Source organism: Salmo salar, chromosome 28 (assembly GCF_965601325.2).
Source record: "Salmo salar chromosome 28, fSalSal1, whole genome shotgun sequence".
Taxonomy (NCBI): domain Eukaryota; kingdom Metazoa; phylum Chordata; class Actinopteri; order Salmoniformes; family Salmonidae; genus Salmo; species Salmo salar.
The window spans coordinates 10,867,321-11,011,499 of NC_138318.1; the positions used below are offsets into that span (position 1 = coordinate 10,867,321).

Below are 144,179 nucleotides of genomic sequence, written 5' to 3' on the forward strand. Positions count from 1 at the left end.
AACTTCGCCCCTGTCAGGTCCTGAGTGCTCTGTAGCAGGTTTTCATTAAGGAGCTCTCTGTACTTTCCTCTGTTCATCTTTCCCTCGATCGTGACTAGTCTCCTAGTTCATGCTGCTGAAAAACATCCCCACAGCATGATGCTGCCACCACCATGCTTCACCGTAGGGATGGTGCCAGGTTTCCTCCAGACTGTGACGCTTGGCATTCTGGCCAAAGAGTTCAATCTTGGTTTCATCAGACCAGAGAATCTTGTTTCTCATGGTCTGAGAGTCTTTAGGTGCCTTTTGGCAAACTCCAAGCAGGCTGTCATGTGCCTTCCACAGAGGAGTGGCTTCTGTCTGGCCACTCTACCATAAAGGCCTGAATGGTGGAGTGCTACAGAGATGGTTGTCCTTCTGGAAGGTTCTAACATCTCCACAGAGGAACTTTGGAGTTCTGTCAGAGTGACTATCGGGTTCTTGGTAACCTCCCTGAGGTTTCTGTTTATTTAAAAAAAAAAAATTACATTCTAAAAACCTGTTTTCGCTTTATCATTATAGGGTATTGTGTGTAGATTGCAGAGTATTGCTTTTATTTAATCCATTTCAGAATAAGGCTGTAACATAACAAAATGTGGAAAAAGTCAAGGGGTCTGAATACTTTCCGAAGGCACTGTATTATTTTGCAAGCCAGCATAATGTGACTTGCCTGATATGGCCTGCAAACCAGGAGTTTCAGACCACTGTGTTAGTATAAAACTAGGCTGTTAAAGTGTGGCCTTACGATTTATATAATATATTGTCACAGTGTTTAATTTCAATGACAATATTCACTTAGGCACTCACTTATAATATCATTGGGTGTTTACATCATTCCTATTTCACACATGTACAAGTGTGTATTATACACATGTGAATTGGATATGCGTTTTTAATTTTTTTCTTCATATCCCACTCAGTGAGTTGGGTCACGGCCATGCATCAGCCATTATTAGCAATTAGGGTTATGTGTCTTGCTCAAGGGCACAACCACAGATTTTTTCATCCAGTCAGCTCAGGATTCAAACCAGAGACCTTTTAGTTACTGGCCCGAAGCTCTTAACTACTAGGCTACCTGCCACCCACACTTGCAGAAGGCTACAGGATTGGAAGCCATTGAATGTAACTACCATGTCTCTGTCACTAGCAAACACGAGTGGTACTGGTAACTCTAAAATTCACTTCAAAGACTCCCTGGGAAATATCTAAATAAGGCTTTACACCTTAGTGTTAAAACAACACCCCTAAAACTTTTTCAATTAGCATTTCTGCCACTTAAAAAGAGCAAACTAAATGTACTCTTTTGTACCTGTACTATCTTGTCCCCCAAGGTGCACTTGGCTCTTTTTTTAAAGACGTCCTCCAGTGATTTGGTAACTTTTTTCCTGTTGAAAAGTTATACCTCAAGTGTAAATATAGTCAAGTACAAACACTAAAGGTTAAAAAAATGTTTTACGATTGAATTAAAAAACTTTTTTGATGGGGGCGGGGGACAACTGCAAACTTCAAGGAGTAGGGCATTCAAGGAGTTGGTCTGAATTGAAGTCGTCAGACTCCACCTTGCTTGATGAACACTAGAGGAGCAATAGAGAACAAAAGAGGAATGCCATGTCATAACCTACTTGGATGACCTATTAAGATGTGCCTTTTGTTAAGTAAATCAGGTGTTAAATGAGGTGAAAAGGAGACTGGAGCGCCACTTTAAGATACGAACTGGACGGGTACAATAATGTACCTATAATTAAAGGTACAAAGAACGTCCCTTACATGGTACCACTACAGTGACAAGCATTTGTACCCCTTGTAAGAACAAATCTAAACCTTTATTTCTGAGAGTGTAGCACATTTTATGAACAGAGACACAGAGCTATCTCTCTTTTCCCCAATTTATTTTCCCTGAACCAACCACTCTTCTCTTATGTCCAGGGGGATTTATGGTGAATGGATGGAGGAAAAGGTTAGTGTCTCTGATTTCTTTCTGTGGCTTTCAATATGTAACACACACACACACACACACCACACACACACACACACACACACACACACACACACACACACACACACACACACACACACACACACACACACACACACACACTCTAGTAGAACAGCTCAGAGGGTCAGATAAGGAACAGAACATCTAGCAGAAATCCCTCTGAGCCTATAGAGTGGTGAAGAGACAGGTCCCCTCAATTCTCCACTGCCCTCCTCCCTTCCCCCTTTCTCCTCCTTACATCTCCAATCTACTCTCCCCCTCCTTCATCCCTTCCTCCTCCCTCTACTCCCTGTTAGAATCCAGTCAGTCTAACTCACTTCATACTCAAATGCGTTCTGTTACATTGAAACAGAGTGAAATCAATCTCATACAGCATATTACATATAATCCAAATGGCAAGTCGCCTCAAATTCATGCATGACTGTGTCTCAATCACTTGTAGACACAAACAAGCACACACAGGTTATCTCCCTGCCTATTATATCATGGAAGATGGCCCTCCCTCTCTTAAGATTCATGTTCACACACCATGCCAACCTCTGGGCGTGCACACAGAGCCAACCTTATACACTTCTGCCAGCTGGGCAACAAGGTTTGGATCCAGCAGGAAGGACAGGCACTATAAACCATCTTGGCTGACTGTGGGTAGCAGTCCTTCTCTGTACCAACCCCCAGTATTTACGTATGATTAGGTGCCTGTTACTGCTGTAAACCCAGGTTTACCCTGTTAGTGCTGTTAGCTCTGAGATTACCCCTCAGTGTCACGTCCTGACCCTTGTAAGAGGTCATTTGCCATAGTAGAGCGGTCAGGGCGTGACAGGTGGTTGTTTTGGGTGGTTTTGGGTTTTCTGTTTATAGGTGGGGTTTTTCTAGTATTCTATTTCTATGTTTTGTTTTCCAGGTTTTGGCCGGGTATGGTTTCCAATCAGAGGCAGGTGTCTTTCGTTGTCTCTGATTGGAAGCCATACTTAGGCAGCCTGTTTTCCTTTGGGGTTTGTGGGTAGTTGTTTTCCGTTTGGTCTACATACCTGACGGAACTGTTGGCTGTCGTTTTGTTATTTTGTTGAAGTGTTATCATTAATAAAATAAATATGAGCACTTTCCACGCTGCGCCTTGGTCCCCTTTCAATGACCCCTGTGACAGAACTACCCACCACCAACGGACCAAGCAGCGTGCATTCTCGAGGAGGAAGACCAGGACCAAGCAATATGGGTCAGAGGAGTGGACCTGGGAGGATATCTTAGATGGGGCAGGACCCTGGACAAGCCCTGGGGAGTATCGCCGTCCGCAGTGGGAGATAGAGGCAGCGAAGGCAGAACGACGATACTGGGAGGAACGGCTAGGCAGGCAAGAAGAGGCCGAGAGGCAGCGGCAAACATTTTTTTGGGGGGGGGTACACGGGTAGATTGGCGAAGGCGAGGTTAAGACCTGAGCCAACTCCCAGTGCTTACTGTGGGGAGCGAGTGATGGTAGAAGCACCGTGTTATGCGGTGGTGCGCATGGTGTTGCCCATGCGCACTCACATCCCGGTGCGCTCGGTACAAGCTCCTCACTGTTGCCGTGCTAGAGTGGGCCGTCAGCCAGGAAGAAGTGCGCAGGCTCAGCGTATCTGGTCTCCAGTGCGTCTCTACGGCCCAGGTTATCCTGCACCTGCTCTACGCACGGTACACCCGTTTACCAGCGCAGCACAGTTCGTCCTGTACCAGTGCCCCGCCCTTGCTGGGCTACAGTGACCATCCAGCCAGGACGGGTTGTGCCAGCCCTAAGCGCCAGACCTCCAGTGCGCCTCCAAGGCCCAGTGTACCCTATGCCTGCTCCGCGCACTCTCCCTCCAGTGCGCCACCATAGCCCAGTACGTCCTGTGCCTGCTCCGCGCACTCTCCCTCCAGTGCGCCACCATAGCCCAGTACGTCCTGTGCCTGCTTCTCGCACTTTTCCTCCAGTACGCCTCCATAGCCCTTTACGGCCGGTGCTTGCTTTGAGCACGCTGTCCTCAGTGCGTCTCCCCAGTCTGGTGAGACCGGTTCCAGCTCCCCGTAGGAAGCCTCCAGTGATGATCAATGGTCCGAAGCCTCCAGCAATAATCCATGGCACGAAGCCTCCAGTGATGATCCATGGCCCAGAGCCTGTAGTTTTAATCCATGGCACGAAGCCTCCAGTGATGATCCATGGCCCGGAGCCTGTAGGGATGATCCATGGCACGAAGCCTCCAGTGATGATCCATGGCCCGGAGCCTGTAGAGATGATCCATGGTACGAAGCCTCCAGTGATGATCCATGGCACAAAGCCTCCAGTGATGATCCATGGCACAAAGCCTCCAGTGATGATCCATGGCACAAAGCCTCCAGTGATGATCCATGGCACGGAACCTGTAGTGATGATCCATGGCACGGAGCCTGCAGCGACGCTCCCCAGTCCGGAGCCTCCAGCGACGCTCCCCAGTCCGGAGCCTCCAGCGACGCTCCCCAGTCCGGAGCCTCCTGCAGACGGCCTGCGGCCCGGAGTCTTCAGCGACGGTCTGCGGCCCAGAGTCTTCAGCGACGGTCTGCGGCCCAGAGTCTTCAGCGACGGTCTGCGGCCCAGAGTCTTCAGCGACGGTCTGCGGCCCAGAGTCTTCAGCGACGGTCTGCGGCCCAGAGTCTTCAGCGACCGTCTGCGGCCCAGAGTCTTCAGCGACCGTCTGCGGCCCAGAGTCTTCAGCGACCGTCTGCGGCCCAGAGTCTTCAGCGACGGTCTGCGGCCCCGAGTCTTCAGCGACGGTCTGCGGCCCCGAGTCTTCAGCGACGGTCTGCGGCCCCGAGTCTTCAGCGACGGTCTGCGGCCCCGAGTCTTCAGCGACGGTCTGCGGCCCCGAGTCTTCAGCGACGGTCTGCGGCCCCGAGTCTTCAGCGACGGTCTGCGGCCCCGAGTCTTCAGCGACGGTCTGCGGCCCCGAGTCTTCAGCGACGGTCTGCGGCCCCGAGTCTTCAGCGACGGTCTGCGGCCCCGAGTCTTCAGCGACGGTCTGCGGCCCCGAGTCTTCAGCGACGGTCTGCGGCCCCGAGTCTTCAGCGACGGTCTGCGGCCCGGAGTCTTCAGCGGTGGCCTGCAGCCCAGAGTCTTCAGCGGCAGTCGGCAGTTCAGAGCCTCCGGCGATGATCCACGGTCTGGTTCCTTCGGCGACACAGAAGCGGGGGGATCAGCGGGTGGTGTGGGGGCTACACCCCGAACCAGAGCTGCCGCCAAGTATAGATGCCCACCCGGACCCTCCCCTATAGGTTCAGGTTTGCGGCCGGGAGTCCGCACCTTTGGGGGGGGTACTGTCACGCCCTGACCTGAGAGAGACGATTTATTTCTCTATGTTGTTAGGTCAGGGTGTGGGGTGGGCATTCTATGGTTTATATTTCTATGTTTTGGCCAGGTATGGTTTACAATCAGAGGCAGCTGCCTATTGTTGTCTCTGATTGGGAACCATACTTAGGCAGCCCTTTTCCCTCCTTGAGTGGTGGGATCTTATTTTTGGACTGCTTTGTAAAGCCTGCAAGATGTGACGGTCGTTTTCCATTGTTTATTATTTTGTTTAAGTGTTCAGAGTTAAAATAAATATCAAGATGAACACATACCACGCCGCACCTTGGTCTGCTCCTTTGGATGATCGTTACAGATAAACTCCATATTTATGTCCAAATACCTCAGTTTTGTTCGCGCATTCAGATCACTATTCAAATCAAATCAAATTTATTTATATAGCCCTTCGTACATCAGCTGAAATCTCAAAGTGCTGTACAGAAACCCAGCCTAAAACCCCAAACAGCAAGCAATGCATGTGAAAGAAGCACGGTGGCTAGGAAAAACTCCCTAGGAAAAACTCCCTAGAAAGGCCAAAAACCTAGGAAGAAACCTAGAGAGGAACCAGGCTATGAGGGGTGGCCAGTCCTCTTCTGGCTGTGCCGGGTGGATATTATAACAGAACATGGTCAAGATGTTAAAATGTTCATAAATGACCAGCATGGTCAAATAATAATAATCATAGTAGTTGTCGAGGGTGCAACAAGCACGTCCGGTGAACAGGTCAGGGTTCCGTAGCCGCAGGCAGAACAGTTGAAACTGGAGCAGCAGCATGGCCAGGTGGACTGGGGACAGCAAGGAGTCATCATGCCAGGTAGTCCTGAGGCATGGTCCTAGGGCTCAGGTCCTCCGAGAGAAAGATAGAAAGAGAGAATTAGAGAGAGCATATTTAAATTCACACAGGACACCGGATAAGACAAGAGAATACTCCAGATGTAACAGACTGATACATAAACTACTGCAGCATAAATACTGGAGGCTGAGACAGGAGGGATCAGAAGACACTGTGGCCCCATCCGATGATACTCCCGGACAGGGCCAAACAGGCAGGATATAACCCCACCCACTTTGCCAAAGCACAGCCCCCACACCACTAGAGGGATGTCTACAACCACCAACTTACCGTCCGAAGACAAGGCCGAGTATAGCCCACAAAGATCTCCGCCATGGCACAACCCAAGGGGGGGCGCCAACCCAGACAGGAAGACCACGTCAGTGACTCAACCCACTCAAGTGACGCACCCCTCCCATGGACGGCATGGAAGAACACCAGTAAGTCAGTGACTCAGCCCCTGTAATAGGGTTAGAGGCAGAGAATCCCAGTGGAAAGAGGGGAACCGGCAAGGCAGAGACAGCAAGGGCGGTTCGTTGCTCCAGCCTTTCCGTTCACCTTCACACTCCTGGGCCAGACTATACTTAATCATAGGACCTACTGAAGAGATACGTCTTCAGTAAAGACTTAAAGGTTGAGACTGAGTCTGCGTCTCTCACATGGGTAGGCAGACCATTCCATAAAAATGGAGCTCTATAGGAGAAAGCCCTACCTCCAGCCGTTTGCTTAGAAATTCTAGGGACAATTAGGAGGCCTGCGTCTTGTGACCGTAGCGTACGTGTAGGTATGTACGGCAGGACCAAATCGGAAAGATAGGTAGGAGCAAGCCCATGTAATGCTTTGTAGGTTAGCAGTAAAACCTTGAAATCAGCCCTTGCCTTAACAGGAAGCCAGTGTAGGGAGGCTAGCACTGGAGTAATATGATCCAATTTTTTTGGTTCTAGTCAGGATTCTAGCAGCCGTATTTAGCACTAACTGAAGTTTGTTTAGTGCTTTATCCGGGTAGCCGGAAAGTAGAGCATTGCAGTAGTCGAGCCTAGAAGTAACAAAAGCATGGATTAATTTTTCTGCGTCATTTTTGGACAGAAAGTTTCTGATTTTTGCAATGTTACGTAGATGGAAAAAAGCTGTCCTTGAAACAGTCTTGATATGTTCTTCAAGAGAGAGATCAGGGTCCAGAGTAACGCCGAGGTCCTTCACAGTTTTATTTGAGACGACTGTACAACCATCCAGATTAATTGTCAGATTCAACAGAAGATCTCTTTGTTTCTTGGGACCTAGAACAAGCATCTCTGTTTTGTCCGAGTTTAAAAGTAGAAAGTTTGCAGCCATCCACTTCCTTATGTCTGAAACACAGGCTTCTAGCGAGGGCAATTTTGGGGCTTCACCATGTTTCATTGAAATGTACAGCTGTGTGTCGTCCGCATAGCAGTGAAATTTAACATTATGTTTTCGAATGACATCCCCAAGAGGTAAAATATATAGTGAAAACAATAGTGGTCCTAAAACGGAACCTTGAGGAACACCGAAATTTACAATTGATTTGTCAGAGGACAAACCATTCACAGAGACAAACTGATATCTTTCCGACAGATAAGATCTAAACCAGGCCAGAACTTGTCCATGTAGACCAATTTGGGTTTCCAATCTCTCCAAAAGAATGTGGTGATCGATGGTATCAAAAGCGGCACTAAGATCTAGGAGCACGAGGACAGATGCAGAGCCTCGGTCTGATGACATTAAAAGGTCATTTACCACCTTCACAAGTGCCGTCTCAGTGCTATGATGGGGTCTAAAACCAGACTGAAGCGTTTCGTATACATTGTTTGTCTTCAGGAAGGCAGTGAGTTGCAGTGCAACAGCTTTTTCTACAATTTTTGAGAGGAATGGAAGATTCGATATAGGCCGATAGTTTTTTATATTTTCTGTGTCAAGGTTTGGCTTTTTCAAGAGAGGCTTTATTACTGCCACTTTTAGTGAGCTTGGTACACATCCGGTGGATAGAGAGCCGTTTATTATGTTCAACATAGGAGGGCCAAGCACAGGAAGCAGCTCTTTCAGTAGTTTAGTTGGAATAGGGTCCAGTATGCAGCTTGAGGGTTTGGAGGCCATGATTATTTTCATCATTGTGTCAAGAGATATAGTACTAAAACACTTTAGTATCTCCCTTGATCCTAGGTCCTGGCAGAGTTGTGCAGACTCAGGACAATGGAGCTTTGGAGGAATACCCAGATTTAAAGAGGAGTCCGTAATTTGCTTTCTAATGACCATGATCTTTTCCTCAAAGAAGTTCATAAATGTATTACTGCTGAAGTGAAAGCCATCCTCCATTTGCGAATGCTGCTTTTTAGTTAGCTTTGCGACAGTATCAAAAAGAAATTTCGTATTGTTCTTATTTTCCTCAATTAAGTTGGAAAAATAGGATGATCGAGCAGCAGTAAGGGCTCTTCGATACTGCACGGTACTGTCTTTCCAAGCTAGTCGGAAGACTTCCAGTTTGGTGTGGCGCCATTTCCGTTCCAATTTTCTGGAAGCTTGCTTCAGAGCTCGTGTATTTTCTGTATACCAGGGAGCTAGTTTCTTATGACAGATGTTTTTAATTTTTAGGGGTGCAACTGCATCTAGGGTATTGCGCAAGGTTAAATTGAGTTCCTCGGTTAGGTGGTTAACTGATTTTTGTCCTCTGACGTCCTTGGGTAGGCAGAGGGAGTCTGGAAGGGCATCAAGGAATCTTTGGGTTGTCTGAGAATTTATAGCACGACTTTTAATGTTCCTTGGTTGGGGTCTGAGCAGATTATTTGTTGCAATTGTAAACGCAATAAAATGGTGGTCCGATAATCCAGGATTATGAGGAAAAACATTAAGATCCACAACATTTATTCCATGGGACAAAACTAGGTCCAGAGTATGACTGTGGCAGTGAGTAGGTCCAGAGACATGTTGGACAAAACCCACTGAGTCGATGATGGCTCCGAAAGCCTTTTGGAGTGGGTCTGTGGACTTTTCCATGTGAATGTTAAAGTCACCAAAAATTTGAATATTATCTGCTATGACTACAAGATCCGATAGGAATTCAGGGAACTCAGTAAGGAACACTGCATATGGCCCAGGAGGCCTGTAAACAGTAGCTATAAAAAGTGAGTGAGTAGGCTGCATAGATTTCATGACTAGAAGCTCAAAAGATGAAAACGTCATTGTTTTTTTTTTGTAAATTGAAATTTGCTATCGTAAATGTTAGCAACACCTCCGCCTTTGCCGGATGCACGGGGGGTATGGTCACTAGTGTAACCAGGGGGTGAGGCCTCATTTAACACAGTAAATTCATCAGGCTTAAGCCATATTCCAAAGGCATAATGCGCGAGCGCAAAACCCGAAACGAAAAGTCAAAAAGTTCCATTACAGTTCATAGAAACATGTCAAACGATGTTTACAATCAATCCTTAAGGTCTTTTTATCATAAATATTTGATAATATTCCAACCGGACAATAGCGTATTCATTACAGAGGAAAAAGAAGGAACGGCGCGCCTGCGTGACCGCGCAGTAAACAACTCATTGGTCTCAGGCAGTCCACAGCTCTTATTTTCACCCCAGTAACAGTAGAAGCATGAAACAAGGTTCTAAAGACTGTTGACATCTAGTGGAAGCCTTAGGAAGTGCAAAATGACCCCACAGACACTGTAGTTTGGATAGGGAATCACTTGAAAAACTACAAACCACTTCCTGGTTGGATTTTTTCTCAGGTTTTTGCCTGCCATATGAGTTCTGTTATACTCACAGACATCATTCAAACAGTTTTAGAAATTTCAGAGTGTTTTCCATCCAAATCTACTAATAATATACATATCCTACCTTCTGGGCCCGAGTAGCAGGCAGTCTAATTTGGGCATAAAAGGCATTTAGCTCGTCTGGTAGGCTCGAGTTACTGGGCAGCTCGCGTTTGGGTTTACCTTTGTAGTCCGTAATAGTTTTCAAGCCCTGCCACATCCGACAGGTGTCAGAGTCGGTGTGGTAGGATTTAATCTTAATCCTGTATTTAAGCTTTGTTTAAGCTTAATCCTGTATTTAAGCTTTGTATTCAAGTTTGCCTGCATTAAAATCCCCGGCCACTAGGAGAGCCGCTTCTGGATGACCACTTTCTTGTCACATGCGTGAAAATGAGTAGACCAAGGTGCAGCTTGGAATATGTTCATCTTGAGTTTAATGAAAAATGAACACTTTACAAATTAAACAAAAATGACAGCCAACAGTTCTGTCAGGTACTAACAACTAAACAGAAAGCAACTACCCACAAAACCCAAAGGAAAAACAGGCTGCCTAAGTATGGTTCCTAATCAGAGACATCGATAGACAGCTGCCTCTGGTTAGGAACCATACTCGGCCCAACACAAAGAAATACAAAACATAGGATGCCCACCCCACACCATAACCTAACCACATAGAGAAATAAACCCTCTCTCTCAGGTCAGGGCGTGACATTTCTTGTTTGCTTATGGCCTTATAGAGTTGGTTGAGTGCGGTCTTAGTGTCAGCATCGGTTTGCGGTGGTAAATAGATGGCTACGAATAATATAGATGAGAACTCTCTTGATAGATAGTTTGGTCTGCAGCTTATCATAAGGTTCTCCACCTCAGGCAAGCAATACCTCGAGACTTCTTTAATATTAGACATTGCACACCAGCTGTTATTGACAAATAGACAGACTTCCCCACCCCTCGTCTTACCATATGTAGCTTCTCTGTCCTGCCGGTGCATGGAAAATCCCGCCAGCTCTATATTGTCCGTGTCGTCTTTCAGCCACGCCTCAGTGAAACATCAGATATTACAGTTTTGAATGTCTTGTTGGTAGGATAATGTTGATCATAGGTCATCGATTTTATTTTCCAATGATTGCACGTTGGCCAATAGAACGGATGGAAGTGGGAGATTACTCGCTCCCCTACAAACTCCCAGAAGGCAGCCTGACCTCCGTCCCCTTTTCACCATCTTTTCTTTACGCAAAGGATGAGGTTCCCGAGAAAGCAGTATATCCTTTATGCAGTGGTGTAAAGTACTTAAGTAAAAATACTTTCGAATACTACTTAAGTTGTATTTTTTTGTATCTGTACTTTACGTTACTATTTTTGACAACTTTTACTTCACTACATTCCTAAAGAAAATGATGTACTTTTTACTCCATACATTTTCCCTGACACCCAAAAGTAGTCGTTACGTTTTGAATGGTTAGCAGGACAGGAAAATGGTCCAATTCACGCACTTATCAAAAGAACATCCGTGGTAATCTACTGCCTCTGATCTGGCGGACTCACTAAACACAAATGCTTTGTTTGTAAATGATGTCTGAGTGTTGGAGTGTGCCCCTGGCTATCCGTAAATAAAAAAAACAAGAAAATGGTGCCGTCTGGTTTGCTTAATATAAGGAATTTGAAATGATATATACTTTTACTTTTGTCATGTAATATTTTAAATTTGATATAACTGCCTTAATGTTGCTGGATCCAAGGAAGAGTGGCAGCAGCTTATGGGGATCCTTAATAAATACAAATATGCGTTCGCTCTCAAGGAAGTCTGAGGGAGTCCACTCTACCTCCGAGTGCCCTCCATACCACAGCTTTCCCCTCCGCTTTTATTTTTCAGCTGAGGTAGAGAGACAAATTGCCGTCACCAGTTTCCAGTGTCACTACAATGTCTCTTTAAATAAAACATCTCTGTAGCAACCAGGCGTCTTGCCAAGGGCACAGAGCAAAAATACTATGAAAGAGCAACTCACTCTGCCACCACTAGTGGGAGCCCATGCTCCACTGGTGAGCAAGAGTCAGCCTCCCCGGTGGGCTGCTCGCTAAGAGAGTAGACAACTGGTGCGCAATCTCGCCTGGGGTCCTATCCACAGTTACCAAGGGCTACAGACTGCACCCCATTCTGGACCTTCGGGTCTATCGGAGGAAGTTAACTTTTGCGTGCTCACGCCGAACGTACTGTCCCATTCTATGCGTCCAGGCGACTGGTTCAAGTCATTTATCAGAAATTGACAAAGAGGAAAAAAAGAGAATGTAAATGTGCATGTACGATTACTAATCCCCTTCTCATTCCTCCCTCTCCTTCCCTCTCTTTCTCTCCCCATCCCCATCCTTGTCTCCTCTACCTCCACTCTCCTCTCCCTTACTATCTCTTTCCCCTCCTCTCTCTCCTCCACCCTTCTCTCTCTCTCCCCCGTACCTCCCTCCCTCTCTCTCTCTCTCTCTCTCTCTCTCTCTAGGAGTAAGAATCAAATCAAATCAAATTTATTTATATAGCCCTTCTTACATCAGCTGATATCTCAAAGTGCTGTACAGAAACCCAGCCTAAAACCCCAAACAGCAAGCAATGCAGGTGTAGAAGCAAGTAAGAGTTTGCGTACTCTGGTCAACAAGTTCATTATTCACCTGGCGTTAACAGACTTCCTCATGTGTGTGACTCAGACCCCCATCTTCTTCATCAACAGCATGCACAACAGGTGGATCTTTGGAAAAAAGGTAACCATAGAAATAGGATTATGAAGGTAACACCTTAGGAGAGAAGGGCAAATGACTTATTAGAGGTTTAATGTCAACTAATGAAGTCCATCCATTCGTGGAGTTTTGACCGTTACTTTGTTTGGAGTCCTCTCTCTCTTTATCAATATTTATTTTTCTCTCTTTCTCTTTCCCTTTCTCTGGGGATGACAGTGTATTGATGCTAAATAACAGGGCTCTCTACTCTTCCTTCTGAATTAAATCACTAATCAGTTGTGTTTCTTTGATGAACGTCATGCTATAAGCCGACTAGAAGAGGCATTGTTTTCCTCGGACATCATTGGATGCATGATAGAACATAAGAGTATGTAGTGCAATTTTTCACAATGCTGGATGCTCCTTGTCTGAAGACTCATACTGTCTATCGCTACGTACATGCAGTCTGAGACTACCATCGTAGAAGTTGTAAAGTTGTAAAAACAAGTAATCAGCGATTGAATCGTCTCAAATCATCACTAAGCTCGAGGCCTCGGGTCTGAACCCCACCCTATGCAACTGGGTTCTGGACTTCCTGACGGGCTGACCCCAGGTGGTGAAGGTAGGCAACAACACCTCAACCACGCGGATCCTCAACACGGGGGGCCCCACAGGGGTGTGTTCTCAGCCCCCTCCTGTACTCCCTTTTCACCCATGTATGTCCCCAACTCAATCACCATGTTTCCTGTTGACACAACAGTGGCAGGCCTGATTACCAAATACAACAAGAGACCCTACAGGGAGGAGGTGAGATCCCTGGTGGAGTGGTGGAGTGGTGCCAGGAAAATAACATCAACAAAATGAAGGAGCTGATCGTGGATTTCAGGAAATAGTAGAGAGCCATCCACATCGGCGGCTGACGACCTGAAATGGTTCATTCACGCAGACAGTGTCGTCAAGAATACTCAACAGCGCCTCTTCAACCTCAGGAGGCTGATGAAATTTGGCTTGCCACTAAGACCCTCATGAACTTCTACAGATTGAGAGCATCATGTCAGGCGGTAAATCCTGCCTGGCATGGCAATTGCACCGTCTGCAACCGCAGGGCTCTCCAGAGGGTGGTGCGGTCAGCCCAACGCGTCACCGGGGTCTCACTGCATGTCCTCCAGGACATCTACAGCAACAGGGGTCACAGGAAGGCCAAGAAGATCATCAAGGACCAAGATTTAGCCGATAAAATGTTGGAGTTTACCACAACAGCCACGGGGTTCATCAATAAGTGCATAGATGATGTCGTCCCCACAGTGACTATAAGAATGTATCCCAACCAAAACCCATGGATCACAGGCAACATCCATGCTGGGCAAAAGACTAGAGCTACCGCTTACAATGAATGGGACACGGACATGGACGCATTAAAAGAAATCCCGCTATGACCTCAGAGACATCAAACATGCAAAAAGACAATAAAGGATGAAGGTAGAATCCTAAAACACCGGCTACAACACTCGTCATATGTGGCAGGGCTTGCAGACGATAACGGATTACAAAGGGAAACCCAGCCATGAGCTGTCCAGTGACGCAGAACTCCCAAATGACTATTTTTCACTGACTACCCACACTTACTGGACTTTATATACACACCATATACACAGTCACTCACACACACACTACACTGTCATTCCCACACAAATTCCTCACACATTCAAACACTACGTACGCGCACACACATAACACACACACGCATACTGACACAACACAACACAAACATACATGCACACACACTTATCATTTGCTGAAGCTACTCTGTTCTTTATTTTAGTCTTATTATCCATCCGGATGCCTAATCACTTTACCCTGCCTTCATGGACATCTACCTCGTTTACCTCATACCGCTTCACATTGATCTTTTATTCGACTTGTGTTAGATACTATTTTTTCGTAAGCAAGCATTTCACTGTAAAGTCTACACCAGTTGTTTTCGGGCACGTGACAAATAAAATGTTATTTTGATTTGATTTGTGTTAGTACCTCTAGGGCAATTCAGACTACTGATTGTGGAAATGTTTACTGAAAAACGTGTTTGTTTTCTTGAATCGTGTTTCATAATTCTGTTGCATTTCATATTTGTATTTACAGTTTTTTTTACAATCACTTTGGCACTCATTTCAGAACCTTGATGTTATTTTTCAAAACTCTAGACACAAAAATGCACATTTTTCAATTGCTTGGATACAATACACATAAAGCATGAACTAAAATGAATTGTTCAAACTGACACAACTTAACATCAAAGTATTACCATTTCAAAATGCAGTTCACACATTACATCTGAAATGACTGTCTATTCATTTCATTACAATGATCTAACTATCAATTGATACAACTGCTCAAAATGATAAGTAACTGTTGCATTACTCTTAATGCATAGTTTTATGGAAACTGATGAACAATATTCCATGTTTATATCATGAAAGTTTCAGGATAACAAGATCCATTGACACCAATTACCGTGGAACATGAACCAATTGGACTACATTATCTATGGATGTAATATTTCATCATCATTATTTATCAGACACTGTTTCTATGGTCCCATGTAGCACTTTTCCAGACCATGTTTTCAGATTTCACATTACTGTATACTCACTTTATTAGGTACACCTAATCTGGTACTGGGTAGGACCCCCTTTTGCCTCCACAACAGCCTGAATTATTCACGTTGTTGTACGTTAAGAGATGCCCTTCTGCACACCACTGTTTTAAACGGCTGTTATTTGAGCATTAGTGGCCTTTCTGTTAGCTTGTCTGGACATTCTCCTCTGACCTCTCTCATTAACAAGGTGTTTTTGCCCACAGAACTGCCGCTCACTGAATGTGTTTTGTTTATCGCACCATCCTCCGTAAACTCTAGAGACTGTAGTGTGTAAAAATCCCAGGAGGCCAGCTGTTTCTGAGATGCTGGAACCACCATGTGTGGCACCAACAATCATACCACGGTCAAAGTTAATTAGATTACACATTTTGCCCATTCTAATGTTTGGTCGAACAACAACAAAAGCTCTCTACTCTTTATACTTTATATATTGAGTTGCAGGCAGCAACATGATTCGCTGTTCGAAGGAGCAGGCTATTTGCATTAACACGCAGGTGTACCTAATAAAGTGGAGTGTAGAGTGTATGTATGCCTGCCCTTGTAATTGCTTTTCCAATACTGCCAACTCGTTACTGATTGGTTTCACATTGTGGTATGAGTTTATAGTGAAATGAGTGTTATCCACCTACAACAACATAGCGACAACATGGAGCCAGTAGGTGATCCAGGTCACAATAGAGGTCAAGCAGTGGGAGGAGGAAGACGAGGAAGACCTGGTGGTCAAAGGAATACCAAGGGACAAGCACCCCTTCTGAGAGGTGGTCGTGGGCCACGTTTGAGAGGTCTGGGGGAATGTGGTAGAGGACAAGGCCACGGACCAAGACAGCGGCAGCAACAGCAAAGAGTGTCCAATGGAATCCGAGCAATAGTTGTAAGACATGTCGTAAATCATGGCATGACAATGACTGAGGCAGCTACAATGATTCAACCAAACCTCAGAAAATCAACCGTGGCCTCAATCATCAGAACTTTCCGCAATGAGAACTGGTAAGTCTTCAGCATGCACTAAACATTAGGCTACTCTCAATTGTCAAATGACTGTATGCTGCATGCCAATGTGTACCACAGAGTAGGTGATGTTACTATATGTGTTCTTACTGTAATTTTCCCTGCAGAATTGAGACTGGGCCAAATAGTGGAGGCAGAGGCAAAATTCTGACTGACCAACAAGAGTGGGCTGCGGTCAATTTGGTTCGGGCCAGAAATTATATTTGCTTTACAGAAATTCGGCAGCACATCTTAGACAATGACGACATGTTCAACAATGTGGAAGCCATAGGTTTGCCGACTATTGCACGCATGCTGAAAAGGCAACAGGTGTCTCAAAAACAGCTATACCGTGTGCCTTTTGAAAGAAATGCAGACTGAGGACTGAGTATGTTCAGTTTCAAGATGCCTGTTGTGAAAAATTACCCCAAAATTCTACATCATTGTAATCAGTCATTTTCTTTCCAAAATGTCTTTTAAGAGGGTGATGGAGCTAGATGCTGACGAAAACCATCACAAATTCCTCTTTTTGGATGAGGCAGGCTTCAACCTGGCCAAGACAAGGAGGAGAGGTCGGAATTTCATTGGCCAACGGGCAACCATCCAAGTACCTGGACAACGTGGGGCAAACATCACCATGTGTGCGGCTATATCGGAGGATGGTGTGGTGGGACGCAGAGCTCTTATTGGATCATATAATGCTGCTCTCCTTGTAACCTTCCTTGATGAGCTAAATCAGGTCTGTAGAGCTGATGGCATGACCTATGTCATTGTGTGGGATAATGTCAGGTTCCACCATGCTCAAATGGTGCAAGCATGGTTTCAGGCCCATCCACAATTTACCACCCTGTAATTACACCCATACTCTCCTTTCCTTAACCCAATTGAGGATTTTTTCTCCACATGGAGGTGGAAGGTATACGATAGGCGCCCTCATGAACAAGCCACCCTTCTCCAGGCCATGGATGACGCATGCAATGACATCACGGCAGACCAGTGTCAGGCCTGGATTCGCCATGCCCGAAGATTCTTCCCAAGATGTTTGGCTAATGAAAACATCCATTGTGATGTGGATGAGAACCTATGGCCAAATCCACAAGGCAGGGTTGATGGAAATATAGAAGTACAGTAATCAAACCTTTGTTTTGCTTTTTACAGTAAGCCAGGTGAGGAACACTGCAGTTGACAATTTACTGTAGTGTTTTTCTTTTTTGTAGCTAATTATTTTTCATTTGATTCAAAGAAACCTATGTTGTGATTTTATTGTATTTCATCAAAACATTTCAGATTTTGTTCAATGATTCCACTGTGTCTGTAGTATTTTCTCTACTAGTCCTTTTACGCATTTATGTGCAGTACCATAATGAAACATGTATCACATTTTGTACTACAATATTTAATGATAGTACAAACAACTACACAGTGAAACTATTGGTATCTTGTGTGTGGGTGATCTAAATTAATGTGGTATTTCATGATAAATGAGTTATTTGAACCAATGATTCTGCAAGTGCAAGGTTTCTTTAAAGATATGAATGCACAATGCAATGTTTGGAACATTGGACAGCCTGTGATGACCGTTTTGAGTTTTGAAAAATTACCACAAGGTTCTGAAATTAGTGACGAAGGGATTGTAAAAAACTGTATTATGTATATCTTTGTGATTACAGGGCTCCTTTGGGAAAGATACCTTGGTCTCAACATGACTTCCTGTCAAAATAAAAGTTCAATAAATAACCCAGTCGCTCATTCAGGATTGCACATTCAGCAAATCACCTGCAGAGGGAGTTCCCTTTGAATCCATTCACTGTGTTGGTGGTGTTCATAAAAATTGACCATAACTTCAAAAGTAGCAGAGAGCCCAATCTGGAAATTGTATGTACTTGTAGAGTATAGTATATATTTTTGAGATATTTAAACACACATACATTCCCATGATGCTGGGTGCTGTGCTGACAGATTATTGTGAATACAAGGGGATGAGATGTAGATGGTTATAACACACCTCTCTTTGCCCTGTTACAGCTCTGTGAGAGTGCATTTGTTTGTGTGTGAATGCGTGCGTGTGTGTGTGTGTTTGCTGTTCTCATGCATTATGACTATGATAGAGGGATGTTTCTGGGGTAGGCAACAGGTCACCTTGATAACTGTTACTGTACTGAGCCCTGTTATTACTGGGCTTCTGAGTGGCTCAGCGGTCAAAGGCACTGCATCTCAGTGCTTGATGTGTCACTACAGACACCACGGTTTGATTCTAGGGAGACCCATAGGACGGCGCACAATTGGCCCAGCGTTCGTCCGGGTTTGGCCAGTGTAGGCTGTCATTGTAAATAAGAATTTGTTCTTCACTGACTTGCCTAAAGTTTCAATTAAAAAAAATATATAATATTGTCCAGTCTGAGATGGCTACAAGGCCCTCCCTTCAGCAAATCATATCATGCCTCCATTGTGCTCCTCCCCGCCTCTAGGCAGAAATTAAAGCAGGAAGCACAGACGGTAAGGTTTGTGTAACCTTGGTCTGAACAATTGGAATCCACGCTACAAGATTGTTTTGATCAAGTGGACTGGGATATGTTCCGGGTCACCTCTGGGAATAACATTGACAACTACACTTTCACTGGTTTCATCAGGAATTGCGTAGGGCCCTCTAAAGCCTTGTTCACACTGCAGGCCTTAATGCTCAAATCAGTTTTGTTTTTTAAATCCGTTTTTGAATACTGACTGTCCAAACAGCAAGTTAAAAGTGATTGCTGACATGGCTACATTAGTTGTCATATTAACGACAGGTGTGTGCACAGTGGTGTAAGCTGATTGGTGATGGTGTTTGTTGGTTCCTATCACTCAGAAGTTATGTAGCAGGTAAGGTGACAATAATGCCTGCCATGAACGTTTCCCAGTTGCAGCGCGATCTGCGTTAGAGATAGACGCAGATGCTCGTTGGCGCGCGTGAGCAGTGTGGGTGCAATAATTGAATAATATAGATTTCAAAATGTATTTTGCAACGCTTGCCCACGTGACGCGAGCGACATTTCAACTATCCACGTCATCAACTCATCAGAATATAGCTCTTATCTTACTCACCGTTTCACTGGCGTCAGCCCATCCAACATCTCCCAACAGTTGTAGTGTATTGCTGACCGCAGTAAGCCACGGTAGCAAAATGTTGAAAACAGGAAGTAAGGAGCCCACACGTTAGCTCTAACATGTTTGTAGGTAGGAGGTTCCAAATGAACTAAAGCCAGCCCTATAACTGACACGTAATTCAGAAAGAACTTACACTGTAAAATCCCACTTTGGATTTCCCACTTCAAGCCCAAATATATCTACCATACTTTGACCAAAATGATGATTTATTGACTTAAATTGTTGTGCAACATCATGGGTAAGCTCTGGGCATCGTCTTCCAGTTAAAAAATATTTTAGCTGTTGTGGGCATTTAACTTCAATGATTTTACTGAATTCCAGTTCATAAAAGGAAATCAGTAAATGTAAACAAATTAATTAGGCCATAATCTATGGATTTCACATGACTGTGAATACAGATATGACTATGTTGGTCACAGATACCTTAAAAAAAAAGTTAGGTGAGTGGATCAGAAATGTAATCACCATTTGCCTCATGCAGCGCAACACATGTCATTCACATAGAGTTGATTGTGGCCTGTGGAATGTTGTCCCACTCCTCTTAACTGGCTGTGCAAGGTTGGTGGATATTGGCGGGAACTGGAACACGCTGTCGTACACATCGATCCAACTTATCTCTCTCTCTATCCCTCTTTCTCTCCTTCTCTCCCCCTATCTCCACCCCCCCCCCCCCTCTCTCTTTTTCACCCCCACCCCTCCCCTCCTCCCCCCCAGCGGGTGAGTTGTATGCATTGTGTGGAGCATTGTTTGAGATGACCAGTATGATGACTCTGCTGGTGATAGCCGTGGACCGCAACTTCGTCATTACGCGGCCGCTGGCGTCCATGGGTGTGATGCCACGACGTATGGCCCTCTACGTCATGGCTGCTGCCTGGCTCTACTCTTTCGCCTGGTCTCTACCGCCCTTCTTTGGCTGGAGTGAGTACGCACACAGACAGACAGACACACAATCGCTCTGTGTGTCTAAGGGATACACATCGTATCAGTGTGTGTATATCTAAGTGTGTGTGTGTGACCTGTCAGGTGCGTATGTCCCAGAGGGGTTGATGACGTCGTGTTCGTGGGACTACATGACATTCACGCCGTCCGTCCGCTCTTACACCATGTTGCTCTTCATCTTCGTCTTCTTCATCCCCCTCTTCATCATCATCTACTGTTATGTCTGCATCTTCACTGCTATACGCAGCGCTACATGGTGAGCACACACGCACACACACACAGGGCTACTCAGTGTATTAGTATTGATGTTGATGCTCTTGTATGTTATTGATTGATCCATACTTTCTGCTGATACTTTCTTTTCACCGATGACCACTGTCAGTAATGGTCATTATGTAAATGTGTGTGTTTGACTGTGTTGCAGGACTGTGCGTAAGATAAATGAGGGCACCGGGGACTCAGTGATGAGCATACATAAGATGAGGAGTGAGTGGAAGACGGCCAAGATCGCTCTCATTGTCATCCTGCTCTATGTCACCTCCTGGGCCCCATACTCCTGTGTCGCTCTCACCGCCTTCGCAGGGTAGGATGGTGTGTGTGTGTGTGTGTGTGTGTGTGTGTGTGTGTGTGTGTCTGATCATAGTACCCCACCCCCCCTCTCAACTGTATGGATGTGCCAGCTTAGGAACAGTGATACTGTGTAAGAAAGTCAGCTCTGTTTTCATCTAGTGTTCTCGGAGTTCATATTTTTCTATCCTTCTATTTCTCTCTCTTTCCAGGTATGCTGGCATGCTGACTCCGCATGTGAACTTTGTTCCTGCTGCCATCGCTAAAGCCTCTGCCATCCACAACCCCATTATATACGCCATAACACACCCCAAATGCAGGTGCATACATCACCATCACACACCTCAAATACACAGATACATATCATCTTTAAACACATTCATATGTTGATGTAACTACTATCAATTAATTAACCTAGATTAAAAAGAGGGTTCTATTCAATAAGTAGCTGACCGAGCATCTTCTGTCTGACCCATGTTTGTTCCCTGTGTTACCGTAGTAACCTAATGTGTGTGTCAGTAATGACTCAGTGAGTCCAAGGTGGCCTCTAACCTTTAAAAGAGACACAGACCCCATGGGGCCATAATTGCGAACTTTAGAAAAAGTTTAAGTTAAAGGTTAACTTTAAGCATCAGACAATTACTGATGTAGTGTCACTATATAGAACACAACATTGTAGCTGGTCCCATCAGATAACGTGGCACACGTTAGCCCTATGCTACCATCACCAGGTGCCAGTGATTATTTTCTGTAACAACTTCCTTATCAGCCTAACAAAGATGTAAAACTTTTTCTCCACAAGCCAATGGCATTTTTTAAAAACAGTTTAACTCGGCCACCAGAGGGATTTTGTAAACCTCCAAAGTCAAGGTTTACTTTTGTTCCACTTGTTCTGTCACAAGTACCAATATGTTGCGTGATTCATCCTTGACTAGTCTACTAGCCACTATTGTTAAACAAATGTTAATCAAAATTCAAAATACACGTTCTCATATATGACAAAAGCACATGCTGTTGTTTGTCCATTTAACACAAAACCTTGTCTTTTTAAGAAGAAAAAAATATATAAAGGATGTCTATACAATATGTAAGTTTCTCCTACATAGTATATAAAAAGAAAAAGTCGAAGAGCCTTGTGGCCTTGTCAAATAGCTGTCATTTACCACAAATTACATCGCTGCCAGGTGGCGTACAGTGCTAAGGTGCTTAACCCTGAAACTCTGGACTACAAGACTCATGGGTTTGCAGTCCCCTACAAGTTAAGGAAAAAACTGTTCACAGTTGGTCCTCGATGCAAGATTCAAATAAGGCACGTGATGAAGTGGGTGATTATAATAATGCATGTAATACACATTAATTAAATTGTGTTTTTAGTCTAACAGGAACATTGTACTATGCTGTTATATACAGTTGAATTCGGAAGTTTACATACACCTTAGCCAAATACATTTCAACTCATTTTTTCACAATTCCTGACATTTAATCCAAGTAAGAATTCCCTGTCTTAAGTCAGTTAGGATCACCACTTTATTTTAAGAATGTGAAATGTCAGAATAATAGTAGAGAGAATGATTTATTTCAGCTTTTATTTCTTTTATCACATTCCCAGTGGAACAGAAGTTTACATACACTCAATTAGTACTTGGTAGCATTGCCTTTAAATTGTTTAACTTGGGTCAAACGTTTTGGGTAGCCTTCCACAAGCTTCCCACAATAAGTTGGGTGAATTGTGGCCCATTCCTCCTGACAGAGCTGGTGTAACTGAGTCAGGTTTGTAGGCCTCCTTGCTCGCACATGCTTTTTCAGTTCTACCCACACATTTTCTATAGGATTGAGGTCAGGGCTTTGTGATGGCCACTCCAATACCTTGACTTCATTGTCCTTAAGCCATTTTGCCACAACTTTGGAAGTATGCTTGGGGTCACTGTCCATTTGGAAGACCCATTTGCGACCAAGCTTTAACTTCCTGACTGATGTCTTGAGATGTTGCTTCAATATATCCACATCATTTTCTTCCCTCATGACGCCACCTATTTTGTGAAGTGCACCAGTCCCTCCTGCAGCAAAGCACCCCCACAACATGATGCTGCCACCCCGGTTGGGATGGTGTACTTCGGCTGCAAGCCTCCCCCTTTTTCCTCCAAACATAACGATGTTCATTATGGCAAACTGTTCTATTTCTGTTTCATCAGACCAGAGGACATTTCTCCAAAAAGTGAGATCTTGGCCCCATGCGCAGTTGCAAACCGTAGTCTGACTTTTTTATGGCGGTTTTGGAGCAGTGGCTTCTTCCTTGCTGACCGGCCTTTCAGGTTATGTCGACAGGACTCGTTTTACTGTGGATATAGATACTTTTGTACCTGTTTCCTCCAGCATCTCCACAAGGTCCTTTGCTGTTGTTCTGGGATTGATTTGCACTTTTCGCACCAAAGAATGTTCATCTCTAGGAGACAGAACGCGTCTCCTTCCTGAGCGGTATGACAGCTGCGTGGTCCCATGTTGTTTATACTTGCATATATTGTTTGTACAGATGAATGTGGTACCTTCAGGCATTTGGAAATTGCTCCCAAGGATGAATCAGACTTGTGGAGGTCTACAAATTTTTTTCTGAGGTCTTGGCTGATTTATTTTGATTTTCCCATGATGTCAGGCAAAGAGGCCCTGAGTTTGAAGGTAGGCCTTGAAATACATCCACAGGTACACCTGCAATTGACTCAAATGAAGTCAATTAGCCTATCAGAAGCTCTAAAGCCATGACATAATTTCTTTGAATTTTCCAAGCTGTTTAAAGGCACAGTCAACTTAGTGTATGTAAACTTCTGACCCACTGGAATTGTGATACAGTGAATTATAAGTTGGAATTGTTGGAAAAATTACTTGTGTCATGCACAAAGTAGATGTCCTAACCGACATGCCAAAACTATAGTTTGTTAACAAGAAATATGTGGAGTGGTTGAAAAACAAGTTTTAATGAGTCCAACTTAAAACCTGTTGGGGCTAGGGGGCAGTATTTGCACGGCCGGATAAAAAACGTACCCGATTTAAACTGTTTACTACTCTTGCCCAGAAACTAGAATATGCATATAATTAGTAGATTTGGATAGAAAACGCTCTAAAGTTTCTAAAACTGTTTGAATGGTGTCTGTGAGTATAACAGAACTCATATGGCAGTCAAAACCCTGAGACAAATCCTAACAGGAAGTGGAAATCTGATGTGTGGAATCACTTTCAAGCCTTTGCCTATGAAACACACAGGGACTGGTTACTCATTTAGCACTTCCTAAGGCTTCCACTAGATGTCAACAGTCTTTACAAAGTGGTTTGAGTCTTCTTCGGTAAAAACAGACCGAACGAGAAGGCTGGAAACTTGGTCACAAGTGGATGGCCATTACTACTATGGCGCACGTACATGTGGGGACTGTTTTTTTCCGAAACGTTTTATAAGACAATGCAATCGTCCGCTTTGAATATTATTGAAGTTCTGATTGAAAAAGACCCTAAAGATTTATGCTATACAATGTTTGACATGTTTGAACGAACGTAAATAGATTTATTTTGTACTTTTCGTGGCAACATGTTCCGCGCGCATCGTACATTTGGAGTAGCCTACAGAACGCGGAAACAACAAGGAGCTATTTCGACATAAATTATGAACTTTATCGAACAAAACAACATTTGTTGTGGACCTGGGATTCCTGGAAGTGCCTTCTGATGAACAATATCAAAGGTAAGTGAATATTTCTAATACTATTTATGATTGTAGATGGTTCCAAGATGGTGCTGGTCTGTATCGCCTAGCGTATTTTTCTGAGCACAGTACTCAGATTATTGCAAAGTGTGATTTCCCAGTAAAGTTATTTTGAAATCTGGCAATGCGGTTGCATTCACGAGATGTTAATCTATAATTCTTTGAATGACAATATTATATTTTACCAATGTTTTCGAATAGTAATTTTGTAAATTGTAGCGTTGATTCACTGGCGGTATTGGAGGGAAAATATTTTCTGAACATCACCGCCATTGTAAAATGCTGTTTTTGGATATAAATATGAACTTGATAGAACAAAAAACGCATGTATTGTCTAACATAATGTCCTAGGAGTGTCATTTGATGAAGATTGTCAAAGGTTAGTGCATAATTTTAGCTGGTTTTCTGCTTTTGGTGACGCCTGTACTTGCATTGAAAATGGCTGTGTGTAATGTTTTGTCTATGTACTGTCCTAACATAATCTAACTTTATGCTTTCGCCGTAAAGCCTCTTTGAAATCGGACAACGTGGTTAGATTAAGGAGATGTTTATCTTTGAAGTGGTGTAAAATAGTTGTATGTTTGAGAAATTTGAATTATGACATTTTGTTGTTTTCAAATTTGGCGGTCTGATATTTCACTGGCTGTTGATAGTGTGTACCGCGGGTGGGACGTAGCCCATAGAAGTTAAGTGTATGTTAACTTCCGACTTCAACTGTTGGTGCAGAGGTCGAGAGAATTTTGAGTAATCAAGTTGACAGTGACAATTTCAATACCGTCACACTCTTGCCTGCATCCAGCTGACCTAGATTGTAATCTTTAGTCCAACAATTGCAAATGACAGTTTCTATTGGACAAATTCAGGTATGTTTATCCCTGTTTGGTTCTGTTTGCTTCCATTTAAGAAATGTTTTTTCAACGGAATCGGCAGAATGAATACACCCCCAATCACATGCAAACAACTATGAAATAACACATATGGAATCAGTTAAGAACAAATTCTTATTTACAAGGACAGCCTACTCCCCAACAAGGATTTGAACCCAGGTCTCCCACTTTCCCCGCATTCTGGCCTGCTCTCCCTTATGTAAGGAATTAGGCACTTTCCCATTTTTGCTACAGTATGTATTGTAGACTGCACAGTTGCCTAATAAACAAATCTTGTTAATAAAATAATGATAAAAAACACTCTTTCAAAATGCAGATGTTGATTTAGTTATAGATCCATAACGAATTACTATGGGAATAAATATCACTGATTTACAGAAATCTTGGAACAAAGTTGTCTAATGAAGGCAGACAATTTAGAATCCTCCAATCCTGTAGCCTACTCCCGACCGTCACGTTGTACAGCGCCATATGTTCTATTCCATTCTAACGGAAACCCTAAGGGTTCTGTTTTGTCATGGAATAGAAACACCATAATATTATTCAAATGATTTAAGCAAGTACCAGTCAAAAGTTTGGACACACCTACTCATTCCAGGATTTTTCTATATATATACTATTTTCTACATTGTAGAATAATATTGAAGACATCACAACTATGAAATAACACATATGGAATCAGTTAAGAACAAAGACAGCCTACCCCTTCCTCCCCATCGGGATTGAACCCCGGTCTCCCGTCCGCACGACACAGGGATTTTTTTTAGCTAAATAGCCCAGTTTTCCGTTCCATTCTAACGGAATGAATAAAAACACCATAATTTCTTAAAATCAATCCCATATACTATGTTATTACAAAAAAGGTTTTAAATTCTCTGGTAACTTTGATTTGGTGGACAACATGTCAGTTTATGCTGCAAGAGCTCTGATCGGTTGGAGGACGTCCTCCGGAAGTTGTCATAATTACTGTGTAAGTCTATGGAAAGGAGTGAGAACCATGAGCCTCCTAGGTTTTGTATTGAAGTCAATGTATCAAGAGGAGGACGGAAGCTAGCTCTGGATTGATTGGATTGAAACGCAGCCCCTGCAAATAAACAGATCTCTTGCTCAAACTCACAGATTTTGATAGGGATTTATTTATTAAATTATATTACTTATATTGAGGTTAGGGTTAGGGGTTAGGTTAAGGTTTAGGGGAAGGGTTAGCTAACATGCTAAGTAGTTGCAAAGTAGCTAAAAAGTAGTAAGTAGTTTCAAAGTTGCTAAATAGTTGTCCGTGATGCGATTTGAACAATCACCCTTTGGGTTGCTAGACGTTCACATTATATGCTTACCCAGTTTTTCCTGATCTGGTAGTAGGCTAACCAACACCGGACCCTAGTTGTAGCGTATGACATAAATCAGCTGTAAAAGAAACATTTTTTTCTATGGGCTGTTATGGGAGCAGATTATGTTTCTATTCAGTAATGGTACTGTTATTTAGTATTTTATTAGGATCCACATTAGCTGTTGCGAAAGCAGCAGCTACTCTTCCTGGGGTCCACACAACATAAAACATGACACAATACAGAACATAAATTAACAAGAACAGCTCAAGGACAGAACCACATACATTTGGGCATATGGTTTAAAACAAACAACAACAAAAAACTCCTGGAAAAACATTGCCCAAGGGAGGATGAAAACATTAGAACCCTTTACAAAGACAGCAACTGCAATTGGACAAAAAAACAACAGGTCTGAGCTCCGCTGTATGCAGGATTGCATCGTGTAGGCCTATGTATCTGTAATTAAAAAGCAATTTATAATTGTTTGGGGTGGCGGGTATGAACTTCCATATAAAAGAGCTTGTCACATTTATATTGGCTTCCACTAGTTACCACAGCCACAAACTCAATCATAAAAATGTATAAAAAATATTTTAGCTTTTTAGTCTTAATTTAAGGTTAGGGTTAAGCATAAGGTTAGCAGTGTGGTTAAGGTTAGGGTTAAGGTTAGGGTTCGGTTTCGTTTTAGAATCACATTATAAGAAGATACATTTTAGAAATAGAAAGAGTTTATGACTTTGTGGCTATGGTAACTAGTGACGATCTTTTATATTCTTATGAAAGGGTTAATTGTTCATTTTTAATAGGCTAAAGTCACTTGATGAAGACATGCTGTTATAGCAACTCTGTTCTTTTGTTTTGAAGCTAAAATGTAATGAGTGTAGCATACAGACAATAAAATAAACCCTTAAATTGTTTGCACATACATGCTTGTGAATTGTTGCATCATTCAGTGTAATATGGTTTGGTTGCATTATTCAATAGTGTAATATGTTTTGGAAAAAAGTTTCTGTCATTGTTAATAGTTTGTGCTTACTGGCTAGTGGCTTCTCTGATATTTACGGTCAACTTGAGCTGCGAATCAAGAATGTCGCATTGCCAGCCACAATGAAAGGTAAAGCAAGGATGTGAATTAAAATCTAGAATTCTCTTTAACCACCTCGCTACTCACTCCCCTTCATATCTCGTAGTGGGAACAGGGCTTTAGTCACAGAGATCATTTCGTCTCATCTCGTTTAGTCAACTGAAATATAAAATCCTATGTGTTTAGTTATAGTTTTTTCTGGGTCTATTTAGCCAATTATAGTCGCGTCACATGCCAAATTATGAATATTTCAGTCACTAAGTTTGCACCCGCATTTTAATTGCTCCATGGCTCAGGCTGCCAAGTGGACACAAGGCTGTTTGGCTCGTCTCAGTCACAAAGAGGAATAACTTTGCAGCTGTTTCTGATTAATGAACAATGCCATGCTGGTGGTCGTAACATTCAAGTGAAACGAAACGTAGGCTGAAAGTAATGTGTATGTCATATCATAGGAAAATACACCGCATTCAGACGGATCTACACGAAGTGGGCAGTTCGGATCATACTTTGACGTAAACAATTACTTTTTGAGCCTGGAATCCATGTGGAATCCATGTGTTTGATGTATTTGATACCATTCCACATATTCTTCTCCAGTCATTACCATGAGCCCGTCCTCCCCAATTAAAGAACCACCAGCCTCATGTGGTATAGATAGCATTTGATTACTGCTACAGTGCTATTAGGAATCTTAATCAGATTGGTCCCGCAGTTCTTAATTATTTGTATTTTTCCCCCTTACTTTGTAATTGTTGACATTTTATTACATTGTTATGCGCTAGTAACATAAGCATTTCACTGCACACGCTATGACACCTGCCTAGTTGCGTACGCAACTAATACATTTTGATTTGATTTGATTTAAATCGTTGTGCAACATCATGGGTAAGCTCTGGCCTTCACCTTTCCGCTTGAAAAAGTGGATTTCTACTGGTGTGGGCGTTTAATATGCGTATCTACTCTGTTCCTAGTGACCTGTAATCTCTAACCCTTTAATAGTCTTTACGATGATTAGAAATAGATGTCAGATGGGGTTTTTATACTGTAGATTAGACAACCTTAAAACCTACCATCAGCTCTCTGGCTCAATGCAATGAATCTTCACTCACTCACTCACTCACTCACTCACTCACTCACTCACTCACTCACTCACTCACTCACTCACTCACTCACTCACTCACTCACTCACTCACTCACTCACTCACTCACTCACTCACTCACATATATCCAGCCTGGCAATCAGTAGGTACATCCCATGTATGGGTGTGTTCCTACCAGAGATCGTTATAGCAGCAGCAGATTCATGTCCTCCACCCGTCGTTCAACCCTCACCAGTACAACATCTGACCCCGGCAAGACTGGCAAGCGTCGCTTCTCCTTCGACAGTGAATCAGTGAGTCTTCCTGCCTCTCTCTCTTTAAACTTTAGGAACGTGGAGTCCTCTTGGCTCTCCCACCCCTATGAGGGGCCAGCTCCCGCTCATCCCTGGCAAAGCTGTTCTCTTTCCTGGCACCACTATGGTGGAATGAGCTTCCCCCTAAAATCAGGACAGCTGAGTCCCTCCCTTCTAAAAACTTCTGAAAACATTTCTTATTAACAGTGACTTTGTTGGTAGTGGCTTTATTGAGGACACATTTTACTTGCTATGACTGTGATATGTTGTAGTCTTACCTAGCTTTAAGAGGAATGCATTAACTGTCTGCTAACTGACTAAAATGTACATGTAAATGAGTGCAACATCAAACGTATGTCTTTGAATTGTGTGTGTGTGTGTGTGTGTGTGTGTGTGTGTGTGTGTGTGTGTGTGTGTGTGTGTGTGTGTGTCTGTGTGTGTGTGTGTGTGTGTGTGTGTTGGGGTGGGGTGGTGGTCCTGTCTGTCTGTGTCTCAGGGCCTTGCGGAGGCGGAACTCTCCTCTCGTCCGGCCAGTCGTCAGGTGTCCAGTGATGTCACCCAGCTCCACCCTACCTTCTCTCAGAGGTCAAAAGTTCATTGCTCCCTGAAGGTGAAAGGTCGCGACTCAGGGGTGTGAGAAAACCACCTCTCAGTCCCCCTCTGACCCTGCTTTCTGCTGCCTGCAACACATCACTGTGAGTGGCAGAATGTGTGTGTGTATCTCGGTATTGAACATATATTTACTGTGTGTTTCACAGTCACAATAGCCCACTTAGCTAAAGCTCCCCACTACTCTCTCTCGCCCTATAGGAGATGGGACATGTCAGTTTCTTTATTATAGATGTCTATATTTAATCCACACACACACACACGCACGCACACACACACACACACACACACACACACACACACACACACGATACTCCATTAGTTGTTCTGTAATCTGGTGCTTGTAATCCCCATGTGATGCTTTACATTTACGTACATCTATCACATGGCCCACATTGCACTGTTAGGGTCTTTGTTCTTCTGCGTGTGTGTGTGTGTGTGTGTGTGTGTGTGTGTGTGTGTGTGTGTGTGTGTGTGTGTGTGTGTGTGTGTGTGTGTGTGTGTGTGTATGCTGACCATGTCTTTCCTTTCCAGACTCTGACAGAGCCAGAGGACATCTCCATGTCTGAGGTCATTGGTTTGACCAATATCCTTCCTGCTACTGTAAGTATACTGGCCAATCAAATATGTTTTCTCAATGCCCTGTGCAAATCCTGTAATGATAGTTCTGTCCAGTGGCCTATCCCATTAGTGAGTGCAGACATATATACATGTACTGTATAGTTTAAACACATTAGCAATCAACCAGTCAATGAATAGGTTTGACAGTATTATGCCGTGAGAATGACACCACACTGTCTCTCTCTGTCGCAGCTGGAAGATGTCAGAAAGGAAAAGTCTAAAGGCGTAAGTGGGCATGTCCCTTCCACATGCCTAAATGACTCGATCCCTGCCATCATCGTCACCTCTATGTAAATCCCCTAAATGGGTGGGGTCTGTTGTGAGTGATCCACTGGATGTTGTGCGATTGGACAAAGTGTGACACAGCGCTGTGTGTCTGTGTGTCGTTTCTCTCCTCTACAGGGCTGAAAAACTACCAGCATGGTATCTAGTGTCTGTGTGTTGTTTCTCTCCTCTACAGGGCTGAAAAACTACCAGCATGGTATCTAGTGTCTGTGTGTCGTTTCTCTCCTCTACAGGGCTCTACACTACCAGCGTGGTATCTAGTGTCTGTGTGTCGTTTCTCTCCTCCGCTACAGGGCTCTACACTACCAGCGTGGTATCTAGTGTCTGTGTGTCGTTTCTCTCCTCCTCTACAGGGCTCTACACTATCAGCATGGTATATAGTGTCTGTGTGTCGTTTCTCTCCTCTACAGGGCTCTACACTACCAGCATGGTATCTAGTGTCTGTGTGTCGTTTCTCTCCTCTACAGGGCTCTACACTACCAGCGTGGTATCTAGTGTCTGTGTGTCGTTTCTCTCCTCTACAGGGCTCTACACTACCAGCGTGGTATCTAGTGTCTGTGTGTCGTTTCTCTCCTCTACAGGGCTCTACACTACCAGCGTGGTATCTAGTGTCTGTGTGTCGTTTCTCTCCTCTACAGGGCTCTACACTACCAGCGTGGTATCTAGTGTCTGTGTGTCGTTTCTCTCCTCTACAGGGCTCTACACTACCAGCGTGGTATCTAGTGTCTGTGTGTCGTTTCTCTCCTCTACAGGGCTCTACACTACCAGCGTGGTATCTAGTGTCTGTGTGTCGTTTCTCTCCTCCTCTACAGGGCTCTACACTACCAGCATGGTATCTAGTGTCTGTGTGTCGTTTCTCTCCTCTACAGGGCTCTACACTACCAGCATGGTATCTAGTGTCTGTGTGTGTAACAGTATTGATTCCATCCCGCTCCTTGCCCCAACTTGGGCTTAAACCAGGGACCCTCTGAACACATCAAATACAGTCACCCAAGAAGCATGGTTACCTATCGCTCCACAAAAGCTGCTGCTCCTTGCAGAGCAAGGGGAACAACTACTTCAAGGTCTCAGAGCGACTGACGTCACCGATTTAAACACTGGTAGCACGCACTGCTAACTAGCTAGCCATATCACACCGGTTACGTGTGAAATGTATATGTTCTCTCCACATTCTCTCCCTCCTCCTTTCCCTCCCTCCTCCCCCACTTTCTCTCTCCCTCCTGAATGTATTTACACAAAGTGACTGTAGGCTATTTCTCCGCTTCTCCCTGAAGAATACACAGTTTTGCTACCCCTCAGGGAATTAAAGGCATTGTGTTGGTATTATTATGGGATCGAGGGAGTTTTTTACAATATTCTTTTCTTTTTTTACCGTTCTACATTTCAAGGGAGAATGGCAGAATGGGTTATTGTCTATTGCCTATCACCATTCAGACCTGTCACCTAACTGTCTGTGTGTGTGTGTGTGTGTGTGTGTGTGTGTCTGTGTGTGTGTGTGTGTGTGTGTGTGTGTGTGTGTGTGTGTGTGTGTGTGTGTGTGTGTGTGTGTGGTTAGGGAAAGGTTAGGGGAGATGTTTCTACTGTATATGGTCCTAACCCAGTGCCCCAGACAGCACCATATTGATAAGATAATAAAGATATTGTGAGTGTATGAGAGTGTATGTGATAAGGTGTGTGTGTACTCAATTGTGTTAATCGTCATTTCGGCACCATACACGGCCCTGCCCCAATTTATGTTTGTATGTGTGTGTGTGTGAGCACACATCATAGCCCTTACGCAACACTTAACAATCCACAACATTTGAGCAACATTGTTCTTTCTGAACGTCCATTTTTCTAAATGGCACCCTATTCCCTAGTGTACTACTTTTAACAAGAGCCCTATGTAGGGAACAGGGTGTTATTTGGGACAGTGTATTTCTCTGCTGCACGTCGACTCTATGGTTGTAATGATCTCTCTGGTGTGCTAATACAGATTTTGTTGTGGTTCGGAATGTTGATGCGCTGATTGATTTGTAATGTCTTATATCTGTCACGTCCTGACCAGTAAAGGGGTTATTTGTTATTGTAGTTTGGTCAGGACGTGGCAGGGGGTATTTGTTTAGAGTGTTTCGGGGTTTTTGGTTATTGTTCTGGTTTTGTATTTCTATGATTTTCTAGGTTGTGTATTTCTTTGTTGGCCTGGTATGGCTCTCAATCAGGAACAACTGTACATCGTTGCTGCTGATTGGGAGTCATACTTAGGTAGCCCTTTCTTCACCTGTGGTTTGTGGGAAGTTGTTTTTGCATAGCTGTGTGTAGCCTGCATTACTGTTCGTTCGTTTTCTTGTTTTGTTTCGTTAAGTGTTCTAATAAAAGTTCAAATGAGCACTCAACCCGCTGCGCCTTGGTCCATTACATACGACGATCGTTACAATATCGATGAACTGATTGACTTGTTATGTCTTGTGTCGAGGAAAAGAACAACTTTTCAGCTGTTATATTATTGAAATATTATTCAAAATCTATGTTCTAAATGATGTGAGGGTTTATTGTAGATTTGTGATGGATGTGTAAAATGGTTTATTTTAGTTCATGTATTTTTCTGAACAAATGTATTACTGGCAGCTGTGTGTTGGTATCTGGTTGGTATGGACTATTTACCATCAGCAGTGTATGCCAGTGTTGTGAGAAGTTGGATAGAAAATAAAGGTTTGCTGATGTGTGATCAGGACTTTGAAAACACATCTTGTTATCGGCACAGTGAACGGTACATGACAGTACTGTCTATGAGGATTAGCACGTGTCTCTCCTCCTTATTAACCTGAGTGCATGTTATTACACATTATAATCTCTGGCGGGTAAGTAATACTGTCAAACACTATCATTCCCAAGTGCTCAGGGCAAGCAAATTGGCTTGTCCCACTAGTGATGAGCAGAGTTGTAGTGACATCTATTATTTTGAATGCTAGAAAGTAAAGTATGTCATATATTGTATACAGATGTATTTTTCTATTGCAAATTTGTGTCGCTAATTTGTGTCGCTATTTATGTAATTGCTGCTACCGCCTTAAAATAATTCATTACAAAGGTATAGAAGGACCTTGAGCATTCACACCAGTGGAAACTAATTTGGGGAGGGTCTATATTAAAGAATATTATTAGCTAATCACACCCTTTTAGTATGTCATCAATTTGAGGATCCTATTGTTCATTTGGTCTGTCTAAATAATACGTGTCATTGGTGGTAATAGTTGAATGTCCTAACAAACTGAGCTGTCAAAAGGTGTTAAAAAAGCTTATCCTTTATCATCTTGTTGATCATGGTGACTGTCTCCTGGTAGAGGTGCTTCTAGGGAATCAGACTTCGGTAATGTGTTGCTTCCCCTTAGAGAGCTGGGAGAGATAACACAGAGAGAAAGAGCGAGAGAGAGAAATAGAAAGAGAGAGTGATAGAAAGAGAGAATCAAGGAGTGAAAAAGTGATGCAAAAGGATATTGTGACACATTGAGAAGGTGAGATCACAGCAAAACAGACATTAAAAACACAGAGAGAGAGAGCAAGGAATTGATTGATGCGAGGGACAGATAGAGGTAGAGCAAGGGAAGAATGTGTGGGACTAAGAGGAGTCTATATCTGTATGTGTGAGTAATGCAGGGTGATCAGAGTGAGGCATGCTGGGGGTAGGATTACAGGCCTTATAAGGCCCCTGTGCCATCCATCCTCGTCTCTGCTCCACTCAGCTATTCTTGTCCCGTCTGTCCCTTACCCTCAACTAAGGCAAGACCTCTCCAACAACACTTTTATACACTTTTTAATGCTTTATTCAGGTTTTCAGTGTTAGGCGTATACTAGACTAGCTGTTGTGTGGTTTTAGGTTTAATTCGTTTTGAGTGTGCGTGTAGGTGTATGAGTGTGCATACATTTGTGTTTTTCACACCTGTGTTTACGTGTGTGTGTGTGTGTGTGTGTGTGTATCAGAAGCTTTTCAGCGCCTGCCATCCCTCCCCCTATCAGGTGTTTGTCCCAACCGTCTGGAAATAACAGGGGGGGAGAACTCAGGAACGAGACTGAAGGAGGGGAATCAGAAAACGAGTGCAAGAGGAAACAAGTAAAAAGAGGACAGCGAGTGAAGGAGGAAAGCGCTTTCAGGAGGAAGCAGTGTGTGTGAGTGTGTGTGTGTTTTATCCAAAGCTGAAGATGGCTACGTACACAGTAACTCTCAATGGCTCCGCGCCATGGGGTTTCAGACTACATGGAGGAAAAGACTTCAATATGCCACTTACCATCTCCAAGGTAAGACACTACACACTTTAAGCTTTTCCTGTGTTAGAGAAACAAACTTTGAGTGTGTTAAATAGTGGTTACGGTTCGTTGCTGTGTGTGTGCGCACGTGCTAAATGTGTGTGTGCGTGTGCATGGGTCTTATGCAATGACGTAAGGATTGATGACAGATGACGAGGAGTGAAGAATGAACTGCCAGCTAGAGTTCTAAAATACACTGCTCTCCCTCTCTATCACACCCCTCCTCTTTCCATCTAGACCTGTTGCTGTAGTTGTGTGTTGTTGCACCTGCCAGTTACAATGACGTATTTCCAGTGGATATGGAAATGGCAAATAGCAGTAGGGGGAGGAAAGAAGGATGAGAAGGGAGAGGGCATCAGAGAGGGAGAGAGAGGAGGAGAGGTGCGGTTATGTGGAAAGCTGTGTGTTACCTAAAGCGTCCTGCTGGGCCTCTCAGATGCCAAGTGTGTCTCTAAAGACATCCTCTTTGTCCATCTCTGGTCCTCTTACTATGAATATGCATAGACCGTCTCGAATTTCAACAGGGACAACTCTGATATAAAGTGTATTTTTCTCAAAGTTGCCGGTGTGTCGCGTGCTTCACAGTTATATCAGTACACTGATAACAACCTAAGCATGACAAAACTTATATTGGATCAAATAGGCCTCACGTAGCAAATTAGCAATTACATTTTATTTTTACCAAATTTGACAGTATTATTAACCTTCTTGTAAAAAATACCCAGTTCCACTGCATCACACTTTATTTTTTTCGCACAGGCAGATTTTGGAGCGGAGTCAGTTCCCTCACTTCATCTCTACCTCTTTTTCACAATCCACTTGGTTAACTCTCCCTCCTATAGAGCAGTGGGATTGGGTAATGGAGACACTAGAGTGTGATGCTATTGGATGATAGCTACAGTATAAGAATGTGCGATTAGGCAATAGCTACTGTATAGAGTCATGTGATTGGTTTAGAGTAGCAATGTAGTGTCGTGATTGGCAGCAGCTACTCTTCCTGGGGTCCAGCAAAGTTAAGGCAGTTATACCATTTAAAAAACATTACAATACACTTCACAACAATCTTTTTGGGGCAGCAGGTAGCCTAGTGGTTAGAGTGTTGGACTTGTAACCGCAAGATCAAATCCCCGAGCTGACAAGGTAAAAATCTGTCGTTCTGCCCCTGAACAAGGCAGTTAACCCACTGTTCCTAGGCCGTCATTGAAAATAAGAATTTGTTCTTAACTGACTTGCCTAGTAAAATAAAAACAACAGATTTACAAACACATTAAGTGTGCATGCACAGGCTCCTACTCTACTACCACATATCTACAACACAAAATCCATGTGTACGTGTGTGTATAGTGTGTATGTTAATGTGTGTCTGTATGCATGTGTCAGTGATTATGTTTATGTTGCTTCACAGTCCCCGCTGTTCCATAAGGTGTATTTTTATATGGGTTTTTTTAGATGTCGACCGATTATGATTTTTCAACGCCGATACCGATATTGATTATTGGAGGGCCAAAAAAGCCGCTACCGATTAATCAGCCGTTTTTTTAAATTTCTTTATTTGTAATAATGACAATTACAACAATACTGAATGAACACTTATTTTAACTTAATATAATACATCAATAAAATCAATTTAGCCTCAAATAAATAATGAAACATGTTCAATTTGGTTTAAATAATGCAAAAACAAAGTGTTGGAGAAGAAAGTAAAAGTGCATTATGTGCCATGTAAGAAAGGTAACGTTTAAGTTCCTTGCTCAGAACATGAGAACATATGAAAGCTGGTGGTTCCTTTTAACATGAGTCTTCAATATTCCCAGGTAAGAAGTTTTAGGTTGTAGTTATTATAGGAATTATAGGACTATTTCTCTCTATACGATTTGTATTTCATATACCTTTGACTATTTGATGTTCATATAGGCACTTTAGTATTACCAGTGTAACAGTATAGCTTCCGTCCTCTCTTCTCGCTTCTACCTGGGCTCAAACCAGGAACACATAGACAACAGCCACCCTCGAAGCAGCGTTACCCATGCAGAGCAAGGGGAACAACTACTCCAAGTCTCAGAGCGAGTGACGTTTGAAACGCTATTAGCACGCACTAACTAGCTAGCCATTTCACATCGGTTACACCAGCCTAATCTTGGGAGTTGATAGGCTTGAAGTCATAAACGGCGCAATGCATTGCGAAGGGCTGCTGGCAAAACGCATGAAAGTGCTATTTTGAATGAACGCTTACGAGCCTGCTGGTGCCTACCACCGCTCAGTCAGACTGCTCTATCAAATCATAGACTTAATTATAACATAATAACACACAGAAACACGAGCCTTAGGTCATTAATATGGTCGAATCCGGAAACTATCACGTTTATTCTATCAGTGAAATACGGAACCATTCCGTATTTTACCTAACGGGTGGCATCCATAAGTCTAAATGTTCCTGTTACATTGCACAACCTCCAATGTTATGTCATAATTACGTAAAATTCTGGCAAATTAGTTCGCAACGAGCCAGGCGGCCCAAACTGTTGCATATACCCTGATTCTGCGTGCAAGGAACGCAAGAGAACTGACACAATTCACCTGGTTAATATTGCCTGCTAACCTGGATTTCTTTTAGCTAAATATGCAGGTTTAAAAATATATACTTCTGTGTATTGATTTTAAGAAAGGCATTAATGTTTATGGTTAGGTACACATCGGAGCAAAGACAGTCCTTTTTCGCGAATGCGCACCACATTGATTATATGCAACACAGGACTGGCTAGATAAACTAGTAATATCATCAACCATGTGTAGTTAACTAGAGATTATGATTGATTGATTGTTTTTTATAAGATAAGTTTAATGCTAGCTAGCAACTTACCTTGGCTTCTTACTGCATTCGCGTAACAGGCAGGCTCCTCAAGGAGTGCAACATAAAGCAGGTGGTTAGAGCGTTGGACTAGTTAACCATAAGGTTGCATCCCCAAGCTGACAAGGTAGAAATCTGTCGTTCTGCGCCTGAACAAGGCAGTTAACCCACCGTTCCTAGGCCGTCATTGAAAATAAGAATGTGTTCTTAACTGACTTACCTAGTTAAATAAAGGTTAAAAAAAAAAACATTCTGCAAATCGGTGTCCAAAAATACCGATTACCGATTGTTATGAAAACTTGAAATCGGCCCTAATTAATCGGCCATTCCGATTAATCGGTCGACCTCTAGTTTTTTTAATCAAATGTTATTGCTTGCATGAGTTACTTGATTTGGAATAGAGTTCCATGTAGTACTTGGCACCTCCCATAGTCTGTTCTGGACTTGGGGACTGTGAAGAGACCACTGGTGGCATGTCTTGTGGGGTGTGCATGGGTGTCTGGGCTGTGTGCCAGTAGTTCAAACATGTCAATGTGCATTCAACATGTCAGTACCTCTCACAAATACAAGTAGTGAGGAAGTCAATCTCTCCTCCACATTGTGCCACCAGAGATTGACATGCATACTATTAATGTTAGCTCTCTGTGTACATCTAAGGGCCAGCCGTGCTGCCCTGTTCTGAGAAAATTGCAATTTTCCTAAATCCCTCTTTGTGGCACCTGACCACACGACTGAACAGTAGTCCAGGTGCGACAAAACTAGGGCCTGTAGGACCGGCCTTGTTGATCGTGCTGTTAAATAGGCAGAACAGAGCTTTATTACGGACAGACTTCTCCCTATTTTAGCTACTGGCATGTCATTAGTAAAGATTGAAAAAAGTAAGGGGCCTAGACAGCTGCCCTGGGGAACTCCTGATTCTACCTGGATTATGTTGGATAGGCCTCCATTAAAGAACACCCGCTGTGTTCTGTTAGACAGGTAACTATTTATGCACAATATAGCAGGGGGTGTAAAGCCATAACACATAGGTTTTTCCAGCAGCATACTATGATCGATAATGCCTAAAGCCTCACTGAAGTCTAACAAAACAGCACGCACAATCTTTTTATCATCAATTTCTCTCAGCCAACCATCAGTCATTTGTATAAGGGCTGTGCTTGTTGAATGTCCTTCCCTATAAGCGTGCTGAAAGTCTGTTGTCAATTTGTTGACTGTAAAAAAACGTTGTATCTGGTCAAACACATTTCTTTCCCAAAACTTTACTAAGGGTTGGTAGCAGGCTGATTGGTCGGCTATTTGAGCCAGTAAAGGCGGCTTTACTATTCTTAGGTAGGGAAATGACTTTTGCTTCCCTCCAGGCCTGACGGCACACACTTTCTATTAGGCTTAAATTGAAGATATGTTAAATATGAGTGGCAATATTGTCCACAATTATCCTCAGTAATTTTGCCATCCAAGTTGTCAGACACCGGTGTCTTGTCATTGCTGATAGACAACAATACTTATTTCGCCTCTTCCACACTCACTTTACGGAACTCTAAATTACAATGCTTTTCTTTCATAATTTGGTCAGATATACTTGGATGTGTAGCGTAAGCGTTTGTAGCTGGCATGTCATGCCTAAGTTTGCTAATCTTGCCAATGAAAAAATAATTTAAGTAGTTGGCAATATTAGTGAGTTATATGATGAAAGAGCCATCTGATTTAATGAATGATGGAGTGGAGTTTGCCTTTTTGACTAAAATGTAATTTTAGGTGCTCCAAAGCTTTTTACTATCATTCTTTATGTCATTTATATTTGTTTCACAGTGTAGTTTCTTCTTATTTTTATTCAGTTCAGTCACATGATTTCTCAATTTGCAGTACGTTTGCCAATCAGTTGTGCAGTCAGACTTATTTGCCATTTATTTCTCCTCATCTCTCTCAACCATACCATTGTTCAATTTCTCATCAATCCACAGGAATTTAACAGTTTTTACAATCATTTTATTGATGGATGCATGCTTATTAGTAACTGGGAATTATTAGTAATTTCATAAATCAAATCAAATGTACACTGCTCAAAAAAATAAAGGGAACACTTAAACAACACAATGTAACTCCAAGTCAATCACACTTCTGTGAAATCAAACTGTCCACTTAGGAAGCAACACTGATTGACAATAAATGTCACATGCTGTTCTGCAAATGGAATAGACAACAGGTGGAAATTATAGGCAATTAGCAAGACACCCCCAATAAAGGAGTGGTTCTGCAGGTGGGGACCACAGACCACTTCTCAGTTCCTATGCTTACTGGCTGATGTTTTGGTCACCTTTGAATGCTGGTGGTGCTTTCACTCTAGTGGTAGTATGAGATGGAGTCTACAACCCACACAAGTGGCTCAGGTAGTGCAGCTCATCCAGGATGGCACATCAATGCGAGCTGTGGCAAGAAGGTTTGCTGTGTCTGTCAGCGTAGTGTCCAGAGCATGGAGGCGCTACCAGGAGACAGGCCAGTACATCAGGAGATGTGGAGGAGGCTGTAGGAGGGCAACAACCCAGCAGCAGGACCGTTACCTTCGCCTTTGTGCAAGGAGGAGCAGGAGGAGCACTGCCAGAGCCCTGCAAAATGACCTCCAGCAGGCCACAAATGTGCGTGTGTCTGCTCAAACGGTCAGAAACAGACTCCATGAGGGTGGTATGAGGGCCCGACGTCCACAGGTGGGGGTTGTGCTTACAGCCCAACACCGTGCAGGACGTTTGGCATTTGCCAGAGAACACCAAGATTGGCAAATTCGCCACTGGCGCCCTGTGCTCTTCACAGATGAAAGCAGGTTCACACTGAGCACATGTGACAGACGTGACAGAGTCTGGAGACGCCATGGAGAATGTTCTGCTGCCTGCAACATCCTCCAGCATGACCGGTTTGGCGGTGGGTCAGTCATGGTGTGGGGTGGCATTTCTTTGGGGGGCCACACAGCCCTCCATGTGCTCGCCAGAGGTAGCCTGACTGCCATTAGGTACCGAGATGAGATCCTCAGACCCCTTGTGAGACCATATGCTGGTGCGGTTGGCCCTGGGTTCCTCCTAATGCAAGACAATGCTAGACCTCATGTGGCTGGAGTGTGTCAGCAGTTCCTGCAAGAGGAAGGCATTGATGCTATGGACTGGCCCGCCCGTTCCCCAGACCTGAATCCAATTGAGCACATCTGGGACATCATGTCTCGCTCCATCCACCAACACCACGTTGCACCACAGACTGTCCAGGAGTTGGCGGATGCTTTAGTCCAGGTCTGGGAGGAGATCCCTCAGGAGACCATCCGCCACCTCATCAGGAGCATGCCCAGGCGTTGTAGGGAGGTCATACAGGCACGTGGAGGCCACACACACTACTGAGCCTCATTTTGACTTGTTTTAAGGACATTACATCAAAGTTGGATCAGCCTGTAGTTTGGTTTTCCACTTTAATTTTGAGTGTGACTCCAAATCCAGACCTCCATGGGTTGATAAATTGGATTTCCATTGATTATTTTTGTGTGATTTTTTGTCAGCACATTCAACTATGAAAAGAAAAAAGTATTTCATAAGATTATTTCTTTCATTCAGATCTAGGATGTGTTGTTTAAGTGTTCCCTTTATTTTTTTGAGCAGTATATTTATATAGCCCTTCTAACATCAGCTGATATCTCAAAGTGCTGTACAGAAACCCAGCCTAAAACCCCAAACAGCAAGTAATGCAGGTGTAGAAGCACGGTGGCTAGGAAAAACTCCCTAGAAAGGCCAAATTCTAGGAAGAAACCTAGAGAGGAACCAGGCTATGAGGGGTGGCCAGTCCTCTTCTGGCTGTGCCGGGTGGAGATTATAACAGAACATGGCCAAGATGTTCAAATGTGTCAAGTGCAGCGTCTGGTTGCTTCTCCTTAAACACCACGGACCAACACATATTCTTTACATCAACAACATAGGAATCACTACAAGACTTCTTGTATGACCTCTTATACACAATATTAGGCCTTTCCTAGATATGGCTACTATACTGTGATCACTACATCTGATGGATTTGAATACTGCTTTCAAGCTAATTTCTGCAGCATTAGTAAAGATGTGATCAATACATGTTGATGATTTCATTCCTGTGCTGCTTGTAACTACCCTGGCAGGTTGACTGACAACCTGAACCAGGTTGCAGGCATTAGTGTAAATTCCAGACTATAAGCCGCAACTTTTTTCCCAGGCTTTGAACCTCGCGGCTTAAACAATGACGTGGCTAATATATGGATTTTCCCCGCTTTCAATTAAAAAAAAAAAAAAAAATACATTCTGTGACGTGCTCAGTTTTTTGGCGGCATGAAGCTTTCATTAGACCAATGAAATTGCAGAACGGGTTAAGGTCAAACAACTTTTTTCTTTACTGTTTAGATTAAATCGAGCACTCTCAAACTTCCCATCATTCTGATTACGGTAGTCATTTTGTCACCCTCATCATGGCAAAGACACGAAGAAATGCATATTATGCAGCTTTCAAGTTGAAGGCGATTGATCTGGCTGTTGGAAAAGGAAATAGAGCTGCTGCACGGGAGCTTGGTCTTAATGAGTCGATGATAAGACGTTGGAAACAGCAGCGTGAGGAATTGACTCAGTGCAAAAAGACAACTAAAGCTTACTGCTAATTTTTTATTTTTTGCTACAAGCCGTGTTTCGTTAAAGCCTATTTATTTTTGTTACAAGCCGTGTTTCGTTAAAGCCTGTGTAAAGTTAATTTGTTTCAATGTACCGGTAGGCACCTGCAGCTTATAGACATGTACGGCTTATTTATGTTCAAAATATATATATAATAATTCAGTGGGTGCGGCTTATATTCAGGTGCGCTTAATAGTCCGGAAATTACGGTAGTTACAGTTTGAAGCTTTCTCTTGAGTGGGCAGTGTGATGAAAGCCAGTCAATATTTAAAATCAGCCAGAAAATATACTTCTCTGTTGATATCATATATATTATCAAGCATTTCACACATTTTATCCAGATACTGACTGTTAGCACTTGGTGGTCTATAGCAGCTTTCCACCAGAATGGGTTTTAGGTGAGGCAGATGAACCTGTAGCCATATTACTTCAACAATATTTAACATGAGATCCTCTCTAAGCTTTACAGGAATGCGGTTCTGAATCTAAACGGCCACACCTCCACCTTTGTCTTTTCTGTAGATCTTATAAATGTATTTCTACCACTATATCATCAAATGTATTTACTAAGTGAGTTTCAGAGATTGTCAAAATATGAATGTCATCTGTTACTAGCAAATTATTGATTTCTTGAATCTTGATATGTTAAGGGCTATTTTTAGCACTTTTCTGGGATGCTTAATTGTTTTTATTGCTTTACTGGGAAGTTTAGCAGAGGTGCTCAGGTTATTTATGTTAGTGCAGGGTGAGCTGCACACAGTGGATTTCCTCAGTGCTAACAGTATAACTCTGGTTCATAGACACATGATTACTGTATACAATAGCTGTAGGATCAGCAGAGGCATTCAGGGCAGTTAGAGGGACATGAATTAGGTTACTTACATTGTGTCTTCCAACACCCCTGAAGTATTATGACAACTCAGAGACACAATGGTAGGGATTAAATGAGCTGGTCGTGGGTGATTGATAAGTCATTGTCTCAACGCAGATAGTGTCGAGTAGATAGTGTCGTGTGATTTTGACTGGAGGATAGATGTAGGCCTGTTCATCATTATTTCCATGTTCTCCAGAGAGACGGAATACATTGTTGTGTCCCATGGCAGAGTAATGAATATTTAGGGATGGATAATAAGACCGTGATTTGTCCGAAAGTTGGTTCTGATGGATGCAGTGCATGCGTGTGTGTGTGGCGTGTGTGTGTGGTGTGTGTGTGTAGCTGATTCAGCATAAGCAGAGCAGGGTGGTGAAATGTTAAGAAAGCAGACGCTGTTTAAGGAGAGAAAAAGGGTGCTGCTGTGAAGCCATCCTGAAACAACCGAACAATTACACACACACACAAATGCGGACTCACGCTGAATAAATTAATGAATAAAGGCAGAAGGCGTCACTGAGGAGAAAGAGGAAAAGAGCGAAGGAGCAGCGAAAAGAGATAGATAGAGAAGGCGGGTTTGAGTGGCACTAGCAGGTAGTTGGGGGCAGTTAGGTTAAACAGAGTGATGTAGGAGGCACTCTTTATTTTTATCTCTTTAACGAGCTGCCTGTAAGCCTATCCTCTATCCCAGTCCCCAGCCCTGTCTCTCTGTCCAAGCCCAGTCCTCAGTCTACCCTATACCTCAGCCTTGTACCCCAGCCCCTACTCTACCCCTGACTCCCTAGTCCGCCCCTAGTCCCCCCTAGTCCCACAGTACTCCCTAGTCCCCCAGACCTACTTACTCTGCCCTAAGAGTTGTACAGAGACTGTTGTGCATCCATCTAACTCTGCAAATGTAGCAGACGGTGGTTTGTGAAATTCACTCTTCAGCCTGAAGTGTCGCGCCTTGGGCAATTGAAGAAGGCCTTTTTCAATAGCGCAATGGGTTGGAACACTTTAGGAGGGCGGTCGCATGTGTCCTGAATTCAAGTCTCTGTATGAGTTGAATCAGGAGGAAGTGGTACTTGCTAAGCAAGCAGCTTGACATCGTGGAATAGACGTTGAATTGACTTCTTTGCCCAGTGGGGCTTTCTTTCTCTCTCTCTCGCTCTCTCTCTCTCTCTCTCGCTCTCTCTCTCGCTCCCTTCCTCCCCTCCTCCCCTCCTCCTAACTCTTCTTCTGCTTTCTCTCTCCCCCTCTAGATAACTCCAGGCAGTAAGGCTGCAGGGGGCAGTCTAGTCCAGGGTGACATCATCACATCGATAGACGGCCTTAGTACAGAAGGCATGACACACCTTGAGGCACAGAACAAGATTAAGATGGCCTCCAATAAACTGGCCCTCACAATGCAAAAGTCAAACATACGCACACACACACACACACACACACACACACACACACACACACACACACACACACACACACACACACACACACACACACACACACACACACACTAGATCTTAAAATACTTAGAAGATAACATGCAAAACTACATAACACATGTAATACTACTTACTGTTGTTGTGGCTCTGCACCCAGGTCGAAACGTCCTACCCCTGTTCCCATGGCAACACCCAGGATGGACTCCCCCATGTCAGTTATTCCTCACCAGAAGGTAAACACACACATGCACGCACACACAAAAAAAAAGTTTCTGCATTTGAGTGTCTATGTGAGTGTCCTTGAACAAAAGAAGACGGGATCAATTGAAGACTGGAAGGACGTGTGTTGGCGCCCACTAGTGTTTCTATTGCAGCTGTAGCGTCCATATTAAAGAGCAGAGGATCAAGCTCTGGCCAAGTCAATGACTGTTTATGAATGGACAAAGCCATCGATCACGTGACACCATTCATTCCTATGTGAGGATTCAATAGCGCGTTGAAGCCAAATGAAGTCGGTTATAATGGCTTCTCACTCATAACTTCTTCTTTGTGCTACTTTAAACCCCCTAGAGGCGATATCTGTGCCCCTGCAGAAATGTAACTATTGTAATAAAAAACTCCCCATTAAATCCATCTGTTTAAGCTTGAGAAATATGTTTTTTGCCTGGGCTGCGTCTCAATCCACCGCATCCGCTGATGTCGGGCTTCCACATCTGCGGTGAAAAGTGTTAGAGCTACAGGATCAGGAGACATCCCGAAAAATCGATCTTCTCGCAAGCCTGTAGTGTCCGAAAGCTACAAGCTTCCTTGGACTCGTCTGAAGTCAGTACCGCCGATGTGTTTGTATAGTCCAAATGGTTTGGGCTACAAACTATTATGAACCCCACCATCGAAAGGTGAGACTGTCACAAACACGTACATGTTTTGCTCAACGATGCCCACAAGCCTCACAAGACTCGTCTGAAGGTAACCCGGTATCAGTTTAAAAAAATTACTGGAAGTATATATGGAAGTACTTTAGTGCAAAGAAATGCTTAAATATGGGTAGAACATTTTTTTTAAATAATTTTCTGAGCTTTCTTATATCTCTCAGATATAGGACAGACACTCCAAAACATATTTCCTTTTTATAAATTATTTGACTGTTTTGCCATGTAAACTGTGTTATTCAAAGTGTTTCTATTGGCTAATAGCAGTAAAGACAAATTCTATGTTTTATGAAATATCTGTTAAAATTCCAAATCAAATAGCTAAATGACCCTTGTTAGTACCATCTTAAAACAATTCCATTATTTAGCTTAGTAAAAACCCAGCCCGGGCATCTATCTATCTATCTATCTATCTATCTATCTATCTATCTATCTATCTATCTATCTATCTATCTATCTATCTATCTATCTATCTATCTATCTATCTATCTATCTATCTATCTATCTATCTATCTATCTATCTATCTATCTATCTATCTATCTATCTATCTATCTATCTATCTATCTATCTATCTATCTATCTATCTATCTATCTATCTATCTATCTATCTATCTATCTATCTATCTATCTATCTATCTATCTATCTATCTATCTATCTATCTATCTATCTATCTATCTATCTATCTATCTATCTATCTATCTATCTATCTATCTATCTATCTATCTATCTATCTATCTATCTATCTATCTATCTATCTATCTATCTATCTATCTATCTATCTATCTATCTATCTATCTATCTATCTATCTATCTATCTATCTATCTATCTATCTATCTATCTATCTATCTATCTATCTATCTATCTATCTATCTATCTATCTATCTATCTATCTATCTATCTATCTATCTATCTATCTATCTATCTATCTATCTATCTATCTATCTATCTATCTATCTATCTATCTATCTATCTATCTATCTATCTATCTATCTATCTATCTATCTATCTATCTATCTATCTATCTATCTATCTATCTATCTATCTATCTATCTATCTATCTATCTATCTATCTATCTATCTATCTATCTATCTATCTATCTATCTATCTATCTATCTATCTATCTATCTATCTATCTATCTATCTATCTATCTATCTATCTATCTATCTATCTATCTATCTATCTATCTATCTATCTATCTATCTATCTATCTATCTATCTATCTATCTATCTATCTATCTATCTATCTATCTATCTATCTATCTATCTATCTATCTATCTATCTATCTATCTATCTATCTATCTATCTATCTATCTATCTATCTATATTTTCCCTCATTCCAATCCACCCATCCCTCTTTATTTCTTCCTGTCTTTTTCTCCCCATTTCTCAGTTTTTCTGAGTCCCTCACTCTATCTCTCTTGTCGTTAAGGAGGGTGAGCATGTTAAAAAAGAAGTAGAAGAAGAAGAAGAGGTGGAGGTGAAGAGGTTTGGGAGACTATTGTCTAAAAAGCCTGTAGAGCCGACCCCTGCCCTCCGTACACCCTCTCCTCTCCTTCCCCCCTCCCCTGCCGCTGCAGTGTCCCAGAAGGGACAGTATAACTCCCCCATCTGCCTGTACTCTGCACACACTCTCAGAGAGATGGCCCTGCTGCAAGGCAAGGTTGCAGGAGATGCGATAGGGGCCGCCAAGCTGGGAGGAGAGGGGGCAGACAGCGGCGTGCCATTCCTAGGGTAGGTAGCCTGGGGCCATAATGAAATGGTACCCAGTTCCCTGTATAGTACACTTCTTTTGGCCACGTGTTCCCTTTATATTGCACTTCTGTTGACCAGAGCCTCACTGAGTTCCCGATCACCACCTCCGACAACAAAACATCCAAACTAACTAGGAAACAAAACACTCCCTCCTCTCCCAAACACTGGACCTACTGGAACTAAGTCGTTGTTGTACCGACCCAATTTTTTACTTCCCTCCTCACTCTGTTCCTGTCCCAACCCCCTCCCCTGGCTATCTCCACTCTAGGACAACTTAGGGTATGAGCCGGGGGGGGGGGTCACACATCCCTGCCCCCCTGTGTGCACATTAAACAGGACAGTGATCAAGAATACTCAGAACATTCCGTGATTTTCCTGGAACACATTCTCCTGGCTCACATGCACACTCGCCGCCCGAAGTGGTAACGTGCACACTCTGACACACACCTGGACTGTCTCCAGGTAACACTGCACCACACTCTGTGGATGACAACTACAGTAATTCCGCTGACGACAGGTGCTTTAGCTGTTAGGAGTTGATGGCCTTTGAGAGGAGCTGGGGGGTGAAGTTACAGTGAGGGAAAAAAGTATTTGATCCCCTGCGGATTTTGTACGTTTGCCCACTGACAAAGAAATGATCAGTCTATAATTTTAATGGTAGGTTTATTTGAACAGTGAGAGACAGAATAACAACAAAAAAATCCAGAAAAAAAACGCATGTCCAAAATCTTATATATAGATTTGCATTTTAATGAGGGAAATAAGTATTTGACCCCCTCTCAATCAGAAAGATTTCTGGCTCCCAGGTGTCTTTTATACAGGTAACGAGCTGAGATTAGGAGCACACCCTTAAAGGGAGCAGCTTGGTGAGAAGGTGACAACAGTTGGTGTGATTATTCGCAAATGGAAGAAACACAAAATAACTGTCAATCTCCCTCGGCCTGGGGCTCCATGCAAGATCTCACCTCGTGGTTTGCACACATTAAGGTCCTGAAGTGGCCTATCCAGTCTCCAGACCTCAATCCCATAGAAAATCTGTGGAGGAAGCTGAAGGTTCGAGTTGCCAAACGTCAGCCTCGAAACCTTAATGACTTGGAGAAGATCTGCAAAGAGGAGTGGGACAGAATCTCTCCTGAGATGTGTACAAACCTGGTGGCCAACTACAAGAAACGTCTGACCTCTGTGATTGCCAACAAGGGTTTTGCCACCAAGTACTAAGTCATGTTTTGCAGAGGGGTCAAATACTTATTTCCCTCATTAAAATGCAAATCATTTCATAACATTTTTGACATGCGTTTTTCTGGATTTTTGTTGTTGTTATTCTGTTCAAAAACACCTACCATTAAAATTATAGACTGATCATTTCTTTGTCAGTGGGCAAACGTACAAAATCAGCAGGGGATCAAATACGTTTTTCCCTCACTGTAGGTGGTTGTGCAGATAAGCATATGTTAAAGTGTCCGGTAAAGTGTCGTTAAGCACGACCGTAATTCTCACTGCAGATCCCTGGTTCAGTACAGGCGACCCTCTTTTTGTAAGCTCACACATACACAAACTCAGGAACAGCTGCTTCTCGGCACGTTGGAATGTTCCACTCGGGTTACAATGTATCCCAAGCCTACATCTCATACAGTATCGCGCACGCGCGCGCGCCGCACGCACGCACGCACGCACGCACACACACACACACACACACACACACACACACACACACACACACACACACACACCAGTGTCCCGGGATAGATCCATCTCTATATTCAGCACATGACACATAGGCTTCAACAATTTGTGTAGTGTGTCTCGCGGGTTTGGGCTGAAAGTAAAAAGAAATTTCCGTTCTCTCCAAGAAAATGAACAATAAACTACTCTTGTTTTTCTTCTTCTGTCTGAGTGTTTGTGCGTACGCTTGTGCATGTCTATGAATGTCGGTGTGTGTGTGTGTGTGTGTGTGTGTGTGTGTGTGTGTGTGTGTGTGTGTGTGTGTGTGTGTGTGTGTGTGTGTGTGTGTGTGTGTGTGTGTGTGTGTGTGTGTGTGTGTGTGTGTCACGTGATTGTGGAGCTCCAGCTCCGGTCAGTTAGTCTGCTGAGGCAATCCTGGGAAATATCACAGTTGATGACACACATCTGCCATTATAAACTGGGTGGTTCGAGCCCTGAATGCTGATTGGCTGAAAGCTGTGGGTTTGACAAAACATTTCTTGTTACTGCTCTAATTACGTTGGTAACCAGTTCATAATAGTAATAAGGCACCTCGGGGTTTGTGGTATATGACCAATATACCAAGGGCTGTATCCAAGCACTCCACGGTGCGTCGTGCTGAAGAACAGCCCATAGCCGTGGTATATTGGCCATATACCACACCCCCTCATGACTTATTGCTTAATTATAACACACAGAAGGACTCCTATAACTCCTATACCTTACTATCACCCTGGTAATATCTGCTCTCTCTTTCACTCTCTCTCTCTCTTTCTCTCTCTCTCTCTCTCTCTCTCTCTCTCTCTCTCTCTCACTCTCTCTCTCTCTCTCTCTCTCATATCGTTACAGATTATTGCAAACACGGCTGGAAAGTCAGTACCATCTGAATGTGCAGAATTTGCATGAACAAAATTTAAGAGGTTGTATGTGTGCATGCTTAGCTGCGTGTACTTCGTGAATGGCATCTTGCCCATAGTGTGAGCATTGATCAATTCTCTTGTGATGATGGTGTGTCTATTCTGAGCATCTTTGTCAGAATCATCCTGCCAGGTTGCTGTGTGTATGTGGCAGACTCCGCTTGCAGTACAAGGTAACACTTAATCAGTCAATGTTCATGCACAAACACAGATATTGAAACAATTCTAAAAAATCAACCTGCAATTGAGCATGCTAGGATATAGGATAATGATGGGTGTGGTCTTGGTTCAAATTGATGTGTATGAGTTCAGGCCCCTGTATTAGGGAAAAAATAGGGCCTCAAAATAAGGCCTTATGAAATACGGATGGTATTGTGTTCAATAGATAAAACAAATATGATAACATAATCGCTTAGGATCTCACTTGAAGTCCATAGGACCAAAAACAGATGAATGCAATAACCATGTCTCTGTTACTAACAAATACAGTTAAGGGTGGAAACTCTACAATTTACTTGAAAGGCACTCTGGGAAATATTAGAATCATGTTTTTGTTTTTTTCAACTTTTATTTAACTAGGCAAGTCAGTTAAGAACAAATTATTATTTACAATGACAGCCTACCCCGGCTAAACCCGGACAACCCTGGGCCAATTGTGCGCCGCCCTATGGGACTCCCAATCACGGCCGGATGTGATACAGCCTGGATTCAAACCAGGGATTGTAGTGACACCTTTTGCACTGGGATGCAGTGCCTTAGACCGCTGCCCCACTCGGGAGCCCTAAGCAATGTATTAATTTATCACTGTTCCGGTGTGTATGTGAGTCCACGGACTCCACACGTTCAGTGTTCATTTAACATTCTCTGTGTAAATAGTTTTTATTTAACACTGGAGAATTTGCTGTGTAGACATGCGTTCACAGTATATTCCGTATGGCACTGCACATATATGTGTGTGTGTGTGTTGATGTGTGCATGTACACATTGGTAGTATATGTGTATTAATAAAGCATCATAACTAACTAGGAATTTACAGTGTGTAAAGTGCAGAGTGTGTTTGTGTCTTACAGCCTGTTTCGTAGTGGCTTGAGTTGATTTGGTTTTCCTTGCTAGTCCGTAAAACATGTCAGAGACATTGTATTTCTTGACCACTTTGTGATTAGGTGAATTTTCTTGAAGTCATGGCTTATGCTCAATTTACTAGTCCTGGAGTGACACTATAGACAATGTATTTCAAATCAAATAAATAATAAAGTAGGTCATTTGTAGAAAAATGGAAGACACCTCAATCTGCTTACATTGCATTACAAAGTAAGCAGTGATAGTGTGAGAGTGATGAGAGAGACAAACAGTACTGTACTGGAGAGACAGACAGGTACAATGTAATCAGTGGTACTGTAAATGTACTAGAGTGAGACAGATACAATCATTAGTTGTGTTTAACATATGTGTATATACCTTGTAGTGCTGTGCAGTGTGTGAGCCCGCAGATGGAGGAAGGTAAGTAACCCTACTCCTGTTGCACCTCTCACCATCCCTGCACCTTTTTTCTCTCTTTCTTTTCTCCCTCTCTCCCCTCTTTATATTATCTCCGCCCGGTCGTCTGGTTCCCTTACAACCTGTGAACCCAAATATGGATCCCCATTGCCGCCTGGCCCCTTCATCGCACAAAACACGACCAACCCTCTCAAAATGACCCTTTATCCCTGACCCTTGACCCTGTACCCCCCGACCATATCCCTCTCCAGTCAGGAGTATGTGCCCAGCTTTAACCCCATAGCTCTGAAGGACTCGGCTCTGTCTACCCATAAGCCCATCGAGGTGCGCGGCCCGGGAGGCAAGGCCACCATCGTTCACGCTCAGTACAACACCCCCATCTCCATGTACTCACAGGACGCCATCATGGACGCTATTGCCGGACAGTCACAGTCCAAGGGCCATGAGGGGTAGGAGAGCACACACACAATGCAGAGAATACATTTTGTGTTAAGAGGCGGGTACTCTGTCTGGGTCCCAGTTATTGTCTGTATCAATCCCATCTTTTTTCCTTCCTTCCTTCCTTCCTCCTTCCTTCCTTCCTTCCTTCCTTCCTTCCTTCCTTCCTTCCTTCCTTCCTTCCTTCCTTCCTTCCTTCCTTCCTTCCTTCCTTCCTTCACTTCATCTACAACCCACCAACCAATCAACCACCCTGTGTTGTGTCATCCACCCCCAAACCCCCACCTCGCCCCCCTCTGATCATGTGACCTCAGTGAGGATGTACCTGCTGGCTCCCCCCTGGCGTAAGTATCACCCCCGACTCACCCTTTACTCACCGCCTACTCACTCTCCTCTCATATATGATATGTAAATAACGTGTAATAAACTAATATTGGGCTCATGTTCGGCTTATATGCTGTAAGTCTAATAAACAGTATCAAACTCACATCTGTTTCATATGATATCATCACATGATACATTTGCATATATCATATGGTTCTTGTATTTTTCACATGGCTCTATCCATGTGTCTAGCTATTTTTCTCTCTGTGTGTCTGTCTCGTTGTCCGTGTGTCCAATTTCTTGCACCCAGAGGTGAACTGCTGTGTTTCAGGGGTTAACTAAGCTGTTTCAGAATGTTCTCAGGGGTTAACTCTGTTCTGATGACATAAAAGGGAATTTTCTGAGTATCACTGGTCTCCCCCTCCTGTTCTAACCCCCCAAACACTAGATGATGCTCCTAACCCTACACGCTAAAAACAAATGGTTCTATATAGTGACAAATAAGGGTTCTTTGGCTTGTAACCATAGCAGAACACTTTTTGGTGCTATATGAAACCTTTTTTTGAAGGTTCTATAAAGAACCATGCTCATGAGGTTCTAAATGTAATACATGACACAATAATACAAACTATCGAATTTTAACAATATTATATGGCTATTAAACCAGAATAAAAAAAACTGTTTGGCTCCACAAAGAACCTTTAAGATTGAGAAAGGTTCTTTATAGAACCATTCTACATAAAGGTTCTGTAAATAACCATTAAAAAAGTATTCTATATAGCACCAAAAAGGGTTCCGTTGTGGTTGCAACCCTTTTCGGGGCTATATAGAACTCTTTTTTATGGTTCTTTATGAAACCTTTATGGAGAATGGTCCTATAAAGAAAAACACCATAGTTTTTATTTTTGTGTAAAGGAACAAGTTGAATCCAGTGGGTGTGATAACTCTGAACCAGCTGTGGGACAATGTGTAGAGAATTGAGAACTACTAACTTACTGCAGGGTTTAACAAACTTGGTCCTGTGCAATGTGCACCGAGCCGGTATCCTTCTTCTATCCCCTACGGTCTGCATTCCGTTGACCTCTTTACCGCATCTATGGACTAGTTACTGACATCGTGTCCCCTGCCTGCAGTGGTTCCCTGCCTATGAAGGACCCGGTTGTTGACAGTGCGTCTCCAGTCTACCAGGCTGTGATCCAGCAACACGATAGAGACGAGGAGATTGCCGAGTGGGCCAGACGGGCTGCCAACTTGCAGTCCAAGAGCTTCAAGATGCTGGCCCACCTCACCGGCACCGAATACAGTCAGTACACCTCTACTCAACGACCTCTCTCTCTCTCTCTTGTTCTGTCTAGCTCTTATTCTCTCTCTACTCTCTCCTTTCCTCTTCATCTCCTGTCTTCTCTGTCTCTGTACTTCAGAGATTTCTCCTCTTCATGTTTTATGTATCCTCACCTCTCTTCTCCCTCTCGTCTCTTCCCTCCCTTCTCTGTCCTCAGTGCAAGACCCAGATGAGGAGGCCCTGCAGAGGTCGAGGTGAGGCGCGCACACACACACGCGCGCGAACACACACACACATGCATGCACACGCGCACACACACACATGCACACGCGCCCCCCCCCACACACACACACACACACACACACACACACACACACACACACACACACACACACACACACACACACACACACACACACACACACACACACACACTACCCTCCGTCTTTCTCTCTCTGTCTTTCTCCCAGGGATAAGTTTGAATCGGAGGTGAAAGGACCTCGCTTCCGCAAGCTGAAGAACTGGCACAACGGGCTCTCAGCTCAGATCCTCAATGTCCCTGAGACTCCCTTCTAATTGATCTGCCAGATCTATCCTTTATCTTTGGAATGATTAGAATGTTTGGAATGGTTTTTGTTTTTCTTTCTTGTTGGTTGTTTTGCCTCTCCTAACTGATAGGGAACTGTACAAAAAAGTATTTATGACTAATTGTAAAAGTGATCATATAAACACACACTCGTGAACACAGACACGCGCACACACACACACACACATGCACACACACACCTATGTACGCATGCTAACAATTAACAAAGATGCACACAAATACATACGAATGCACATATACCCACACAATTTAAATGTACTATTGTCAATGTGAATAAATATTTTCTTTAAATCAAATTGCCTATGTGAGTGTTGGTCATGTGTCTGATGTGTCTCTCACTGGTAGGTTTCTATCAACATACTGACATAGTCTCAGACACCTGGTGATCAACAGTTCAAATGAGAGAGGTAGGGAGATACAGTGCATTCGGAAAGTATTCAGACCTCTTGACTTTTTACACATTTTGTTACGTTACAGCCATATTCTAAAATGGTTTGAATAAAACAATTTCCTCATCAGTCTATACACAATACCCCATAATGACAATGCAACAAAAAAAAAAAGGTTTTTGAATTTTTTGGGGAAAATGGATTAAAAATAAAAGACAGAAATACCTTATTTATAGGCAGTACCATACACAAATTTGGACACACCTACTCATTCCAGGGTTTTTCTTTATTTTACAATTTTCTACATTGTATAATAATAGTGAAGACATCAAAACTATGAAATAACACATACCACATACTGTATGGAATCATGTAGTAACCAAAAAAGTGTTAAACAAATCAAAAAGTATTTTATATTTGAGATTCTTCAAAGTAGCCACCGTTTGCCTTGATGACAGCTTTGCACACTCTTGGCACTCTCTCAACCAGCTTCATGAGTTAGTCACCTAGAATGCATTTCAATTAACAGGTGTGCCTTATTAAAAGTTAATGCAATTGAGCAAATCAGTTGTGTTGTGACAATGTAGGGGTGATATACAAAATATAGCCCTATTTGGTAAAAGACCAAGTCCATATTATGTCAAAAACAGCTCAAATAAGCAAAGACATGAAGGTCAGTCAATCCAGAACATTTCAAGAACTTTGAAAGTTTTTCAAGTGCAGTTACATAAACCATCAAGCGCTATGATGAAACTGGCTCTCGTGTAGACCGCCACAGGGGAGGAAGACACAGAGTTACCTCTGCTGCAGAGGATACGTTCATTAGAGTTAACTGCACCTCAGATTGCAACCCAAAAAATGCTTCACAGAGTTCAAGTAACAAACACATCTCAACATCAACTGTTCAGAGGAGACTGCGTGAATCAGGCCTTCATGGTCGAATTGCTGCAAAGAAACCACTACTAAAGGACATCAATAAGAAGAAGAGACTTGCTTGCTTAAGAAACATGAGCAATGGACATTACACGGGTGGAAATCTGTCCTTTTGTCTGATGAGTCCAAATTTGAGATTCTTGGTTCCAACCGCCGTGTCTTTTTGAGATGCAGAGTAGGTGAACTGTGGTAAATTAAATTGATTGGACATGTTTTGGAAAGGCACACACCTGTCTATATAAGGTGAGAGATGACAGTGCATGTCAGAGCAAAAAAAAACAAGCCATGAGGTCGAAGGAATTGTCCATAGAGCGCCGAGACAGGATTATGTTAAGGCACAGATCTGGGGAAGGGTACCAAAAAAATTGAAGGTCCCCAAGAACACAGTGGCCTCCATCATTCTTAAATGGAAGACTTTTGGAACCACCAAGACTCTTCCTAGAGCTGGCCGCCCGGCCAAACTGAGCAATCAGGGGAGAAGGGCCTTGGTCAGGGAGGTGACCAAGAATCCGATAGTCACTCTGACAAAGCTCCAGAGCTCCTCTGTGGAGATAGGAGAACCTTCCAGAAAGACAACCATCTCTGCAGAACTCCACCAATCAGGCCTTTATGGTAGAGTGGCCAGACGGAAGCCACTCCTCAGTAAAAAGCACATGACAGACAACTTGAAGTTAGCACCTGGTCTGATGAAACCAAGATTGAACTCTTTGCCCTGAATGCCAAGCGTCATGTCTGGAGAAAACCCTTCACCATCCCTATGGTGAAGCATGGTGGTGGCAGCTGTGGAGATGTTTTTAGCAGCAGGACTGGGAGACTAGTCAGGATAGAAGGAAAGATAAACGGAGCAAAGTACAGAGAGATCCTTGATAAAAACCTGTTCCAGAGCGCTCAGGACCTCAGACTGGGATAAAGGTTCACCTTCCAACAGGACAACAACCCTAAACACAGCCAAGACAATGCAGGAGTGGCTTTGGCACAAGTCTCTGAATGTCCTTGAGTGGCCCAGCCAGAGACCGGACTTGAACCCGATCAAACATCTCTGGAGGGAACTGATAATAGCTGTGCAACGACGCTCCCCATCCATCCTGACAGAGCTTGAGAGGATCTGCAGAGAAGAATGGAAGAAACTCCCAAAATACAGGTGTACCAAGCTTGTAGTGTCATACCCAAGAAGACTTGAGGCTGTAATCGCTGCCAAAGGTACTTCAACAAAGTGCTGAGTAAAGGGTTTAAGTACTTATGTAAATGTAATTTCATTTTTTATATATATTATATATTTGCAAACAATCCTAAAAACCTGTTCTTGCTTTGTCATTATGGGGTATTGTGTGTTGATTGATGAGGGGGAAAAATATTTAATCAATTTTAGAATAAAGCTGTAACAAAAAGTCAAGGGGTCTGAATACTTTCCGAATGCATTGTACGTTAGGGCAGAGAAAGGGAGAAAGAGGTGTAGGAGATGAAAGCGGGAGACAGGACAAGTGATGATGCTGCATCTTCAAACTTGGCTGGGAAAGTCCTTAGTGTTCTTTTTTGGGGGGGGGATCGATTCCAAGGATCTGCTGTGTCATGATGCAGTGTGTATTATGGTCACTGGAGGGAGTGTCTCTACCACGGACACATTCTGCGGGTTGAGTGTAGATAGATTTAAGAGAACAGCTCATAAGGGGTGGGTGGGTTTAAGAGGGGGTGCAGGGGTGAGTCAGCATTCTTCACACCACCCAGAGAAAGAAACGGACCAAGCTAATGGCTATGGTCCGTTTCTCTCTTCTTCAAAGTGTGCACTCATTCACCCCCCCATGCATGGAGTTAAAAGGATTGGACCGGACCCTCTTTGATTGGAGTGGTGTAAGGCAGCTTCCACCACGTCTTTGCCCCCCCCCCCGAGTGAGGTCAGAGGTGATGTCACAGCACACTGTAGATTGAGCTAATAATATGACAGGAAACTTATAATTAAAACTGAAGCATCATCGTGAATATTTCATTCCCTTTTCAGAACCCCAGCAATCTCAAAAATCTCCCCAATCTATTTGTTTATTCATCTAATGTATTTCTTATCAGTATCATCACATAAAACGTATCTCAGATCAACCTGCGTATTAAATATGGAGTCAGCCAGCTTGAGGTCGCTCTTCGAGTGTGAGTGAGAGGGGAGAGAGAGAGAGAGAGAGAGAGAGAGAGAGAGGGGGGGGGGGCTGCAGCGTGACTTAAATATGCTGCAGCATCCAGCAGGTTCTGTCTTTCTGTCTCACGTTCTCTCCATCGCACGCACGCCTGCTCTCTCTTTATTTCTCTCTTCCTCTCTCTGCTCAATCGCTCGCTCCTCTTCTCTCTCAGTCTGCATCCTGTAGCCCTGCTGTGCAGTCCTCTCTCCTTCTTTCGCTCTCTACATCTCTCTCTCTCTACAGCGCTATTGGAGAAGTCACTGACACACACACACACACACACAATCTCTTCCTCACACAGTCTCTTCCTCACACACACACACACTCCGTCTCTCTCACACACTCTGTGTGACCAGCTCAGCCAGCAGGCCCGTTTCGGAGCAGGGGAGCCCAGTAGAGACCTATCCCAGGATGGATGTACTGATGAGAGGGTTCAGCATGGCTAAGGAGGGGGTGGTGGCCGCAGCAGAGAAGACCAAGGCTGGGGTGGAGGGGGCAGCCGCCAAGACCAAGGAGGGGGTCATGTATGTAGGTAAGTGTTTGTGTGTGTGTGTGTGTCTGTGTGTGCTTAAAAGGGGTCCCGTGGTGCACCAGTCTGGGACAGTTACAGTGAGAAGTGAGAAGAAGGGGAGGTGGTTGCCAAGGAGCAGAGGCAGAATACTGCAGAACTGGTGCAGAGAGAGAGAGGGAGAGAGAGTGAGGAGGGGGAAGAAAGAGAGAGCTGGGGTGTGGTGGAGACAAGGATGGAGGAAAGAATAGATGGAGAGATAGGAAGACATTGAGTGAAGGAATCAGAGAAAGAGAGGAGGATAGAGAGTAGACTGCGTACATTTCCATGAATAAGAGTCGGAGAAAAATAAACTAGCGGAGAGTGATGAGCGAAACGAAGAGGAAGAATGAGTGGATGAGAAAGGATGAGAAGAAGAGAGAAAATGGAGGGAACTAGACGAGAGGAGCGGAGAGAGGGAAAGATGTAGTGTGACATTGGGGGATAGTGTGGCGGCACTGCAGCAGTTCATAAGAGCGCTATAATATGTTATAATCTAGATAAGACCATGCCAAGGCTGCTACCACCAGGTTATTAGATAGGGTCCAGTACTGTGAGAGGGGATTCTGTGAGGGGATTCACCAGTGTGTGTGTGAGTGTATTTGTGCGTCAGAGCTCAAGGTTAGCCTGTGTGAGGGCCAAAAGGGTTGGGGTAGGAACAGGGTATGCATGTTGGCAAGCACACACACACACACACACACACACACACACACACACACACACACACACACACACACACACACACACACACACACACACACACACACACACACACACACACACACACACACACACTCTGACCCGTCAATCTGACAGTTACAGCTAACACTGCAGAATAACATGACAGACAGAAAAACGTGATGGACCTGATGAAACGTGTGTGTGTGTTTTTGTATTATTTGTGGCTGGGGGGTGGGGCATCAGGGACATGGATCAGCTGAGCACTGCAGCAATCCTCTCTCTTCGCCCCCGTGTGTTGTGTGGTGTGTGGTGTGTATGCGCATGTGTGTGTGTCCTCACGTGCTGCTGGCTAGTGTGTGACCGTTGATGACTAACTACCTTCCTCCCCCTTCAGAGTATATGACCCTTTACAACCAGGGAACAGAGAGAGGGAGTGATGGGTTGAGACAAAGAAAGAGAGGGGGGGCAATCTTTAATGGCTCAATTCAACATTCATTCATAGCCAAATCAATGCCAATTTACAATTAAAAGGGAGTGAGAGAGAGAGAGAGAGAGAGAGAGAGAGAGAGAGGGGGGGGGGGTGTTATGTCATAGAGCTAGCAGCTTAAAGATCAACAGATGGAGAAAGAGAGGGAGAGAGATGGATAAAGCCAGAGTAGGGGATAGAGAGGGGAATGGCGAGTGGTGGATAGAGGTAGAGGATAGAGAGGTGGACAAAGAGGAGCTGTAGTTAGAGAAAGAGAGAGAAATGTATTCAGTGGATTGTAGAGGCTCAATGTTCCTGATCACCTACTGTATCTAATCTATCAACTAAGACTTCAGACTTCCGCAGAGTGTGTGTGTGTGTGTGTGTGTGTGTGTGTGTGTGTGTGTGTGTGTGTGTGTGTGTGTGTGTGTGTGTGTGTGTGTGTGAATGTGTGTGTGTTAGCCTATTAAAGGAGCAGAGCCGATCCAATCAGAACAAATCATGTATGGATTATGACTTCTATCACAAAATGCAATGCAGAATGCACCTCCTCTCTAACAAGGTCATCCACTCAGAGCTTACTGGAGCACAAGTGTGCGTGTGTTTGTGTGTGTGTTCTGTCCTATGGAGCGTATGGCCATTTCACAGGTCATTGGCTGCAGAGGAGCGCTCTCTCTCAGGGGTAAACCCTGCTGCTAAACCCCACAGCTAAAACACTGTATTGGTCCTTGGCCTGGATAGTGTAGACAGACAGACAGGTCCTACGCACATACAGACAGACACACACGCAGTCGGATATGCTAGATAGAGGCCGTACCCAGGAAGAGTGCTCCTCTGACTCAGAGAAGGAAGCTGTGTCATAGCCACGCTGCAAATGGGTGTGTGTGCGCGAGTATGTGAATTGGTGTATGTCTGCTGCAGTACTGCGCAGCTCGGCACGTGGCTCACAGACTACGGGGAGCGTGCAGAGAGAGAGAGAGAAGGAGAGAGAAATAGACAGAGGTGGAACGAGAGGGGAGAGAAAAAACAAGAAGCGAAATGGAGGAGGAAGCGAGGCATCTGCAGTTCTGAGAGTGTGGACGAGTGAGAAAGGGGGAGAAGAGATAGAGATAAAGCAAGAGTATGCATCTCCAATGAACTGTGTGCTATGGAAACATGTGTCATGTATGTGAAAGAGATATATCATTATTCTAGTTTTGTGCTGGATTTGCTCATGCATCTTCCCTATAGGCTATCTTTCTCTCTATACCCCCTCTCTCTATACTCCCTCCCTCCCTCTCTCTTTTTCCCTCTATCCCTCCTTTGTTTATTCCCTCTATCCAGCTGGTTGCATAACTACTATTTAATCAGCCCAGGAACCTTTCATACTGTAGCATCAGAAAGAGGAGAGAGAGAGACAGAGAGAGAGAGAGATGTACAGAGAAACACTTACTATGGGGGAGAGTAACTATAAGATAATATCATCCATTTGGATTTTACAGAGTGACATACAGTATGCTGCTGAATTCTACACTGCCACCTGCAGTGCTCTCCCTGCTACTACAACCTCACCAAATAAATGAACTCAGCAAAAAAGAAACGTCCTTTCACTGTCAACTGCGTTTATTTTCAGCAAACTTAACATGTTTAAATATTTGTATGAACATAACAAGATTCAAAAACTGAGACAAACTGAACAAGTTCCACAGACATGTGACTAACAGAAATGGAATAATGTGTCCCTGAACAAAGGGGGGGGGGGGGTCAAAATCTAAAGTAACCGTCAGTATCTGGTGTGGCCACCAGCTGCATTGCATCTCCTCCTCATGGACTGCATCCGATTTGCCAGTTCTTGCTGTGAGATGTTACCCCACTCTTCCACCAAGGCACCTGCAAGTTCCCGGACATTTCTGGGGGGAATGGCCGTAGCCCTCACCCTTCCGATCCAACAGGTCCCAGACGTGCTCAATGGGAGTGAGATCCGGGCTCTTCACTGGCCATGGCAGAACACTGACATTCCTGACTTGCAGGAAATCACGCACAGAATGAGCAGTATGGCTGGTGGCATTGTAATGTTGGAGGGTCATGTCAGGATGAGCATGCAGGAAGGATACCACATGAGGGAGGAGGATGTCTTCCCTGTAATGCACAGCATTGAGATTGCCTGCAATGACAACAAGCTCAGTCCAATGATGCTGTGACACACCGCCTCAGACCATGACGGATCCTCCACTTCCAAATCAATCCCGCTCCAGAGTACAGGCCTCGGTGTAACGCTCATTCCTTCGACGATAAACGCGAATCCGACCATCACCCCTGGTGAGACAAAACCGCGACTCGTCAGTGAAGAGCACTTTTTGCCAGTCCTGTCTGGTCCAGCGATGGTGGGTTTGTGCCTATAGGTGACGTTGTTGCTGGTGATGTCTGGTGAGGACCTGCCTTACAACAGGCCTACAAGCCCTCAGTCCAGCCTCTCTCAGCCTATTGCGGACTGTCTGAGCACTGATGGAGGGATTGTGCGTTCCTGGTGTAACTTGGGCAGTTGTTGTTGCCATCCTGTACATGTCCTGCAGGTGTGATGTTCAGATGTACCGATCCTGTGCAGGTGTTGTTACACGTGGTCTGCCACTGCGAGAACAGCTGTCAATCCTGTCTCCCTGTAGCGCTGTATTAGGCGTCTCACAGTACGGACATTGCAATTTATTGCCCTGGCCACATCTGCAGTCCTCATGCCTCCTTGCAGCATGCCTAAGTCACATTCATGCTGATGAGCAGGGACCCTGGGCATCTTTCTTTTGGTGTTTTTCAGAGTCAGTAGAAAGGCCTCTTTAGTGTCCTAGGTTTTCATAACTGTGACCTTAATTGCCTACCATCTGTAAGCTGTTAGTGTCTTAACGACCGTTCCACAGGTGCATGTTCAATAATTGTTTATGGTTCATTGAACAAGCATGGTGTTAAAACCCTTTACAATGAAGATCTGTGAAGTTACTTGGATTTTTACGAATTATCTTTGAAAGACAGGGTCCTGAAAAAGGGACGTTTCTTTTTTTGCTGAGTTTATATTACCAAACGGTTACAACAGATTTCTGTTTGCTGCACTCCCTAATTAACACAGTACTTCTTAGGCTGCGTTTATACAGTAAATCACAAAACGGATCCCTGATAATTTTTCATGGCATCCATTGCAATGTGATTTCAATATATTGATCTGTTGACATGTTGTGATGTCTCTCCTGTCCTCAGGTTCAAAGACAAAGGAGGGAATGGACGCAGGAGTAAACAAAGGTGAGACACACACATATTCCCGTGGGATCGGATTGATTTATTAACTGACTGATCGATCTCTGTGTGTCAGTTGCTAACCGCGACCAGGCAAACATCGTCGGGGACCCCACTGCTGCCGGAGCTGACCTCTCGCAGGGTGGCATGGAGAACACCGGACAGGCGGTGAGTTACCGTGACAACAGATGAAAGAATGATCGATCAATTAGTGACTGACAGGTCAATGTGAACAAGAATATTCAAGTGATAGCAGATTAGGACATACTAATAACTAGACACCAAACTTGACATTGCCGTTCAGGTATGAAAGCCCGGGCTTCTGGCATCGTGAGACTATCAATCAGGTGACACAGCACCCTTTTGAAATGATTACAATAGAATGAGAAATACAACAAGGTCGAGCAACATCATGACTGCAGCGTCAACAAGCATAACAGTGTCTAAATCCTTCAGTTGGGCTCAGACAGTAGTGCTGTCGCCTTCAGAACAGTCTGCTTCTTGACCACATGGTGGCGCTATTTAATACAGTACAGCAGAGACAGACGGGAATGACAGCTCCTCTAAAGGCAGTGGTTCAGAGGTCTAGGCAGATTAGGTTTGACGGTAGGCCTACGGTAGGCCTATAACTCACTCCACATTCCCAATATCAAGAGGTCTGTATTTTTCTGTTGTGTTGTGAATCGTGTGTGTGTGTGAAGGTGTGTTTTACTTTGTGCGTTGGCACCGTTCTGTGTGTGGCAGCCAGGTTCGATTTCCTACTGTTGTGATCCTGCTATGTTGTTGTGTTGCTATGCTATCGTGTGTGCTGAGAGTGTTGATATTGTGTGTTGATATTGCTTTGTGTGTTGATATAGCTTATATTTTGTGCGCTTACGCTGCAATTGTAGCAGTGCTGTGTTGGCGTTGTGTTGGTGTTGTGCTGCTAACCCGTTGTTGTTATTGTTGTGTTTGTTTCCTCTACGTTCCGTTGGTAGGAGGAGCCTCAGCCTGTATACGAGGTGCCTATTGGGCAGGAGAGAGAAGGGGGGTTCAGAGGTTATAGGTTATGGCGGGGTGGCTGACTAGGGAATGCTGCATGATTCTGCCTAACATAGATCATCCCTAAGTGCATATATCATTCCAAAGGGGGCTTTCAAACACTGACTGCCTAGTGTGCTGTTAGGACCTGGGGTTACATTCTAAACCTGATTTAACCCTCTCCATAACCATGTCTAACTGTGCTCTACTTCAGCTAGGTGTAATACAGATAGTAATGCTGCATCTCTAGTGTAGCATATGGACATGCGCTTACTCTGAATGGATCCCTCTGGTTAGGGTGCACAGAAAAAGAGTGTAACAGAGTTTGTTCCTGTGCCATCACATCTACTCTGCTAGCTATGGCATGCTAACCTCCGCCTCATTAGACACTTCAGCTCCGAGACTGGGACTGAGTGGCCCTGTATCAGACTTAACCCTGTCATAAGCATGACATAAGGGATCATATGCTTGATGTAGCTGTAACCTACTGGGTTTGAAGCCAGGGCGTCTGCACGCCGCACGATTGCGCCAGCCCAACGCACTAAAGCCCAGGTACCAGGTCTAGGAGCCAACACAAGTATTCAGGTCTCAGGCAAGGTTACTCATCACATGAACCTGGTTCACAGCTTGAGACCCTAGACCTCTCATGTCATCCCACCTTCATTTTCTTCCTTCCCTACTCTTACGTAAACTCTCTCTCTCTGTAGGCGGAATATGGAGGAATGGAGCAGGGAGGAGAAGGAGAGGTAAGTGACAACGAACTACAACGTTTTATGTTACTTTCTTTATGCATAAGATGGTGATATCATGACATGATTGTTGATACTCACTCTCTCTCGCTCTCTCCCTCTCTCCCTCTCACTCACTCTCAGGGCTCTCAGGGCGGCTACTAGTCATTCCAGGGATCTCTTCTCCCCAGCCTTCCGTTTGGTCGCTCGCTACCCTCACCCTGCTGTTCCAGACTTCCAGATGTTCTACTTCTTTTTTTGTGACTTTATGGAACCAAAACCGATACAGACTCTTCCAGATACCCCCTTTGCCCTCCCTGATACCCTCTGTTGCCCCTAACAGCCCCCTTCTGGCCCCCCTCTCCTGTATAGCTCCCCGCCTTTGTGTCGTTGTCGTCATGTTGTTCGCCCTAGTGTTATGTTCTCCCTATCGCCACACAGTACTCTTTCAAGAGGCCTGCGCACACACACACACACACAGCAACAATACACACACACACACACACACACACACACACACACACACACACACACACACACACACACACACACACACACACACACACACACACACACACCACACACACACACACACACACACACACACACACACACACACGGTAGATAAGAGCTGTGATGATTATGCAGGATTACAGAACCACAGAGAGATGTATCGTAGTTTGGATGCTTGTGTGTGTGTCTGTTAGACGTGTCAGGTAGTAGGACAGTTCAGGGGTGTTCTGTCCATGAGATGCTGCTGTGGGGACATGTGCAATGAATTAGAGAGTGTGTGTGTGTGTGTGTTTGGTCACACATGTAACAGGGTCATATTAAAACCGATTAACTAGCCGGCTTATATTGTTGCACTTGTTAAGTCTAGGGGTCTTAGGCCTAGTTTACTGGTCTGTAACCTGATTTGATGTGTGCATCAATATGAGAAGGAAGCGTATGTGACCAGGTGTTGAATGTACGTGCGCCCAGGAGACAGCCACCTTACCTTAAGTCCAGGGCCAGCTCCTTCTTGACCTCTTGATCAGCCAGTCCAAGTGGATTATTACTTGTTCAGATGGTGAAACATAAATATGTACAAAAACAAAACAAGAAAAAGGCATCCCCAAATAAAGAAGTTAACTAACACAAAGAAACAAAACAACTAAAGAGGTTAACTAACACAAAGAAACAAAACAACTAAAGAGGTTAACTAACACAAAGAAACAAACAAAAGGCCGGCAGAGAGGCTTCTGGCCTCCTCTCTTTCTCCCAGACAGCCAGTCACCCCAATTGGCTGCACCTGATGTTCTTTTCAAGGCTTAGCTCAGCACCTAGACCTGCCAGCTGCCACTTTGGGGTGGAGTGTGGGAGTATCCTAGATAGTGTGTTGCCTAACTGTGTGTTAACACTACACTACCCGGCATATCAAAACAATATGCCTTGAGACACGCCAGAAAGCAATACACATGTACCGCCACCACTGGGAATCACATAACAGCAGAAGATATCAATATACGCAATACACTACAGTGGTTTTGGTCTAGCCTGGGATTAGTCTGGCTCTAGATATGGCCTGGGTCGACTGGCAGAGTTGGAAGGGAGAAAAGCAGAAAGTGATTCAGAATGATGATTACTTGTGAAAATATGTTGTTGTCATAGTAATACCAAGCAATAGTCAGACAGATAGGTAGAATAGAGGAGCATCACACATAGGGAATGCTGGGAAATGTATATTCCAAATCGATTTTTGATTCCCACAAAAAATAGTACATTTTCTACTGTCATTGGTTAACTGCTCCTGTTGTCAACCATCTCAGCCACTCAGAGGCTTCCTCTGCCCTGTCACTCAGTGTGTCCCGCCCTTCCCTGTGTCAGCAAGTAACTTTAGAGACTAAAACAGGTCTGCTCTGTGCAGGTACAAAGTGTGTGTCTGTGTGTGTGTGTCTGTTACATATACAGCAGGTCAGTCCAGCATCAGTGTCTGTATTATAGAGCAGGTATGTGTGTATTATTACTTTGAGGTCAATGGAAACTGATTACTGCATGTTGCCTTATCCAGCACTCTTACATTCACACATCACACACACACAAACACACACACACACACACACACACACACACACACACACACACACACACACACACACACACACACACACACACACACACACACACACACACACACACACACACACACACACACACACACACACACACACACACGTACCCGCACAAACCCACAATCCATACACACAGTACACTCATCAAGCACACACAAATAATACACAAACACACTCACACCTTGTTTAAGTTGGCATCGAAGCAGACTTGCTGATTTTATAAACAGTACCAGTGAATTAAAGACAGTTTTGTTGAAATCCAAACTTCGGTGCCCAGTCTTCATTTTTCCTTTTGAGTTATTACTTATTATGCAATTTTCTATGCCCTCTGCAAGTCTTAGCAATGTTTGCTGTGTGTGTGTGTGTGTGTGTGTGTGTGTGTGTGTGTGTGTGTGTGTGTGTGTGTGTGTGTGTGTGTGTGTGTGTGTGTGTGTGTGTGTGTGTGTGTGTGTGTGTGTGTGTGTGTGTGTTTCTTTAACTATCCTTGTGGGTACCAGAAGTCCTCACAAGGATAGTATAACAAGGAAAATTAGGTGGTGGGGACATTTTGCAGGTCCCCACAAGGAAAAATGCAATTTTAGGTTTAGGGGTTATGTTTAGGGTTAGTTTGTTGGTCGGTGGAGCAAACAGGGACTCACGCACCCAGGAAGGCAGGAGAGAGAAGGTATGAACAGCAGACGAAAAAGCAACTGTGGGCTTTGTTCAAAGCAGAACATTGGCTGGATAGAACGACATTTCAAAGTCGCCCATGCACTTAAGTCTGGTACTATCGAATGTAAGCACGCTATGCTAGCGAGCCGGAATTCGACTGACAGACAACAGCCCGAATCAGGGCAGTACATGCAGCGGAACGATGGTGGTGGAACGCGGCTGGAGCCCAGGGAGAACCCTGGGACTTTGCCGGGGGTTGACAGTGAACGGTCGGCAGAGCAGCAGCTAGTGGACGAGGGTGAGCGGTCGGCGGTGGCGGAGCAGCAGCTGGGGGACAAGAGTGAACAGGTGGCGGCGGTGGCGCAGCCAACCAGTCAGAGCGGTGGTGAAACACGGTCGGAACCGAGGAAGCAAGGCTGCGTTGGGGGGACTTCAAATGATAGAGAGAGTGATGAGGTCGACGGTGAGTCGTCCACTATTGAAGGTCGGGGCCCTACCCGGAAGCGAGTTGAAAAATATGAGATATTGACCGAATTCTGGGTAAAAACCCTTCAGTCAAACGTAATGACAATAGTCGCTCCACTCTATCATAATTCCTCCGCATTATGTCAGAGGGCAAGGCCGATTAAGGACTGTGTTCCTTGGCTAATTATAGATGTGTGTCTAAGTGGTATAGGCAATGTGAAGACCGTGGTTTGGCACCCTCCACGTTAAAAATCTATCGGGCCGATGTCCGAAGTTTTCTGAAGTATTTTCTGCAGTTCCAACCAAAGAGTCTGCGGGCTACAGCCAGTGGAATTAGAAAGGTGTTACTCTGCTTGGCAAAGATGGATCGGGATTCGCGGCAGACCCAGACAGCGCACAGGGCAAAATTTCGCAAATGCTGTAGAGACGTTTCGGCATTGGAAGTAAAGTGACCTTCAGTACACTTCGACGAAGCGTTGCTACAATGAAATTTAATCAAGGGTCGGTTACAGACCGCAAAGCCGTAGCCGAACATATGTGTCACTCCCTGGAAACGAAGGCACGGCACTACCGGTACCATAATTTGCCTCATAACGTCACTAATTGAGGGACAAATCAATTCATGATTCACTGATGAATAAAGTACACCAGGAGCCAACCCCCCATCGACACCTGGTAACCCGTTCAATCACCAGGTGCACAGCTGAACATAGAGTCCAACTTCTCTCTCATTGCACTGTCATTGACTTACATTTTGTTCCCAGGTGCTGGTGGTTAAAAACGGTTTAAAATGGCCAGTGGCACCCCCTTGTGGACAATAACGATTGGGGTGTGCTCCCTACCCAGGCATGGAGCCCTGGAACCCCCATAAATCCATTAAAAACATTTTAATTAGCCCCTGGTAACCCGTTTAATCACCAGGTGCACAGCTGGACATAGTGTAATGAGATAGAAGTTTGGACAGTCATTTTTCGGATATTTTTTGAAAACCTTCCAAAATGACCAGGGGTGCCCTCTATTGGCTGGGCCCGGGTGGGGGTGCTCTCTACCCGGTAATGGACCTCCAGCAGCCCACGCATTAGAAACCATTTAAAAAATGTGCACCTGGTAACCCGTTCAATCACCACGTGCACAGCTGGACTTAGTCTCTGGAGCGAAAGAGAGAAACGTGTACTTAGAATTATTTGAGACCATTTTTCAGATTTTTCAGAAAATGATAAAAAATACTTCCCGAGGGGCAAGAGGTCCCAAATTTGGACTGGTACCCTCTCTCGTGATTGGCTACAGTTATCCTCGCAAAGGACCCAGTCCACCCTGAAGCCATTTCCCCCCGCCCCCTGTACTTATTTTCATCACCTTATAACACGATTTTCTATTATAAAACGTTATTGAAAAACGGTGATTATATGGAAATGCGCATCTATGTGTGCCCTTTCGTGCAAAAAAAACCCATCCAGATTGGACTTTTACTTTTCGAGTTATTAATGGTTAAAGACCAAAACGGGGGTTGGGGGATTTTACCCCACCTGGTGGAGCAACACGGTAGCCCTGTGGGTGGCAGGGCTTACTTCGTCAATTGGCCTGACCCATAGTAACCCCACTCAGTTCTAGATCGGCCAGACAGGTACAGGCTTGATTTGAGGAACCTGGTTTTCAACACATTGAGAACCATGATATCTCAGGAATGGTAAAAGATAGTCTTCTAGTCTCTTCCACCCTAGAGTTGATGTGGTAGGCAACTTCTGATTCTCATTCCGGTTTGGGCCTGACCCCTCTGATGGACAATATTCCTACTGACCGATTAGCCTCCGTTATCCAACTGGGAGGGCCCCCGTCGGCTGGCCACTGGCCGGTGTTCGACGGCCGGTTCCTCCCGCCCCATGTAGATTTGCCTCTATCGGTGGAGCCCCTTTCGGAGACGGTTTACCCCGTTTATCCGATACGCTCCAGCCGAGCACTTTCCAAGCGAGACCCAGCTGACCCGTCTGACCCAGTGGCCCTACATTGGTGTTCCGGTGTGGGGAGTGGCACACCCAGGCAGCGATGCCTGTGGTGGGGGCCACCCCACTACGCACCGGCGCCAGAGACACGTGTGTTTCTCAAACCCTGTTGTTGCCTCAGTTGTGCGGTTCCTACTAAACCCTCCAGCTAGACAAAGACCTCTCGAGCGGCGCCCCGGCTCCTGTGGCTTTGGTCATGGGCAGTTCAGGGCCTCCCACTGGGTGCACGGTGGATTGCACCAGGGCCTCCTCCCGTCACCCGCCTGTTGCGAGGGGCTACCTGGTTGATCCTGCCAGTAGCATATGCTTGTCTCAAAGACTAAGCCATGCAAGTCTAAGTACACACGGCCGGTACAGTGAAACTGATTGGATGGTTTAGTGAGGTCACGGCCCTGGCGGAGCGCCGAGACTATCTGGAGGAAGGCCGAAGTGGAGAAGGGTTCCATGTGAACAGCAGTTGAACATGGGTCAGTCGGTCCCCGAATCTGGAGTGGCGGAGACAGGCGCCGTGAGGCGTCCTGTGCTGTAACGCGACCGATCCCAGAAAAGCTGGCGGGAGCCCCGGGGAGAGTTCTCTTTTCTTTGTGAAGGGCAGGGCGCCCTGGAATGGGTTTGCCCCGAGAGAGGGGCCCAAGCCCTGGAAAGCATTGTGGTTCCGGCGGCGCCCTTGACAATCCGGGGGAGAGGGTGTAAATCTCGCGCTGGGCCGTACCCATATCTGCAGCAGGTCTCCAAAGTGAACAGCCTCTGTCATGTTACTCGTAGATGACCTGATTTTGGGTTAGGGTTTCGTAAGTAGCAGAGCAGCTCATTCGATGTGATCTATTCCAAGTCAGATCTAAGCTTTTGTCGGGGATGGAAGGCGTCTTCCTCCACCTTTCTCCTTCTTTACTAATGGGTTACCAGGTGCACAGAGAAGGGCCAGGAGCCAGAGTACGAGAGGCCAGAGGCCCAGAGAGAGAGAGAGGGCAAGCAGGCGAGTAAAGATGGGGATACGGGTTGAAAGCTCCACCAGCACCTGGTAACCCATATGTGTGGACTTTATCACCAGGTGCATGCAGAAGGGCCAGAGTACGAGAGGCCGGAGGCCCAGAGAGAGAGAGAGAGGGCAAGCAGACTAGTGAAGGTGGAGTCCCGGCTGGAAAGTTCCACCAGCACCTGGTAACCCAAATGTGTGGACTTTATCACCAGGTGCATGCAGAAGGGCCAGAGTACGAGAGACCGGAGGCCCAGAGAGAGAGAGAGAGGGCAAGCAGACTAGTGAAGGTGGAGTCCCGGCTGGAAAGTTCCACCAGCACCTGGATACCCAATATGTGGACTTAGTCTCTGAGCTGAAAGCGGGTGGGTCACCGGTTACCAGGTGCACGTGGTTCGTGACAGCGGGGCTGGTTACCAGGTGCACGTGATTCGTGACATGGGGGCTGTATACTTTAGTGAGGGAGGGGTGCTTAAGTGTGGGTGCCCCAGTTTGCCTGGTGGGTGAGGTTATGGAGGGGGGTGGCCCCGGCTGGGACTCATGTCGAGAGAGAGTGGTGTTGACCTAGGGAGTGTAGGCCTAGGGGCCTGGAGGTCCGTAGTTCCAGGGAGTAAGCTATACTCAGGCCCAGAGAGAGGGGTGTTGACCCGGGCAGGGAGTGTAGGCCTAAAGGCCTGGAGAGCCGTAGTTCCACTGTCCTTCAAGGGGGCAGAGCAGGCAGCCTCTTTGGAGGTTGGCTGCTCTGTCCCCCTTTTTTTGGCCTACTGGCGAGGGCTGGCCCCTGGAGCCATTTCCCCCATCAACACCTGGTAACCCGTTCAATCACCAGGTGCACGGCTGGACTTAGACTCTGGAGCGAAAGTTGATGTTTGGACTTTTTCTGAAGATTTTTTTTAAAACCTTCCAAAATGATCAGGGGTGCCCTCTATTGGCTGGGCCCGGGTGTGGGGTGCTCCCATCCCAGGCATGCAGCCCTTGCACCCCCCTAAAGCCATTTTTAACCATTTTTAAAATTAGCACCTGGTAACCTGTTCAATCACCAGGCGCATAGCTGGAGAGAAACGTGTACTCCGATTTTTTTGAAAATGATAAAAAATACTTCCTGAGGAGTTAGAGGTCCCAATTTGGACGGGTACCTTCTCTCGTGATGGGCTACAGTTACCCTTGGTCGAATAGGACCAGTCTACCCGGAAGCTATTCCCCCCGCCCCCTGTACTTATTTTCCTCACCTTCTAACACAAAATTATATTATAAAATGTTATTGAAAAACAGTTTTGATTACATGGAAATGTGCATCTAGGTGTGCCCTTTCATGCAAAAAAACCCATCCAGATTGAACATTTACTTTTCGAGTTATTAATGGTTAAAGACCAAAACGGGGGTATTTGACCCCATCTGGTGGAGCAACACGGTAGCCCTGCGGGTGACAGGGCTTATGTTGACAATTGGTCTTCCCCGTAGTAGCCCCAATCAGTTCCAGGTGAACTAGACATGTACCGGGGAAATTTGAGAAACCTGGGTTTCGACAAACAGAGAACCATGTCCTAGAGATCCGGGAACGGTGGCAAACTTCTAGACCCGTTTCTAGACCTGTTTCGAGGGTTCTGGGTCCTTCAGAACCACGGTTCTAACGCTCCTAAGGTGGCCATTCCTTCGGCAACTGATTGATGGTTGTTTAGCCCCAGGGAGGGCCTGGCTTTTGAGCCCAGTCCCCAGCTTGGATGGGGATGGGGACTGATATTGAGCTCTGTCCTTGGCAGGTGCTCTGTCCCAACGTTCACCTTTTGGGCTCTGGGTCCTTCAGAACCATGGTTCTAATGCGCCGAAGGTGACCATCCCTTCGGTGGCCGATTGGAGGTTGTTTCGCCCCGGGGAGGGCCTGGTTATGTTTCCATGTCCTGGATTTAAAAAAGGCTGGGCCTTTTGTCCCATTTGGGTTCCCAGGAGGAAGTCATTCTCTGAGTCCCAGTCAGAGGGCCTGCCGTCATGCTTAATGTCAAACAGCTATAGGCCTGGATGACTAAAGGTCAAGGGAGGAAGTCATTCTCCGAGTCCCAGTCAGAGGGCCTCTTGTCAGGCTGAATGAAAAACAGTTATAGGCCTGGATGACTAAAGGTCAAGGGAGTAAGCCATTCTCTGAGTCCCAGTCAGAGGGCCTCCAGCCCAATTTGTCCCATCTTGGCCCACAGCTGGGGCACATCAGGCCCTTGTTAGGGTTAGAATTAAGGTTATGGTTAGGGGTTAAGGTTAGGTTATGGTTTAAGGTTAGGGTTAGATGTATTGTTAGGGTTAGGGGTTAGGGAAAATATGATTTTGGATTGGAATCAATTCTTTGGTACCCACAAGGATAGCAATACAAAACTGTGTGTGTGTGTGTGTGTGTGTGTGTGTGTGTGTGTGTGTGTGTGTGTGTGTGTGTGTGTGTGTGTGTGTGTGTGTGTGCACGTAACGCACCAGGGGTTTAGTATTCATGGAGGCCAAGGGAAGCCAGGCTTCCCCAAAGAATTGACCAAGAAAAAATAAAAAAAACATTCTAAATAATATATCTTTCGTCTCTCTGTGTTTCATAAATTTCCTTTAATTCGCAAGAGGCTGAATGTATCTCACCGGAGAAAGCATCCGAGTGAACGAACAGCGTCCCTCTGTCTCAGTATGTGTAGCCATCTATCAAATTCTGTCTGGTCATAAAGAGTATGACTTTGTTGTCGCCCGTAGCATTGAATGCAAGGGAAGCAAGCGAACATTTGGCATCCCTTGATAAATAAAATAAAAATAATAATAACAGCAAATCAGCTGTTATTGAGTGAGCTCAGATGTGAATGGTCCTGGCACACCAAAAAAAGTTTCAAGGGAAGCCAGCTTGGATTTGGCTTCACACCAATCACATTTCATGAGAAGAAAATTATTATTTTTTTTTTTAATTGTTGCATCTCGTTGTGTCATTGTCCTCCGGTGGTTAGCTGGCTAAAATCATCCCTTTTCTAAATTATCCATGGCTGGAGATAGGGATTTGAACTTTTTTTCTTCTTCTTAATTCTCCGTACTGGCCAATAATTATAACTCTGATTCTGATCCAACCATAAATTCATAGATTGTGCCCCTGACCTGTGAGGATGGAAGTTCAACATGTAGCTACAGTAGATGCAGTAGGCTAATGCTAACTAACTGGCATGGTGCATTGTATTCATACTTAAAAAAAGATATATATTTAGCAGACGCTCTTATTCAGAGCGACTTACAGGAGCAATTAGGTTGCTCTCCGGTTTTGTGAGGAAACAAAGGTGTGGTTGAATTTATTCTGCCACTGTGTCTTACTGTCTCAGCCGTAGGCCTCAAGGCACGTGAACTAACAGGTTATAGAGCAAAGAATGCAATTATCACGACATATACAGTACAAGTCAATTATTATTGGCACATCCACCAACTCCCCTCTCTGGAGGACAAAAGTACATTTGTTTTACATTTGTAAGGCTTGAGCGTTGTGGGAGAGGAATCAGACGCAGGAAGCAGCGATATAGAGTAATGGCTTTTAATGAGCCCAATGGCGAAAACACAAGCCACCCTAAATAGCAATATGAGCGCACACAAAACAAAGTGCCCCAAACACAGGGGACAAAACCAGTCGGCGCAATAACACGCACTAGCGCAAACCACCAACAGCGTGTACACAAGCAATACAATAGAGAAATAATCCCGCACAAAGAGCAGGCTAATATAGCCCCATTAATCAACCAAGCACAGAACAGGTGCAAACAATAACGGAAGGGGGGAAACAAAAGGGAATCAGTGGCAGCTAGTAGGCCGGTGACGACGACCGCCGAGCGCCACCCGAGCAGGAGGGGGAGCCAACTTCGGTGGGAGTCGTGACAACATTTTAGTTATTTACAGGTATTTTGTTACGTATACAGTACCAGTTAACCTGTTAGGGCTAGCGGGCAGTATTGACACGGCCGGATAAAAAACGTACCCGATTTAATCTGGTTACTACTCCTGCCCAGTAACTAGAATATGCATATAATTATTGGCTTTGGATAGAAATCACCCTAAAGTTTCTAAAACTGTTTGAATGGTGTCTGTGAGTATAACAGAACTCAAATGGCAGGCCAAAACCGGAGAAGATTCCATGCAGGAAGTGGCCTGTCTGACAAGTTGTGTTTCATCTTGGCTCTTTTTATTGAAGACTGAGGATCTTTGCTCTAACGTGACACTTCCTACGGCTCCCATAGGCTCTCAGAGCCCGGGAAAAAGCTGAACGATATCGAGGCAGCCTCTGGCTGAAACACATTTTCGCTTTTGGCAAGTGGCCGGTCAGAGTACTATGGGCTTAGGCGCGTGCCCGAGTCGACCGAATGCTTTATTTTCTTTCGTCTGTTTACCGGAATATTATCGGTTTTTTATGAGAAAAATGGCATAAAAGTTGATTTTAAACATTGGTTGACATGCTTCGAAGTACGGTAATGGAATATTTACAATTTTTTTGTCACGAATTGCGCCATGCTCGTCACCCTTATTTACCCTTTCGGATAGTGTCTTGAACGCACGAACAAAACGCCGCTGTTTGGATATAACTATGGATTATTTTGAACCAAACCAACATTTGTTATTGAAGTAGAAGTCCTGGGAGTGCATTCTGACGAAGACAGCAAAGGTAATAACATTTTTCTTATAGTAAATCTGACTTTGGTGAGTGCTAAACTTGCTGGGTGTCTAAATAGCTAGCCCTGTGATGCCGGGCTATCTACTGAGAATATTGCAAAATGTGCTTTCACCGAAAAGCTATTTTAAAATCGGACATATCGAGTGCATAGAGGAGTTCTGTATCTATAATTCTTAAAATAATTGTTATGCTTTTTGTGAACGTTTATCGTGAGTAATTTAGTAAATTCACCGGCAGTGTTCGGTGGGAATGCTAGTCACATGCTAATGTAAAAAGCTGGTTTTTGATATAAATATGAACTTGATTGAACAAAACATGCATGTATTGTATAACATAATGTCCTAGGGTTGTCATCTGATGAAGATCATCAAAGGTTAGTGCTGCATTTAGCTGTGGTTTGGGTGCTAGCTTGAAAAATGGGTGTCTGATTATTTCTGGCTGGGTACTCTGCTGACATAATCTAATGTTTTGCTTTCGTTGTAAAGCCTTTTTGAAATCGGACAGTGTGGTTAGATTAACGAGAGTCTTGTCTTTAAAATGGTGTAAAATAGTCATATGTTTCAAAAATTGAAGTTTTTGCATTTTTGAGGTTTTTGAATAACGCGCCACGGGATTACACTGGCTGTTACGTAGGTGGGACGATTTGGTGCCACCTACCCTAGAGAGGTTAAAAGTTTGGACACAACAACTCATTCAAGGGGTTTTCTTTATTTTTACTATTTTCTACATTGTAGAACAGTAGTGAAGACATCAAAACTATGAAATAACACATATGGAATCATGTAGTAACGAAACAAGTGTTAAACAAATAAAAAAATATTTCATATTTGAGATTATTCAGAGTAGCCTCCCTTTGCCTTGATGACAGCTTTGCACACTCTTGGCATTCTCTCAACCAGCTTCACCTGGAATGCCTTTCCAACAGTCTTGAAGGTGTTCCCACGTATGCTGAGCACTTGTTGGCTGCTTTTCCTTTACTCTGCGGTCCAACTCATCGAAAACCATCTCAATCGGGTTGAGGTCGTGTGATTGAGGAGGACAGGTCATCTGATGCAGCACTCCATCACTCTCCTTCTTGGTCAAATAGCCCTTACACAGCCTGGAGGTGTATTGGGTCACTGTCCTGTTAAAAAAAACAAATGATATTCTCACTAAGCTCAAATCAAGTGTGCCTTGAATTAAGTGTGCCTTGAATTCTAAATAAACCACTGTCAGTGTTACCAGCAAAGCACCCCCACACCATCACACCTCCTCTTCTAAGCTTCACGGTGGGAACCACAGATGGAGAGATCATCCGTTCACCTACTCTGCGTCGGTTGGAACCAAAAATCTCAAATTTGGATTCATCAAACCAAAGGACAGATTTCCACCGGTCTAATGACCATTGCTCGTGTTTCTTGGCCCAAGCAAGTGTCTTCTTCTTATTGGTGTCCTTTAAAAGTGGTTTCTTTGCAGCAATTAGACCATGAAGGCCTGCTTCACGAAGTCTCCTCTGAACAGTTGATGTTGAGATGTGTCTGTTACTTGAACTCTGTGAAGCATTTATTTGGGCTGAAATTTCTGTGGCTGGTAACTCTAATGAATTTATCCTCTGCAGCAGAGGTAACTCTGGGTCTTCCTTTCCTGTGGCGGTCCTCATGAGCGCTTGATGGTTTTTGCGACTGCACTTGAAGAAACTTTCAAAGTTCTTGAAATGTTTCGCATTGACTGACCTTCATGTCTTAAAGTAATGATGGACTGTAATTTCTCTTTGGTTATTTGAGCTGTTCTTGCCATAATATGGACTTGGTCTTTTACCAAATAGGGCTATCTTCTGTATACCAACCCTACCTTGTCACAACACAACTGATTGGCTCAAACACATTAAGGAGGAAAGAAATTCCACAAATTAACATTTAACAAGGCACACCTGTGAATTGAAATGCATTCCAGGTAACTACCTCATGAAGCTGGTTGAGAGAAAGCCAAGAGTGTGGCTACTTTAAAGAATCTCAAATATAAAATATATTTTGATTTGTTTAACACTTTTTTGGTTACTACACGATTCCATATGTGTTATTTCATAGTTTTGATGTCTTCACTATTATTATACAATGTATAAAATATTAAAAATAAAGAAAAACCCTTGAATGAGTAGGTGTGTCCAAACTTTTGACTGGTACTGTAGGTTGTAATATGGCTTTTTTCTGCTGGCTTGGCCTCCCTGGTGATTTTACCTATGCAACGCAACTGGTTAAGAGAGGTCAGGAAGAAAACAAAGCCAACGTAGAACCTCTAGTGTCATTGAGCCCAGTCCTCGGGCTCTATTCAGTCTGTATTGCTGAAGCGTTACAGATTTCGCAATATAAATGTAAAGGTCATTTCAGATTGAGCTGACATATGCAGCGTTTACAGTGATGCAGTCTCCGCCAACGAGGCAACATTGCCTTTAAATTTCTATCACGCTGTAACGTTCAGTGGTCTAAAGTACTTAAGTAAAAATTCTTTAAATTCCTTAAGTAGTTTTTTGGGGTATCTGTAATTTACTATTTATTATATATATAATACAATTCAAGGAAACGTACTGTATTATACAGAGACATGATTGCATGGAACGCCCTTCCATCTCGTATAGTGCAAGTGAACAGTAAACCTGGTTTCAGAAAACAAATAAAGCAACAGCTCGCGGCACAACGCCTCTCCCCCATGTGACCTACTTGTTGTGTGTATGTACTGACATGTATGTGTAACTGATAGATGCACATACACTACACGTGAATGTTTTTAAATGTATGTAAATTGTTACGTTTTTTGTCTGTAACGTCTTTTCCGTTATTTGGCGGACCCCAGTAACACAAGCTGTCGCCATTGGCGTAGGCTAATGGGGATCCTACTAAATCGCATCAAAATCACGTAATTCCTAACGAAAAGAATGTACTTTTTACTCCATACATTTTCCCTGACACCCAAAAGCACTTGTTACATTTCAAATGCTTAGGGTCCTCCAATTCATGCACTTATCAAGAGAACATCCCTGGTCATCCCTACTGCCTCTGATCTGCTTCGTTTGTAATTTATATCTGAGTGTTGGAGCGTGCCACTGGCTATCTGTAAATGTTCAAAACAACAAAATCATGTCATATGGTTTGCTTAATATAAAGAATGTAAAATGATTTATACTTTTACTTTTGATACTTAAGTATATTTTATGAATTACATTTACTTTTGATACTTAAGTATATTTAAAAGCAAATTCTTTTAGACTTTTAATCAAGTAGCATTTTACTGGGTGACTTTCCCTTTTACTTGAATCATTTTCTATTAAGGTATCCTTACTTCTCCTCAAGTATGAAAATTGGGTACTTTTTCCACCACTGGTGGATACGTTTTGAATAGAGCCATTATAGAGCCATTAGTGTTTTAATGATCTTTCAGGATGACATGTAACCAGCCCAATGTTCCATTCACAAACAAGTCCTTAACTGCTCCACACACACTTAGATCCTGCGCCAGAAGACATTAAAACAGAGGAGTGTCTTGCCAGAGGTGGAATGGAGAGGAGCCACACCTAGGCGTGGTAGGTGTCACTTTCTCACACTCTCTCACACACACACACACACATACATACGTAAATATGTACAGCCAACACCCCTAAGGAATCCACACAAACACATCAAATAAATGAATTATATATGTATTATTTGCATTTAATAATGTATAATTTGCATCTTCACATTATGATATCTATGAAGTGAATAGGGATTGTGTGCGTATGTGCGTGCATGTGTGACTCCCAAGTCCAAGTATCTGTATATCCTTTATCATTTTTGGGTCCTCAGTTCAAACAATGTTTGAGGATCCTAATAAAGTTAGGAGGCCTCTCCCACCTACGGTATTTACAGTTCCGCTGCTGGGCATTTCCACTGACAACAAGTTTTCTTATGGACACCAACAACAAAAGCGTCTCACACCCAAGGGTGTGTGTGTGTGACTTGAGGGGTGTGTGATGGAGGGGTGGCCTCTAAGCATCTCTCCCAACCTCATATAAACCCATGCACACACACCCACATCCAAAAGTTCTCACACACTCTACCGCCGAGAACAGAACAGGCAGAGATGGATCTTCTGAAAGGATCAGGGAAACAGGTGGATGCAGTCATCGACAAAGCAGGTCAGAAAAAGGCATCTATAAGATAAATTGATAATGGTGTTTGTTTACGTGGTTGAATGATGGGGGGACATTCATGTGGAGAATTAATCGTTTAAAACCAAACAGCAAAAATGATGTTTATATGCGGTAATATACAGTTTTGCTTTGATTTTAGTGTTCATTGTTGTGTTATCAGCCTTCAAAATGTTCAATCTGGACTTTGGAATTTTAAGTGCATCTGCAGTTGATGAGCCAACAACATTGTTAAACCAAATAAGGAAAAAAAATCTTGGATCTGTACTTTATGGCACAGCTCATGTTTCAAAATGTACAGTTAGTTGGGTTTGTCTAGATTTAAAAGTGTGGGAGCTCATTTCTATCAGAAAGGGAAAAATAAACAAAGATTCTGTGGCATCACGTCATGAGTTCCAGCTGATACATTCTCCCTAACAAAACATACGATTTAATTCCACCAATTGTCTCGTCATGTCGAGACAGAAGGTGCATGTTTGACAGCCCCCTCTCTCTCTCCCTCTGTCTAGCTGGTGTGGTGAAGGAGAAGGTGGGAGATATGATCGGAGGAGCGAAGGAACCGAAGAAAGATCAAGGTGATCTGTCTATTCTGAGTTACAATGCTAACACGGTCATGTAACCTCACCTGTATGGGTCTAGACCAGGGATGTCAAACGAAAGTAACTCAGTATACTTTCAAATAACTAAAACCAAATCCAAACTGTAGAAATTATAATAGACCCACATACAGTTTCTTGACTGTGTCCAGCTCGCTAATAATCACAGAATTGAAAGCTAGACAGTAAGGGACCAACGAAAATTCCCAAAACAATCGATAGAGGGACAATGTTTTGCTAATTTTGATGGCGAGGAAATATAACTCATTTTCAGTGTGACCCTCCGGACCTCGTTGAAGACAGAATGCGGCCCCCGGGGCAAAATGAGTTCGACACTCCTGATCTAGACACACACCCACAATGTCAACTCTATTCATGGCATTTCTATCTACAACATTCAGTATGTTGCAGTCTCCTGAATGCAACCCAGGTGTAAGATATATAATGATTGTGTTGGGAGTCCGATGTCTTTGTATGCATTGTTGAAATGGTGTCTGATGTGGTTGCTTCTCCAGGTATTGGTGAAATGGTGAGTGATGCGGTGAAAGGGGTAGCAGTCAATGCAGCCAAGGACAGTGCTGCAGACAAGGCCAAGTCTTTCGGAAAGAGCCTTTTGAAATAATCCCCCGACCTGGACTATACCATGTCCCCACCCCCCACGCCATCCCTACATGGACTCTACCATCTCTCCACTCACCCCTGAAGAGTTCTCTGGATACCTCAACCACAAACCTTCCTTCCCCTCAACCAACCCCATCTCTGTACTGTAACTGAGATCTGTAAAAAAGTGAATAGGACATGAATAAACATGAATAAAACACCTATCTTTCAGCAATAGTCTCTGTCTGTCTGTACCTCACATACTGCGCTTATACATCACAGTCAAGCCACACTTCTGTTTTTGTCATCATTTTATTGGTTTTCAAAAAAAAAAAGGAAATACACATTTCCAAAAGCAATTTCCATTTGCAGGCTTGAACGGGTTATTGGAGAAGTAAAAGGAGAATGTTTGTTCCCTTGAGTATGTCCTCTACTCTCTCGCTCTGGGTGGGGCAGGGGTTTGGAGGAGGGTCAGATTGGACAAGACAGGAGCAGTAGGCAGGGAAGGTTGGGGGGACTCGTAGAGGAGACTGATGTAGTGGAGGAGGGTGTAGAACTTTACTAAAAACCAAACACAGTAGAACCCAGTGTTCCTTAGCACAGAATGCTAACCATGACCCCTGACCTCTAACCCTGAGCCTTGGGCCCGTATCAACAAAGCGTCTCAGAGTTGAAAATTGGTCATAAGTGCTGAGAATAGAGATATTTCACTCCTACTATTATGAGTGAAAATAAAAGCTATGCATGAAGCCTCTTTAGTCATAAGAGTCACACCTAGTTGACAGATAATTAGGACACCTCATGAGCTGCCCTAACTAGTTAAGAGTTACCAGCAGGTGTCTTGATAATAGAAAAATGTAGCCAGTCAGTGGTTCCTGCATCATTTGCAATTGCTTTTGAGTTTTTAAAAGAATGTTTTGATATTTCATCAATTCATAAATAATCTAGACCTACATGCAACAGTATCTCTTGCCCTTTTGACAATGATTTCACAAGTCATATTTCCCATGATATGCCTAAATATGCATAACCACTACGCTAATAAATAAACACATTTTCCTTTCGATTATTTAATTACCTACATCAAGTTATTTCAAGTTATCCATTTGGAACGCAACCTCACATTGTTAAAAAATTGGGCAACCCTATAAATTGTGCAACCGGAGGTATCTAGTGCTTATGCAAACTGATTGTGTTCAATAAAAATGACAGACCTTTCAAATGTTGTATGCAACATTATGGGCAAGTGACTTGATGCCTACTGTGCCAAAGCGATTTAGAGTTGTTAAACGGGAGTGACAATGTGTGTGTTGCTATAACGGTAATATAAAGCTTTTAACAACCATACAAATGTTATTACATGTTTTATTTTTTTATGCATGCCAAAATATTGGGCAAAAATTTAAAATAAGCAAAGTGATTGTGTCAGGCGAAAATTATATCAAATGTTTTACCATTACAACATTTGATGGACTGTACGTGTGTGCTCTATAGAGTTCACAGCTGCCAATGCCTCATCGTGATTGGTTATTCCCCCATCATTTACAACAATGGCAATGAGCGGCATCACTATCTTTCCTTTGCAGAACCTCAAACCGTCATGATTACCAGCTGTGATAAACTTTCAGGAGTTGATTTTACTCCTGGCTCAGAGTTTGTCTGAGCAGTGTTTTTTGTTGTTGTTGTATTGTACCCCCTTTTTCTCCCCAATTTCAATCTTGTCTCATCGCTGCAACTCCCCAATGGACTCAGGAGAGGCGAAGGTCGAGTCCAAAACATGACCTGCCAAACCGGACTCTTAACACATACCCGCTTAACCACTGTGTCAGAGGAAACACTGTTCAACTGACAACCGGAGTCAGCCTGCAAGCACCTGGCCCGCCACAAGGAGTCGAGCGTGATGAGCCAATCAAAGCCCTAACCCGGACGATGCTGGGCCAATTGTGCACCGCCCTATGGGACTCCCGGTCACAGCCGGTTGTGACACAGCCTGGGATCGAACCCAGGTCTGTAGTGACGCCTCAAGCAGTGCCTTAGACCGCTGCGCCACTCGGGAGTCCCATCTGAGCAGTGTCTTAACATCATCCTCAAACCTATTCTGAGCTGGGAGTTTTTTTGTGTCTTAAAACAGGTTATAACAGGATTCCTACCTTTTCTGAGATGCTTTGTGGATACGGGCCCTGAACTCTAACCCGTATCCCCTGGGAGGAAAACTGAGGAACACATATGATATCACCTTTCCCTGTTATAAAGTTTAAAACTATTTCCCTTTTTTTTAAATAAAGTATAAGTCTAAAGTTAACATTAAATCTATTTCCTTTCTTTAAGTACAGTATAGTGGTGTATGTGCGTCTCTTCAGTACAGAGCTCCGTCAGAGCTAAGGCATCTCCAGTGCTGTGGTCTGAAACCATGGCAACCCCAGGGTCAAGCGAGACAAAAAGACAGACATTGAACTCAGATAGTAATGGGGGGGTTGTCTTAAATCTCTCTCAGCATAGCTAGCTTCCTGCTACAACCTGCTCCTTTCAAAGTACACAAATAATTGAACGACAATACTGAAACAAAACGATACAGAAATACTGAGTTACCGTCATGATACTGAGATATGGCGAGGTCATGGGACACAGAACACAGTACATGTCAGTGTGTGTGTATGCATGTGTGTCTCTGTGTGTGTGTGTGTGTGTGTGTGTGTGTGTGTGTGTGTGTGTGTGTGTGTGTGTGTGTGTGTGTGTGCGCGCGCGTGTGTGCGCGCGTACGAAGGGGAGGCAGGAATCGCTAATGTAAATGCTCAAATGTTCTAAAGGCTAATTGGGCGATGGAACCAATAGCAGGGCAGTATGGGAGGGGTCTGACTTTGATAGGGTGATTATGTGACGGTGATGCCGGCCTCGTTGTAGACCTTGAACACCTTCTCGATGGCGTTGACGTACGCAGCCGTCCGCAGGTCCAGACCCAGGTTGTACTTACTGGCCGTACGCATGATTTGCTGCAGGGGGACAAAACACACAAACACTAGTTAGATACCAGTTACACTGGCAAAACCAGTCACACTGGCAAAACCAGTCACACACACTAACATACACATGGTGGTGTGATTGAGAGGTGCCCCAGGCCAGGGTTGGGGCATTGTCACAGTCTGTCTCATAGAGAACATATGATTAAATTCTAGGATCTGACTCATCGGCACTAACCTCACAAACACACGCAGACACATACATGTACGCACGCTCACACTCTTACCCTGGCAGATCTCTCCATGGTGTAGGCCAGCCCAGAGTGAACAATGTCCTTCTCAGAAGCACCCTGGAGTGGAGAGAGGAAGGAAATATGTGTTATCAAACTGCCAACACACTTCATCATTTCCACACCAGATAAGTTGTGTGTGTGTGTGTGTGTGTGTGTGTGTGTGTACTCACAGCGACTCTGGCCTGGAAGTCAGCGGTTGGGACAACAGGGATCGGTCCTCCCTGCTTTCCAAACTTCCTCTCCAAACTCTCCTGAACGGACACTGAGAGAGATGAAGAGAGTGGGGATAGAGACAGAAATAGTTAGATGGCAATGTAGCAATGTAACCTGATCATTGGCAACCATCGTATTTTCAAGTATATCCAGTCGATCAACATTCATCCCTGAAGTTTCATTTGGGTTCACTCACACATTTCAGATATCGTTTTCATTCAGTCGAGACCTCAACATCAGAAAGGCTATCTATCTGTCATTCTATCTGGCATGTCACCTTAACCTACGTTATATACGGGAGTGACCAATGGAAATAATCGGTCATTTTTTCAGTTGTCCTTACAACTCTGAAAACACGGAGACAATTTCCAAGAGAGGACCACAGTACTGTATCTCCTGCTACACCAAGGTTGTTAAAGGAAGAGGAAAAGGCTTCAGAACTGAACGAACACAGATCTTCTACAGACAGACGAGATCAGAAAGCGGACACATAGCTCCAGAGTGAGTACAGATTAAAGACTTCCAACATTAGTCAAGGAAAGATAGGGCCCTGCTCCTAATATTTAACCGGGGCTATTTTTTAAAGAGAATATGTTCTTAATGAGTGACCTAGATAATAAATACATTAACATTCATCTTTATTACAGGTGGTAGTAAACAAACAGCCAAAGGAAATCTAGTTGCCACATCTAGAAATGGCAGAGGAAAAACAACTGAACAATTTGCCCCCCCTCACATCCTACCCTGAGGGGATGACAGATGAAAAACAAAAGAAAACATATAAAAAAAGATTTCTGCAGGAAAATCCAGAGACTTTATATCGTGATGAAAAAAAAATGGCTCCGTGCAACCTCATTTTCTACACAACAAATTGTCCTACATGGGAAGAGGAAATACTGAAACACTATCCTGAGGGAAAACAGTGGGGAAAAATTCAAGATGGCAAACAACTGAAAACGAAGGCAGGCACTATAAATGTGTATGATACTACTGGGACAATCATGGTGCAGGGTAATAGTGAGACGTTAAAGATATTCCCAAATGATTTCCCAGCCCTGCGCGAGAGAGTGAGAAAGAGTGTCAAGAGCGTCGAGAAGACAGAGCATGTCGAGGCGAGTGAGCCTGTCGAGGAGAAAATGGCAGAGCTAGGCATTGGGGAGAAGGAGGAGGAAAGAGGAGAGCAGAGGAAAAGAGAGAGCGAGGACATAAAAAAGGAAGACATAAAGGGGGAAATAAAGGAAGAGGTGGGAGGAGGTAAGGGGTAGCACTGAACATTCCAGGGCAGATCAGAACAGAAACATTATTTTACAGGATGTATAATTTGATGAACAATTATGCTATAGCTTGCTGTTCCTCTCACCTTATTATTTTAATGTTGTATCTTCTACCTTTTAATGTTTGTGTTTTTAATTGAGCTTGTATGAAAAATGCATTCGTAAGTGCTCACAATCATCATGATCTCGCTTTGGTTATAGTTTAGCACTTTCCCAATGATAAAGGCGCTTAAAGCAAAAGGTGGTGGTCCCTGTGAATTTCCCCAGCAATATGTGTTATATTTTGTTTCAAAATGTGCGCTCTAAAATGTATCAAGATTTTTTAAATGCAATTCTAATAAAGTTTGATTTAACAAGTGTCAGGAGTCAGGATGTACTATATACCGGGGTGGCAGGTAGCCTAGTGGTTAGAGTGTTGGGCAAGTAACCGAAAGGTTGCTAGATCGAATCCCCGAGCTGACAAGGTAAAAATCTGTCGTTCTGCACATGAACAAAGCAGTTAACCCACTGTTCCTAGGCTGTCATTATAAATAAGAATTTGTTTTTAACTGACTTGCCTAGTTAAATAAATAAAATAAAAAAATATATATAGGTGGTAGTGGGAATCTTTCTTGTATTGGAAAGTGAGAGGTTGTGGGTCAGAGGTAAGAGGTCAGGACTTACTGAGGAGATGGTAGTTGGAGTCTCTCTCGTATTTGAAGGTGAGACGTCCATAGCTGACATGGTTCAGGTTCTTGAGCCACTCAAAGTAGGACACTGTCACACCACCGGCATTCAGGTACATGTCCTGGGGGAGGGAGAAACACACACAGGAGGGTAAACAGCTAAATGTCTCTGTCTGGGATTATTGAGTGAGTCTTCAGCTTCTTGATTGGTTAATGAGAGAACTGCAGACACTGTGAATGTGTGCATGACGGCCCTAACATGCAAATGTGTGCTTTATTCATGTCGGTGTGTGTGTGTGTGTGTGTGTGTGTGTGTGTGTGTGTGTGTGTGTGTGTGTGTGTGTGTGTTCTTACAGGGATGACCATGACTTTGTTCTCTAGGAAGATCTTGTCAGCGTCGGGTGTGGTTGGGCCATTGGCTCCCTCAGCAATGATCTAGAACAAACAACAACACTGGCTAGAGCAGAGGACTGTGTGTAGTGTAGTTTAAACTTGAGAGGAAAATAGGGTATTGTGCATAGTGTAGTTTAGATAGGGGTGTTGTCTGTAATGTAGTACCTTGGCCTTGATTCTGTGGGCATTGTTGCGTGTGAGCTGCTTCTCGCTGGCGGCAGGGATCAGGATGTGACACTGCGCTTCCAGGAGGCTGCCCTCGTATGGCTGAGCCCCGGGGAAACCTACGATCGTACCATGTTGCTGCGCACAGACATGTACAGACACAGGTAAGTACGAGAGAGAGAGAGGAAGCCTTTCTTGGCCAGCTCATATTCAGAGCAAGAGAGGGAGGAAGAGAGAGGAAGGGGGGTAGACGGATAGAAGAAGAGAGAGAGAGAGAGAGAGAGAGAGAGAGAGAGAGAGAGAGAATGCAGGAGAGTAAGAGAGTATTTTTACCAGTTTGTAGTCCTCCAGCTGCTTGGGGTCAATGCCCTCTGGGTTGTATATGCTGCCGTCATACTCAGCGATGCCGACACACTTAGCACCGTACCTGTGGAGGTACCGCATGGAGTGGAGACCCACATTACCAAAGCCCTGATGAAGACAGAAAGGGAGGGAGATCATTATTATTATGTCGTCATCACTACCACCACCTGCGCAGAAACACCCGACCAGGCCTGATCTCAGCTCCACTACAGACACGTGACACGAGCGCCCCCATGTGGCCCCCCTCTGTCACTGCAGAAGCCACAGCCACAGATTACTAGCTAATAAACTGAAACAGCAAATAAGCAGAGAGAGAGAGAGGACTGAAACCAGGTAATATCAAATATTATCCAAACCTGGTACAACTGGGAAATGTGGCTTTAACTATGATGAGTATATAACGCTGCTATAAGCCCTGCACAATAGATACTGTAGTTGAGAGGAGTGTGTGTCCACAGCAGCAGTGGCCGACGTCTATAAATACTCAGAGATCAGCTCCTTTCCTCCGTCTATCTCTCCATTATCCTCACTTCCGTCTCTCTCCGTTATCCGCTCCTTTGTTGCAGCATAAATCTGACCACTCCTTTCCTCAACTCTCTCTGTCATCTGCTAGATACATGATGACATCACAGATCTGCGTACTCACTAAATCTCCAAGAAAATCGAATCACGTGGCGATTATCCCTAAAAACACACACACACGCACGCACGCACGCACGCACGCACGCACGCACGCACGCACGCACGCACGCACGCACGCACGCCACACACACACACACACACACACACACACACACACACACACACACACACACACACACACACACACACACACACACACACACACACACACAGCAGATCGGCAGGGCACAGGGTGAGCTCTCTCCACCTCACCCCTCTCCCTACAACCCCTACACACAAACAGACATTCCTCACCTCCAACCTCTCTCTGTTTAGTCAGTCGGTCTGTACATCAGGCACCAAGGCGAGATGCGAGTATATCAACAGATCTCTACTGCTGTTGCCATTAACTTTCATCCTATCTTAATCTGTAGTACATTCACCCTTACACTGAGTGACCTACACACAAACACATACCTTGTCGTACACCCTTCGCAGCTCATTACAGGGAAAGGGTGGTAATTATAGACAGGCTTCCAGGAAGGAGGCCAAGGCCATGGGGCCTGCAAGTGCGTGTGTGTCTGCATGTGTGTGTGTGTGTGCACGTCTGCGTGTGTGTGTGTGTACAGTCAGGTCCGGGCTTCTCCATGTGTCGCTCCGAAAGAGATAAACACCTCTCTGGGAAGAAGAAAGGCGGGGTGTATGCTTCATGATTAACCACTCATGGTGTAATCATAACATCATACAGGAACTCAAGTCCTTCTGCTCACCCGACGTAGAATTCCTTACAATCAAATGCCAGAATTCTCGTCAGTTATTGTCACAGCTGTGTATATACACCCTCAAGCAGACAGACACCACGACAGCCCTTAAGGAACTTCACTGGACTCTATGTAAACTGGAAACCATATATCCTGAGACTGCATTTATTGTAGCTGGGGATTTTAACAAAGCTCATTTGAGAACAAGGCTACCTAAATTCTATCAGCATATTGATTGCAGCACTCGTGCGGGCAATACACTCAATCACTGCTACTCGAACATTTGCGATGCATACTAGGGGAAATTTGTTGTAGTTTTCTATTTCTATGTTTTGTTTTCCATGTGTGGCCGAGTATGGTTTCCAATCAGAGGCAGGTGTCTTTCGTTGTCTCTGATTGGAAGCCATACTTAGGCAGCCTGTTTTCCTTTGGGTTTTGTGGGTGGTTATTTTCCGTTTAGTTGTTGTACCTGACGGAACTGTTGGTCGTTTTGTTATTTTGTAAAGTGTTATTCATTAAAGAATTAAGAATGAGCACTATCCACGCTGCACCTTGGTCTATTCAATACGACGCTCGTGACAGACCAATCATAATCCACGCTTCAAAATTGTTTTGATCACGTGAACTGGGAAATGTTCCGGGAAGCCTCAGAGAATAACATCGACCTATCTATACGCTGACTCGGTGAGTGAGTTTATAAGGAAGTGCATTGGAGATGTTGTACCCACTGTGACTATTAAAACCTACCCTAACCAGAAACCATGGATGGATGGCGGCATTTGCGCAAAACTGAAAGTGCGAACCAATGCATTTAACCATGGAAAGAGGTATGGGAATATGGCTGAATATAAACAGTGTAGTTATTCCCTCCGCAAGGCAATCAAACAAGCGAAATGTCGGTATAGGGACAAAGTGGAGTCACAATTCAACGGCTCAGACACGAGACGTTTGTGGCAGGGTCTACAGGAAATGACGGACAACAAAAAGAAAACCAGCCACGTCACGGACACCGACATCTCGTTTACAGACAAACTAAACACCTTCTTCGCCCGCTTTGAGGATAATACAGTGCAACCGTCACGGCCCACTAACAAGGACTGCAACCCCCCTCTCCTTCTCCGTAGCCGACGTGAGGAAGACATTTAAATGTGTTAACCCTCACAAGACTGCTGGCCCAGACGACATCCCTAGCCGCGTCCTCAGAGCATGCGCAGACCAGCTGGCTGGTGTGTTTACGGACATACTCAATCGCTCCCTATCCCAGTCTGCTGTCCCCACATGCTGCAAGATGGCCACCATTGTTCCTATTCCCAAGAAGGCAAAGATAACTGAACTAAATGACTACCGCCCCATAGCACTCACTTCTGTCATCATGAAGTGCTTTGAGAGACTAGTCAAGGATCATATCAACTCCACTGTACCTGCCACCCTAGACCCACTTCAGTTTGCATACCGCCCCAACAGGTCCACAGACGATGCAATCGCCATCATACTGCCCTATCCCATCTGGACAAGAGGAATACCTACAGTTGAAGTTGGAAGGTTACATACACCTTAGCTAAATACATTTCAACTCAGTTTTTCACAATTCCTGACATTTAATCCTAGTAAAAATTCCCTGTCTTAGTTCAGTTAGGATCACCACTTTATTTTAAGAATGCGAAATGTTAGAATAATAGTAGAGAGAATGATTTATTTCAGCTTTTATTTCTTTCATCACATTCCCAGAGGGTCAGAAGTTCACATACACTCAATTAGTATTTGGTAGCATTGCCTTTAAAATGTTTAACTTGGGTCAAACGTTTCAGATAGCCTTCCACAAGCTTCCTACAATTAGATTTTACAATAAGGCTGTAACGTAACAAAATGCAGAAAGTCAAGGGGTCTGAATACTTTCCAAATGCTGTGTTACTAGTAAGAAGTAATGTGGTATATTGCTAAATTCAATTGACTTAAATATATTTAAATATATATATATATATATATATATATATATATATATATATACACACACACACACAAATGTGTTTAACAAGGCACACCTGTTAATGGAAATGCATTCCAGGTGACTACCTCATGAAGCTGGTTGAGAGAATGCCAAGAGTGTGCAAAGCTGTCATCAACGCAAAGGGTAGCTACTTTGAAGAATCTCAAATATAAAATATATTTTTATTTGTGTTACACTTATTTGGTTACTACATGCTTCTATATGTGTTATTCCGTAGTTTTGATGTCTACACTATTATTCTACAATGTAGAAAATAGTAAAAATAAAGAAAAACCCTTGAATGAGTAGGTTTCCAAACGTTTGACTGGTACTGTATACATTACCGTTCAAAAGCTTGGGAACACTTAAAAATGTCCTTGTTTTCCATGAAAACATACATGAAATGAGTTGCAAAATGAATAGGAAATATAGTCAAGATGTTGACAAGGTTATAAATAATGATTTTTAATTGAAATAATAATTGTGTCCTTCAAACTTTGCTTTCCATTTGCAGCAATTACAGCCTTGCTGTCACGCCCTGACCTGAGAGAGACGTTTTATTTCCTCTATTTTGGTTAGGTCAGGGTGTGATGTGGGGAGGGCATTCTATGTCATGTATTTCTTTGTGTTTGGTCGAGTATGGTTCCTAATCAGAGGCAGCTGTCTATCGTTGTCTCTGATTGGTAATCACACTTAGGCAGCCTTTTCCCCACCTGTATTTTTGGGTAATTATTATTTTCTGTGTGTGTTTTGTGTGCGCCTCAGTTGCGTCACGTTCGATTCGGTTTACCTGTTTTTTTGTTGTTGTTCAGTTTCACTTCAATAAAAGAATGTGGAATTACCGGCACGCTACGCCTTGGTTAATTTACGACAGGGAATTTGAAGATAGCGAACGTGACACTTGCAGATCTTTGGCATTCTAGTTGTCAATTTGTTGAGGTAATCTGAAGAGATTTCACCACATGCTTCCTGAAGCACCTCGCACAAATTGGATTGGCCTGATGGGCACTTATTACATACCATACGGTCAAGCTGCTCCCAGAACTGCTCAATAGGGTTGAGATCCGGTGACTGTGCTGGCCACTCAATTATAGACAGAATACCAGATGACCGCTTCTTCCCTAAATATTTATTGCATAGTTTGGAGCTGTGCTTTGGGTCATTGTCTTGTTGTAGGAGGAAATTGGCTCCAATTAAGGTCCATCCACAGGGTATGGCATGGCGTTGTAAAATGGAGCGATAGCCTTCCTTCTTCAAGATCCCTTTTACCCTGTACAAATCCCCCACTTTACCATCATCAAAGCACCCCCAGACCATCACATTGCCTCCACCATGCTTGACAGATGGCGTCAAGCACTCCTCCAGCATCTTTTAATTTTTTCTACGTCTCACGAATGTCCTTCTTTTTGATCCGAACACCTCAAACTTAGATTTGTCTGTCCATAACACTTTTTTCCAATCTTCCTCTGTCCAGTGTCTGTGTTCTTTTCCCATCTTAATATTTAATTTTTATTGGCCAGTCTGAGATATGGCTTTTTCTTTGCAACTCTGCCTAGATGGCCAGCATCCCGGAGTCGCCTCTTCACTGTTGATGGTGAGACTGGTGTTTTGCGGGTACTATTTAATGAAGCTGCCAGTTGAGGATATGTGAGGCGTCTGTTTCTCAAACTATACACTAATGTACCTGTCCTCTTGCTCATTTGTGTACCGGGGCCTCCCACTCCTCCTTCTATTCTGGTTAGAGCCAGTTTGTGCTGTTCTGTGAGGGAGTAGCACACAACGTTGTACGAGATCTTCAGATTCTTGGCAATAACTCGCATGGAATAGCCTTCATTTCTCAAAACAAGAATAGACTGACGAGATTCAGAATTAAGTTCTTTGTTTCTGGTCATTTTGAGTCTGTAATCGAACCATGCTCCAGATGCTCCAGATACTTAACTAGTCTAAAGAAGGCCAGTTTTATCTTTAATCAGCACAACCGTTTTCAGCTGTGCTAACATAATTGCAAAGGGTATTCTGACGATCAATTAGCCTTTTAAATAAAGGTAAAAAAGAAAATGTCAATGCTAAACTTGGATTAGCTAACACAACGTGCCATTGGAACACAGGAGTGATGGTTGCTGATAATGGGCCTCTGTATGCCTATGTAGATATTCCATTAAAAATCTGCCGTTTCCAGCTACAATAGTCATTTACAACATTAACAATGTCTACACTGTATTTCTGATCAATTTGATGATATTTTAATGGAGAGAAAATGCGCTTTTCTTTCAAAAACAAGGACATTTCTAACTGATCCCAAACTTTTGAACGGTAGTGTATAATCAAGAGTCTTTTAACGAATGTATGTTAAAAGAAATCATTTAAGTACAACAGTAAAAAGTAAAACAGTTCTACAACTAAACATCAAGAATCAGCAAAGTGCCACAAAATACTGAGTGATACAGTTTACATCCAGTGGCGTACTGCACTAGCATCGAATAGTCCCCGCGATATGCAACTTTTCAGGGAAGTCAGAAACCAATTCACACAGTCAGCTAGGAAAGCAAATGCTAGCTTTTTCAAACAGAAATTTGCATCCTGTAGCTCTATCTCCAAAAAGTTCTGGGACACTAAAATCCATGGCGAATAAGAGCACCTTCTCCCAGCTGCCCACTCTGAGGCTAGGAAACACTGTCACCACTGATAAATCCAAGATAATCAAGAATTTCAATAAGCATTTCTCTACGGCTGGCCATGCTTTCCTCCTGGCTACCCCAACCCCGGCCAACAGCTCCGCGTCCCCCGCAGCTACTTGCCCAAGCCTCCCAGCTTCTTCTTCACCCAAATCCAGATAGCAGATGTTCTAAAAGCGCTGCAAAACCTGGACCCGTACAAATCATCTGGGCTAGACAATCTGGACCCTCTCTTTCTAAAATGATCCTCCGCCATTGCTGCAACCCCTATTACTAGTCTGTTCAACCTCTTTCGTATCGTCCGAGATTCCTAAAGATTGGAAAGCTGCCACGGTCATCCCCCTCTTCAAAGGGGGTGACACTCTAGACCGAAACTGTTACAGACCTATATCCATCCTACTCTGCCTTTCTAAAGTCTTCGAAAGCCAAGTTAACAAAACAGATCACTGACCATTTCGAATCCCACCGTACCTTCTCCGCTGTGCAATCCGGTTTCCGAGCTGGTCACGGGTGCACCTAAGCCACGCTCAAGGTACTAAATGATATCCCAACCGCCATCGATAAAAGACAGTACTGTGCAGCCGACTTCATCGACCTGGCCAAGGCTTTCGACACTGTCAATCACCGTATACTTATCGGCAGACTCAACAGCCTTGGTTTCTCAAATGACTGCCTCGCCTGGTTCACCAACTACTTCTCAGATAGAGTTCAGTGTGTCAAATCGGAGGGCCTGTTGTCTGGACTCTGGCAGTCTCTATGGGGGTACCACAGGGTTCAATTCTCGGGCCGACTGTTTTCTCTGTATATATCAAATGATGTCGCTCTTGCTGCTGGTGATTCCTTGATCCATCTTTACGCAGACGATACCATTCTGTATACATCTGGCCCTTCTTTGGACACTGTGTTAACAAACCTTCAAATGAGCTTCAATGCCATACAACACTCCTTCCGTGGCCTCCAACTGCTCTTAAATGCTAGTAAAACTAAATGCATGCTCTTCAACCGATCGCTGCCTGCACCTGCCCGCCCGACTAGCATCATTACTCTGGACAGTTCTGACTTAGAATATGTGGACAACTACAATTACCTAGGTGTCGGGCTAGACTGTAAACTCTCCTTCCAGACTCATGTCAAGCATCTCCAATCCAAAATGAAATCTAGAATCGGCTCCCTATTTCACAACAAAGCCTCCTTCACTCACACTGCCAAACATACCCTCGTAAAACTGACTATCCTACCGATCCTCGACTTCGGCGATGTCATTAACAAAATAGCCTCCAACACTCTACTCAGCAACCTGGATGCAGTCTATCGCAGTGCCATCCGTTTTGTCACCAAAGCCCCATATATCACCCACCACTGCGACCTGTATGCTCTCGTCGGCTGGCCCTCGCTACATATTCGTCGCCAAACCCACTGGCTCCAGGTCATCTTTAAGTCTTTGCTAGGTAAAGCTCCGCCTTATCTCAACTCACTGGTCACCATAACAACACCCACCCGTAGCACGCACTCCAGCAGGTATATCGCACTGGTCATCCCCAAAGTCAACACCTACTTTGGCCACCTGTCCTTCCAGTTCTCTGCTGCCAATAACTGGAACAAATTGCAAAAATTGCTGAAGTTGGAGACTTATATCTCCCTCACGAACTTTAAGAATCAGCTATCTGAGCAGCTTACCGATCGCTGCAGCTGTATACAGCCCATCCAACTACCTACCTCATCCCCATATTGTTTTTATTTACTTTTTTTGGTCTTTTGCACACTAGTATTTCTACTTGCACATCATCATCTGCACATCTATCACTCCAGTGTTAATTTGTGAAATTGTAATTACTTCGCTACTATATTTATTGCTTACTTCATTTGCTCACACTGTATACAGATATTTCTATTGTGTTATTGACTGTACTTTTGTTTATCCCATGTGTAACTCTGTGTTGTTGTTTTTTGTCACACTGCTTTGCTTTATCTTGGCCAGGTCGCAGTTGTAAATGAGAACTTGTTCTGAACTGGCCTACCTGGTTAAACAAAGGTGAAATAAAAAAATTAAAATGTTTTATTAGTATTAGTTCACGGCTCTAACGCTGACATTTTTATACAAGGAGTACGTACATATGATGATATTTAGAGCACACAAATACATTTAGCAAAATAGCCTCATAACATCAAAGATTCACCACTATATTTTAGTGTACACGTTTAGAAGTAAAGGTGCCTGGAAGAACCTTTTTGGGTTGCCACCCCGGCGGAACCTTTCCAGTTGAAAAAGGTTCCTCAAGGAACCCCTCTGAAATGGTCTTCACGGCACCCCTCGCAAAGGTTCAAACTGGAATCTTTTTTGGATGGAAGGGGTTACATTTTGAACCTTTTTAATAATATAGGAGGTGGCAGCCTATGAGATTGGAGGCGTGTCTTTCAGGTAGTTATTTCTGGACACCTGTTAGCGTAAATATAATTCCTGTTCATCATGTTAAGTTTGTACACTGCTACCTAAAACGTTCCTTGAATATTTATACATATTACATATTCTACTACAATATTAATAATATTGCTGATTACATAGTAATAAAGTGGCAACTATTCCAAATTTGGGATTTGAGAAACTCATACACCTCTGTTAGCTCATTGAAGCTACTAAACTGTCAGTGTTCAACCTTAACATCTAGATGACAAGACAACAGAACAGATTACCGGAATTACATTTACTCTAGCGGGTGGTCAAAAAAAAGCCAAGCCCCTACTAAACCATGCCTTCACTCCAGGGTTCCTTCTAGAACCCATTGCTACCTCAAACCATTCAAGATTCCTCCAAGAACCCCTCAACAAACCCAAGGTGCAAATATGAACCACTGACTAACAATGGTTCCATGAGGAACTCCAGGGGTTCCTTGAGGATCTCCAGGGTTCCTCGAGTCACCACTAATTCTAAGAGTGTCGGTATGGGGTTGTTTTCTGCATATGCATCCTTATTTAGACGCCAAACCCACCACTGGCATGCGTGGCCAAAGACCTCCATTTTCATGTAATCCAGCAAATGTAAATGCATGGAGTTTGCTAAACAGCATTGGCACTTGGTTTGGAGCCCGTCCTATGGTCAGATGACATGAAAATAGAGCTCTTTGGCCATGCACCACAGTGGTGGGTTTGGCGTCTAAATAAAGTATGTGCGTGTAGTGTGCATATGCGTGCACGTATGTGTGTGTGTGTGTGTGTGTCGGTGTGTGTACCTGGATGATGAAGGTCTTGTCCTGGAAGCCGGGGGTCAGGCCCAGCATGCTCATGTAGGAAGCCTCGTTGATGAAGTTCTCAATGCCGTGGAACACTCCGCGACCGGTGGCTGAGATACGACCGTGGATACCGCCCTGGCTGATGGGCTTCCCTGTCACACATGCGTGGGCGTTGATGTCCTGCACACACATAGACATTCCCAGAGACACACACACACACACACAGAGACACACACATTAGAGCATACGTTTAATTGGATTACATCTGTTGGCAGTTTGTCAGACTTGTCAAATAGAACCTTAGCATAATTATGAGAGTACCCATACTACCCTGGGGCCAGACTACTGAACCACAATACCCATACTGCCCTGTGGACCAGACTACAGAACTTCAGTACCCACACTGCTCTGGGGGTAAAACTACAGAACTATAGTACCCATACTGACCTGTGGCCAGATATGCAGCACAGTTACTTTAGTACGGTGCCTTCGGAAAGTATTCAGACCCATTGACTTTTTCCACATTTTGTTACGTTACAGGCTTATTCTAAAACAGGTATTTAGACATTTTTGAAAATGTATTAAAAATAAAAAACGGAAATACCTTATTCACATAAGTATTTAGACCCTTTGCTATGAGACTCAAAATTGAGCTCAGGTGAATCCTGTTTCCATTGATTATCCATGAGATAAATACTACAACTTAATTGAAGTCCACCTGTGGTAAATTCAATTGATTGGACATGATTTGGGCTCCCGAGTGGCGCAGCGGTCTAAGGCACTGCATCTCTGTGATTGAGGCATCACTACAGACCCTGGTTCAATTCCAGGCTGTATCACAACCGTCCGTGATTAGGAGTCCCATAGGGCGGCGCACGTCCGGGTTAGGGTTTAGCCGTCATTGTAAATAAGAATTTGTTCTTAACTGACATGCCTAATTAAATAAAAAATTAATTGGAAAGGGACACACCTGTCTATATAAGGTCCCACAGTTAGCAGTGCATGTCAGAGCAAAAACTAAACCATGAGGTCAAAGGAATTGTCTGTAGAGCTACGAAACAGCATTGCACAGATCTGGGGAAGGGTACCAAAATAATTCTGCAATATTGAAGATCCCCAAGAACACAGTGGCCCTCCATCATTCTTAAATGGAAGAAGTTTGGAACCATAAAGACTCTTCCTAGCTCTGGCCGCCCGGCCAAACTGAGCAATCGGGGGAGAAGGGCCTTAGTCAGGGAGCTGACCAAGAACCCGAGTGGCCAGACGAAAGCCACTCCTCAATAAAAGTCACATGACAGCCCGCTTGGAGTTTGACAAAAGGCACCTAAAGACTCTCAGACAATGAGAAACCATATTTTCTGGTCTGACAAAACCAAGATTGAACTCACGTCTGTAGGAAACCTGGCACCATCCCTACGGTGAAGCATGGTGGTGGCAGCATCATGCTGAGGGGATGTTTTTCAGGGGCTGGGAGACTAGTCAGGTTCGAGGGAAAGTTGAACGGAGCAAAGTACAGAGAGATCCTTAATGAAAACCTTCTCCAGAACACTCAGGACCTGACTGGGGTGAAGGTTCACCTTCCAACAGGACAACGACCCTAAGACAACGCAGTAGTGGCTTCGGGACAAGTCTCTGAATGTCCTTGAGTGGCCCAGCCAGAGCCCGGACTTGAACCCGATCGAACATCTCTGGAGAGACCTGAAAATAGCTGTGCAGTAATGCTCCCCATTCAACCTGACAGAGCTTGAGAGGATCTACAGAGAAGAATGGGAGAAACTCCCCAAATACAGGTGTGCCAAGCTTGTAGCGTCATACCCAAGAAAACTTGAGGCTGTAATCGCTGCCAAAGGTGCTTCAACAAAGTACTGCGTAAAGGGTCTAAATATTTATGTAAATGTGATATTATTTTGTGTGTATATATATATATATATATATATATAAGCAAAAATGTATAAAAACCTGTTTTTGTTCTGTCGTTATGGGGTATTGTGTGTAGATTGATGAGGGGATAAAAACAATGTGATACATTTTAGAATAAGGCTGTAACGTAACAAACTATGGAAAAAGTCAAAGGGTCTGAATACTTTCCCAAGGCACTGTATATGGAGTGTTCGAGGGGATCGGCCTCTGTGAGGATTCGCTAATCACATAATGAGCAGTTTTTTTTAATGCTATGTAATTTGTAGATGGAACGCACAGAAGGCCTGTGAGTTGTAATCCGTCTCCCTTTAAACACCCTGCCAACTACAACTAAGGGTCTTTACTACTATAGTGGAAGGAGAACTGGAGGGATAAAAAGAGAGAGAGGGATACAGACAGAGAAAGAGTGACCACATATGCCCTGTACCTATTTTCACCTCTCAGTAGGGAATATGTAACCCTCTGCCAGTATCCAGCCTGGCATTAGGGCTGTACACACACCACACTGTGAGGCACTGACTGGCCACAGGGTCACAGGTTACTCTGAGCTCAGTATGGGAATGAATGGCCAAACACTACACAATAATGACTTTGGTCGGTAACTCACAGTGTGTGCGATGGTGTTGGCGTATGTGTCAGCGATCCAGGACATCTCTCTCTCTCCGGTGCTCATGTCAGGAGCAGGCACATCAATACCTGGCCCTAAGAGGAGGAGGGGGAAGGGAGGAGGGGGAAGGGGAGTGAAGGTATATGTGAGGAAGGGGAGCATGTACACACCCTACATATTTCTCTCCCATACACACACACAGCTTTTTTTTGCTCACAAACATACACCATCACACACTACACATGTTTGAGATAAACGTATTAATACATCTCTATACATTACCAACCCTTTGCAACCCTTTGCAACATAGGGTTGCAAAGGGTTGGTAACTTTCTGGTAAATTTCTGGAATTTTGGGGAATTTTGCTTAAATTCATCAAAAAGGTTAGCTTATAACAGTGAACCTTTTTTGTGGGAATCACATAAGGCAATTCTAGGTCTTCTGACATATTTTGGTTAAACTATCCCCAACTCAATGGAATAGTAACCCTCTGCATGTAACCTTCTGCATGTGCAGTGCACTCTTCCATCACATGTACAGCTGATTCTCAAGATCTTGCACACTATTGAGATGCTATTGAGTCCACACTACTACACTGTCTGAGCCAAGGACTACATGCTTTCTGGTAAGTTTTGATTACAATACTGGATGGGGTGAATATATTTTATATGACATACATAATTTTTTTGTTAACTAGTAAATAGTAGCCTACAGCAAAGTGTGTTTAAATCATTTCTAACTTTCTAACAATTTCTGCTAGTTCGTTTTTGCTACCATGTGGGTTTTAGCTTGCTAACTGAAGAGTGTTAATTCACCTGTTTCCATACATGCTCCATTTTAAAACATTTATCATCTTACAAAGGAGTTGTTTAATCTAACTGCTTAGCTATTTATCTGTACATGGAATTGTATTTGTTGTTTTTTTACTCATTTTTTTCTAATCTTTACAGGAAAATGCCACGGGTGAGGAGACATTTCACTGCAGCTAATATAGAAGGAAAAGCTGTGTACATTTGCAAATACTGTGCCAATTCATATGTGAAGAATGCAACAAAGATGCAGAATCATCTGGCCAAGTGCATAAATTTCCCTCAGCGCTCATAACAAGCAACCTCTGACAAAAGTCCCGATACTTCTATTCAAGGTTAAAAAAAATTGAATCAGACACCTTATCGATACCAACAGCTCATGGTCCTCCTGGAATCAGACGTTTTTTTGACTCAATGGAGGACCGTAGTCAGAGAAATGCTGATGAATGCCTTGCTCGAGCTGTGTATGTAACTGGTTCACCTCTGATGCTCACAGGCAATGTGTATTGGAAGAGATTTCTGAATGTTCTTCGCCCAGCATACACCCCTCCAACCAGACATGCTTAATCTACTAATTTGCTCGATGCAGAGTTCAAGTGAAGGTGAAGCAAATCATAGAGAAAGCAGACTGTATTACAATCATCTCTGATGGGTGGTCAAATGTTCGTGGGCAAGGAATAATTAACTTCATCATCTCCACCCCTCAACCAGTATTCTACAAGAGCACAGACACAAGTGACAACAGACACACCGGTCTCTACATTGCAGATGAGCTGAAGGCAGTCATCAATGACCTTGGACCACAGAAGGTATTTTCACTGGTAACAGGCAATGCTGTGAAGATGAAGGATTCTTGGTCTAAAGTGGAGGAGTCCTACCCTCACATCACACCCATTGGCTGTGCTGCTCATGCATTGAATCTGCTCCCCAAGGACATCATGGCACTGAAAACAATGGATACACTACAAGAGAGCCAAGGAAATGGTTAGGTATGTGAAGGGTCATCAAGATATAGCAGCAATTTACCTCACCAAGCAAAGTGAGAAGAATAAGAGCACCACATTGAAGCTGCCCAGCAACACCCATTGGGGTGGTGCTGTCATCATGTTTGACAGTCTCCTGGAGTGGAAGGAGTCTCTCCAAGAAATGGCCATATCACAGTCTGCCGATATGGACAGCCCCATCAAGAGGACCCTCCTGGATTATATATTTTGGGAGAGTGGTAAGCAGCCTGAAACCTATAGCAGTAGCCATTGCACGTATTGAGGGAGACAATGCCATCCTATCTGATGTTCAGACTCTGCTTGCAGATGTAAGAGAAGAAATCTGTACTGCCCTGCCCACTTCACTGTTGCTCCAAGCAGAGGAAACTGCAGTTCTGAAATACATAAAAAAGCGTGAAGACTTCTGCCTGAAGCCAATACACGCTGCAGCGTTCATGTTGGACCCCAAGTACACTGGCAAGAGCATCCTGTTTGGTGCAGAGATCAACAAGGCCTATGGTGTCATCACTACCGTGTCTCGCCACCTTGGCCTGGATGAGGGCAAGGTTCTTGGCAGTCTGGTGAAGTACACTTCCAAGCAAGGGCTTTGGGATGGAGATGCAATATGGCAGTCGTGCCAACATATCTCATCAGCCACCTGGTGGAAGGGACTTTGAGGATCTGAGACTCTTTCCCCTGTTGCCTCCATTATCCTCCAAATCCCACCAACATCAGCCGCCTCAGAGCGCAACTGGTCCTTGTTTGGGTTGAAAAATTGGTGGCCATCCATGCAAATTTGAGGCTTTTTGAACCTGACAACGAGCCATCCTCAACCAGGTTAGAAAGTGACAGTGAAGATGAGGCCTCAGAGTCTGATGTTCAAGAGGTGGACATTGAGGAGGTCCAGAGAGAAGACATGGAAGCCTGAGAGGAAGACAACCAAAGCTTTAGTTTCTAGAATATCATTTTACAGATGTATGTTGAAATCATTTTTGGGAGATGCGATGGATCATTGGTGATCATCCCATGTGAAGTGTCAAATCATTTAATTAAAGTTCAATTAAACTAAATTGCCTAATCATTTGCAATTAAGTCTACTTATAATAAGGTAAAAGGTTTATGTTTCTGTCTCCATATGATATGGTAAATATATCCAATGCAAAAAACATCTACATTTAAATGGTATTAATAATAATTTGCATATATACTGCTCAAAAAAATAAAGGGAACACTTAAACAACACAATGTAACTCCAAGTCAATCACACTTCTGTGAAATCAAACTGTCCACTTAGGAAGCAACACTGATTGACAATACATTTCACATGCTGTTGTGCAAATGGAATAGACAACAGGTGGAAATTATAGGCAATTAGCAGGACACCCCCAATAAAGGAGTGGTTCTGCAGGTGGTAACCACAGACCACTTCTCAGTTCCTATGCTTCCTGGCTGATGTTTTGGTCACTTTTGAATGCTGGCGGTGCTTTCACTCTAGTGGTAGAATGAGACAGAGTCTACAACCCACACAAGTGGCTCAGGTAGTGCAGCTCATCCAGGATGGCACATCAATGCGAGCTGTGGCAAGAAGGTTTGCTGTGTCTGTCAGCGTAGTGTCCAGAGCATGGAGGCACTACCAGGAGACAGGTCAGTACATCAGGAGACGTGGAGGAGGCCGTAGGAGGGCAACAACCCCGCAGCAGGACCGCTACCTCCGCCTTTGTGCAAGGAGGAGCAGGAGGAGCACTGCCAGAGCCCTGCAAAATGACCTCCAGCAGGCCACAAATGTGCATGTGTCTGCTCAAACGGTCAGAAACAGACTCCATGAGGGTGGTATGAGGGCCCGACGTCCACAGGTGGGGGTTGTGCTTACAGCCCAGCACTGTGCAGGACGTTTGGCATTTGACAGAGAACACCAAGATTGGCAAATTCGCCACTGGCGCCCTGTGCTCTTCACAGATGAAAGCAGGTTCACACTGAGCACGTGACAGACGTGACAGAGTCTGGAGACGCCGTGGAGAACGTTCTGCTGCCTGCAACATCCTCCAGCATGACCGGTTTGGCGGTGGGTCAGTCATGGTGTGGGGTGGCATTTCTTTGGGAGGCCGCACAGCCCTCCATGTGCTCGCCAGAGGTAGCCAGACTGCCATTAGGTACCGAGATGAGATCCTCAGACCCCTTGTGAGACCATATGCTGGTGTGGTTGGCCCTGGGTTCCTCCTAATGCAAGACAATGCTAGACCTCATGTGGCTGGAGTGTGTCAGCAGTTCCTGCAAGAGGAAGGCATTGATGCTATGGACTGGCCCGCCCGTTCCCCAGACCTGAATCCAATTGAGCACATCTGGGACATTATGTCTCGCTCCATCCACCAACGCCACGTTGCACCACAGACTGTCCAGGAGTTGGCGGATGCCAACGTTGTAGGGAGGTCATACAGGCACGTGGAGGCCACACACACTACTGAGCCTCATTTTGACTTGTTTTAAGGACATTACATCAAAGTTGGATCAGCCTGTAGTGTGGTTTTCCACTTTAATTTTGAGTGTGACTCCAAATCCAGACCTCCATGGGTTGATAAATTGGATTTCCATTGATTCTTTTTGTGTGATTTTGTTGTCAGCACATTCAACTATGTAAAGAAAAAAGTATTTAATAAGATTATTTCATTCATTCAGATCTAGGATGTGTTATTTTAGTGTTCCCTTTATTTTTTTGAGCAGTGTATTTCCGTTAATTCCCATATAATTCCGTTAATTCCCACAGAAAGTTTCCACCTCTGAATATTCCCCAAAATGTGCAACCCTATTTGTACATATTCTAAATATACACCAACTAGTTCGTTTCTACAGTATATGCTTAATATATGTTTAATACTGTACAGTGGCTGACTGGATGTTTCTGAATGCCCACTATACCCTGATGGCAGAGAGAGAGACATGTCTAAATACCAGACTCTCTGTGGTATAAACAGGGTGTGGTATGTAGCGAGAGACATTCTCATGTGTTCACGGGGCCCCAACACCAGGAGGACAGAGGGGGGAGGAAGGGGGAGGAGCTGACTGACTGGAAGAGGGGTCTACTACCCCATCACTATTATTACATGTAAGGGAGAGACATCTCTATGTGTTTTGAGTTAATACGTCACAGTCATTAGCATACAGGATCACTGGCTACGTAAGGCTGTGTGAGGCACACAGTCACGCTTACCGATGAAGCCTTTCTTGGCCAGCTCAATGGTAAACCTCCTAGTGATCTTCTCCAGCTCATTGTCCTGGAGAGAGAGAGAGAGAGAGAGAGAGAGAGAGAGAGAGAGCAATGTTAACTTTTTATTTCTAATAGTTTTTTGTTAATATTGTTTTGTGTTCTCACGTTTGTTTATTTCACTTGATATGGCAATGTAAACACGTTTCCCATAACAATAAAGGCCCTTTGAATGTAATTGAATTGAGATGAGGGAGAGGTAGAGAGAGGAGAGAGCGCAATGGAGAGAGGGGAAAAAAAGAGGGAGAGAGAGAGCAAGAAAAAGAAACGGGAGAGCAGTAAAGAGAATTGATTGATCACAGTGTGCACAAGGAGAGAGAGGGGGAGGGGAGGGTTGAGAGAAGGGTTTCCTTTGTCTCTGCCAGCTGAAGGGCATACTAGTGTAGACACTGTGGCTGTCCCCGACAAAAAATAGTGGTCGACCGATATTGGTTGTAAGTTCTTAACGTGTATTTTTTGTTTGTTTTACAGACACACCTTGTGTGTTTTAACAAAATAAACTATATGCAGTGAGCTTGTCTGATGCTTTAAGCGAGCTGTTTGATTAAATAATTGAGATGGAGTCGCATCTTCACTGTTGATGTTGAGACTGGTGTTTTACGGGTGCTATTTAATGAAACTGCCAGTTGAGGACTTGTGAGGCGTCTGTTTCGCAAACTAGACATGCTAACGTACTTGTCCTCTTGCTCAGTTGTGTACCGGGGCCTCCCACTCCTCTTTCTATTCTGGTTAGAGCCAGTTTGCGCTGTTCTGTGAAGGGAGTAGTACACAGCGTTGTACGAGATCTTCAGTTTCTTGGCAATTTCTCGCATGGAATAGCCTTCATTTCTCAGAACAAGAATAGACTGATGAGATTCAGAAGAATGTTATTTGTTTCTGGCCATTTTGAGCATGTAATCGAACCCACAAACTAGTCTAAAGAAGGCCAGTTGTATTGCTTCTTTAAATCTGCACAACAGTTTTCAGCTGTGCTAACATAATTGCAAAAGGGTTTTCTAATGATCAATTCACCTTTTAAAATGCTAAACTTGGATTAGCTAACACAACGTGCCATTGGAACGCAGGAGTGATGGTTGCTGATAATGGGCCTCTGTACGCCTATGTAGATATTCCATTAAAAATCAGCCGTTTCCAGCTACAATAGTCATTTACAACATTAACAATGTCTACACTGTATTTCTGATCAATTTGATGTTATTTTAATGGACAAAAAATGTGCTTTTCTTTCAAAAACAAGGACATTTCTAAGTGACCCCAAACTTTTGAACGGTAGTGTACGTTGGAAGTAGAATGGCCTTACTGACGAGCTCAGTGACTTTCAACGTGGCACCGACATAGGATGCCACCTTCCCAACAAGTCAGTTCGTCAAATTTCAGCCCTGCTAGAGTTGCCCCGATCAACTGTAAGTGCTGTTATTGTGAAGTGGAAACGTCTAGGAGTAACAATGGCTCGCCGCGAAGCGGTAGGCCACACAAGCTCACAGAACAGGACCGCCGGGTACTGAAGCGCTTAGAGCGTACAAATTGTCTGTCCTCGGTTGCAACACTCACTACCGAGTTTGATGGAGGAAGAATGATGGTCTGGGGCTGTTTTTCATAGTTCGGGCTAGGCCGCTTAGTTCCAGTGAAGGGAAATCTTAATGTTACGGCATACAATGACATTCTAGAAAATTCTATGCTTCCAACTTGGGGAAGGCCCTTTCCTGTTTCAGCATGACAATGCCCTGTGCACAAAGCGAGGTCCATACAGAAATGGTTTGTCGAAATCGGTGATGAAGAACTTGATCGGCCTGCACAGAGCCCTGAACTTAACCCCATCGAACACCTTTGGGATGAATTGGAACGCCGACTTTGAGCCAGGCCTATTCGCCGAACATCAGTGCCCAACCTCACTAATGCTCTTGTGGCTGAATGGAAGCAAGTCACCGCAGCAATGTTCCAACATCTAGTAGAAATCCTTCCCAGAAGAGTAAAGTCTGTTATAGTAGCAAAGGGGGGACAAACTCCATATTAATGCCCATGGTTTTGGAATGAGATGTTCGATGAGCAGTCCACATACTTTTGGTCATGTAGTCTATCTATCTATGACATAATGTTATAACAGAAAGCCATAGCAAACAACCCTAACTCCAAAGGATATAAATAAACAGTCTATAGTGTTCTGTGGTGAGTGTCTGTGTTGAGAGCAGGAGAAATGAGGAGATGCTAAAAGGATAAGACTGAACCTCTGATTTTCTTCTATGCTGGAGGGGAAAAGACAGACTGTGTGTGTGTGTGTGTGTGTGTGTGTGTGTGTGTGTGTGTGTGTGTGTGTGTGTGTGTGTGTGTGTGTGTGTGTGTGTAAAGTGGTCACTGGAATATATCACTGATGTGACAGGGAGTAAGATATGCTTCCTGTGCATCAGAGCGTTCCCACCATAATCACCTGCTATGGTGTGTGTGTGCGTGCGTGAGTTTCAGTTTCCGTGGCCCTGGACATTTAACAGGCAGCATTTTAATTTACAGGACATTTCAGAAATGTACTGGACCCATAATGCATTGGGTGCGTAACCTGATTAGGGTGTCCACCCACAGTACTCAGGATGAAGGAAATCACATGTAGATGATGGCAAATCATATTAACAGAACATGCAACTCGGGGATGCAACGATGTGTGGTCCTTCTTACCGAATTCTGATGCGCACTTTGAAGACGTTAGAATAACTGGCACATTTACTTTTCCTGTGCCAACAACACCAATAACGAACAGCAACATCACTAGCCTACGTCAAGCTACTGTCCCCATAGTAGAACATTTCAACTATTCTATTGGTCAGATTGTCGAGAAAGAAATAGCCTATTCTGAACAGACTCTGGGACAGTTGTGGGACGATAGATCCCAAATTCATACAACCAGTAGGCCTAGGCTACATCAACAAATAAAAACATTTAAAGCAATGAGTTTAAAGCAGCAGATCAGAATGTTTAGCTTAAAATGTTGATAAACTACTATTTCTTCACATTATAAGAGCAGCAATGCGCATAAGGAAGTAGGCTATGTAAGAATGTTCGTTGCTTAATGCAATTTGTGGGAAAACACTGTTGTCCAAAGCTCACCGCACATGCGAGCAGATGAAAATATCCATTTGAAATTTAGAAAAAAGGGGAAATCTAATATGCAATAACTAGCATGGGTTGCTAATATGGCTACTGGACAATGAAAGAAAGTTTATATAAAATAATTGCCTCCATGGATATGGTATGATTTTGGCTAGGCTACTTTGAGGCAAGGTAAGACATGCTCATAATATGTAATACAGCATTCCAGTTTCAAACAACTAAATACAGTACCAGTCAAAAGTTTGGACACACTTCCTCTTTCAAGGGTTTTCTTTATTTTTACTATTTTCTACATTGTAGAATAATAGTGAAGACATCAAAACTATGAAATAACACATATGGAATCAAGTCGTAACCAAAAAAGTGCTAAACAAATCAAAATATATATTTATATTTGAGATACTTTAATGTAGCCACCCTTTGCCTTGATGACAGCTTTGCACACGCTTGGCATTCTCTCAACCAGCTTCATGAGGTAGTCACCTGGAATGCATTCAATTAACAGGTGTGTCTTGTTAAAAGTTAATTTGTGGAATTTCTTTCCTTGTTAATGTGTTTGAGTAGGGGTGGTACACAGAAGATGGCCCTATTTGGTAAAAGACCATATTATGGCAAGAGCAGCTCAAATAAGCAAGAATTTGGTTACTACATGATTCCATGTGTTATTTCATAGTTTTGATGTCGTCACTATTATTCTACAATATAGAAAATAGTACAAATAAAGAAAAAACCCTGCAATGAGTAGGTGTGTCCAAACTTTTGACCGGTACTGTACGGCCTCCAGCTCATTGCAAAGTGGTGTGTGATGCGCTGATGAAGCCTGCCTTCCGTTGCCTACAGCGGCTTGCGAAAGTATTCACCCCCTTGCCATTTTTCCTATTTTGTTGCCTTACAACCTGGAATTAAAATAGATTTTTGGTGGGTTTGCATCATTTGATTTACACAACATGCCTACCACTTTGAAGATGAAAAATAATATTTTTTGTGAAACAAACAAGAATTAAGACAAAAAAAACTGAAAACTTGAGAGTGCATAACTATTCACCCCCCCAAAGTCAATACTTTGTAGAGCCACCTTTTGCAACAATTACAGCTGCAAGTCTCTTGGGGTATGTCTCTATAAGCTTGGCACATCTAGCCACTGGGATTTTTGCCTATTCTTCAAGGCAAAAATGCTCCAGATCCTTCAAGTTGGATGGGTTCCGTGTACAGCAATCTTTAAGACGTACCACAGATTCTCAATTGGATTGAGGTCTGGGCTTTGACTAAGCCATTCCAAGACATTTAAATGTTTTCCCTTAAACCACTCGAGTGTTGCTTTAGCAGTATGCTTAGGGTCATTGTCCTGCTGAAAGGTGAACCTCCGTCCCAGTCTCAAATCTCTGGAAGACTGAAACAGGTTTCCCTCAAGAATTTCCCTGTATTTAACTCCATCCATCATTCCTTCGACTCTGACCAGCCATCATTCCTTCAAGTCGAACCAGTTTCCCAGTCCCTGCCAATGAAAAACATGCTGGGGATGATGTTCTCGGGGTGATGAGAGCTGTTGGGTTTGCGCCAGACATAGCGTTTTCCTTGATGGCCAAAAAGCTACATTTTAGTCTCATCTGACCAGAGTACCTTCTTCCATATGTTTGGGGGGTCTCCCACATGCCTTTTGGCGAACACCAAACGTGTTTGCTTATTATTTTCTTTAAGCAATGGCCCAGCTCTGTGGAGTGTACGACTTAAAGTGGTCATATGGACAGATACTCCCATTTCCACTGTGAAGCTTTGCAGCTCCTTCAGGGTTATCTTTGGTCTCCTTGTTGCCTCTCTGATTAATGCCCTCCTTGCCTGGTCCGTGAGTTTTGGTGGGCGGCCCTCTCTTGGCAGGTTTGTTGTGGTGCCATATTCTTTCAATTTTTAAATAATTTAAATGGTGCTCCGTGGGATGTTCAACGTTTCTGATATTTTTTTATAACCCAACCCTGATCTGTACTTCTCCAAAACTTTGTCCCTGACCTGTTTGGAGAGCTCCTTGGTCTTCATTGTGCCGCTTGCTTGGTGGTGCCCCTTGCTTAGTGGTGTTGCAGACTCTGGGGCCTTTCAGAACAGGTGTATATATACTGAGATCATGTGGCAGATCATGTGACACTTAGATCGCACACAGGTGGACTTTATTTAACTAATTACGTGACTTCTGAAGGTAATTGGTCGCACCAGATCTTATTTAGGGGCTTCATAGCAAAGGGGGTGAATACATATGCACAAACCACATTTCCATGTATTGTCACGTTCTGACCAGTATGAGGGTTATTTTGTTAGTGTAGGCTGGTCAGGACGTGGCAGAGGGTATTTGGTTTATGTGGTTCGGGGTGTGCGTATTATGTAGAGGGTAGTGGATTTATGTATTCCGGGGTTTTTTGGTCACTGCTCTGTTAGTCTATGTTCTTTCTAGTTAGTCTGTTTTCTATGTTTAGTTAATTGGGGTGTGGACTCTCAATTGAAGGCAGGTGTTGTCTAGTTGCCTTTAATTGAGAGTCCTATATATTAGGGTGTGTTTGTAATTTGTGGGAGGTTGTCACTTGAATTGCTGTCTTGTGCCTTCAAGTCTGTCTTCGTCGTCCATTGTTTTTTGTTTGTAAAAGTGTTTTCATTGAAGTTAATTATGAGCACTCAACCCGCTGCGCCTTGGTCCATTCCTGACGACCGTCGTTACATGTATTTTCCAAATCATTTTTTGAAACAAGTTATTTTTTTCATTTCACTTCACCAATTTGGACTATTTTGTGTATGTCCATTACTAAATAGAAATCCATTTAAATTACAGGTTGTAATGCAACAAAATAGAAAAAATGCCAAGGGGGAGGAATACTTTGCAAGGCACTGTATGTATTTGCTGTTTGAGATGCTGTAGCAGCAGCTCTCACGCTGTCTGACAGATTTTCCACTCAAAGGCACTGTATGCCGTACACGTGTGATAAAAAAGATAGGACTACATAACGAATATACTGTACACACGCGGCAATTTAATTCCACTATAGACCGATAAGCATGCCCAGTCTAAAGTATTTCCACCGACTGGTATTTCTATCAATTAATAGGCTAGCAATGGGACTTGTTCTTCTCCCAGTTTGTCCGGCTACAATTTTAATTATCTACTTCTTTTTTTTTTTTAAGGAAAAAAAAAAGCAGTCTATTACAAGCTAACGGAAACCATAGCATGTGTGTGTTTGTGGTAGAGAAGAGCCAGTAAGCAAGCCACTCTTTCACTACCAGATTTCACAGTCTCACGTCAGAATTAGATGTTAATCCATGTTTCTCAAAGGTCAAATATCAAAGTTGTTCCAAACATTGGGTTCTTGGTCACCTCCCTGACCAAGGCCCTTCCCTCCCGATTGCTCTGTTTGGCCGAGCGGCCAGCTCTAGGAAGAGTCTTGGTGATTCCAAACTTCTTAAATTTACAGTTTTTCTTGATTGCTTAAACACAAAAACTAGTTCCTGTAGTACAAAAACCCATACCCTTACGTCATTCCCAAAAACACACACACATTTCCCATAACCGTAAACACTATTCACCTGTTTCCATATGTTCAATTAGAGGTCGAGCGATTATGATTTTTCAACGCCGATTCCGATACCGATTATTGGAGGACCAAAAAAAGCAGACACAGAAGTTTTAGGTTGTAGTTATTATAGGACTTATAGGACTATTTCTCTCTATACCATTTGTATTTCATATACCTTTGACTATTGGATGTTCTTATAGGCACTATAGTATTGCCAGCCTAATCTTGGGAGTTGATAGGCTTGAAGTCATAAACAGCGCAGTGCTTGAAGCACAGCGACGAGCTGCTGGCAAATGCAGGAAAGTGCTGTTTGAATGAATGCTTATGAGCCTGCTGCTGCATACTACCGCTCAGTCAGACTGCTCTATCAAATATCAAATCATAGACTTAATTATAATATAATAACACACAAATACGAGCCTTAGGTCATTAATATGGTCAAATCCGGAAACTATCATTTAAAAAACAAAACGATTATTCTTCCAGTGAAATACGAACCGTTACGTATTTTATCTTTTTCGCGAATGCGCTTGTTAAATCATCACCCATTGGGCAAAGTAGGCTGTGATTCGATGATAAATGAACAGGCACCACATCGATTATATGCAACGCAGGACAAGCTAGATAAACTAGTAATATCATCAACCATGTGTAGTTAACTAGTGATTATTTTAAGATAGATTGTTTTTTTATAAGATAAGTTTAATGGTAGCTAGCAACTTACCTTGGCTCCTTGCTGCACTCGCGTAACAGGTAGTCAGCCTGCCACGCAGTCTCCTCGTGGAGTGCAATGTAATCGGCCATAATCGGTGCCCAAAAATGCAGATTACCGATTGTTATGAAAACCAGAAATCGGCCCCAATTAATCGGCCATTCCGATCAATCGGTCTACCTCTAGTTTCAATATTCAAAACTCTTTCTGCAAAACCTTACACAAAAGTGGCCAAATAAATCTTTCATTGCACTATATATTCATTCAGCAAGCACATGCTCTCAATATAATTTACACAAGTCATGACAACCTAAACTCAAAGAGCACATCTTTCTCCAGGTGGAAACACTAAGCCTCAATCAGAATTGCAGGATCAATAAATAGGGCCTAGAGGCATGTCCATGTGCTTTGGAACAATGGATCGTAACAATGCCGAAGTTGCAAGACAACAGAGAGGAAGAGGATGACGTAGGCGGAGACTTCTCACAGCTGAGCAGGAGACTACCCTGGAGAATATGGAGGTAGGCGGAGACTTCTCACAGCTGAGCAGGAGACTGCCCTGGAGAATATGGAGGTAGGCGGAGACTTCTCACAGCTGAGCAGGAGACTACCCTGGAGAATATGGAGGTAGGCGGAGACTTCTCACAGCTGAGCAGGAGACTGCCCTGGAGAATATTGAGGTAGGCGGAGACTTCTCACAGCTGAGCAGGAGACTGCCCTGGAGAATATTGAGGTAGGCGAAGCCTTCTCATAGCTGAGCAGGAGCCCTGGTGAATATGGTGATTGCCAATAATGCCATTCGTTAGAGGGAAATTCAAATCCAAATAGTTGAAGACCTGGTAGTCTTCCAAGGAATTGACAGCATCAGCATTGATCAGATTGTTCAGAAGAACCACGTCAGGACAAAGCAGCTGTATCGTGTGCCTTTGGAAAGGAATTCAAACAGAGTTAAGGAGCAACGATTCCAATATGTGCAGGTAATTGCTGTACTGTACAGAATTTTTACAGTATGTATAGTATGGCCCATCTCTCCAGCATATCAATACAGTACTGTATAGTAACGTGTTACAGTAACTGCAGTACACAATCTTTCATTCCAGTACAGTAGTACACTACAGTACTATATTTGTAGTACAGTAAAATGTGTGTTTTTTAATTCGGAAGAGAATGTTTGAGCTAGATGCCATGGCTGACCCACAGTAGTACATCCATGGATGAAGCAGGGTTCAAAATAACAAAAAGGCACAAAAGGGGGCGCAACATTGGTCACCATGCCATCATACAAGTTCCTGGCCAGAGTGGAGGCAACGTCACCCTATGTGCAGCCATCAGCAATCGTGGCGTCCTCCACTGCCATGGCAAAGTGGGTCCATACAACAAGGCACAACTCCTTCAATTTCTAGATCAGCTGCACAATAACATTATTCAACAGGAAGGGGAGCCAGGGCAACCAGAGCAAGCCCAATATGTTGTCATTTGGGATAACGTGAGTTTCCAACGGGCTGCTCTGGTTCGCGCCTGGTTCAATGACCACCCCAGGTTCACCGTTCTTTTTTTGCCAGCATATTCTCCATTTCTGAATCCGAATGAGGAATTCTTCTCAGTATGGCGGTGGAGAATGCATGACTGCAACCCCTACGCACAGCAAAACCTCCTGGAGGCAATGGTGGACGCCTGTGGTGATGTCTCTGTGGAGTCTATCCAGGGTTTTCTAAGGCACACAAGGGCATTTTTCTCACGCTGCCTAGCAAGAACAAACATAATGTGTGACGTTGATGAGATATTATGGCCTGACCCAGACCTGAGACAAGATGATAATAACGCTGATGCTGAGTAACCCCTATACATTTGCTGCATTTGGAAATAAAGCTTTTGGAAATTGGGTATTTTACTGTGCATGGACTCTTCCTTACATGTTTTGTGTGACATTTCAAAGGTCAGGTTTTTGACCAGAACAGCATATACAGTAGTATTCCCTTATCCACTAATGTAAGAGGTATTTGTTACAGTACTGTTTTGAATTTCTCTCGCCAGGGTGTTCCTGAAAGGGTTATCTGGATAGTCAGTGCTGTGATTTTACAAAGTTCCAAATTATTTCTCTGAAAACCTATTCTAAACATTTTGGTAGCAGTGTTTTGAATGAATCCCTCCAGTGTGTAACTAACAGTCATGTAGTCTGTTTGACAGTTTGTGTGTGTTGTCTGAGGGCAAAGTTTGAATTGGGACCCAGAAGTTAGATGTTTGTACCGTTGGGTGTGAGTTTTTAAAATTGTGTGTGAAGATTTGAGAAAATGGTGAGTTGTTCCAGAAATTGTGTCTAAGCAATTGAGAAAAACTGTAAGAAAGATGGAGGCCACTGTGTTCTTGGGGACCGTCAACGCTGCAGACATTTTTTGGTACCCTTCCCCAAATCATCTCAAGGATGATCAATGGAAACGGGATGCACCTGAGCTCAATTTCGAGTCTCATAGCAAAGGGTCTGAATACTTACATAAATAAGGTATTTTAGTTTTATTGATTACATTTTTTGTACAATGTACAATCTTTTTGCGCTTTTTCATTATGGGGTGTTGTGTGTAGATTGATGAATAATTATATATATTTTTAAATACATTTTAGAATAAGGCTGTAACAAAATGGAAAAAGCCAAGGGGTCTGAATACTTTCCAAATGCACTGTATGCGGGTATCTTTGTGCGTGTCTGATGGACTTACAGAGTAATTTTTGACGTTGATCTTGACACCAGCTTTAGCCCCTCCGAAGGGTACATCTGGGGAGAGAGAATAAAGCTTAAAAATTGGGGCTTAAGAACACACACAAACACGCACACATGCACACACACTTCATTGCTTTGAAAACAGCTCACCGAAAATGCTAATAAAAAAAATCTCTCAGATCAGTGTGTATATTTGCATGAATTCAGGAGCATCAAGGCATGAATGAGGTGTGAACAGAGAGGAGAGGGACTTACCAACCACGGCACACTTGTATGTCATCAGAGAGGCCAGAGCCTTCACCTCATCAACAGACACCTCTTCACTGTAGCGGATACCTGCACAGACACAAACATAGGGAGTTAACACATGTAGCCCAACAATAACATAACACAACACACAGTAAAGTTGACAGGAAGCCAGTAGGGATGTAATGATTCACCGATAAGCATCAGTCCGCGGACCACAAACTCATCCAAATGTAGCACGCATTGGTCTGAAAATCGATTCAAACATTACAAATGGCAGGTTTGGGGCTCATATTACATTGTCTCTACCTTCCGAAAATAACTGATGCGACCTCTCCTTCAGTGTCAAACTGCATGTAAAATGTGAACAGTCATTGATCTACAAGTCATTTTGCATGCAGAACATCCCCAGGCAATATCAGTGGCCTAGTCAAACTGGGCACTGTGCCCAGATTCACGCGCTGGCCAACGTGAGGTAGGAGGCCTGCAGTTTCCTGCAGCTAGCAGTTTCCTGTCAGAGGACAGGGAGGATGTGTGCATGTGTGACATCATCTCTAAGCGCCATACAGTGTACTGAAGCCCAGTCCAGAAACAACCCCTAGCTAGCCAGTAGCCCCTGCTGTGTTAGAGGGGTGGTGTTCAGCAGAGTAGAGCACACCGTAGCAATTACATTTATCCTGTTTCACGCCACCTAAACATGACCTTCAGAGACTAGATAGCCTAAGACGACTGTAGGAGTGTGTCACAATAAGATGCTCGAAGGCCTTGAACATTTTGCTGAGACTCTCCTTTGAACTACAGACAAAGCAATGACTGAGCTAGGCTAATTCAATTCACTGAACAAAAAAATAGATATATTTGTATCCCCTGTTCTCCTATAACCACTCCTCCTTTGATTATCTTCCTCCCCGCGTCCTCCTCAACTCCTCTCCCATCCCCCACTATTGCAGCAAAGGAAAAAAAATAATGTTTAGAAACAATCCAATGAAATGAGTCTCTGGGTTGGCTAGCTCTCACCCACACACACACACACACACACACACACACACACACACACAAACACACAAAAGAAACAAACTGCCGTGTATGTTGTGTATACACACACAAAAATGAATGCAAACACAGGATACACACGAACAAACATACGCCCACACAGACAAACCCAATTGCCCAAGAGCACAAATTCACTACGAAGGGAGTCCATAGTGGGCTGTTAGTCACACAGTGGAAATGAGACCTACTCGAACAATAAAAACGTAATTAGCCCTAGACTGACTCAGACTCTGCACCACAGGCTCCCTCTTCCACTTCTGCTTGGAAATGAGAAGAAGATGTTAGAGATTTAGCAGAGTAAACGTCCTTTGACAGTGACATACTTCCTGAAACTCCCTAACACTGAATCACTCTTGCACATGCAGGCACACAGTTCTGCAGTGTTCCAGCTAGAATATGTGAGGTTCTGCAACTATTGTAGTAGGACCAGGTACTGTGTAGAGAGCCTTGTGGGTTTGTTTGTTAGTCTGTGGTATCTGCAGCAGCAGCAGCATTACAGCAACAGCCTTTGCACTTTGTCATTCACCTTGACCATCATATATAAGTCAGCAGGACCAAGGGTCTCTCAGCTTGATTATCAATCATTAAACCTGAAAATGAATAACAGCCATCAGCCCTTTACCCTCTCTAATCTCTACCCCATTGTTAGATAGGCCTAGGCCTACACAGAAAGCATCAACCCTTAACCCTCTACTTTCTCCCCCACTTCTACACACACTGACTGTAACAGGCCTTTACCCCATCTTACGCCCATTTGGGGCAGCAGGTAGCCTAGTGGTTAGAACGTTGGGCCAGTAACCGAAAGGTTGCTGGATCGAATCCCTGAGCTGACAAGGTAAAAATCTGTCGTTCTGCCCCTGAACAAGGCAGTTAATCCACTGTTCCCCAGTAGGCCGTCATTGTAAATAAGAATTTGTTCTTAACTGACTTGCCTAGTTAAATAGCCTTCCCTGTAGCTCAGTTGGTAGAGCATGGTGTTTGCAACACCAGGGTTGTGGGTTCGATTCCCACGGGGGGCCAGCACAGAAAAAAAAAAAAAAAATGTATGAAATGTATGCATTCACTACTGTAAGTCGCTCTGGATAAGAGCGTCTGCTAAATGATGTAAATGTAAATAAAATGTTAAATACATTTTTTTTTTTTTTTATCATCTAGCCTCACCATCAGTTATCTGTGTGCCAAATAACTGTGCTAACCCTCATTTGGTAGGGAAGTTAAAGTCTTCAGGTCCTAGTCAAGGTTATACAAGAGTGGTTAATTGAACCAGCTCTGTTAAAAAGCATACACTGACAGGACAACAATGTTGCTGGATCACACAGAAAGGGGGAACACAGAAACCATGAGAAGTGCAGTGGCAGCCAAACTCAGAACAAGGGGGAGAATGGAAAGTGTGACTAAGCTGCAGAAAAGAGTTTGAGGGAAGCATCTGCTCTGGTGGCATGTGACCGTGTGAGTTAAGCATGCGTGACGCACAGTGGTGATGCGTTGTGAAAGTGATTTCCATCATTAATCATCTATACACCACACCAAGTGTTCAAATATTCTGTCAGTCAGTGGGTGCACTTGATTCAGCTTGGGTAGGTGGTGAGCTGAATCAAGTAAGTAACGCTTAGTGAACACTCTTCCCTCCTCCTAGCACAATGCTGACGAATAGGAGCGCCTGGGTACATCACCACCCCTTCCCCTCCTTCACTCCACTCCTCTTCAAACAACTGTTTATCCCCCTCTCCCTCCCCCTCACTGTAACTCATCCTGGTCCTCACCACACAAAGCACCCACAATGCAGGGCTGCACCAGCCTACAATTCTCTGCCTTGAACCTTCAACCACATAGCCCCCATCGTTATACCACATACACACACACACACACACACACACACACACACACACACACACACACACCACACACACTCTGCAGCCTTGCCCTACCCCCCCAGGCCCTCCGCACACCTGACCTCTGCCTGAGCAGAGAGCACCATGCTGCTTCACTCACACACACCTATAGGCAGGGAGGGAATACCCACATCACTTGCCCTTCACTGTTGTGTTTGTGTGTGTGTGTGTGTGTGTGTGTGTGTGTGTGTGAGTCTACTATGTCCTGTTTCTGTTCCTAGACGGTTGATGTATGGGGCAGCTGGCAGCATGTGCTGAGAGTGGTAGAGGGGTGCCAGTGCAGGGCTTGCCCAGTGAAATGCCAAATGATCACATGATCAGCTTCTCTGGCCACCACATCTCAGCTAACACTAATTACACACACACCACACACACACACACACACACACACACACACACCACACACACACACACACACACACACACACAGACACAATACAGTGTAACACCTGTGTTATAGCCAAAGATATTAACCCATCATTGGTTATTATTGCTAACTCTTGTCTATTAGTGCCTACACAAGGACTATGCCAGAGCTGGCTAGTCAACAATAGTCAGTATAAATGTTTGTATCTAGGTTCTAGTTACTGAGAGAATGCATTGATCAGAGCTCTGTTACAGTATAGAGCTATCTTGGAAACCAGTAGTATGATTCGCTGATTAGCCCTGATAGCCCAGTGTCCTAGAGCTAATCAGGGGGCTATACTAGCTAGCCATGTCAGCTGGCTCCTGTTACTGTATGACAGCTAGCTCCAGGCAGCCTCACTAGGTGTGTGGGAAGGTCATTGATCCAGTGTTGCAGAGCTACACTCCCCGCATGGCATAGCCATGACAGGCAGAAAGCTAACGTTACACGCTGTCGAAATAACCATATTCCACATCCAGACCAGTGATGCTGTTAAATTAAGCCTATGTAAGAGACGTATCTTGCATTATCTGCTTCCCTTATAGCTAGAGTTAGCTAAAGAGAGAATCAGTGCAGTTGTTCTCACAGCTGAGTAATGGGATAGCTAAGTAGCTAGCTACCTAGCTAGCCTAGCAACAAGCTCGCTGTCAAACCGCACAACCACTTGAAGAAGAGTTGAGAACCAGGAAACGGCGCTTGGCAGTATCTTACCCCCCTTGCAGGGCGTCCTGTGCTGGCTGTGCTGGGCGCGGTAGCCCTCCACTACCTCCCACTCTCCGTTGTCCCTCTTGATGGGGAAAGAGACGCTGAGGACGTGGTTGCAGGGCTTGATGATGCGGAGAATCCCCTTCACTCGTTTCGTCTTCTGTTCGGGGGTCTCCCTGCTCTTTAGGTCCTCCACAAGCTTGTCCTCAACGATGGCGGCTCCGCGGTCGAAGAAACCCTCCACCATGCGAAAGAAGTTGGGGTCGTCGGGCTGCTCGCTATACTGTCGGACCCGCATTAGAGAGGCCGATGCCGGGAGAGCAGAGTCCACGCACCCCGAGGCCAGCGCACTGCCCGCCCCGCGGGATAACAACTCCCCGAAGTACCGGTACATGATTGGGCTGGTTGACTAACCGTTTAACGTTAAAATACAAACAAAAAATAACAACAGCTAAAGGGGGGTAGCTAGTTTGGTATCTATTAACAACAGGGAAAGAAAGAGAGGGATGGTTGGACGACACAGCAGTACTCCTTCCCTGTGTCTAGTATTCAGACTGAATGACGGTTGGAAGTGCGCGCCCGTTTGCTTTAAAAGGCAGCGCTAACCAACGAGGCGAGGACTACTCCGAGACCGCGACGCACGCGGAAGAGGAGAGCACAGCTCTGTGAAGGAGGTTCATTTAGCGGTGAGCGTCCACACGGAAACAAAGCGCGCTCCCGTGTACGTATCCCTTTGATACAGTATGCTGCCTGATGTCAAATGTTTATTGTGTAAGTGTGATATATATATATAATATATAGCCTACATACTCTAAGATAGATGCAGCTACTGAATCTCCCAATGAGAAAATTGTGGAGTTATTCTGATGGGATCCTGAGAAGTTCATTTTGTGGTATTCTAGATCGCTATTCGGCTCCTGAGTGGCGCAGCGGTCTAAGGGATTGCATCTCAGTGCTTGAGGTGTTACTACAGACACCCTGGTTCGATTCCAGGCTGTATCACAACCAGCTGTGATTGGGAGTCCCATAGGGCGGCGCACAATTGGCTCAGCATCATCCGGGTTTGGCCAGTGTAGGCAGTCATTGTAAATAAGAATTTGTTCTTATCTGACTTGCCTAGTTAAATAAAGGTAAAAAAATAAATAAATGCCACCTCTGAAAGTCTGACTGGAAAACAAATCTCTGAATGTTTCTTACGAAGCAGTTATTTTAGTAAGAAAGACAAAGAATGTGGGCCTGTGAGTGTGACACACGCGTAAGGTTGAAATTGTTATTCCATCAAAGTTTCCCCTATATTATGAAAGATAAGATAATCTCTTTAATACACCGGTCTGTTACAGATTCTCTCTCTTTCTCTGTCAAATCACATAGTGAGAACATCCGTTATAACAGAATAGATGTATAACTGATAGTAGCCCACTACTCCAAAACGTGCACCCAGGCCCGAGTTTGGGAAACCCTGCTATAAAGAACCCTTTCCTAAGATGATATAAACAACCGTAAAAATGGTTCTATATAGCACCAAAAAAGGGTTCCACTATGGTTACAACCCTTTTTTACGTTTTTTTTATAGAACCTTTATGGAGAAAGATTCTTTATAGAACCATTCTCAATCTCAAACGTTCTTTGTAGAACCATACTGTGCTTTTTATTTAATAGACATATTATATGATTAAAATTCCATAGGTTTTATTAATGTAAATGTACATCTGCTAATTTTGATGTGTGCTATGTTAAAGGGTTTAATTTTGAGTGATAGAACCAACAGGAATCACAGAGCAATGTCATTCTAAATTTGGGTTGGATAATTAATTGGGCTTTAATTATGATTTCCCTGACCTATTCCCTATTCCTGACTACATCTCTGATAATGAGGACCCCAATCCTGAGCACAAGGACGCAGATGTGTAGCTCATGTTCAACACTGTGTGTATAAAGTGCCCAGGAAGGGTTCTAAACCAGATGTGTGTGATTTTATTTGTATGTTCCATTTTCTGTTCCAGATTGACTGTGTTTTGATAGGGAAGGTATAAAACTCAGAAACCCAAAGGAAGGTTGTTTACCATGGATGAAATGTCAGGCACCAGAAGGATGTATTTTGTTTGTTTAAATGTAATGCTTGTACCCTTACATTTATATATAAGAAAGATGGGAATATCTTAAGGAATGTGAAGGAAAAATGTGAGGGAAATATTCTCTGTTTGCAGGATCAATTAGACGTACCTATATAATTATTTGTAGCTTTATAATAGGAGCTTAGTATAGGAGCATCTGATGGTAAGAGCTCTCTGCTTAAAGGAGTTAAGAAGGCATATTGCTGTGCACATACAAGATAGTTTCACCACTTCCCCTGCCTCAGGGTTGGTTCCTCTCTTCCACGTTCACTCCCCGCAGCTGGTCTAGGCGTGTAGTCAAGGACATGGGGCAACTGCGGGATAGAGATGACTTGAGGGACAGAACAACCTGTTATTGTTTCCAAACATCTTTGCTTCATTTCCACAACAGTTCACTGAAACACCTCGGAACACAGACAACCCAGATTCAAACCTAGTCAGTCATACATCACTACATGATGATGCATCAGTCCTAGAGCTGTGTGTGTCTCCTAAGTACAATCCATGTCCCACTATAACACAGGTGTTCTATTAGTTGAAGTTTGGGTTAGGTTTCTCTCAGCGGATCATTTACACTACTATGCCGCTTCCATCCAGCCACCATGCCCTGTAAACAACAACACAGTAACAATTGATCTGAGGATAATTTACACCTATTAGCCAACAGCCATCCAACACCTGCTGATGCTCTGGGTACAGCGCAAACATCTACAGTGGCTTCCTCTCTATTCTTTTCCTCTCCCTCATTGCAATTGTCTACAATGACTTCCTCTCACCCCCTCCTCGCCTCATATATCCCTTTAATCTGGCCATGACGACAACACATCAGAACAGTACCGAGGACAGTGGTGTGGAGGATGACTACGATGTTTGCTTTCACTAGTCCAGGTATTTCACATCAGTTCAGGTGCAGGGAAGGAGGAAAATAAGCGTCATTAGATTACTGAGACCAGGGGTGTCTCTGTAGATAGAGGTCTGAAATACAGTGCATTCGGAAAGTATTCAGACCCCTTCACTTTTCCCACATTTTATGTTACAGCCTTATCCTAAAATGTATTAAATACATGTTTTCCTCATCAACCTACCCACACACACACAATACCCCATAATGACAAAGCGACAACAGGTTTTCAGAAATGTTTGCAGATTAAAAAATAAATAAATACAGAATTACCTTATTTCCAAAAGTATTCAGACACTTTGCTATGAGACAAAAAATTGAGCTCAGGTGCATCCTGTTTCCATTGATCATCTTTGAGATGTTTCTACAACTTGATTGGAGTCCACCTCTGGTAAATTCAATTGATTGGACATCATTTGGAAAGGCACACATGTCACGTCCTGGCCAGTATAAGGGTTAATTGTTATTGTAGTTTGGTCAGGACGTGGCAGAGGGTATTTGTTTTATGTGGTTTAGGGTGTTTTTTTTGTAGTAAGGGCATTTGATTTAGTATTCCGGGGGTTTTTGGGCACTGTTTGAGATTCATGCATTCTATGTTTAGTCTAGGTAGTCTGTTTCTATGTTGAGTTAATTGCGGTGGACTTCCAATTGAAGGCAGCTGTGTGGTGTTGCCTTTGATTGGAAGTCCTATATTAGTTGGGTGTGTTTGTCTGTATGTTTGTGGGAGATTGTTCTGTGTTTAGCCTTGTGTCTTGCCAGACTGTTTTGTTGATCGTTCTTTCTTTTTGTTATTTTGGTGTTCATTTTGAATTTATTAAAACGTCAAGATGAGCATACACATACCTGCTGCGTTTTGGTCCTCCTTTACCAACGACGACCGTGACAGAATCTCCCACCAAACCAGGACCAAGCAGCAGAGGAAAAGGGATTTCGAGTCGGACTGGCGGGAGAGATGGACCTGGGAGGAAATTCTGGACGGGGCTGGACCTTGGCACCAGGCTGGGGAGTACCGTCGCCCACGGGAGGAAATTGAGGCAGCCAAAGCAGAGAGGCGGAGGTACGAGGCCTTGGACGTGCTGAGGGAGAAGCACGAGAGGCACCCCCAATAAAAAAAATTGGGGGGGCACACGGGTAGTTTGGCTAGGCCTAGGAAGAGCCGGAAGCCAGCTACCCGTGGTTATATGGAGGAGCGTATGAGGTGGAGGGCGCCATGTTTCACTGAAGAGCGCACTATCTCACCCATACGCATGCACAGTCCGGTGCGCATTATTCCAGCCCCTCGCAGGTGCCGTGCTAGAGCGGGCATCCAGCCTGGTAGGAGGATGCCTGCGCAGCGCATCTGGTTGCCGGTACGCCTCCGAGGACCAGGCTACCCAACTCCTGCTCTACGCACGGCTACCATCAGGCCCCTGCACAGCCCAGTCCGCCCTGTACAAGCACCCCGCTCGTACAGGGCTACTAGTTCCAGCCAGGACGGGTTGTGCAGGAGGTAAGATCAAGACCGCCTGTGCGCTTCCATAGCCCTGGGTTTCCAGTTCCTGTCTCTCGTGCGGACCCGGAAGTGCGTCAGCCCAGTCCGACTCGTCCTGTTCCCGCTCCCCGCACTAGCCTGGAGGTGCGTGTTCCCAGTCTGGTACGTCCAGTACCAGCACCACGCACTAGGCTTCAAGTGCGTCATCCCAGTCCGACGTCGCTAGAGCTGCCCATCAGTCAAGAGTCGCCAGAACTGCCCGTCAGTCAAGAGTCGCCAGACTGCCCGGAGATGCCAGAGTGGCCAGACTGCCCGGAGATGCCAGAGTGGCCAGACTGCCCGGCGATGCCAGAGTGGCCAGACTGCCCGGCGATGCCAGAGTGGCCCGACTGTCTTCCGGGTCTGCCAGAGTGGCCCGACTGTCTTCCGGGTCTGCCAGAGTGGCCCGACTGTCTTCCGGGTCTGCCAGAGTGGCCCGACTGTCTTCCGGGTCTGCCAGAGTGGCCCGACTGTCCTCCGGCCCAGCCCGAGTGGCCCGTCTACCCGGAGCTGCCAGGGTGGGTCGTCTGCCCGGAACTGCCAGAACCAGAGCCACCTCCAGATATAGGTGGGTTGGGGAGGGGGGGTGTAGCACAGTGCCGTCGTTGACGGCAGCCACCCTCCCTTCCCTCCCTTTAGTTAGGGGGATTTTGTGTTGTTGTTTGGGGTTTTTGTTATTTTTGAGGTGCTTCCGGGGTTAGCACCTTTAGGGGGGGGGGTACTGTCATGTCCTGGCCAGTATAAGGGTTAATTGTTATTGTAGTTTGGTCAGGACGTGGCAGAGGGTATTTGTTTTATGTGGTTCAGGGTGGTGTTTTTGTAGTAAGGGCATTTGATTTAGTATTACGGAGTTTTTTGGGCACTGTTTGAGATTCATGCATTCTATGTTTAGTCTAGGTAGTCTGTTTCTATGTTGAGTTAATTGGGGTGGACTTCCAATTGAAGGCAGCTGTGTGGTGTTGCCTTTGATTGGAAGTCCTATATTAGTTGGGTGTGTTTGTCTGTATGTTTGTGGGAGATTGTTCTGTGTTTAGCCTTGTGCCTTGCCAGACTGTTTTGTTGATCGTTCGTTCTTTTTGTTATTTTGGTGTTCATTTTGAATTTATTAAAACGTCAAGATGAGCATACACATACCTGCTGCATTTTGGTCCTCCTTTACCAACGACAACCGTGACAACACACCTGTTGACAGGTCATGTCAGAGCAAAAACCAAGCCATGAGGTCGAAGGAATTGAACTTCGACCTCATGGGGAAGGGTACCAAAATAATTCTGCAGCATTGAAAGTCACCAAGAACACAGTGGCCTCCATCATTCTTAAAATGGAAGAAGTTTGGAACCACCAAGACTCTTCCTAGAGCTGGCCGCCTAGCCAAACTGAGCAATCGGGGGAGAAGGGCCATAGTCAGGGAGGTGACCAAGAACCCAATGGTCTCTCTGACAGAGCTCCAGAGTTCCTCTGTGGAGATGGGAGAACTTTCCAGAAGGACAATGCAATGGGAATTTTAATGTTTGTGCTTATAACTCATTTCTGTGTTCTATTCATGTGCTTTTGTACAAAAACCAATTTCTGTGTTCATGCAAGTGGTTGATTGATCAAATCCTCCTCTTATTAGTAGCTGCAATTTGGCAGTACGACCAGACCTTGTTTTGAAAATAAACAAAAGATCTCAGTTTCAAGGTCTCAACTTAGAGAGGAGAAGCCTCGTAAAGTGTTGGTCGGTCACATGAATGAAACAAAACGGTAATTATTAATTAATTATGCAAAAATAACTTGTCTGTGTGTAGCTGTATATAAGACAAGTGCTGGGTCTGCCCAGGCAGAGCTCCTGATTGACATGTGTACTATGGTGCATTGAGTTGGTTGGAACCTCTCCAGCGCATTGACAATAAACAATGATTCATTTAAGATTGATTTGGAGTGTCCCTGTGCAAGAATTTCCACGACAACATCTCTGCAGCACTCCACCAATCGGTCAGACCTTTATGGCAGAGTGGCCAGGAAGCCACTCCTCAGTAAAAGACACATGACAGCCCGCTTGGAGTTTTCCAAAAGGCACCTAAAGGACTCTCAGACCATGAGAAACAAGATTCTCTGGTCTGATGAAACCAAGATTGAACTCTTTGGCTTGAATGGTCCTAGTCAGGATCGATGGAAAGATGAACAGAGCAAAGTACAGAAAGATCCTTGATGAAAACCTGCTCCAGAGCACTTAGGACTTCAGACTGGGGTGAATGTTCACCTTCCAACAGGACAACAACCCTAAGCACACAGCTAAGCCAACGCAAGAGTGGCTTCGGGACAAGTCTCTGAATGTCTTTGAGTGGCCCAGCCAGAGACCGAAATTGAACCCGATCAAACATCTCTGGAGGGACCTGAAAATAGCTGTGCAGCGACGCTCCCCATCCAACCTGACAGAGCTTGAGAGGATCTGCAAAGAAGAATGGGAGAAACTTCCCAAATACAGGTGTTCCAAGCTTGTAGCGTCATACCCAAGCAGACTCGCGGCTATAATTGCTGCCAAAGGTGCTTCAACACAGTACTGGGTAAATCAAATCAAATCAAATCAAATGTATTTATATAGCCCTTCTTACATCAGCTGATATCACAAAGTGCTGTACAGAAACCCAGCCTAAAACCCCAAACAGCAAGCAATGCAGGTGTAGAAGCACGGTGGCTAGGAAAAACTCCCTAGAAAGGCCAAAACCTAGGAAGAAACCTAGAGAGGAACCAGGCTATGAGGGGTGGCCAGTCCTCTTCTGGCTGTGCCGGGTGGAGATTATAACAGCACATGGCCTAGATGTTCAAATGTTCATAAATGACCAGCATTGTCAAATAATAATAATCATAGTAGTTGCCGAGGGTGCAACAAGTCAGTAACACAAGAAAAAGTTGGCTTTTTCATAGCCGATCTTTGAGAGTATCTCTACCGCTCCTGAATACTTATGTAAATGTGATATTTAAGTTTTTTTATTTTTAATACATTTGCTAAAATAAAATAAACTTTTTGCTTTGTCATTATGGGGTATGGTGTGTAAATTGATGAGGGAAAAAAATGATTTAATCATTTTTAGAACAAGGCTTTAACGTAACAAAATGTGAAAAAGGTCATGGGGTTGTCGTGGAAAATTGCCTTAAGAACATAACACTCTTACAAGAACTTGTGAATTCAATATAGACTTTAATACAGAGTAGCAAAGCCGAGCCCTTCCATGGAAGGACCCTACCACACACGCAACAGAGCCGAGCCCCTCCATGAAAAAGACTAAATTCTCATATTACAGAGTCCTATCTTTATATGATTCTGTCTTTGCATAACGTATAGAGTCCCCTCCCTCTATATGAAAATAGCTTCCCTTGACCGTTCTTTACCATTATCTCTCCATATCAGTTGTTGCTTGTTAACGCCCACATCTGACAGCTGTATAGATTATAATGCTAGCAGGGCCTCCTCATGTGGTACAAAAATAATGCATGCAGTGTATGCTCATCCTTTCCTCTGTACTTCTTTGTCTGGCTATCTTGAGTATTTGGGGCCCTTTCTGCATAACTCAAGTCTGGTTGTCAGGTCGCTATGCCTCCCACCGTGGCCTGTTGCTCTATCAGAACCAGATGGCTTCTTCTCCTCCTATAGCCAAAATATTTATGTTCTTTCCCCTTCAGCACATCTGCTTATCTCCCACAGGGTCTGAATACTTTCCGAATGCACTGTATATCAGGTAGAGGGAGTGTTCAATGCATCAGTGATGCGATGTCAGAGAGGTTGAGAGGTTGAGAATTCACCTTAAATGTATACATTTTCATACACCTAACCAACTATCATTGTTACACTAGCAGCGACATGTTAGATGAAATACGCCAGATATTGAGATGAATATTAAATAGAAATGTCTTTATTGAGGCCTACTGTAGTAGCATGGTCACCTGCTGTGGGGGGAGGTGCTCATTTTGGAAGTGTGCTGCTCTTTTGCAGTGGTGGAAAGTACTTAAGTAGTACTTTAAAGTATTTTTACTTAAGTAGTTTTTGGGGTATCTGTACTTTACTACTTATATTGTTGACAACTTTACTACATTCCTAAAGAAAATAATGTACTTTTTACTCCTTAAATTTTCCCTGGCACCCAAAAGTACTACTTACATTTTGAATGCTTAGCAGGATAGGAAAATGGTCTAATTCACACACTTATCAAGAGAACATCCCTGGTCATCCCTAATGCCTCTGATTTGGCAGACTCACTAAACACAAATGCTTAGTTTGTAAATAATGTCTGAGTGTTGAAGTCTGCTCCTGTGTCACGTCCTGACCCTAGTAAGATGTAATTTTCTATAGTAGAGTAGGGCAGGGCATGACGGGGTGTTTTGGGTTGTTCTATGTTTTCTATGTTTAAGTTCTAGTTTTCTATTTCCATGTTGGGATTGTTTGGGGTTGATCTCTAATTGGAGGCAGCTGATCCTCATTGCCTCTGATTAGAGATCATATTTAAGTAGGGGTTTTTCTCATTGTTCTTTGTGGGTTATTATCTTTTGAGTAGTGTGTTTTCCTCTCTGCGTCACGGTTTGTTGTTTTTGTATATTTAAGTGTATTGCATTCAGTTTCACGTTTAATAAATATGTGGAACTACGAACACGCTGCATTTTGGTCCGCTCCTTCGAACAGCTGTGACACCCTGGCTGTCTGTAAATAAAATATAAAATAATGCTATCTGGTTTGCTTATTAATATACTTCTACTTTTGATACTTAAGTATATTTTAGCGATTACATTTACTTTTAATACTTAAGTAAATTTTAAACCAAATAGTTTTAGACTTTTACTCAAGTAGTATTTTACTGGGTGACTTTCTATTAAGGTATCTTTACTTTTACTCAAGTATAACAATTGGGTACTTTTTCCACCACTGCTCTTTTGACAGCTACATGGAGCAGGCCTTTGCTGAGTACGCTTGGATAGCCTCGTGTGTTGGTGCAAGCTGCTGGTGCTCATATTTGGCAGTCTCGTCCACATACATAGGTTCGCAGTGCGTGGCCTCGAGATTGCGGGCCTGGCAAAAACTAAGGCAAAGCAATTGGCTAGGTACTGCTCTGTTTCAGTTGTCGTGGGAGGTGCTTTCTGTACCCTTGAGTGCCATGAATACAGGAACCTTTAAAATGTTTGGATCCTTTTTTTGTAAATTTAATTGGTGGATTCAAATAAAGTTTTAGAAATGTGTGTGTGTGTGTAGGATGGTTGAGAGGTGAACAGTTGAAAAGGTTCCAACAAGAACATTCCAATCGTATGTCTCTCTACAGGAAGCTGTGGTTGCTGTGGTTTTGTCTCGTGTTCGTTGTCCTTAGCTTATGCCTGCCCATACCATAACCCCACCGCCACTACGGGGCACTCTGTTCACAACGTTGACATCAGCAAACCGCTCGCCTACACAACGCTGTACACGTGGTCTACGGTTGTGAAGCTGAATGGACGTGCTACCAAATTCTCTTAAACTAAATTGCAGGTAGTATGGTAGAGAAACTAACATTAAATTCCCTGGCAACAGCTCTGGTGGACATTCCTGCAGTCAGCATGCCAATTGCACACTCCCTCAAAACTTGAGACATCTGTGGTATTGTGTTGTGTGACAATACTGCACATTTTAGAGTGGGCTTTTATTGTCCTCAGCACAAGGTGCACCTGTGTAATGATCATGCTGTTTAATCAGCTTCTTGATATGCCACACCTGTCAGGTGGATGGGTTATCTTGGCAAATGAGAAACGCTCACAAACAGGGATGTAAACAAATTTGTGCACAACATTTGAGAGAAATAAGCTTTTTGTGGGTGTGGAACATTATTGAGACCCTTCATTTCAGCTCATAAAACATGGGACCAACACTTTACATGTTGCGTTTATATTTTTGTTCAGTGTAAAATCCTTAATAATAAAATTATTATTATTAACCCCTCCACCACCCCCTGTCACGCCCTGATCTGTTTCACCTGTCTTTGTGATTGTCTCCACCCACCTGCAGGTGTCACCTGCCTGTGCCATCAAACCCCTACAACTCATCCAGAACGCCGCAGCCCGTCTGGTGTTCAACCTTCCCAAGTTCTCTCACGTCACCCCGCTCCTCCGCACACTCCACTGGCTTCCAGTTGAAGCTCGCATCTGCTACAAGACCATGGTGCTTGCCTATGGAGCTGTGAGGGGAACGGCACCTCCGTACCTTCAGGCTCTGATCAGTCCCTACACCCAAAGAAGGGCACTGCGTTCATCCACCTCTGGCCTGCTCGCCTCCCTACCTCTGCGGAAGCACAGTTCCCGCTCAGCCCAGTCAAAACTGTTCGCTGCTCTGGCACCCCAATGGTGGAACAAGCTCCCTCACGACGCCAGGACAGCGGAGTCAATCACCACCTTCCGGAGACACCTGAAACCCCACCTCTTTAAGGAATACCTGGGATAGGATTAAGTAATCCTTCTACCCCCCCACCCCCCCCCCCACCCTCCCCCCCCCAAAAAAGATAGAGATGTACTATTGTAAAGTGGTTGTTCCACTGGATATCATAAGGTGAATGCACCAATTTGTAAGTCGCTCTGGATAAGCGCGTCTGCTAAATGACGTAAATGTAAATGTAAATGTTTTCCTCATTAGTCCCTGGGTACTTATTCCTGTTTGTCTGTTGCCAGCTTGTCTTGTCAACCAGTGTGTTAGTTCCTTGCTCCTGGTTTTCTCTTTTCTCTGTTTTTGTTAGTCCTCCCGGTTTTGACCCTTGCCTGCCTTGACTCTGAACCGCCTGCCTGACCATACTGCCTGCCCTGACCTCGAGCCTGCCTGCCACTCTGTTCCTCCTGGACTCTGACCTTGTTATGATCATATGCCTGTCCACGAACATTCTCTTGCCTGCCCCTTGGATTATAATAATAAAACTCAAACCATCTGGGTCTCGCCTTATCCCCCCTCTTCGGAGGACAAATATCTTTGTTTTTTTACAGCTTTTTTGCTACATATGCAAACACATTTTACATACACGGTAGTTTTATATAAAGCAGTCACATAACAATAATACGTTACCAAACATAAGCTCTTTAATCCCAACCCTCAGCCACTCTCAGCCCATCCCACCTATCACCATAGACCACCCTCGTTTGGTTTCCATGTGCCATATATTTTTCAATTGTGCTGTGATGTTTTACAAAACTATTGAACCTTTCTAGTCATATATTATCCACAGATTGTGAGCTAAAGATAATAAATAACTCAAAGGTTGACTGATTATGGCTTTCAAAATCGCCCAACACTGCTATTTGTAAGGTTAATTTTAACTGCATGTTGTGATTTTTTTAACCATTCCTGAACCTGTGACCAGAAACAAGCTAAATAGGTGCAATACCAAAATACATGATCTATTGATTCTGTCTCTTAACAGCAAAATCTACAGAGCTGAGACTGTCATATGCCCTATATAAACTCAGCAAAAAAAGAAACAGCCCTTTTTCAGGACCCTGTCTTTCAAAGATAATTCGTTAAAATAGAAATAACTTCACACATCTTCATTGTAAAGGGTTTAAACTCTGTTTCCCATGCTTGTTCAATAAACCATAAACAATTAATTAATGAACACGCACCTGTGGAACGGTCGTTAAGACACTAACAGAGTACAGACGGTGGGCAATTAAGGTCACAGTTATGAAAACTTAGGACACAAAAGAGGCCTTTCTACTGACTCTGAAAAACAGCAAAAGAAAGATGCCAAGGGTCCCTGCTCATTTGCGTGAACATGCCTTAGGCATGCTGCAAGGAGGCATGAGGACTGCAGATGTGGCCAGGGCAATCAATTGTAATGTCCGTACCGTTAGACGCCTAAGACAGCGCTACAGGGAGACAGGACAGACAGCTGATTGTCCTCGCAGTGGCAGACCATGTGTAAAAATACCTGCACAGTATCGGTACATCCGAACATCACACCTGCGGGACAGGTACAGGATGGCAACAACAACTGCCCGAGTTACACCAGGAACGCACAATCCCTCCATCAGTGCTCAGACTGTCCACAATAGGCTGAGAGAGGCTGGACTGAGGGCTTGTAGGCCTGTTGTAAGGCAGGTCCTCACCAGACATCACCGGCAACAACATCGCCTATGGGCACAAACCCACCGTCGCTGGACCAGACAGTACTGGCAAAAAGTGCTCTTCATTGACGAGTCACGGTTTTGTTTCACCAGGGATGATGGCCGGATTAGTGTTTATCGTCGAAGGAATGAGCGTTACACCGAGGCTTGTACTCTGGAGCGGGATCGATTTGGAAGTGGAGGGTCCGTCATGGTCTGGGGCGGTGTGTCACAGCATCATCGGACTGAGCTTGTAGTCATTGCAGGTAATCTCAATTCTGTGCATTACAGGGAAGACATCCTCCTCCCTCATGTGGTACCTTCCTGCAGGCTCATCCTGACATGACCCTCCAGCATGACAATGCCACCAGCCATACTGCTCATTCTGTGCGTGATTTCCTGCAAGACAGGAATGTCAGTGTTCTGCCATGGCCAGCGAAGAGCCCAGATCTCAATACCATTGAGCACGTCTGGGACCTGTTGGATTGGAGGGTGAGGGCTAGGGCCATTCCCCCCAGAAATGTCTGGGAACATGCAGGTGCCTTGGTGGATGAGTGGGTAACATCTCACAACAAGAACTGGCAAATCTGATGCAGTCCATGAGTAGGAGATGCACTGCAGTACTTAATACAGCTGGTCAGGGACACATTATTCAGGGACACATTATTCCATTTATGTTAGTCACATGTCTGTAGAACTTGTTCAGCTTATGTCTCAGTTGTTGAATCTTGTTATCTTCATAGAAATATTTACACTGTCACGTCCTGACCATAGTAAGATGTTATTTTCTATGGTAGAGTAGGTCAGGGCGTGACAGGGTGTTTTTCTATGTTTTCTATTTCTATGTTCATGTTCTAGTTTTCTATTTCTATGTTGGTTTTGTTTGGGATGATCTCCAATTAGAGGCAGCTGGTCCTCGTTGTCTCTAATTGGAGATCATACTTAAGTAGGGTTTTTTTTCCACCTGGGTTTGTGGGAGATTAATTTTGAGTCAGTGTATGTTTCACCTCTTCGTCACGGTTTGTTGTTTTGTCATTAAGTATATTTATGTATTGCATAGTTTCACAGTGTTAATAAAATGTGGAACGACACACACGCTGCACTTTGGTCCGCTCATTCCTACGACATACACATGTTAAGTGGGTCAAACGTTTCAGATAGCCTTCCACAAGATTACCAAAATAAGTTGGGTGAAATTTGGCCCATTCCTTCTGACAGAGCTGGAGTATCCGAGTCAGGTTTGTAGGCCGCAGTGGTGGGTAGTATATGGGGCTTTGGTGACAAAACAGATGGCGCTGTGATAGACTACATCCAGTTTGCTGAGTAGAGTGTTGGAGGCTATTTAGTAAATAACATTGCCGAAGTCAAGGATCGATAGGATAGTCAGTTTTACGAGGGTATGTTTGGCAGCATGAGTGAAGGAGGCTTTGTTGCGAAATAGGAAGCTGATTCTAGATTTAATTTTGGATTGGAGAGGCTTAATGTGAGTCTGGAAGGAGAGTTTACAGTCTAACCAGACACCTAGGTATTTGTAGTTGTCCACATATTCTAAATCAGAACCGTCTAGAGTAGTGATGCTAGTCGGGCGGGCGAGTGCAGGCAGCAATCGGTTGAAGAGCATGCATTTAGTTTTACTAGCATTTAAAAGCAGATGGAGGCCACGGAAGGAGTGTTGTATGGCATTGAAGCTCGTTTGGAGGTTTGTTAACACAGTGTCCAAAGAAGGGCCAGATGTATACAGAATGGTGTCATCTGCGTAGAGGTGGATCAGAGAATCACCAGCAGCAAGAGCAACATCATTGATATATACAGAGAAAAGAGTCGGCATGAGAATTGAACCCTGTGGCACCCCCATAGAGACTGCCAGAGGTCCGGACAACAGGCCCTCCGATTTGACACACTGAACTCTATCTGAGAAGTAGTTGGTGAACCAGGAGAGGCAGTCATTTGAGAAACCAAGGCTATTGAGTCTGCCGATAAGAATGCGGTGATTGACAGAGTCGAAAGCCTTGGCCAGGTCGATGAAGACGGCTGCACAGTATTGTCTTTTATCGGTGGCGGTTATGATATCGTTTAGGACCTTGAGGTGCACCCATGACCAGCTTGGAAACCAGATTGCATAGTTGAGAAGGTAGGGTGGGATTCAAAATGGTCGTTGATCTATTTTTTAACTTGGCTTTCGAAGATTTTAGAAAGGCAGGGAAGGATGGATATAGGTCTATAACAGTTTGGTTCTAGAGTGTCTCCCCTTTGAAGATGGGGATGACCGCGGCAGCTTTCCAATCTCTGGGGATCTGAGACAATATGAGAGGTTGAACCGGCTAGTAATGGGGGGGCAACAATTTCGGCAGACAATTTTAGAAAGAGAGGGTCTAGATTGTCTAGCACAGCTGATTTGTAGGGAAGTTGGGCAAGTTGCTGCAGGAGGTGCAGAGCTGTTGGCCGGGGTAGGGGTAGCCAGGTGGAAAGCATGGCCAGCCGTAGAAAAATGCTTATTGAAATGTTCGATATCGTAAATTTATCGGTGGTGACAGTGTTTCCTTTCCTCAGTGCAGTGGGTAGCTGGGAGGAGGTACTATTATTCTCCATGGACTTTACAGTTTCCCAAAACTTTTTGGAATTAGTGCTACAGGATGCAAATTTCTGTTTGAAAAAGCTAGCCTTAGCTTTCCTAACTGACTGTGTATATTGGTTCCTGACTTCCCTGAAAAGTTGCATATTGCGGGGGCTCTTCGATGCTAATGCAGAACGCCACAGGATGTTTTTGTGCTGGTCAAGGGCAGTCAAGTCTGGCGTGGTACCAAGGGTCATATCTGTTCTTAGTTTTACATTTTTTGAATGGGGCATGCTTATTTAAGATGCGAGGAAAGCACTTTTAAAGAGCAACCAGGCATCCTCTACTGACAGAATGAGGTCCATATCCTTCCAGGATACCCGGGTCAGGTCGATTAGAAAGGCCTGCTCGCTGAAGTGTTTTAGGGAGCGTTTGACAGTGATGAAGGGTGGTCGTTTGACCGCGGACCAATTACGGACGCAGGCAATCAGGCAGTGATCACTGAGATCCTTTTTGAAGATGGCAGAGGTGCATTTAGAGGGCAAGTTGGTCAGGATGATATCTAAGAGGGTGCCCATGGTTACGGATTTAGGCTTGTACCTGGTAGGTTCCTTGAGAATTTGTGTGAGATTGAGGTCATCTAGTTTAGATTGTAGGACGGCCGGGGTGTTAAGCATATCCCAGTTTAGATCACCTAACAGTACGAACTCTGAAGATAGATGGGGGGGGCAATCAATTCACATATGGTGTCCAGGGCACAGCTTGGGGCTGAGGGGGGTCTATAATAAGCGGCAATGGTGAGAGACTTGTTTCTGGAGAGGTGGATTTTTTAAAGTAGAAGTTCAAATTGTTTGGGCACAGACCTGGATAATATGACAGAACTCTGCAGGCTATCTCTGCTGTAGATTGCAACTCCGCCCCCTTTGGCAGTTCTATCTTGTCGGAAAATGTTGTAGTTGGGGATGGAAATTTCAGGATTTTTGGTGGCCTTCCTAAGCCAGGATTTAGACACGGCTAGGACATCAGGGTTGGCGGAGTGTGCTAAAGTAGTGAATTAAACAAACTTAGGGAGGAGGCTTCTTATGTTAATATGCATGAAACCAAGGCTTTGAGAAGTCAACAAATGAGGGCGCCTGGGGAATGGGAGTGGTGCTGGGGGCTGCAGGGCCTGGGTTAACCTCTACATCACCAGAGGAACAGAGGAGGAGTAGGATAAGGGTACGGCTAAAGGCTATAAGAACTGGTCATCTGGTGCGTTCAGAACAGAGAGTAAAACGAGCAGATTTCTGGGCATGGAAGAATAGATTCAAGGCATAATGTACAGACAAGGGTATGGTAGGATGTGAGTACAGTGGAGGTAAACTTAGGCATTGAGTGATGATGAGAGGGTTTGTCTCTAGTGGCACCAGTTAAGACAGGTGAGGTCACCGCATGTGTGGGGGGTGGGATAAAAGTGCTATCTAAGGCATATTGGGCAGGGCTGGGGGCTCTACAGTGAAATATGACAATAATCACTAACCAAAACAGCAATAGACAAGGCATATTGACATTAAGGAGAGGCATGTGTAGCCGAGTGATCATAGGGTCCAGTGAGTTGCAATAGGTGAGTCAGGGAGCCGATTCAGTAGTTGCTACTACGCTAGGCGAGCTGGAGACACGGTGATTCAGACAGCTAGCGGGCAAGGGCTAGCAGATGGGCCTTCGGCGATGTTGCAACGGAAGAGCTTGTTGAAACCACCTCGGACAGTAACATCGGCAGACCAGTCGTGATGGATCGGCGGGGCTCCGTGTCGGCAGTAAAGGGTCTAGGCCAATTGGCAAAAGAATTAGCTGGTGGACCTCTTCGGCAAGCCAGGAGATGGGCCTAGCTCGAGGCTAGCTCAAGGCTAACTGGTGCTTGCTTCGAGACAGAGACGTTAGCCAGGAGTAGCCACTCGGATTGCAGCTAGCTAGATGCGATGATCCGGTGTAAAAGCTTAAGGTAGGAATCTGGAGATGTGGTAGAGAAAAAACAGTCCGATATGCTCTGGGTTGATATTGCACTGTGCAGACAGGCAGGTATTGACCGAGCTGAGGCTGGCTGGCTGGAGTTCGAGTTAACGGTGAACACCGCTAGCAGAGGCTAACTGACTACTAGCTAGTTGCTAGTTAGCTGGCTAGCTTCTGATGGGGGTTCCAGTTCTAAAGTATAAAAATAGCAGATCCGTACCACATTGGGTGAGGCGGGTTGCAGGAGAGTATATTCAGTCCGTAGATGGAAAGTGAGATTAAAATATAAACAAAATATATTTAAAAAAATTATGGAAAACGATATATATAACAATATTTACATGGGACAGGACGAGACTAGACAAAACACACTTCCGACTGCTATGCCATCTTGGTATGAGCTGTTTATCCAGGGTTTTTGGTTGGGTATGTCCGGATTGTTATTGTGGGTACAACATCCCCAACACGTTTCCCAATAAAGCCTGTGACTGACTATATCTTCCTCATTGTTGATGGATAAGTCCTAGTTGGATGAATCTTTGAACCTATTCCAATCAGTATTCCCAAAACAATCCTGCAGCAGTGAGTTTGCCTCACTAGTCTCTGTGTTGGTGGCTCCCTTTTGAGTTGCTGCTTGCAGGCTGGGAGTAAGAACAGAGAGTCATGATCTGATTGGTCGAAGTGGGGGATGACTTTGTATGCTTCACGGATGTGTGATCATACATGGACAAGCACGCCGGATCCTCTTGTCTGGCAGGATACATGCTGGTAATGTTTTGAAAATGTTGGTTTTAGACGGGTTTGGTTAAAGTCATCCGTGACAGTAAAGACTGGCTCCGGGTGAGAGGATTCTTGCTGGCTAATAATCTTGTACAGTTCAGCGAGTGCCACCTTGGTGTTTGCTTGTGGCGGTATATATACAGCTGTGATAATAACGCTTTTGAATTCACTCTACACATAGTGGGGTCGGCATTTTAACATCGGAAACTGAACAGGAGCTCACAATATTTGAAACTTCAGTACACCAGTAATTGTTTATGAGGAAACATCCCCCTCCCTCTCAGAGGAAGCCTCCGTTCGATCCATTCAGAATATGGAGAGAAGCCTGCTGGTTTAATAGAAGAGTCGAGAGTATTGTCCGTAAACCACGTCTCAGCAAAAACAAAGACACAGCACTCCCTGATGTCCATCTGCGATTGAAACCTGGCTCGGAGTTCACAAAGTTTATTTTCCAGCAATTGGACATTAGCCATCAGGATACTGGGATGAGGTAGCCTGTCTTTTCAGCCTAGCTTGGAATCCCCCTTTCCTTCCTCTTCTTCGTTGCTGGCGTTGCCTTAGGTTGTCTCAGCCAGGAGCAACAGGCAAGTCCACAAAGGAGCGAATGTAGTATTCTAGATCTTACAGGCTGAGAGATGTGTAGCCTCTAATTCATGATCCAGAAGTGTCATAGGAATTTGCATAGTAAACAAAAAAATGAAATGCCACAAAATGGGCATTGTTCCCAATAAATGAACTGCTTATTATTATCCCACAATAAAGACTGCTTTCATTTCAAGTGTTACATGCTGACCACACCGCCCGCATTGCTTGCACAAGCTTTGCAAAATAAATGTACACATACATTTTATGGGTGCGTCAACGATCATCTGCGTAGCCAGACCGCTAAAATAGAACTTGATTCTATTTTTTATGCTTGACACGCTGCAAGTCCCGCCTCTCCCATCTCCTCATAGTTTTTTTAGGAACATATACCCACATGGCTGATGAAAGATTAACTGATGTCCACAATCCAGTCCAGTTGGTGGTGGTAATGTACCTTGAAGTTGGTTGCCAACCGCCATATAAAGTCCGAAGAAGAAGAAATAGAAGAAGACTTAGAAGAAGACTGAAGGAGAGATTACTAGAAACTAACTAGGTTTCCACTTTAATCTGTGGATTAATTGTCAGAATAGAGAACACATGATTTTGTGTGACTCAAAATGGGTCAAAATTCTACAAAGATCCAGAAAAAAAGGACATTGTGCATTTCAGGTAAAATAACAACCCAATGTTTATATCCGAGGACAAATTAGCTAGCAACAGCAAGCTATCTAGCTAAATGTCCATGAATGTTTAATGTGTTTCAACCTGTCCCCAAATTAATATAGTTGGTTCAGAGTTTGTTTTGATATTTCAACTTGCGTGTCCTGATCACATCTGGTGTGGATGTAAAAAATCTAAATGAGCATGCGTGTCCCCAGGCTAGTCAGCATGTTATTCTTTCAGGCAACAATTAGATGAAAGGCTTAACTGAATGAACAATAGAGACTGAAAACAAATATGAAAGTGTATTAAAATAGATTTAGGCCCCGTCTTTAAAAAAACTAAATATTGTCAGGGGTCCTTGGAGCTTGGGACCCATGGCATTCTCCCTGCGGGCCCAGTCGGTAATCTGTGTGTGTGTGTGTGTGTGTGTGTGTGTGTGTGTGTGTGTGTGTGTGTGTGTGTGTGTGTGTGTGTGTGTGTGTGTGTGTGTGTGTGTGTGTGTGTGTGTGTGTGTGTGTGTGTGTGTGTGTGTGTGTGTGAGAGAGAGAGAGTGTCTTTCGGTGTCCACTCCACCCAGTGACTGACAGCTGGCAGTCTTCCAGGAATTCCTGGGATTTCCTTCTCTCCCATGTTCCTGATAGGTTCCCCATTCTCTCTCTCTCTCAATTCAATTCAATTAACATTGCCAAAGAAAGTGAAGTAGATAATATACAAAAGTGAAATAAACAATACAAATGAACAGTAGACATTACACTCACAGAAGTTCCAAAAGAATAAAGACATTTCAAATGTCATATTATGTATATGTAGTCTCTCTCTCTCAATCTCTCTGTCACACTCTCTCTCTCACACTCTCTCTCACTCCCTCCATCGCTCTCCCATAAGTAGCAGAACTGATAGAGAGAATAAAAAAATAATAGGAACATTTTTATTATGGATTAATAAGAAATGAATTGTCCCTGTCATTTTATTTACAGATGAACTTTGAATCTCTGTTCATTCTATGGGTGGACACATTTGCAGTTCAATATTTTTCCTGTAGATGGCAGTTGTTCTCTGTTCTGTCCCGCTGGAGACCTAACAGGTCACGAAGAAGTCTGACCTCTAAAAATGTGACAGCCTTACTAATCTATCCCCGATATATCGGTCTGATTTATCAGAAACAACGTCAATATTTGAAGACATTTCATAATCACGGAACCTGTACAATATGTATGGTCGTCTCAACAACATGTTTCAAATACATACATTGTTAGACGTTTTACCAGTACAAGACTTTACTCGATTTTTGACCTGTTTTGTCTGGTAGATATATGGAAAAACATGCTTGCGTTTTCCTTGCAGGTCTTCATGAGTTGATGACGGCTGTGTGTACTCTGACATAAATAATCATGGTTGGAACCAAACTGTAGAACTGTCGGATACAGTAGGAGTTTGAACAATAATTGTCATACTGCAGTTATTCGTGTAATATGAACGGTTGATAGCTAACGAGTTACAAACTTGTTAACAGTTGGCTAACGTTAGCTACGAACAGTAGCCCCGAGATTAGCTAATTCTAGCTAGGTACTGTACACCCAGGACTGTAAAGATGTTGCAATGTGTGTCTCGGTCGTGTTTGAGGAACGGGAGAAGCATCGTAGACTACGTCGTCAGATACGGCTCTACTCAGACAGCAGGAGGTCTGTCGAGCTTGGGCTCCGGTAGCACCGTGAGAGCTCCACGTTCCTGGTCGGTTCACCCGGTAACGGACATCAACCGAAGAGCCTTCACCGGGTCTGTGTCGGTGAGTTCTAGAAAAACCAGGGATGTCCAGGAATCACCGGCCGCTCCCGCCCGCATGGGCCGGGCTGGGAGCGACCTGGGCGATGAGGACTTCGGATCTCTTTCCGCTGATTTTTCCTCCAGACGGGCCTTCCGAAAGACCACCCCAGAGCTGCAGGAGATGTTGTACCGGGAGGAGAGGCAGGCGGCCGGGCAGGAGGAGGAGAGGGAGCCGGTAGCCTTCAGATCTAGGACTGGTCGGAGGAATACACAGTACTGGTACTTCCTCCAGTGTAAAAGACTCATCAAGGAGAACAAGGTACAGCGATCTCTCTCTTTATCTATCACCCCATCTGGTTCTCAACTTTCTCTTTCTGTCCCCTCATCCTATGTCACTGTATCTGACACCTGAGAAAGAGAAGGCGGTAGGGATGGAGGAACGGTTGCCTGAAACGTCATCGACAGCCACCAGATTGCTATGACATGATGTGGTTAGCTGATACATAAAATACCTATTCAGGCGTTGTAAGGTCTGGCATGCATCATTAAGGTCTGAGCAGGGGAACATAACCCATGCTTGAGGCTGAGATGCTGGATGGAGAGAGACTCCAACCTGAAGAGTAGGATAAAGCTACACTCCTCTGACCCCTAACCTCTGATCCCTAACCCTCAGCTGTCGGAGGCTCTGTTTATGTTCCAGAGTGACGTGTTGGAAGGAGAGTCTCCACCCTGAAGAGTATAACTACACGGTTGTGACCTCTAACCCCCAGCTGTCTGAGGCCCTGTCCATGTTCCAGAGGGGGAGAGGTGCCAACCTAAGGAGTATAACCTCACTGCCCTGACCTCTAACCCCTGACCCCAACCCCCAGCTGCCGGAGGAACTGTTCCTGTCAGGCCCCCAATGTTTGTTCTGGAGCGTGAAGTCACAAGCTCTGTTGGTCAGCTACTGCGTAACAACCTAGCGGTGCCAAAAGCACTGATCTGCCCTAGAAAGCGTATGTAAATTACGATCGCCAGAAAAGCCAAACCTTTTTTTTTTGCAGTTATGTTATGAAGGTTCTGGGCTCTAATATTAGTGTAGCATGATCAAGTTCGATCCCCACGGTGAATTTTTTTAAAGTATGCTACAAATCAAGATATTTAAATAGTGTTCCATTCTGGCTACTACAGTACCGGTCAAAAGTTTGGACACACCTTCTCATTCCAGGGTTTCTACATTGTAGAAAAATGGTGAAGACATCAAAACTATGAAATAACACATATGGAATCATGTAGTAACCAAAATCTATTTTATATTTGAGATTCTTCAAAGTAGCCACCCTTTGCCTAGATGACAGCTTTGGACACTCTTGGCATTCTCTCAACCAGCTTCATGAGGTAGTCATCTGGAATGCATTTCAATTAACAGGTGTGCCTTGTTAAATTGGTGGAATTTGTGGAATTTCTTTCCTGCTTAATGCGTTTGAGCCAATCAGTTGTTTTGTGACATGGTATGGGTGGTATAAAGAAGATAGCCCTATTTGGTAAAAGACCAAGTCCATATTATGGCAAGAACAGCTCAAATAAGCAAAGAGAACGACAGTCCATCATTACTTTAAGACATGAAGGTCAGTCAATCTGGAAATTTCAAAAACTTTTAAAGTTTCTTCAAGTGCAGTCGCAAAAACCATCAAGCGCTATGACGAAACTGGCTCTCATGAGGACCGCCACAGGAAAGGAAGACCTAGAGTTACCTCTGCTGCAGAGGATAAGTTCATTAGAGTTACCAGCCTCAGAAATTGCAGCCCAAATAAATACTTCACAGAGTTCAAGTAACAGACACATTTCAAAATCAACTGTTTAGAGGAGACTGTGTGAATCAGGCCTTCATGGTCGAATTGCTGCAAAGAAACCACTTTTAAAAGACACCAATAAGAAGAAGAGACTTGCTTGGGCCAAGAAACACAAGCAATGGACATTAGACCGGAGGAAATCTGTCCTTTGGTCTGATGAGTCCACATTTTAGAAATACAACCGCCGTGTGTTTGTGAGACGCAGAGTAGGTGAACGGATGATCTCCGCATGTGTGGTTCCCACGGTGAAGCATGGAGGAGGTGTGATGGTGTGGGGGTGCTTTGCTGGTGACACTGTCTGTGATTTATTTAGAATTCAAGGCACACTTAACCAGCATGGCTACCACAGGATACTGCAGCGATACGCCATCCCATCTGGTTTGCGCTTAGTGGAACAATCATTTGTTTTTCAACAAGACAATGACCCAACACAACTCCAGCCTGTGTAATGGCTATTTGACCAAGAAGGTGAGTGATGGCATGCTGCATCAGATGACCTTGCCTCCACAATCACCCAACCTCAACCAAATTGAGATGGTTTGGGATGAGTTGGACCGCAGAGTGAAGGAAAAGCAGCCAGCAAGTGCTCAGCATATGTGGGAACTCCTTCAAGATTGTTGGAAAAGCATTCCAGGTGAAGCTGATTGAGAGAATGCCAAGAGTGTGCAAAGCTGTCATCAAGGCAAAGGGTGGCTACTTTGAAGAATCTCAAATATAAAATATATTTTGATTTGTTTAACACTTGTTTGGTTACTACATGATTCCACATGTTATTTCATAGTTTTGATGTCTTCACTATTATTGTACAATGTAGAAAATGGTAAAAATATAGAAAAACCTTTGAATGAGTAGGTGTGTCCAAAACTTTCACTGGTACTGTATATACATTTGTCGTCACAGATCACGGCAGGCAACAAGGAGACTCCGGTTGACTCTCAGGCAGGATGAAAACAACTACATTGACCATGAGCCATTGCTACTTACGGCCACTTTCACCATTATCCTCAGTGTTTTTTGGTTGCAATTCAGCAATATGGTGCACTTCGAATACTTCTTGTGCCATCTGGTTTTCCATAGGAATACGTGGGTGACGTCACTATCTACTAGTTTTAATGTCTATGGTTCACGTTCCTGTATGAGATGTTGGAGGTAAAGAGGCTCCAACCTGAAAAGTATAACTATACTGTTCTGACCTGTAACCCCTGACCCCTAAACTCTAACCCTCAGCTGTCTGAGGCCCTGTCCATGTTCCAGAGTGAGATGTTGGAGGGAGAGAGACTCCAACCTGAGGAATATAACTACACTGTCCTGATAGGAGGCTGTGGGCGAGCAGGACATCTCAAACAGGCCTTCAAACTCTACAACAACGTACGTATCGAGACCAGACGCACCCGTGCACACACACACACACACACACACACACACACACACACACACACACACACACACATGGACACACACCCGGGCACACACACACACACCCGTGCACACACACACACACACACACCCGGGCACACACACACACACCCGTGCACACACACGCCACTGTTTTCACTAGGATTCTTTTCAGCAGCGATGGCAAAGTTAGCGGGGGAGGGAGATGGTGGGCATGGCCAATGGCACGGTTTTAGAGGCCCTCTTGACCTCAGAGACAAAATGTTGCTGTTTTAAAGCAAACGTTCTGCAATTATACACATTTTGCAATGGTTTGTACTTTGTTCTTGTGCTATCTGAGGGACTCAAACATAACAAAATCAATGGGGCCCCCATGCCATGCATTAACATGTTAGATTATCCCTGATGGTCCAGTTCTCAGAGATTATCTTATTTAAAAAAATATATAGATCCATTATCTTTTCTATACACTTTATATCTAGGTTTAGTCATTTGAGTTAACACTGAAAATGTTATACCATCCCAATTTTTAAAATAAATTGTATTTATTTGTATTTATTTTTGCGGTGGCGGCCACGATTTAGCAGCGGTGCACTATAGGGGAAACGCTGTACACGCACAGTGACACAAACACACACAGACACACACATATGTTTCTCCCTCACCTCCAGATGATGATAATTATGGTGTATGTGTGTTTGTGTGTGTGACAGATGAAGAAGAGAGGTCTGGTTCCTAGCGACGCCACCTACACCGCTCTGTTCAACGCCTGTGCCGAGTCACCACGGAAACAAGCCGGGCTGCAGCAAGCCATCCACTTGGAGCAGGAGCTGCGGCGGAAGAACCGTCCCCTCAGTAACATCACATACCACGCCTTGCTGAAGACACACGCCCTCACCAACCACCTTCGAGCCTGTTTACACACACTACGGGTAACTTTAGCCCCTGACCTCTAACCCTTTCCCTCACCAAACACCTCAGAGCCTATCTACACACACTATCCCCTGACCGTTATCCCCAGATCAGTTATAGACAATAAATACATAAGACAATATTAGATTTAAAATAAAAACAAGGGTCCAGACACCAAGATACAGTAAGTGTGTTTCTCTTTCTCTATGAGATATTCAGGGCCTTTGTACATCCAAACAAAGTGTGTGTGTTTGTTTGTTTGTAGGACATGCTACAGGCTGGTCATGCAGTAACTCAGGAAACCTTCCACTTCCTGCTGATGGGTTGTGTGAGAGACAGAGACACTGGCTTCAGACAGGCCCTGCAGGTAACACACACACACACACACGTTTTCAAACTTCTAAAACGGTTGTGTGTGTGTATAATGTGTGTGTGTGTGTATGTGTGTGTGTGTTAGGTGTATCGTCAGATGTTGAGGATGGGGATTCGTCCCGACGTCCAGAACTACAACCTGCTGCTCCGCGCTGCTAGAGATTGTGGGATAGGTAACCCCGCCGTGGCCTCTGCCCTGCTGCTGACCTCTGATTGCGGCCAGGAAGGTCAAGCGGTAAAGGTCAGGGGTCAGGGGTCGGCTCTGCTGGACGTCGACGCTCTGGAGAGTCAACTGTTCACACAACACCCCGACAACGACCTTAGTCACCATAGCAATGAC

At 44.1% G+C, this 144,179-nt stretch overlaps 5 protein-coding genes and 3 long non-coding RNA genes across 12 annotated transcripts in view; 6 read left to right on the top strand and 2 right to left on the bottom strand.

Annotated features, from left to right (window-relative positions):
- Positions 1–5,709: 5,709 nt before the first annotated feature.
- Positions 5,710–19,675, bottom strand: LOC106589421 (uncharacterized). Its single transcript, XR_001324842.3, has 3 exons — positions 19,365–19,675; positions 12,596–12,672; positions 5,710–6,189 (listed from the first exon to the last, which is right to left on the bottom strand). It is a non-coding gene; the product is annotated as an uncharacterized LOC106589421 (long non-coding RNA).
- Positions 19,676–20,146: 471 nt separating this feature from the next.
- On the top strand, positions 20,147–21,644 carry LOC106589420 (melanopsin-A). Its single transcript, XM_082970466.1, has 4 exons — positions 20,147–20,345; positions 20,451–20,622; positions 20,791–20,949; positions 21,146–21,644. The coding sequence occupies exons 1-4, from the start codon at positions 20,180–20,182 to the stop codon at positions 21,321–21,323; spliced, it is 675 nt and encodes a 224-aa protein (XP_082826592.1). The 5' UTR covers positions 20,147–20,179; the 3' UTR covers positions 21,324–21,644.
- A 12,901-nt stretch (positions 21,645–34,545) lies between these two features.
- Positions 34,546–54,725, top strand: ldb3b (LIM domain binding 3b). Of its 2 annotated transcripts, XM_014179396.3 has the most exons (10): positions 34,548–34,647; positions 34,849–35,163; positions 44,794–44,945; positions 45,134–45,209; positions 50,214–50,236; positions 52,030–52,227; positions 52,531–52,560; positions 53,674–53,843; positions 54,040–54,076; positions 54,293–54,725. In XM_014179396.3, the coding sequence occupies exons 2-10, from the start codon at positions 35,068–35,070 to the stop codon at positions 54,396–54,398; spliced, it is 888 nt and encodes a 295-aa protein (XP_014034871.1). In that variant the 5' UTR covers positions 34,548–34,647; positions 34,849–35,067; the 3' UTR covers positions 54,399–54,725. The 2 variants fall into 2 exon arrangements, with proteins under 2 accessions (XP_014034870.1, XP_014034871.1); XM_014179395.3 differs by lacking the exons at positions 50,214–50,236; positions 52,030–52,227; positions 52,531–52,560 and adding an exon at positions 47,341–47,642 and having other exon boundaries at positions 34,546–34,647.
- A 3,242-nt stretch (positions 54,726–57,967) lies between these two features.
- Positions 57,968–66,991, top strand: LOC106589424 (uncharacterized). 4 transcript variants are annotated; one of them, XM_014179399.3, is made up of 6 exons: positions 57,969–58,448; positions 62,833–62,874; positions 62,945–63,036; positions 63,846–63,869; positions 64,596–64,634; positions 64,761–66,991. In XM_014179399.3, exons 1-6 carry the CDS (start codon positions 58,328–58,330, stop codon positions 64,779–64,781), a joined length of 339 nt encoding a protein of 112 aa, XP_014034874.1. In that variant the 5' UTR covers positions 57,969–58,327; the 3' UTR covers positions 64,782–66,991. The 4 variants fall into 4 exon arrangements, with proteins under 4 accessions (XP_014034875.1, XP_014034874.1, XP_014034872.2 ...); XM_014179397.3 differs by lacking the exon at positions 57,969–58,448 and adding an exon at positions 60,061–60,774; XM_014179400.3 differs by lacking the exon at positions 63,846–63,869 and having other exon boundaries at positions 57,968–58,448.
- Positions 66,992–79,476: 12,485 nt separating this feature from the next.
- Positions 79,477–81,065, top strand: LOC145865552 (uncharacterized). The gene is made up of 3 exons (XR_014383028.1): positions 79,477–79,626; positions 80,148–80,213; positions 80,750–81,065. It is a non-coding gene; the product is annotated as an uncharacterized LOC145865552 (long non-coding RNA).
- A 62-nt stretch (positions 81,066–81,127) lies between these two features.
- Positions 81,128–118,996, bottom strand: LOC100136404 (glutamate dehydrogenase, mitochondrial). Its single transcript, XM_014179401.3, has 13 exons — positions 118,393–118,996; positions 114,340–114,420; positions 114,083–114,138; positions 103,953–104,016; positions 98,956–99,050; positions 96,429–96,608; positions 87,128–87,265; positions 86,795–86,932; positions 86,591–86,671; positions 86,235–86,358; positions 84,255–84,346; positions 84,079–84,141; positions 81,128–83,824 (listed from the first exon to the last, which is right to left on the bottom strand). Exons 1-13 carry the CDS (start codon positions 118,778–118,780, stop codon positions 83,705–83,707), a joined length of 1,620 nt encoding a protein of 539 aa, XP_014034876.1. The 5' UTR covers positions 118,781–118,996; the 3' UTR covers positions 81,128–83,704.
- Positions 84,344–85,929, top strand: LOC106589427 (uncharacterized). The gene is made up of 2 exons (XR_001324844.3): positions 84,344–84,798; positions 84,945–85,929. It is a non-coding gene; the product is annotated as an uncharacterized LOC106589427 (long non-coding RNA).
- Positions 118,997–138,717: 19,721 nt separating the features above from the next.
- ptcd1 (pentatricopeptide repeat domain 1) overlaps positions 138,718–144,179 on the top strand; it is an 8,390-nt gene continuing 2,928 nt past the window's right edge. Inside the window, exons 1-5 of the mRNA XM_014179402.3 lie at positions 138,718–139,647; positions 142,388–142,528; positions 143,269–143,487; positions 143,733–143,834; positions 143,925–144,179. The exon at positions 143,925–144,179 is cut by the window's right edge and continues 501 nt beyond it. Coding sequence (XP_014034877.3) covers positions 139,156–139,647; positions 142,388–142,528; positions 143,269–143,487; positions 143,733–143,834; positions 143,925–144,179 — 1,209 coding nt within the window. The 5' untranslated portion in view covers positions 138,718–139,155. The remainder of the gene's footprint in view (positions 139,648–142,387; positions 142,529–143,268; positions 143,488–143,732; positions 143,835–143,924) is intronic.

Excerpts from the sequence above, each read along its gene's own strand:
- LOC106589420 (XM_082970466.1), top strand. The coding sequence starts at position 20,180 with ATGACCAGTATGATGACTCTGCTGGTGATAGCCGTGGACCGCAACTTC. Across the intron at positions 20,346-20,450 it reads ACCGCCCTTCTTTGGCTGGA|GTGCGTATGTCCCAGAGGGG; the intron begins GTGAGTACGCAC and ends GTGACCTGTCAG. Across the intron at positions 20,623-20,790 it reads GCTATACGCAGCGCTACATG|GACTGTGCGTAAGATAAATG; the intron begins GTGAGCACACAC and ends ACTGTGTTGCAG.
- ldb3b (XM_014179395.3), top strand. The coding sequence starts at position 35,068 with ATGGCTACGTACACAGTAACTCTCAATGGCTCCGCGCCATGGGGTTTC. Across the intron at positions 47,643-53,673 it reads AGCGGCGTGCCATTCCTAGG|TGGTTCCCTGCCTATGAAGG; the intron begins GTAGGTAGCCTG and ends CCCTGCCTGCAG. Across the intron at positions 54,077-54,292 it reads GAGGCCCTGCAGAGGTCGAG|GGATAAGTTTGAATCGGAGG; the intron begins GTGAGGCGCGCA and ends TCTTTCTCCCAG.
- LOC106589424 (XM_014179397.3), top strand. The coding sequence starts at position 60,519 with ATGTCTGCTGCAGTACTGCGCAGCTCGGCACGTGGCTCACAGACTACG. Across the intron at positions 60,775-62,832 it reads GCTATGGAAACATGTGTCAT|GTTCAAAGACAAAGGAGGGA; the intron begins GTATGTGAAAGA and ends TCCTGTCCTCAG. Across the intron at positions 63,870-64,595 it reads AGCCTCAGCCTGTATACGAG|GCGGAATATGGAGGAATGGA; the intron begins GTGCCTATTGGG and ends CTCTCTCTGTAG.
- LOC100136404 (XM_014179401.3), bottom strand. The coding sequence starts at position 118,780 with ATGTACCGGTACTTCGGGGAGTTGTTATCCCGCGGGGCGGGCAGTGCG. Across the intron at positions 86,672-86,794 it reads CCCACAGAATCAAGGCCAAG|ATCATTGCTGAGGGAGCCAA; the intron begins GTACTACATTAC and ends TGTTTGTTCTAG. Across the intron at positions 84,142-84,254 it reads ACTTCCAGGCCAGAGTCGCT|GGTGCTTCTGAGAAGGACAT; the intron begins GTGAGTACACAC and ends TCTCCACTCCAG.